This window comes from Crocodylus siamensis, chromosome 1 (assembly GCF_052110815.1).
Source record: "Crocodylus siamensis isolate JL-2025a chromosome 1, ASM5211081v1, whole genome shotgun sequence".
In the NCBI taxonomy this organism is placed as follows: Eukaryota; Metazoa; Chordata; order Crocodylia; family Crocodylidae; genus Crocodylus; species Crocodylus siamensis.
The window spans coordinates 105,170,387-105,314,565 of NC_143395.1; the positions used below are offsets into that span (position 1 = coordinate 105,170,387).

General features: G+C 42.0%; 1 protein-coding gene across 3 annotated transcripts; it reads right to left on the reverse strand.

Moving 5' to 3' along the window:
* Positions 1–3,169: 3,169 nt before the first annotated feature.
* Positions 3,170–118,899, reverse strand: SGK1 (serum/glucocorticoid regulated kinase 1). 3 transcript variants are annotated; one of them, XM_090039650.1, is made up of 14 exons: positions 118,715–118,899; positions 80,234–80,449; positions 46,027–46,102; positions 8,783–8,858; positions 8,245–8,320; positions 7,781–7,885; positions 7,187–7,270; positions 6,943–7,074; positions 6,556–6,668; positions 6,239–6,362; positions 5,787–5,882; positions 5,334–5,489; positions 5,135–5,224; positions 3,170–4,392 (listed from the first exon to the last, which is right to left on the reverse strand). In XM_090039650.1, the coding sequence occupies exons 1-14, from the start codon at positions 118,781–118,783 to the stop codon at positions 4,225–4,227; spliced, it is 1,581 nt and encodes a 526-aa protein (XP_089895776.1). In that variant the 5' UTR covers positions 118,784–118,899; the 3' UTR covers positions 3,170–4,224. The 3 variants fall into 3 exon arrangements, with proteins under 3 accessions (XP_089895776.1, XP_089895794.1, XP_089895786.1); XM_090039668.1 differs by lacking the exons at positions 46,027–46,102; positions 80,234–80,449; positions 118,715–118,899 and adding an exon at positions 11,554–11,690; XM_090039660.1 differs by lacking the exons at positions 46,027–46,102; positions 80,234–80,449; positions 118,715–118,899 and adding an exon at positions 9,324–9,531.
* Positions 118,900–144,179: the final 25,280 nt, after the last annotated feature.

A 144,179-nucleotide genomic window follows, 5' to 3' on the forward strand; every position in this document is an offset into this window, starting at 1 on the left:
TACTCAATATGGGATGAAATTCACTCTTGTCAAAAAAGCATACATGATATTTATGTCCCACATTTTCTTTGTTCCTACAATCTCCATTGCTTTTTGTGGAAAACAAAGAAAAATTTTGTTTGTCATGTTAGTGTTGCAGTTCATTGCTTGCCTATCTACCTGAATATTAGCAAGTTACTAATTCATACTGATGTCTAAGCAAAGATAAAATGCATCTCATTGTTCATTCATTTAATAAGTGTAGTTTCACTTTAATTATGCACAAATTGGTGAGCTATAATGTATTAATATTCTATTAATAGAATTCCTCATGTTTTTTTGTGCAAACAGTAGCATGGGTAGATTTTGCCAGGTTTATTTGCGTATGACTGAAAGAATTACAGTAGAAACTCATTCCTTTTTTGCAATGTGAGGTCAATGGACTAAGACAGGGGTCAGCAATCCCTGGCACGTGTGCTGAGCATGGCATGCAAGGCCATTTTGTGTAGCACACCACTGCTAGCCTGGGCTCTGAGCAGCTGCTACCAACCACAGATCCCAGGCTGCTCCCAGCAGAAGGCTAGAAGGCTGCAAGCCTTACTGCAAGCAAACCAGGCTCCGTAGGCCGGCTACATCCAGGAGGCTGCAAACAGCTGCTCTGAGCTCCAGCATATTGGTACTCTGGCACCTTCCAAGGTAGACATTGTGGTTTTTTCAGCACTCCAGCCAAAAAACGTTGCCTACCGCTGGACTAAGATGTGTAGCTGGGCCAGGTTTTCAACTTGTGTAAATTATAATAGCTCCATCAGAAGACTTACCCCTTCACGTGAATGGATTTTACAGCTGAAATTCAAAGAGCTCTAACTTCAAATGCATAGTAAGTAACAGAAGATGAGATGCACTCTGTTAGCGCCTAAGTCTTGTTAATAAAAGAAATATAGAGGCAGCTCTGGTAAATAGTGCATCACCAATTCCCTTTTGTCCTCCCTTGATAAACTTATAGGTGGCTACAAGATCTCCCCTAAGCTGTCCTTTGTATAGGCTGAAGAGATCCAGATCTCTCAACCTCCCCTTGTAGGGTCTTTCACAGAGGCCACTAATCATGCTGGACGCAGGACTCCAACTGCAGCCTGACCCATGCTGCACAGAAGGGGAGCATCACCTCCCTTGATCTGTTGGTCATGCATCTGCTAGTACACGACAAGGTGAGATCGGCTTTGTTGATGGCTTCGTTACACTGCTGGCTCATGTTCATCTTGGAGTCGACTGTGACTCCAAGATCTCTCTCAGCCTCTGAGCTTCTGAGGAGGTCATCCCCAACCTATAGGTGTGCTGGGGATTCCTCCTCCCTAAGTGGAATATTTTGTGTTTATCTTTGTTGAATTGCATCCTATTTCATTCTGCCCATTGGTCCAACCTGTCCAGGTCAGCCTGTATCTGCTCCCTGCCCTCCAGTGTGTTAACTTTGCCCCATAACTTGGTATCATTGGTGAACTTGGAGACAGTGCTCTCCACACCCTCATTCAAATTGCTGATGAAGATTTTAAATAACACCAGTTCAAGCACTGAACCCTGCAGGACCCCACTGCCCTCCTCCTTCCAGGCCGAGAGTGACCTGTCCACCACCACTCTTTGGGTGCCATCCCTAAGTCAGTTAGCCACCCACCTGACTGTGTAGGCATCCACTCCACAGCCCGTTAGCTTCCCTATGAGAATAGGATGCGAAATTGTGTTGAAGGCCTTCCTAAAATCTTGGTAGATGACATCAGCCTCAGCTTCTGTGTCAAGGTAGTGTATAACCTGGTCATAAAAGGCTATAAGTTTTGTCAGGCAGGATCTACCTGTGATGAACCCAGGCCGGTTTCCTTTCAGCATCATTTCCCCTGCTGGGCCTTCACAAATGCACTCTGATGATTTTTTCCAGTATTTTCCCAGGGATAGAGGTAAGACTCTATCCCTAAAGTTACCTGGCTCATCCCTTCTCTCCTTCTTAAAAATGGGCATCACATTGGCCCTTTTCCAGTCCTCAGGGATCTGGCCGGAGCACCATGAGTGCTCAAACAGCCATGCCAGCAGCTCAGCTATGATGCTGGCCAATTCCTTTAGCACCCATGGATGAAGTCTGGGCCGGCTGACTTGTACCCATCCAACCCTTCCGAGTGCTCCTTAACTAAGTCAGCACTAGCTTTTGGCGGTCTGATGCCTTTGGACATCTATTTGTGCTCAAGGTGGGGGAATTGTCTTGGTCAGTACTTAGGAATACCGAAGCAAAGAACTCATTGAAGAGCTCCACCTTTTCCCCTGCATCAACCACCAACTGTCCTGATTTGTCCTGCAGTGGCCCTATATTACTCTGCACAACCTTCCTTTTGTTTGCTAAGTATCTGTAGAAGGACTTTTTACAGATTATTCAGACCAGTTTAGACTAATGTACATCCACCCAGGCAATTAATAACTGCTTGTTGCAGTTTGTGCTGCTGGAGGAATTGCCTTTCGAATTGGCCCGGACTTTGGTTACACTAGAGAACTCAGTTTATGAAAAACTTCTACAGTACTGGCCCTACTCAGGGCACTGCATTTGTCGCAGCACTGGAGTAAACTCTGGTCCAGGCAGGATGGATTTGTATGTTTAATCACTTGCCTATTGAAACCTTCCTTCTGATCATGTGTCTGCAACGTGGTAATAAATAAAAAATACCTGAACTCCAGAGCAGGTGGTGTGGTGGTTGTGGCTGTAATATGGGTACCGATTTTCTAGTTTAGAGTCACACTTAAGTCTGTGAAAAAGCAATAGAAATGATTCAAGCTGTAACAACCTTGTGCCTTTCAGTCCCATTGTTCTCTGTGGTTTTAGTTCTACTTAGTCACAGCACACCTCCTGCACTGTAATCAATGAACTTCCACAATGTCCTCCTCCCATGTTGACCCAGTTCTAAAGGTATACTTACACTGATAGTGTTACTCCTGTAAGGTCTCTTACATCCATTAGACTGGTAAGAGGACAATAGCACCCAGGGCTTGCAGTAGGACATTAAAAGATCACACTTCAATTTAACTAACTTCATCTAGTGAACCAGGCCTCTCAGTTGAAGTCAAGAACTACAGTATTAGAGTCTAGACTTGTTTTTTAAACCCTTGAGAAAGAAGAATGTTGGCTAAAATTCTCTAGGAAGAAAGAGTGGACACAATCTGAATTTTTTCCCCTCGATTTTACTGCAAACCAATGGGTTTGGTCACAAAAAAAATGGTACATATTATAACCATGTTAATTACATTACAATGATGGTATACATTACATTGCAAGTAAGCCTGCAAGTTTAAATATACATCTAGAGTTACAACTGAATGTACAGAACTTTTTACAATACATACAATCAGGAATGCAACCCCCCCCCACATAAATAATGCCCATTTTACAGATGACATCATTTAAAAACTTAAAATGAAAAAAGGAAAAGAAAAAAAAAATGAAACAAACCAACAGCTTTGACCGACTGCAGCTGGGGCATTTTGGTCCATAAAAACCCTTTCTAAAAATAGAAATCTTTTTTCATAGCAGCAATGCTCTCTTCAAGCATTTGGATACAAGTCACTGTGAGCCCATTTCAATAATTTTAATCGACTGTATAGTTTACAAAAAAAAAATTTCAAAATCTACACTTAATTTATCTTCCAAATATGGAAGAAACGAACAATGCCCCACATTGTAGTATCCTGCAAGTGTCACATTGAAGCTTTAAACTAAGTCCATCTGTAGTATTCATACCACACTCATACCATTTGTTCACGTAGTAAACCCACAGAAAGAAATCGAGAAACACTTTGCAACAGGTAAAGCTTTGGAGCTAAACAAGATCGCATCAGAAAAAGGCACGTTTCATAAAATCCTTAAATCACATCCAGATAGACCTTCAGGCAAGGCTTTTTGGAACATTTTCAAAACAGCACATTATTATTCCTACAATCTACCGTAGCAGTCTCTGGCAGCAGATACTTTTTCCTTCTTTCCCAAGGAGATAGCACCACTTTGGGGGAAGAACGAATAAGAGTGAAAAGCCTGTAAGCTCATTTAGAGAGTTATGTGCTCTTCAAAAAAAGCTTCCAGCAAACAGTGTAGTTGAAAATTAAGGCTGCAAAGCTGCCATGGTGGAGATGTGCAAATTCTGTTTCAAGATGATGGGTCAACTGGCTGTTCAACCAGACGGCCAACATAATAATTAAAAACAAAAAAAGGGGAAATGAAGTTCACAGGAAAGAATCCATGGGTGGAGCATAAGAGAAGCCCAGAAAAGCTTCTGCAGCTTCCTTGACGCTGGCAGTAATAAGGATGCTGTCTGGAGACTGACCAATGGAGTTGGGGACTGGCTCATCTGTAAACTCAGGATCAAAGTGTCGTAGATCACTGGGGCCACTCTGAAGAATATCAAAGGAAAGAAACAGATATTTAGTCTAAGCTCTCTCTAGTTCATGAACACAGATGAATTTGAAACTGGGATTTAAAAAACAAAACAAAAAAACCCACAAAAAACCCTTTGTGAAGAGTCAGAATGTTATTATTACAGTGGACCTACTGTTGAAAACAGTATTGGCCAAGAACAGTCTTACTTTTTCACATCTTGCTATTTCCTAGTAAGCACTGTATACATTGTGGTGCATTTCAAAATGCTGCCCTCCAAGCAAGCCCAGGACATAAAACAAAATGCAAATCCACATTTATGCCACAGTTTATGTAAGCATGTGTTAGCAGCTTGCAAGTAAGCCACTTAAAAATCACCAGAATAGCCGTAGTGAGTATACTTGCATGTGCATTTTATCCAAGTCAATAAAAAAAAAACAAACCAAAAACAAAAAAAACCCACTTTACGGGGGGAGGGGGGGAGATATTTAAGGTTTAGCTTCCCATTAGTTTGTGTGACTGCTTGGATGGAAGTCAGGGCAGGGGGGAAGAAGAGATAAATGGCTACATTTTACTGTTTGTTTTAAATTAAATTAAAAAGCCTGTTGTTGAGTTTGTGTATATCTTTGTCCCTACAACTGATACAAGGAAAAGAATTGCCATATTGTAGGAGGCTGCAAACTGCTTTTGGCACTGGACATCCAGGAAGTGGGGAGAATAACTGTCTTTAGAAATTCTATAATTAGAAGTGATGCTTACCACATTTGGGTTAAAAGGGGGTGTAATCTTTTTATTAATGAGATCATCCCAGTTAATTGGGGAGAAGAAGATGTGATTCTTAATCTCCGTCTGTTAAGGAAAAATAAAATTAGATTAATTCAGACAAGAGTAATTGAATGAGTGGTATGATCTTGTTTACTTCCTATGTTATAGGCCAGAACTACAAAATTACACTTACAAAGTCCTCCTTGGCACCAAGGCGCTTTGTCCTGTCTTTTTGCAAAAGACCTTCCAGAAGGTGCCTAGCAGAGTTGGTAATATTTGGTTTCAACTGCAGGGGTTTGTTCAAGATATTATCGTACATTTCTGCTGTGTTCCTGCTGTAGAAAGGGGGCTGCCAGAAAGAAAGAAAATGCATATTTAAGTATAAAGTTAGTGAGTCTTACTTAGTTCAGTACATGTATCTTCCCATAACACCATAAAATATTTTAGCCTTTATGCCATGTGCTGCTTTCAATCTACAGACTTCTCAGTGGACAGGAGAGCAACACAGGACCCACTGGGACTTTATTTTCATCATAAGGAAGTCACAAGTATACGTAGTAAAGCTAGAATGGTTCCTTACGTTGATTGCTTTGATATGAAACCTAGTCAGTTATTTGAATTAACCAAATAGATGTCTGTTACTTACCAGTCCATAAAGCATCTCGTACAAAACTGCTCCAAGGCACCACCAGTCAACAGTCCTGTCATAGGGCTGCTTATGAAGAACTTCAGGAGCAAGGTACTATTTAATAGAAGGGGAAAAGAAAAAAGAGCCATATTAGCCTGACAAACTTTTAAAAACTCCCCTGCCTATGTTTTTGAATTACAAGAAAAGCATGCTAAGCCCAGTGTAGTACCTACACTATAAAGTGTCATTGATATGCAGGGAGACAGCCTGAGAGCAGCTCCTACTGTATAGGCGCCACAGTATTCACTGGATGACTGGTTTATGGATGTTAATCTCTCACCTCTATTCTACTGGGAATTTATAACAGAAGTGTTTGTCATGCCAAGCCAATATAGTCTTACTGTTGTATCTGCCATTCTGTTCACACAGTAGACAAATAATGGTCATTCCAAAAGCAAAACTGAATGTACCTCTGGTGTGCCACAAAAGGTGGAGGTTGTGCCATTGTGTTCTATGTTCTCTTTGCAGAGTCCAAAGTCAGTCAAGACAATATGCCCCTGAGAATCCAGAAGAATATTCTCTGGTTTCAAGTCCCTGTAATAACAAGAAACCATAATGCAAATGTTAGTTTTTTTAAATTAAAGAGCTATTACTAGTATTCTATGCATATGCAAACTTTAGGCTCTAAGAAAGTACTTCAGAAGTTGCCATTTTAAACCAATATATTGAAATCTACTTTGAACAAGCAAAGTATGGAGTAAAGAACAAACTGAGTGTGACTACTTACCGATAAACTATGTTCAGAGAGTGCAAGTATCCCAGTGCACTAGCTATTTCAGCAGCATAAAAACGAGCTCTTGGTTCCAGGAAGCAACGCTCCCTCTGGAGATGGTAGAACAACTACAGGAGACAGAAAGAACAAAGTTCTGTAAATGGTGCCAAAGCCTGGTAACAATGCATTTAATTAGACTCGACATATATAGTAGCTAAGAGAACAATAGCAGGAAATGGCCTAATGATCCTCTGGTAGTCTGAAACCTGGCAGGCTAATGACACTAAAACTAACAACTTTTCCCCATGACTTTTCCCCTTAGAACTTGTTTAAAGTGGAAAGAAAGTCTCCAATACAACTGTACTCATAATATGAATTCTTATCTTTTTTTTGGCTGCTTACCTCTCCACCATTGATGTAGTCTAGGACAAAGTACAATTTGTCTGCAGTCTGGAAAGAAAAGTGGAGTCCAACCAAGAAGGGGTGTTTCACATTTTTCAATAGGACATTGCGCTCTGACATTATGTGTTTCTCCTGGAAACAGACAGAAGCATCAGTATTTAGTGACAACGTTTGCTATTTTGTAGTAATAAAGAAGGATAGTTGGCATATATAGTGTTGGATTGTGAATAATAAGAAAACTTGCCTCTTTCTTTTTTAGGATTGCTTTTTTTTGTAGTACTTTAACAGCATAGAATTGTTCTTCTGCTTTATGCCGTGCGAGGAGAACCTGAACATTAAAAAGAAAACAGATATGTTGAAAAACAGAAATTATAAAAAACACAGCTGGAAGGGACTATGTCAAAGCCCTTTACATTGTCAGTGCACACTATTACTAGATGCACAGGGAAGCGTTTTCTTAGACATACCTAGCATTATCAGCTAAATGCTAGATAGAGCTATGCATATAAAACATTTCCCTAGATTTTATTAAATGGTCAAGAAGGTTGCATCTTCTCCCTGGTTGTTAAAAAAAACTCCTTACCCCCAATCCTACATGAAGGAGAAATCCCAGGTCTTCCTCAAACTCTCCTCCCCAATAAAACTACCCTGCTCCACCAATCCCCCTCAGGGCAAGCAGCTTCATTCTCAGAATTGAAGTGCCCTCCTGGCTGAAGAACCGGTCATGCAGAGTTTTGCTTCTAAAGTTTATCAAAGCTCTGCTACAAACCCAGCCCTTAAGTAGTTACATGTCACAGATGGTAACTGATCAAATTAGTGCAGAAAAAGTGGAACTTACCTTTCCAAAACTGCCTTTTCCAATCACTTTTAAGAAATGAAAGTCTGATGGTTTAGCATGCGGGTTGGATGATGGACCAAGATTGATCTGCTGCGAGGGACTGGGCTGCAATTAAAAAAGAAAAGAAAAGTTGTTAGAAGATGTGTCCTGGAAAACTCTTGAGTGCAAAAGTTTTTATATCATAAACCTAACAATTTGAATTTCCTGGAAATAAAACTGTTTCACATAACTAAAATTGTACTAATTCACATAACTAATTTTTTTTTCCATCTGAGATAGCAGCAGATTCCATACAGAAATCTCTACCTTTTTCATTTCCCAAAACTGATTACCCCTTTTTAAAACAGTATTATTAGCCTGCACTATAATCTGAACTTTTTGTGACGTTTCCAACATAAAGACATTTCTATTACAGGCTTCACAAATGTATTTTGAAATATTATGCATAACAAAAGACAAGTTACCGGAGGGGAAGGATTAGCATTCATCAACTCAGGCTCTTGAGGCTGGGAGATTTTCAAAATAGACTGAACTTCAGGGCTGTGAAGTTTAAGGAGTGTATTATTAGAAACAGGTTACACTAGCAAGAAGCAGCATGATTTTACCACTAGGGGGCATAGAAGCCTTCTGCTTAAGGATAAACTGCAGTTTGGCAACCTACAGAGGCTGAAAAGCCTTATTGCTTTTCAGGACTAAAAGGGAACAGGAGAAAGGCACAAACTCTGTTGGGCAAAGAAACAGTGCTGGTGCAGTAATTTAAGATCATATATAGACTGGGGCTCTGAAAATCCAAATCAACGGGTTTCTCCCAAACCAAACAGGAGAATGCATTATAAAGTGAACAGCAAAGAAGAGGAACAGCTAATACTGCTGTGACACGGAGTGGGGAGGAGCAGGGCACTGCCCCATTCTGATCATTTTGTCTCAGAAGGGAACAACTATATCTTTCAATTGGAAATAGGCTACTATGTTTTTCACCTGCGCCAGGCTGCGGATACTTACTGCTTGCAGGCATAGGAGTTGGTGGCTATTTTCTGAATGAAATCGTTCAGCCCCATTCTTCTCTGTTTCATGAAAGCTACAAGAAAAAAAAAAAAATATATATATATATATATATAAACACACACACACATACATACATATACACACATTATATAGACACTCACATATACGCACACATTATATACTGACATATATACACACAGTATATAGACTCATATATACACATAATACAGACACACACACACATTATATACTCATATATACACACATATATATGTATATACACACATTCCTGTATATGTATGCATATATGTATATGTACATATACACAAATGATATATACATAAAACATAAAAATAAAATACAAACAGACAGACATATTTTATAAAAATATAGACAAATATTAAGATAAAAACTATCCCCAAAGTGGTGTTTAAAGGCCAACCCCCCTGCTTGCTCTCTCGACCTCCCCAGGGGAAACCAAGGCACTCCGCACCCAGCAACTGCCGAGTGCTGCCTCCAGCAACATCCCGGCACTCACCGATGAGGATGGCCACCATGCCCCTCATCTTTGAGTAAGTTAACGTAGGTCCGGAGGCCTCGGCTTTGACTGTCATTGCGGAGCTGGGCTTTGTGCGAGTGAAAAATATAATCCAAGCGGAGAAAGGCAGGCAGGCAGGCAGGCAGGCAAGAGCGAGCCCAGCCACCGCAAGGGGACCGTAGGCGGCTGCAAGAGTGAGCGCGCAGCCCGGCCGGCCGGGTTATATGTGGCGGCGGCTGGGCGGAGCCTCCGGAAACAATGAGGAAAGCGGCGGCCCCCCCTGCCCGGCGCCCGGAGGCGGTGGCGGCTGGCGCTCGCCCCGTCCTGTCCTGCCCAGTCGCGTCCCGTCCCCCCTGCCTGGACGCGCAGCGCCGGGCAGGAAGGCTCCGGCGGCGGAAGGAGGGGAAGGCGGCTGCATCTCCGGACACGGGCCGGGCAGCGCCTCTCAGCCTCCCCCGGGGGCTCCAGGCACGGCCCCGCCATGTTGCCGGGGCCCTGCGGCCTGACGCGCGGGGAGGGGGCACCCTGCGGCCGGGGGGAAGGAGGAGATGCAGAGCCCCGGTTGCGGCTGCACAACCCAAGCCTCCGCCCGGGGCTTTTCTTGTGTGTCTGGGGCCGGGCTGGGCCTGGCCCGCGCTGCCTGCAGGGCCCCGGGTGCCGCCGGGCAGATAAGGGGCTCAGACGTGGCCTTGCAGGAGCTGCAGTGACTCGGGAACAAGATTTCCTGCCCGGCCTTCCCTCGGCAAGCAAACCAGTGTCCCCTCCGGGGCGCGCAGGGGGGACATGTATACACACACATGTATCTATAGATATGTGTATAGCGATATATACACACGCCCGCACATGCACAGATGGATGCACGCAGATGCACACCTAGATGCACCCTCATTTGCGTGTGCGTGCAAATGCAGGCATACACAGATATGCAGATATATATCTACACGTATGCACATAGCTCTTTGCACATGTACACACCTATGCACCCATACACGTATATGCACATATACATACATATGCACACATACATACACAGATGCACACACACACGCACGCATACGCAGATACCCACAGATGTATGCACAGAGATTCATAGATTGTAAGGCTGGAAGGGACCTCGGAAGATCATCGGGTCCAGCCCCCCCTGCCCCATATACACAGGTACACACATACATGCAACATATATACATGCAAATGCCTTTTTAAGGCCAAAAGCAAAGGAGACACCCGCGATCCTTCCCTTCAACCTGGCCGGGCGGCAAGGGGAGGGAGGGGGGGAGCTAGAAGCCCCCCCCCCCCAGCTGGGTTTTTTTTCTTACTCCCCACCTTTTTCTTATTCCCCACAAGGGGCTCATTCCCTGCCTTGCAGCGGGGGGCACATGAGCCTTGTTTCGGAGGGGGCAGAGGGAGGCCGCCAGGGCAGGCGGGGGCCAAGCCCCGCGCCGTCCCCCCCCTCCCCCCGCTCCGGCAACCGGGAACGGGTCGCGCCGAGTGGAAACTTTCCACCGCCGGCAGGTCAGGGTAAGGTGCTTATTTCCCCGGTGTCACGTGGCTGCGTCGCACCGGGCTCCGGCCAGATGTTCCAGCTGCCACGTGCCCCCTCTGCCCCCCGCAACACACGTGTTGGCCCCCGCCGCGGTCCACCTGCGCGCCTGCATCCCCGCATGGCCGCTGGGCGGCGCTTTTGCAGCTCCTTCCTCGCTTCCCATGCCCCGGCCCGTGCAGGCTCACACTGGGCAGGGGCCGTGTGTCCGGGACACCCGGGCTGCGAGGGGAGGACAAAAAAAAAAAAAAAGGCGGGTGGGCCCCGCGCCCCCCAGCCCCGGGGCCTGGCTCGCGGTCCCGGGCGCGGGAGCTCCCGACTGGGCAACGACGCGACCCCGCTCCCCCCAGGCTGCTCGGGGTCACCCCTTCTCCACCAGTGCCCCACAGCCCCCCGCGCTGCTTGGTGCCACCCCCTTTCCCCCCTCCCCTGCTCACTGCTGCGCCTGCAAATCCTCCCCTCCCCTGTGGCTGCTGTCGGCGGCAAGGCGCTGCCACCGTGCCGAGGCCCCCCGCTAGCCCAAGCCCCCTCCCTCCGGATGGCGCCTAGCAGTGCGTCCTCCCACCCCTCCCTCTGGCCCAAAGCCCCCCTCCATCCCGTCTCCCCGGAGACCCGCGCCGCGCCTGCAGCCCCTGCTCCCCGGGGAAGTTTGGAGGGAGGTTCCCCCAAGCGCGGCCAGGCGAAACCAACCTTTCAAGGAGGACTTCTCTCCTTGCTCTCTCATTGCCCTCGCCCTCTTGCCAACACCCCCCGGCGCAGAGGCTGGGACCGAGGCCCTCGAGCCCGCTTTCGCCTCCCCTTCGTGGCCGCCCCGGGGGGACCGGAGGGAGGCGGGCGGGAAGCAACGCTCACCGGCTGCGGCTGTCTTGGCGGGCCCGTTTTATGAACTCAGGGAGCGTGATTTACATACAGGAGGGGAGCGGGGCAGTTGGAGGCACACTCTGCCCCATTGCAACACAGCCCTGGCAGGCAGCGCCTGCCCTCTCCCCGCTCCTTGACGCCACAGCCACCAAAGGCATCTCTGGCTGGCACCGGGAGGGGCAAGCCGGCGTGTGTGTGTGTGTGTGTGTGTGTGTGTGTGTGTGTGTGAGAGAGAGAGAGAGAGAGAGACAGAGAGAGATCCCTGAGTGCTGGAGTTTGCGAGCACTTTTCCCTCATCAAAGATCTGGAGAGAGAGCGCGCGCGCACGGAGTGGCCGAGGGGCTGCCTCCCACTGCACTTCCATCTCTCTATGTCGTGCCTTACAGCTACCCTTTTTTCCCCATACAGTCGCTTTCCCAGAGGCTCCTAGGCTCGCTCCTGGGAAAGCGAAGAGGCGACTTGTTGGGACTGCTCCCAGCCGGGTAGTGAATGGGCGGACCCGACCGGGCGCCCCCTGCCTCAGCCCGGCATCCCACCGCTTTGGAGCTGCCTCTGTCCCCGCTTCGCCTGCCTGCCCCGCCGCCTGCAGGCAGGGGGAGCTCGCCCGGCACCACAGCCCGGGCTCTACCGCATCCTGTTCCTGCGATCATTTCCACCCCTGGACCATCAGTAATAGTACAAACGTCCAAAACGGCAGACAGAGCTTGGGGAAATCTGTCTTTTAATCAGACCGACTCCCAGTAGCTGGGAAAACTCTTCTTTAGCAAGCTGTCGGGTTTAAATACACCTGGGTCAGGCTGAGGAAGCACCTGCAGTCAGTGTGTGCTCTTTTTGGGTGGAACGAATAAAATATACCATAATTTTGGAGGGTCAAAGTTTTGTAGCCTTATCCCTTAAAGTTTTGTAGTCTCTCGCCATAAAGTTTCATAGCCTCTCCCCTTAAAAAATGCTCCCCTCAACATGTATACTCCGAATGGGTACCGCATTTTTGAGGGATGCTACTGGATGCGTCCCTGAAACATGGAAGGTGCCAAATTTGAAGCTGGTTTTGGATACACATTTCATTGCTGAAGGACAAGGAAGATTTCTACACCTCCCTGCTTTTCTGCCATCTGACACCACCAGGGAAGGAATCCTGCCTGATCTGAACATCAAAGGGCTACTCACAAAGACACTCTCATGGACGCAGAGGAACAGACTTCCACCTTCAGCTTCCTCTGCAAAAATGAAGTTTCTTTTCTACCTATGGGGACTTTTTACCATCTTTAATTTTCCCTGAGCCTGAGGAAGGGCATGTGTACCTGAAAGCTTGCAGAAAAAGATAGTTTTTTTTGCAATATCTTAGCTGGTCTAAGAAAGGCATCATCTCGGAACCAAGAGTTTTGGAGTTTTGCATTTTATAATTTTTGAGGCATGTAATTGGTGCAACATGTGCCTAACCTAAGTCACTCTCAGGGAGTCTTAACTGCCTTTTGGGCTTGCTGTCAGCACTTTTTTATGACTGCTGGCCTCAAAATAAAGAAATACTTCAACGTTGATGACTCAGTTCTCACTCACTGACTTGCATCTTACAGTGAGCAATATAAAGGAAATAAGAAAACGATTTATCCGCATGTGTATTTGCATACTTATTTTCATATTTTTCAGTGTACCATAGTTTTTCAGTAAATACGATACTTTTGAGCTTCCAATACAATAATTTCATATTTAAGACCTGGCAATGCTGGGTATGAGTGAAGGTCAGTAGCCTCTACTCTACCTCAGTGCAGAACAAGCTCTGGGGTAAAAAGGGAGAGTGGGGAGACACATTTACCTGCTTCTTTTCTGATCATTTCCATTAGGAACTAAGTCAAAGCTGCAAACACGCATCTATCTTACTTCATGTTCCCTCCTTGATAGAATTAGAACCAGCAGAATCTCTGGGTGCTGACACCAGGATAGAAAACATTTCAACAAGATTCATTCTTTCATCTTTAAGAACTTTTCCCCCCTTGTGCCTATTTTAAAAAGCTTTTTGCATCACATGAATCTCAAAATTTTATATAGAGATATGCACACACTCCTCACACATTAGGAATTTGTACACCAGGAATTTACACAGCGTGGCCAGGCATTGAAAATAATGTTAGGTCCCCACAAATCCTGAAACGGGCTTATAAATCATGAGATTTAAAAAATATATATATGTGATCTTTTTATTTCCCTTCTGATATTTGAGGCTTTAGAGTGCCCTCGGGTCACATTTTTAAGCTGTTTCCATAGCTGTGATGGATAGACATTTTTATTTAAAAACTAAAACTTTAGTCTTGTGTATTTTTATTATTCAGGAGCTGGATCTTGGAGGACTGTTATGAGATCTGAAGAATGGATGTCAGTATATAGTGAATACCCTGGGTAGTGGATAGGAATGCACCTGCTACAAACTAAATAAAGCAAGAAAGTTAAATACATATAATTAACAATACAGCCTACTTCTGTATAGCCTCCATTCAAGAATCTTAAGGCTCTTGAGTAGATATGTTTACATATTTATTAACAAAAGGTAGCAGATTTAGAAAGAGCCCAGAAATTATGGATTGCTCAGTAACAAGAAGAAATTGAATTGATTTGCACTACAACATGTCATTGAACAAGACATTGCCAGATACCTGTATTTCATATCAAAGTGACGCTTGCTAAAGAGACATCATCATCATCATCCTGAGGACCAGAATCCCACTGTGTTAGGCTTTGTAGCACATGTAGGATGACACAGTCCCTGTCCTAAAGAGCTGTGATCTTCTTCAGAAACAAAACATAATGAGTAGGCTTAAAAATCATAGGAGGACAAGAGCAATAGAGTAGGTGAATATGCACTCAGTCAAAAGACTATAGGGCTGTGGTACAATTTTTTTCACACAAAAATTACATTTACTCAGGAACTGTTTACAACACATGATCAGGCCCCTATGCAACTGAGAGAAGCTCTCACAGTCTTTGCAAGTTTTGTAGCCTCTTACCTCAAAATTGCTCCCTATTTAGAGGTCTGTATTCCCTATAGTAGCTGCTACATAAAGCTGATTAGTCCTAAGTACAGCCTCAACTGCCCTTTCCCCACAGCTGTCATGGATTTCTCCTAGCCAATATGACAGCTTGGTTTACAGGTATGATAAATTGAACTCTTCTCCCCTTGAGCAACTTAATGGTCATTTGCAATCAAAAATTTTAAAGTATTTTGGTGCTTAGCTTCCATGAGGTGCCAAAATACCTGTAAAAATGATTCCAGACCAGCAGGAATTCAGGTTAAGTGCACACTGAGTACCTTACTGACTTGAGACCTTAGTTTTAAGTTGTATGCATCAGGTTGAACTGTACCTAAAGCAGCTTGGCCTGAAGTGGATCAGGGAACTCAGCCTTCTACACATATTTTCTATAATATTAAGCCCCATGTTTTAACTATACAAGGACAGAGGTTGGGCTTTGGTCTTTATTGAACTTCAGTGGCATTAAGAATGATGCTCCATCAAATCTGGCAAGAAGAGATAGTACTTTTCTCAATGTCTATCTTCTAAAGTAAAATCTGAAAGCTTTTTCTTTCTGTAAATCTGAACTGAATACTCTCGCTTCTCTGACCCTATAATTTAGTTCTTGTCCAGAAAACCAAAACTTTCAGTCAAGCACTGCAAATGATGACTACAAGTTGCAACACATAGATAGGAACTATATAATGGCTTTGATAATAACCACAGCAGCAGTTTAAAACTGTGAGATTTAGGATGTTGTCAAAAGGCTGCTTGGACATCTTTTCTTGACAGGAAGGTCATGGGCTGAAACTCCTATTGATCAGAAGGACTGACAAACTTTGAAATGATTTCAATGCTGTATTCTGCCAAACATAAATTTTGCACATCTTTTATTTCTGTTTTCTGCTATTTACAGAGCAGGTTTACTGTATTGTCAATACGAAGCTTTAATACCAAGGGATTACTTTCACAGGATCCTAGAGTGATAGAGAGCCATGCTGAAGGAAATGCAATTTTTATCTTTGTAGAGAGCAGGGGGAAATTACAAAATCTCTTAGATATACTGACCTGTAGTTAAAATATCTGATAAATAATGTGTCTAGCTCTATTTTAAGTCTGGTTGTACTCTAGTCTGATGTAACCTACACCGGTGGGTTGTTTCTCTTTCTCTCTTCTGATGGCATATTGTAGTTTTTGACGCCTTTTTTAATGGCAATCAAAACTTTGCTCTTTGATGTTAGGGGTTGTCTTGTTGCTTCAGATGTGTGTGTTTGAAGGTCTGATGTGAGTATTCTTGCAGATCCCTCTGCGGTTATTGTCTATTTCATGGTAGCTTGCAGTTGCAAGTGGTCCCTTCCAGTCCCGTATTCCCTCAATACCATTGTATTTGAACACTTTCTAGCAATGTGTTAAGCAGTGTGATAACTGTTGTTTGGACTAACTGTAGAATTGGGACAGCAGTTGGACAAGATTTTGGTCCTCGGGTGCCCCTCTTCAGTTGAGGAAGTTTTTCCAACAGCTCTCCCAATTATACAGTTGGTTCAATAAAATTATCACAAAAAAGTTGCCAAGCTGAAGAAGTACATTCTGTATCGGAGAGGTGACATTTGTGATACTCCACAGTACCTATTCAGAGTGTGTCCACAATGTCAGAGTACCAGAATAAAGCTCTGTTTCCAGATCAGAGTTATTCTTAAAAGAGAATGCTGCTTGTAATCCAAACAATAGTCACTAGACAGATTTGATTATAGAGGGACCTTCCTCTTTATTCCTTACTGTGATAGCTACGATTGGAGTACTGAAAGTCCATGCACTGTAGGGTAACCATACCAGCCTAATGTCCTCATAAAATTGGGTCTGGTAAGTGATACTTGAACAAATTATTGCTATTATGAACTTAAAATAACATGCAATCATTGCATAGAATTTGGTCTTATCAGAATTCAATAATATTATTACAGTAAAAGATGGAGAGGTGAGGAAAAGGGCACTGTGAGAAAAACTAGATGTGTAACTACACTGCTTTGGACACCCCTTGCCTTTGTTCCAAAGATGGCCTAAACTAAGCAACTGATATGTATCATGTTCTGAAGAACAGACAGCGCAGTGTGCACAGGTGAGCGAATCAAGCACTTCACATTTCACAATCAAATATGAAGGATACTAGCAGAGATGTACCTAGGCCTTTGCTATAAGATTATGATACAAAAATGTTTCCCCTGCACCTTTTGCTTGATACCTATATACAAAAATACAAGTTACAGCCACTCTAATCTAGCTATGTATTTGCCCATCTATCCACTTATCTGTCTGTCTCGAGTTTAATGGGACAGCTGTTACCATGATATCTCAGTGTCTTTTATGTATCTGCGAAACCCTATCACCAGTATTATGTAGTGTTATCTTAAAATATCCCTTTAGGCCTATAAGCCCTCCAGCAACACTGAAATTGGATTTTGACTAAATGCCATAAATAGTGAGCAAGTCGGGGAAGCAGAGGAATCTTTGCTACAGGTGAATACAGCTGACTTCTCATTTGACATTACAACTTGCATTTTCTCTGCCTATAACAGAGCGTGGAAAAAAAGGCAGGCTCAGTTTTTGATGCTTCTCTTGGTGGTGTTGTCTCTCACTATCACACTTGCTATTTTTTGTAATCCTAGATATTTTTAGAGTATTCTTTTTCAGGAACTGTAACAGGCCAGCTAGGTAAAAGGAAGCTGAGTACATAACAGTCCTTTGTTTATGAGGATATCCTTCCAGTGATCAGTGATACAAGCACAGCTGACCCAAGCAGGGTGCAGGGCCTGGGGCAAATCAGCCTGTGCGGGGCCCCGCCCTCCCTCTGATCCCATATGCCCTGGACTCGAAGAAGCTGCTGCTGCCATCAGCATTGGCGGCATCAGCAGCAGGGGGGACAGGGGTAGCAAGCAGCTGGACGCAGAGCCGCTGCTCCGCCCAGCTCTATGGAGCCCCCAAAGCACAAAGCCCAGGGCGGTCACCCTGATTCAACCCCCCCTACCCACCCCAGGGATGGCCCTAATACAAGTAATAGAAATCTGCTTCTTGGTTACACTGGTCCACTGATTTCAGTGGAGTTATTTCAGAATTAGATCCATGTAGTTTTTCCATATTGACACTAAAGCTGCTAAGAGAAAAATATAAGCTGGAAAGAATGTTGTGCAGTAGTGCATGTGTAGACAGCTGACCAGGAGCATATTGCTCCAGGTCAGCCTTGGCAGCAGGGGCGGGGGAACTGTCCTCTCCCCAGAGCAGCTGGCTCCCAGTCCTCACCCCAATCAGCAGATTGGGGTGCAGGGCTGGAAGATAGGCAGCTGCCTAGGGCAGAGGACAGTGCCTCAGTCCCCACCTTAATCTGCTGATTGGAGCAGGGGCTGGGAGGCAGGCAACTGTCTGGGCCAGGGGATTGTTTCCGAGCCCCTGCACCTGCTGATTGGGGCCTGGAGATGGGAAGCAGCTGCCCTGGAGGCAGGACAGCTTCCTCTGCTCCCAGAACCCAGGCCTGACCCAGGTGCTCCCTGCCATCCTAGAGATGGCATCTAGGGGAGCTTAGAGCTTATAGACCTTGGCTACTGTAGAGGGGCAGAGCAAGGCAGGAGTAGCCCTGCACTGAACTGCTCCCAATAGGCACACATGCCAACCACAGGGTATACTAATTTATTGCACGGTAAATGCTGTGCACATGTAGATGGTGATGCTTTACTGCACAGTAGATTAGTCTACTGCACAGTAAATTATCTTGTGTAGATGTGCACTATATCAGTGTTTCTCAACCCCTTGGGTCATGGATGGGTTGCAAAAATATATGAAATATATGAATGAAATATATGAATATATGAAAGCGTTGTGAAAATTAATCAAACTTTAAAAATGAGAAAAATGTGGGAAACCATGGAATTTCCCTTACAGGATGTCAGAATTCCAGTCTGCAAGAGACTGTTTGGGGCTGCTTGGTACCCGCTTCCCCAACACTTGAAGAAGCATCTACCATAGGACTCAGAAAACTCCCTGTACTGCCACAATGCACACAAAGCAGATTAAACTACCTGGGCAGGGGGGAAGAAAGAGTCCCTCCAAACATATAGACGTTATCAAACTGATATCGGGGTCACTTGTGACTTTTTACTACATTAGAAGCTTCACACACAGTTGAGCCAATATTTTGGCAGGAATTATCTTACTATTTATATATAGAGAGAAAAAGAGTAGATCTTAGTGGCTTGCAACTTCGCTGTGCAGTAGGAGGATATTAACCCTATTATACAAATGGGGAACTGTATAGTCACACAGGAACTTTGTGACAGAAAGAAATTAGCAGAGGTTTGTCAGCTCCAGTTCCTGTAATTTAACCACTAGCTTCATCAAGACTCTTCAAACTTCACAGTATATAGCTCTTACCTACCAATCTCATGTTCTGATGTGCTATAGTAAAAAACTTTGTAAGCAAATGTAATATTGAAACTAGTAAATATAGGCTGGAAAAGCACAATGCTGAAAACTTCTATACAAGTTTATAAAACATTGCTACTGCTGCCACTGTCATCCTGATTTTTTCTCTGCAGGAACAACTAGCCTAGTGATTGGATCTCCTAGTATATATGGAGAATATAGGTTAAGACTATCAAACTTTTGTTTTTTGCTTGTGATTCAAGGAAAGATATGAATGCAGGACTTCAGAGGTAAAAGGATGCGTCATCCGCTAATTTTTGCTATATATCATCTATTGGATTATTTTTTTCACCTCAGAGTATCACTAGCAAGAATTAAATGTCTACTATACAAAAGCATGCAAACCCATAAAGAGGACTAGTGTATGAGTCTGGATTGTAGATTTCCTTGTGTTTACCTTCAGATGCCAAATTCTGTGCTGTTCTTTCACTGATAAATGACTTTTTTCTGATAAATGAAGGTTTTTCTTTGTAGAACTTCAGCTAGGCTAATATTTTTAATTGGTGTTAGTTAAGTTTAACACTAAAATGTAATGGGCACCTAAATAAAAAGGCCTGCTTTTTTTTATTTAATGGGACAGGTGGTTGGCATCTCTGAAAACCAGGCCACTTTTATTTAAGTGCCTCAATATGGATTTAGGTTAACTTGGGCAGCCAAGTTTGAAAATTATGGCTGTAACTTTCATTAATTCAGAGATTTTTAAGACCAGAAGGACCTGAAGAGCAGGTAGTTTGATGTCTTCCATAATACAGACCATTTATTTTAATGTAATTCTTCCTGGAATGAGGTCAATAATATAGCATCTGAGAGCCTTTGGCCCTTTTACCCTAACTCTCAATCTTAATTCTCACAATTTCCCACCTGTTCAGGTGTAAGAAGCAGGAGGACTAAACATAGGAGTAATACCACTATGAAATATGAACTTTGAGTTCTACCCAGGAGAACTTTTATAATCTTTTCTCTGATGTCTGATGAAGGGTGTTTGTGCCTGAAAGCTTGCAATTAAAAACATTTTTTTTGCAAAAATCTTGTTGGTCTAATGAAAGATATCACCTCTGTCCATCGGGCCTGATTGCTTTTTCCTCTAGACCAATACGGCTACAACCTGGATACCTGGCACATGGAAGATATCAAATTTTAGCTGATTTTTTAAAATGAAAACTCCGTATTTTCCCAGTCAGGAAACAACTGACCACCTGAAACCTGAGATCCTGTTCCTGCCTTTGTCTAAGGTAATTTGCATCATCACAGCCTCACAAGAGAACTGAGACTCCTTACCAGCTAAGAACTGCTGCCCAGAGGGTTTTTCCATCTGCTGACCCCTCTGTGAAATCCTGTGAAATATGAACTTTCATTTCTACCCAGGAGAACTTTTACAATCTTTTCTCTGATGCCTGATGACAGGTCTTTGTGGCCAAAACCTTCCAATTAAAGAATATTTTTTGCAAAACTCTTGTTGGTCTAATAAAAGTTATCACCTCTACCATGAGCCCCGATTGCTTTTTCCTCTAGACCAATATGGATACAATCTGAATACCATACTGCTACCTTGACACATACCAGCTGCAATAATCATTTTCACTGAATACAAAATACAGATTTGGAGCCAAACCTCCCTCCAAAGTGATCCTAAATTCTGTAACAGGTTCACCTCCATGCCCTTCTACCCACTCAACCCTGTTATGCCATGTTTTTCCAGAAGGCATTTGTTTAGAGGAGGTAGATAAAGCAGATCTGGCAGACAGGAATACTGCTGAATGTCATGTGACCAATATGCAAGCCTCAATTTGACATATTACCTGTGGGGATATGAACATAATAGTTTCCTGCCATGGCCACCTGAAAATTGTGCATTTATCTTCCATACAGTACTACTTAATAAAGCTATAGAATATTTTATTGAAGAAAACACTGCACTAAAGAACATGATAATAATCAGCTACAGCTATACATTTTTAATAGTTTGCTGAAGAGATTAACCTTCAAAGTGCTGCGAGTTCCAGACTGCTGACCAAATACATGCTTAGGGGTGATGCAATCTAGCAATTATTCCTTAGTGCTTTCCATTTGTAGATCTCGGAGTGCTTTATAAATATGGTTAAGCCTTATTACCCTAATATAACAGCTGAGCAAAGTGAGACACTGGCTGGTTAAGCAAACTGGACAAGGTCTCACAGTAAGAAAGAGGATCTGTGCCTCCTGCAGCTAGTGTCTTAGCAACCCACAGAGTTGTGTGAAATAGCAGTACCAATATGCCTATACACAAGCTGGGAGGCTAGTCTGATGTGCGGTAATTACAGTGTGTCAGAGCAGACTCAATTAATCAAGTCTGCTGGAGTGTGGTAATCAAATGGTTCTAGGGGTCGCTTTCGCTAAAGCTCATTCAGTGAGTTTTAGATAAAGCACCCCCCGCCATTTTAAAGCACGGGGACGCTGATACACGAGATGCTCCAGGCACTCTAATTAGACTGGCCCTTGGAGCTGCTAATTAAAAGTACCCCCGTCCCCTCCCAATCCTGGATCATGTGTAAAAACACTCAATATGTTCCATTACTTTCCAGGGGTTTAAAAAGAGCAATGCTTATCCACAAATTTAGCTGCATAAAGTACTTCACTGAAATTCATGGAGTTAAGGGCTTCACTTAATTTAATGGAATACAATGATTAGTCATACTGTTAATAATAATTGTTATCACTGGTGTATATATTTCATCCAAAGATCTCAAAACCATTTACAAAGGCATTAACTATATAGCTCTCATAAGTAAAAATATGAATAATATAGCAGCTCTTCATATCCAACTAACAAATGAAGCAAAGACAATAGGACTACAAGTGAACATAGATAAAAGCATAGTATCTGCTTGTAAACAGGACAGCAATAAATCAGGGGCTTCACCTAACAATAAACAACACAACTTTTAAGCAAGTAACCCTCTTCATGTATTTAGTGTCTACCACAGCACAGGATGATAATGATAATATAAGGAAATTAAAGGAAGAATAGAAGCAGGAAATACAGCCTACTTTGCATTGCATGAGCTCTTGTCATCCAAGTTCATCCTAAGGAAAATTAAACTTCAAATCTATACACAGAAACCCAGGAAATTAGAGCATACTGATGACAGTGGCTGGGCCACATCAAAAGAATGCAAGCAATCCAAACACAAAAGAAAGTGCTCCTTGCAGTGCCAGAAGAGATAACCAAGACAAAGATGGCTAGATGATGTAGTGTCAGACCTACAGGAATTAAATGTGGATGACTGGAGGATGAAGGCACACAACAGGCAGGAATGGATGAAGATCTATCTAGGGCCTCTAGTGCTTAATTACATTACATTACATCAACATTTTAATGGGGGGAAAATGAGGGTATAAAGAAGTTAAATAATTTCCCCATTATCAAATGCTGAGTCAGAAATATAACATTCTGTAGGTCTTACTCTCAGTCCCATGCTCAGTTCATTAGGTGCTTTACCTACCTACTAGACCAGGGGTGGGAAATTATTTCAAGCAGAGGGCCGCTTACTGAGTTTTGGCAAGCCATCGAGGGCCACATGACAGGCAGCCCAGGGCAGATAAATATTAATTTTTAAATTTTTTTAGGGGCGCCGTGAGCCAGATAGAATAGCCTAGCGGGTCACATCCAGCCCGTGGGCTGCATTTTGCCCACCCTTGCACTAGACAGTCATTCATATACAACACTAGCACCATCCAAAACAGAACTACAAAACAGGCTACTATTGCTTTCTAGGGATCTAAGGGTGGGGTTAGTTTCAGATCCAGCAATCTAAATTAGTACTCATTCTTTCCTCAAAGTTCTATAAAATCCAGTCTCAATGTGTCAGTTTGGAGTCATTTCTAATTTTGAGATTCTTGCAAATTTTTGACAAAATTCCCTTTGGGGGTAAATTTTTTCAAACCCCAAGCAAACTTATTTGGAGAGTTTTGTGGCTGGCTTTTGAGATATGAAACTGTACAAAGTACTATGCATTCCAAATGGAGCTCAGTAAAACAACTGTCTGTGTAGTCCATCTTAAGGCTATACTTTATCTGTTTGAAGTCAACTTATAAATGGTAATAAACTATCCCCAAAACCCTATCACCAGTCTTTCACACACATCAGTAAACAGTCATGTGATCCTCTGCCTTTACTTTCATCTATATTTATTGTAGATTTATATATCATTTGCTTAACTTTTGAATAGTACACACAGCACTTCTGACTTTTTCATCCTGTCGGAGGTCATGCTGACAAAAGGCCTGTGATGACATCATCCCTAGTGCATTCACCTCAGCTATCCGAAGAATATTTGTCTTCAGGCATTGCAAACACAACTAGTAAGCTTTTGTGGTTCTTTGGCCAGATGACCTCGGTAACAGAATAACATAAAAACTACTCTTGTGTTCATTAAAAAGACTGTATTATGTATACAAATGGTGTATGAATCAGTAAACTTTTTCATTATAGGTAAGCCAAGAGGAAAATATTATTGCAAGGTTGTAAATAGCATATAGGGATGTCATAAACAAAGGAGGCCAAAATGAATTCATCAATAAAATTTGCAGCTCTCATCCTTTTTTTTTAATTCATCACAATGCTTTATTAGCAGCGGTGTTTTTAAATATAAATGGTACTTATGACAGCAAGGCCTTGGAACCCACATCACATTACTTCAGTTCAGCAGATAGACTAAGCTTCCATGGAGTTAGAAAGAAACTTCTGATACAACTCAGAAGCAACTTATGGCCCATGGGCCCAGTCCAGCATGAAGAGCCCTTTTATTTAATCTGCAGAACTGGAGGACTTCTGCAGTGTTATTATGGATGCATGGCCTTCTGTAGCATTTCAGTTGTCGGGGGGACTTCAGCAGGGACTTTGTCAGTTGGGAACTTTGCCTGTGATGTGGCTAGGTAGCAGGGAGAAGCAAAAGAGGCAGCATTGCAGTGGGAAGCAGTGACTGTGGCAGTGTGGGCTGGGTGGGAAACCTCAGGTCAGAGCTAAACTCTATGGAAGCGACCCCTGTACTCTGAAACATCCTAAAGCATCTGAGCCTGGCCACTATCAGACATAAGGTACTGAAGGATGGCAATTCCTATGTTCTTATTACAACATAAAGGCACTGTGCTAATGAGAAGCAGTTCTCCTTTGTCATTTCTTCTCAGAAAGTTACAATTAATGACTAATAAATATTCTCTCTCATCATTCTTTGCTATAATTATCCCAGAAAATCCTGATTTAGGTTTCTAAAACATGTTGTACTTTGAGTTGTCCTAAAGGGAAGAAAAGCTATGCATATTGCATACATGTATATATACTATGTGCTCTGAATGGCTGAAGCTCCTTAACTCAATAAAAATAGGAACTGTATAAATCAGTACGAAGGCTGAAACCCAAGGTGATGGATCATTAAATAACGATATTGCTAGATGTTACCTTTTCCATGTGCTAAATGCTGTTAAGATGGGAGTATTTGCATGTTAATGCAGGAAAAGATTAACTAAGTTAAGCTCCGTGAATGTCTCAGAGTTATGCCTCCTTGAGTGAAAATATCTCTGGCTGGTGTTAGGGATCCCATATTGTGGTAATGTCAGTCTGCTCCACAAAGCTAATATGAGCAATCTGTGATCCTCCAGTCTCCCAGGATGCACCATTCCCTGTTCCCCCTTCTCCACCTCCCCACACAGATGCTCAATCCTCCTGGACTCTACTGCTTCAGAATGACAAGAAGCTGGGGAGCCACCTGGCTGCAGGCAAGTAGGCAAGCTGGCAGCTGCAGGGAAGCCAGCGAGAGCTACAAGAGGGCCGGAGAGCCAGGCAGCCAAATGCAGACTTGGCAGCTTCTAGCCACACCCCTGCTCATCAGCCTTCTAATGGTTGTGCACATCAGAGATAGTATTAACCCTTAACATGTGACTGCTCATGTCATCTTCTAACTGTAAAACCACACAACATGCCATAGAGTAAATTGTAACATCTGACAACACCCTAAATAGTGGGTTGTAGCTATCATATTGTACTGGTAGTGTACAGTCTTCATGTGCTGTCACACTATCATTAAATGAATGTGTAGATACACCCACTAAACCTGAGCACTAAGAAAGTATCTACATATCCTTCCTCTGTGCAAGTGAAATTTTGCACTTTATAAGATGCAGCCGCATCTCTTCCTTCTTGCTCTTGCTTCTTTATTGGAGTTACTCTTGATAACTGCCTCTCTACTAAGGTAATTATTAAGTATAGATATACCATAATATACCAAATATACAACCATCTACTGGTGTAATTATACTGGGAATAAAATCATGCTCTTAACTGTTTGCATAGTACAAGCACTTTCCTAACCGTATCCTGAGGGGGAAAGATTAAAGATCTAATTCTGGGGCTGAAATATCTGGCCCATGGGGCCCCTAAAAATTTTAGAAAATTAGTATTTATCTTCCCCCAGCTCCCCATGATGTGGCCCTCAATAGCTTGCCAAAACTCAATAAGCGGCCCTCCACCTAAAATAATTGCCTGCCCCTGGTATGGGCATGTACCCACTGATACTGAGCACTAAGAAAATACAAATGATATTTGTTTTCATATGGTCATTAATTTCACTTCAGCTAGGTCTACATTAGAAACAGTCTCCAGTTTAATGATATAATTTAGGGGTGTAATTTTTTACAGCTCTAGCATAAGATGTGGTTCTATTGGTACTTTTGCTAGTAAAGTCTATATCATTAGAGGAACTGGAAGGGTAAGAAAAGTCTTACCTTCATCTTCATTAATTGGTTCTGTTGGCATACACCAGGGATGTCCAAACTGGTGGCCCACAGGAGTGATATACTGCCCCCTGAACTCTCAGCTGGATGCCACTTCCCTGGTTGTTCCAGTGAGTCTTCAGGCTCCCCCTTCTCTGCTCCACATGCTGCTTCCTGCCTCTGGCCCATGAGGTGGGGCAGTGTGGCAGTATGGGAGCTGAGGGTGAGTGGAAGGCTGCACCTGGGGGGTGGATCAGGGCTGCTTGCGGGGGACTCACATGATGTACAGTGAGCGGGGTGCCCATACAGTTGTGAGGTGCATGGGTGGGTCACAGAAGCATCCATGCAGTGTACCTTGTATAGCATGTGTGGCATGTGGCTGCTGTTAGTGCAGCCCCCAGGGTTTGAGGACTTAAAAGCTGGATAGTCCTGGTATAGACAAATCCTTCGTAGTGAACAGGTTACTTCATGCCTATCGCTTTGGAGTGCTTCACAAACCATTGCCCACACCCTGGCTACTCTGTGTATTCATGTTCATGCCAGAAAACATCTGAGTGGGAGGGTGTTATAGTAATGGAAAGCAATCTGGGTTGACATCTAGGGATCAGAACATATGATCTAATAGTACAGTACTTGCATGACTTGCCTTACTACATATAGTTATATAATCTTTTGTGTGTTTGTGTGTGTGTGTGTGTGTGTGTGTATAAGCACACACACACACATACAGACACTGAGGTCTAAATTACTGTGACTCCTTGCTAGCTCAATAAAAAGAAGAACTGTATAAGCCAGTAAGGAAGTTAAAACACTGGGCTCTCCTTACAGCTCCAATTATTTAGCCTGCTACCAAAAAATAAACTTTGTGTGAGTAAAGGGATTCTGTGCAAACACAGGAAGTACAGCATGACTCATCAGGAAATGGGTGCAAACCATGTGTTTTAGCCACACACATTTGCACTTGTTTGCGGGGCATTTCCATGGTGAAGTAGAGTTTGGCCCTGTGCGTACGTATTACTTCACTCAGCAGTAAAAGGAAGGCACTATTTTGGAGTGAAACACAGCTGCTGTTAGCATTAGCACATGGCAACTCCAAACAACAGCTGAGGCCAGAGCATGAAAGCTGCAGTGTCCAGTTGAAATTCCAGATTATGTGGATGTATTTTAAACTGTAAGCATCATAGCCATCATTGTGGCTCATATAAAAAGAATAAAGTGATTTTTCAGACCTCTTCCAACTGGAGACAATTCTTCCTTGTCTCAAAATATTGGGCATAAGGTCCCATTGGAACTACAAAAACTGTGCTATCTCCAGTGCGTGTTTCTACGCGAGACACTGCATCGCCCTAGCAATGAGCTAAGGTGATGTAGCAGGTTGCTATGGAGACGTAGCATTGGTGGGTATGAACCGTGACACTGCTGCTACTGCGTGGTAGGGTCAGAAACAGCTCATGCGGCACCAGGACTGTGCAGTACTTGAGGTTACTGTGCAGTCATTTAGGAGTTGACTTCACAGTAACGACTGCACAGTCGGGCACACATTGTAGACATGCCAAGTGACAAGTCAGTATTGTCTTCACAGAGTAAAGTATTTTAGCATTGCCTATGTAGATCTCATTGGAGCACTCTGCAGTATTGTAAATACCAAGGATGTACCATTCTGACCCTCAGCTATGTGTCTGGAAGGTTTCCTAATATAATTATGTATTATATACTTTAAACAGCCTGGGGACCTCTTTGGGCAGGAGCGGGTTAAAGATCTGATTCCAGGGCTGTAATATGATTTTGTAACCTGGTTAAAATGATCCAGTCTACATAGAACAGACTGAACTACATTTTAACCATGTCTTTACCATATTACAATCATTGTATTGTAAAAGCATTCCAAATTATGTCATCCTTTGGTGTGTAAATGGAATTCTCCTTTTCACAGGTTCCTCATGCTGAGTAAGATTTATTGGGAACTGTGGAAATGCTGACCTATTTATTGTCAAGGACTTTTCAGAGAAGCCCTTGGGTAGCTATTTATTAGGGGTGTGCGAAGTGGGCCCTATTCAATTCGGATTCAGCCCAAATCAGGGACACCGATTCGATTTGTAGATTCAGATCACTGTCTCTGATTCAATTTGGCCAAATCCAAATCTGAAGATTCGATGCGGATTCAGAGAATCAGTGATTCTGACATAGACACAACTTTAAATGTTTTTTCTACACACCTTGAGGTACCAGCACGGCTTGTAAACACTGCAGTGCTGGGGCAGATGGAGCGTCCCACAGGAATGTGGTGGGGGGAGCCCTGCATGCTCAGTGGTGAACCTGGAAGTGGACCAGAAGTACTTCCCATCCACTTCCAGTTCTGCTAGGTAGCACTCCGCCCTCCCTCCCTCCCCCCTGTGTCCCCTTGGATCAGCGATTGGCAGTGGGGTGACCCTGGGTGCCCCCCCCCCCAGATTCAGGAGGCACCAATCACCAAGACAGGTGGGCACAAGGGATCCCCCCTGCGCACTCCCCAGCAGACTCGGAAGTGGACCAGAAGTGCTTCTGGTCCACTTCTAGGTCTGCTGCCGAGTGTGCTGGGGACCACTCCCCCTGCTCTTGTGGGATGCTCCATGTGCCCTAGCATCACAGCATTTATGAGCCGCCTGCTACCTTGAGGTATGTAGAAAAAACATTTAAAGTTGTGTCTATGTCTGAATCGCCAACTCTTTCTGAATTTCTCTGATTCTATTTGGAGAGATTAAAGGTTCCTTTGATTCAATTCGGATTCGGAGATTTACCCACCGAATCGGGCAAATCTCCACCAAATTGAATCAGGCACTGAAGGTTTGCACAGCCCTACTATTTACCCACTGGTGCATCTCCACTGGCCAAGTGAATCATTTTAGCCTGAATTGTGTCACATCAAAGTTTAATCTCCAGTACTAAAAGAACATAATTTTTTTCCTATCTTCTTTGAACTTGTTTTTCTCCTCCTCAGATCGTGTTTTATCTCTCTTCTTTCTACCCTCTTCTCCCCTTGTTTGAGAGGTCTTTTTGTCAATCTGCTAGAGGAACACATTTATCTTCTCTTCTTATGCCACCTTTTCTCTCTGTTGCTCACAGCCAAATCTATGGCTGTGTCCAAATTTGCAGGGGTGTGCTGTTACTTTGTGCCACAGCACATGCACATGCATGTGCATTGGGGTGAGGGACAAATTGTGTTGCTTCAGGCAAACTGCCCTTTCCCCACTCCTCCCACCTCCCAGCATGCTGGAGCAGCTGGGGCACAAATGAAATAGTAAAGATGCTCTGGTCAACAGCCAGAGTGTCTCCCTGGAGAACTGAGCCTGTTTGTTCCACCAGTTCTTTTCTCAGCATTTTTTTTTTTTGGTACTGGGAAATCCTAGTAGCAAATATTGCTCTTGTGCAGCAAATTACCACCACCATGCATGGTTTGTGGTGCCATGAATTGCATGTACCTGTATGTCTGCACACAGCCCATGAGTCTTAAAGGGACATCAGCAGTTAAAAATCACTCTGCAGCGTGTTGAGTATCTTGTTGTTACAAGTCACAAAGACCACTGTAAGTGCAAGAGAAAGAGGAACAATTCTTTAAGTTTTTTTGGTCAGCTTATTCACTCTGTGTATTTGGCAGTACTTTATATATAGTCTATCTTGCAGTTTTCCATATACAGTCAGTCAGTGAGTTTCCTTTGATATTTGTGTGGGTCTTTCACACTACAAAAGAGGATTTTTTTAAAAGGAAATGTGATGTTAAAACAACCAGAACAGTTGGCAGTATTCTTGGGATAATAAACCACTTGGTAATACTTATAACTGATTTAAAAATTGACAGTATCTCCACTCAGTGATGTCAATTTGATTTTGCAGTAAGTATCTTCTTATTTCCTTTAAACACATATTTGCAGTTTGAAAAAAAAATCTGAATTCCTGCAGGTGCTAAAAGATACACAAGCATTAAATAATGACCACACAAAGGAGTCTCTGTGAAACCTTGTGCTCCGGTAGATCACCTTGCACAACTGGAACCTAAGATATGAATTCTGAAACAATTATAGCATGTTTAACTTTAAGACATTAGTAGTTTTAAACACTTCAACAGAACTGCACATATGCTTATAGTTAAGCATGTGTGTAAGTGTTTGTAAAAGAAAGATCTTTATCTAGTATTTTATTATTATACCCATAGTTATTTTTTAAACAATCTATTCTAATTATTTTTTTTTTCAGACTCTAGTCATATGCTTGTCCTATGACTATCTGCAGTCATTCAATGCTTTTTGTGGAAAGAGAGATCTTTTATAGTTTTTAATTTCTTCATAAGAATGAATTCACTTATTTTAATCTTGGAAGCACGAAGCACTTTGTTCTGGAGATAGGACTATAAGCAACACTCTTTGATTTTGCTATAATTACTTCTTGCTATGCTTGTAATACCCCATTGTTTGTATAGTATTATACTAAAAGCTACAATATTTTTGTGGCTGCCCTAATTTGCAATAAATGATTACATATTACGGTGTTCTATGCAGACAAGAGTTTGCCTTCTGCAATAATTATCTTCTGACAGCAATTTTTTTGCATGATGGGATAGGCTAAGTGAAAATGATAACATGTCTTGGATAAATTAAGAAATTTGATTCCAACCATGTAAATAACTCATTATAACAGCAAAGATTTGAATTTATTTGCTTAATTACTGAACTGATATTCATATATCTACTTGTGAGCATCCACATTGATTGACAAGACAGGTGTATATTATCCATATCCTTCAAACATTTTGTAATAACATGAATACATTTTGGAATTAAAATTACAATTTTTATGTGCAGACTTCCACTGAAGCTGCTTTTGTATATAATCTGTGACCTTCTCCTTACCTAGGTGGCTACGCTCATGCAGACAAAGCCAGTTTTAAGGATCAGAAAGCAGAACAATTGCCCAGCGCCCCATGGCACGTCTCACTAAGTCAGTGAGGCAGGGGAAGCGGTGGAGGTGGAAGGTGACAAAGGTTTTGGCAGACGTTCTACACATTAGCCCTGCACTCTCTTTGAGTGCTGCTTCAATCCCCTTCCCCTGCCTGATCACCTGCTCTGCTTCCTGCTCTCTGTCCTATGTGCCTCTCCCTTCCCCTTCTGCCACATGCCACACACACAGGCTTCCCGTGTCATGTGTGACATGGCGCCACAGGTTGGCCTTTCCTGCATGAAACTAAATTAGTGCAAATCATCCAGTGTGTGGGTGGGAGAAGGGCAGGGCCTTACCCCCAAAGGCTTATCCAGAATGGGTCTGTGCATACATGAGGGTGCTCTGGTCTTGTCTTTAATGGCTGACTCAAGAGCCCCCTTAGAGGCACGCTGCCAAATGTATCCCTTCCCCAGGGATATGTGGTTTCTTCCTCATTTCATACCAAAAAAAATAATAATTCAGGGAATGTGGATTCCTATTCTAGCAGATCCCTTCAGTCTGGTGACCTTTGGAAGATCCATGAAAGTAGCGGGCTACCTGTCTCGAAGCCATGTCTCTCTAGACTAGCTCAATTCCCAACCACCAAGGAAACTTTTTAGGTTATGTACTCACTAGCCATGAACTGCTGACTGTGCAATCATTACTGCGCATTTACTACTTGTATAATTTAAAAGCTACTCAGCAATGCTACTGTGCAGTAGCTTTGGTTCCTGTGCAGTCATTTAGTACTTGTATAAACTAAATGACTGTATAATAACCAAACAACTTTTAGGTGACACTGACTGCTTGGTAGCTTATTACTACTGTGCACTAGCGTCACGTCACAGTTATTGCCACATAACGCTACTACGCAGTAGTAACAAGCTACTGCACAGTCAACACCTTGTGTAGATGCAGCCACTGTCACTCTAGAGAGCTCCACACTGGCTGTTTCTTGTAGGAAAAGATCACCAAAATATCAAACACCTAGCCAACGTTGGTGTTCCAGCAATTCCAAAATTCTGATTGTAAACTTGGTCTTAGTCTCCATGTGTTTCACTGTGGAAACAGCTTTGATACAGGCATATAAAACTGCTCTTATTGGCATCATTCATTTACTCATGAAACTGCCAGAAACTGGACTGGCAAGGCACATTTTTGGTGCAACACATTGTTTCTCCACTAATCAGGTCTCCAGGACTATACTTTGAAAAATTCTGTCATTAATTGACTAATTCACCCTATCTTAGAAAAAAAAAATCTTCCAGAAAAAGCAAGGAAGAACAACATTAACTTTTAGGAGGAAAAAAGAATGAGAATTCCACATTTTAGACCTTCTCTGCTGTAAGGAAGCAAGGGCAAATACCTAGTTTGTTTTGCTGGACAAGTCACCTTTACAAGAAAAAAATATAAAGTAACAGATTATTTCTGTTTTATGTGAGAAGATAAATAAATAAATCCTTTACCCTTATGAAATTTTAATATCTCATATTTATGAGATATTCAGTACCAAAATACGTATTAGAATTGTAATAGCTCATTTTATGGAAAAAGCTACGCACTTAAGCTGAACATCTAGGACACTAATGACACTCCACCTTCCTTCTGCTTCACATTCTCCTACAGTCACTTCATATGAGTCCTGCAGTAACCCATGCTCTTGTATGATCCATTTCTTAGCTATGTTATGTCACAATAGGGATATGAACAATTACTATCACTCAGCTTCTCAAAAACACCACAATCTCAAATAAGGTCTGGAGCTCTATTTACTTGAATGGCTCCAGATATGCCTTGGCTTTCCATTAGATATTGCAAGGAAAAATGTGGATCCCTGCAAAGGAGACCATACCTGAGGAAAAAATGCATAAATCTAAAATTTAGATGCTGGCTGGAAGAAATAGTATTGTCAAAAACGCCTTAAAATTAGAACAAAGTTGAGTTCTGGATGTGAACCCCCACAAGGTTTGGGGTTTGGGTTAGATCCATTTCTAAAAAATACTACAACGAAATTCTTCCTTTCACATATGACAGGTTTCAGTGATGAAGAAAAGAAGCACAGACAATAATTTATTACCAGTCATAATTAGCCACATTCTTAGTCTCCATTATGTAGGACTGAAGTGGGAAGAAAGTGAAGGAACTCTCTCTGTACCCTACTTGCCATACCCCCTTCCCTGCTTTCTTTGGAAATAGCTTCCAATGTATGTGCCCATACCATTAAAGGACAGGAAGTAAAAACCAGATGAAAAAGAAAGAAAAATGCTGTAAGGTATATTTAAGTTATGTCTAAGGAAGTGGGGCATTTAAAATTGGCATAACAGAATGACGTGTAAGAAAAAAATCCTGAAATGTCCTCAGTTAAAATTACATTTTTTTTAATCCCACCACTGTGGATGAGCATGCTACCTGCAAGCTTTCACTAATATAATCAGCAGTAAAATAGCTACTATGTCTGACATTCACAGTTTGCATTTGGCACAGTTAATGTATACTTGAAATGAATGGGTACATTTCATATATAACAGAGTTGTTCATTCACTATTCTTGTGTGCAGACTCCGGAAGACAACACTAAACTGGTCATATTCATAAACATTTATTCCTAAATACAAGAACTAGAAACATATTTTTTCAAATCAAAACTTAAATTCATTAGACTATGGAATGACGTAGTCACTAGAGAATATCCAGAGTACAGGCTAATTATGCTAAATTCATTACTTTAGACTTCATCAACAGCTGGGCAGAAAATGGCTCACCCTTAAACTCTGAAGCTGCAAATTCAAATAATTCAATACAGATACCCCAACCCTGAATACTACATTTCTTTTTTTGGGGGGGGGTCATCATTGACCACAAGATGAACATGAGCCTGCAATGCGATGTTGCGGCTAATAAAGCGACCAAAACGCTGGCTTGCATCCATAGATGCTTCTCAAGCAAATCCCAGGACGTCATTCTCCCCTTGTACTCGGCCTTGGTGAGGCCGCAACTGGAGTACTGCATCCAGTTTTGGGCTCCACAATTCAAAAAGGATGTGGAGAAGCTTGAGAGAGTCCAGAGGAGAGCCACACGCATGATCAGAGGTCAGGAAAACAGATCTTACAATAATAGACTGAGAGACAAGGGACTCTTTAGCCTGGAAAAGCGTAGGCTCAGGGGTGATCTGATGGCCACCTATAAGTTTATCGGGGTGACCACCAGGATCTGGGGGAACATTTGTTCACCAGAGCGCCCCAAGGGATGACAAGGTCGAACGGTCACAAACTCCTGCAAGACTGTTTCAGGCTGGACATAAGGAAGAATTTCTTTACTGTCCGAGCCCCCAAGGCCTGGAACAGTCTGCCAGCAGAGGTGGTTCAAGCACTTACATTGAACACCTTCAAGAGTAAATTGGATGCTTATCTTGCTGGGATCCTATGACCCCAGCTGACTTCCTGCCCTTTGGGCAGGGGGCTGGACTCGATGATCTCCCGAGGTCCCTTCCAGCCCTGATGTCTATGAAATCTATGAAATATATTACATTTGGTAAGTGTTCTGTATTAGTTGAAATTAAACTCTATTAGACCTCTGATCTGCTACCATCCTAGAATGTAAATGAAGAGACGAATCATTGAAGTATGAAATAATTAACTTCCCTGGGAATAAAAGCTAAATTCAAAATTTGAAGTGGGACTTGATTTTGGGTAATTTTTATTTCCTTTTTAATTGTGCTTAAGTCTATATCATAAAAAAAATCATTACAGAATAAGAGGAGGGAAAAGAGGAATACCAAAAATATGACAGTTAGGACACAGGATGTCACTGGCTTGAAATTATGAACATTAAAAAGTTTGTCTTAGAGAATCAGAAAGCCAAATTGCTAGTTTTTGAGAAATTAAACCGTAACCTTTCAAAATGTGACGAATTGGTAATAGAACCCCATCTCACTGGCCTGCAGATCAGACTTGAGAGTGTGAGCCAAAAAAATGTTCAGCTGTTGGAAAGTGAAAAAAAGATCACCCCATTCTGATTTTTAGTCTGAACTCCCACCTCCCACCTCCTTCATGGCTTCCTCAGTCCAAATAGTTGAAATTGATGGTTCATTTGCAAAAAGGCTATCATTTCTGTTATGTTTCAACCCTTGAAGAATCCAGTTTTCTGGAAACAACAAAATTTCAGAATGAAGATTTTGATTATATTTCATAGTTTCATAGTTTCTAGGGTCGGAAGGGACCTGAGCAGATCATCTAGTCCAACCCTCTGCCATGGCAGGAAAGAGTACTGGGGTCAAACAACCCCAGCAAGATGTTCATCTAACCTCCTCTTAAACACCCCCAGGGTAGGAGCCTGCACCACTTCTCTTGGAAGCTGGTTCCAGACCCTAGCCGCCCTAACCGTGAAGTAGCGCCTCCTGATATCTAACCTAAACCTACCCTCTGCCAGCTTGCGACCGTTATTCCTGGTCACTCCTGGTGGTGCTCGGGGGAACAGTGACTCCCCCAATGCCTGCTGATCCCCCCTGACTAGTTTATAACAGGCCACAAGATCACCCCTCAGCCTTCTCTTTTGGCGGCTGAACAGGTTCAGGTCCCGTAGCCTGCCCTCATAGGGCCTGCCCTGTTGTCCCCTGATCATACGAGTGGCCCTCCTCTGGACCCTCTCCATGCTGTCGACATCCCTCTTGAAGTGTGGTGCACAGAACTGGACTCACTACTCCAGCTACGGCCTGACCAGTGCCGCATAGAGGGAGAGGATCACCTCCTTGGACCTGCTCGAGATGCATCTGTGGATGCATGACAAGGTGCGGTTGGCCTTCATAACTGCCTCCCCACACTGCCGGCCCATGTTTATCTTGGAGTCAATGATGACCCCAAGATCCTTTTCCGCCTCCGTGCTGACAAGAGGGGAGTTCCCCAACCTGTAGGTATGGTGCCGGTTGTTCCTCCCCAGGTGCATCACCTTGCACTTGTCTGTGTTGAAACCCATCCTATTCTCATCCGCCCACCCTTGTAACCTGTCTAGGTCTGATTGTAGCCTGTTGCATCCTTCCAGTGTGCCCACGTCCCCCCCACATCTTAGTGTCATCAGCAAATTTGAACAGGGTGCTTTTTACCCCCTCGTCCAAGTCACTGATGAAGATGTTGAACAGTGCGGGCCCGAGGACCGAGCCCTGTGGAACCCCACTGCCCACGTCCTTCCAGGTTGAGAAGGACCCATCCACTACGACTCTCTGGGTGCGGCCCTCCAGCCAGTTGGCAACCCATTTGACTGTGTGGGTGTCTACACCACAGCCCCCCAGTTTCTTAAGGAGAACGGGGTGAGAGACAGTGTCAAAAGCCTTCCGGAAGTCCAGGAAGACTATATCCACTGCTACCCCTGCATCTAATGTTCTGGTGATCTGATCGTAAAAGGCCACCAGGTTGGTCTGACAGGACGTGCCACTGATGAACCCGTGTTGGTTGCCCCTAAGCATGCAGTCCCCTGCTGGCCCCTCCTGGATGCGTGCCAGCATAATTTTCTCAAACAGCTTGCCTAGGATCGAGGTAAAACTAACCGGCCTATAGTTTCCCAGGTCTTTCTTCCTGCCTTTTTTGAAGATGGGAACCATGTTGGCCCTCTTCCAGTCCTCCAGTACCTCACCAGAGCACCACGAGTGCTCGTAAAGCCGTGCCAGGGGACTTGCAATGACCTCAGCCACTTCCTTTAGAACTCTAGGGTGGAGATCATCTGGATCGACTGACCTGAATACGTCCAACCCTCCAGAAGCTCCCTAACTAAATCCTCGCTAACCTTTGGCCCTGGTGTGCCTCCCCCGGGGCCTGAGGGGGGCCCAGCAGGGAGGTGGCTGTTCTGGTCCCTACTTAGGAAGTCGGAGGCAAAGAAATCGTTAAGCGTGTTAGCTTTGCCATCTGGTGTGATGACCAAATTTCCCAACGCGTCCTGCAAGGGCCCCACATTACCCAGGGCCTTTTTTTTACCACCTATGTATTTAAAAAAGGACTTCTTATTGTCCTTAATCTGGGAAGCTGGTCCCAGTTCCATCTCTGCCTTCGCCTTCCTAACTACCCCCCTACATCCCCAAGCAACTACAGAATAGTCCTCCCTGGTGATGACCCCTTCTTTCCATTGGGTGTAAGCCTCCTTTTTAGCAAGGAGACATTCCCGGATGCTTTTGGTGAGCCATAGAGGCTTGTGTGCTTTCCTGCTCCCTTTGATCCTCATTGGGATTACCTTCCTTTGGGCTTGGAGGATCGTCTCCTTAAGGAGTGACCGCTCTCCTTGGACACCTGGCTCCCCTCCCCTCTGGGACCTCAGCGCTTCTCCAGCTATCCTCCTTAGCTCGTTGAAGTTTGCCCTCCTAAAATCTAGGGCCACTGCCTTACTGCATGCCTTTGCCACCTTGCGCTGGATGCAAACAAACTGAGCACTGAATTCAGGGTTGGTATGCATTGGTGGCATATGTGGAAGCAACTCAGTTTTTGCAGGCCCAAGCTTCAAAAAGAGAAATTGTGACTTTTGTGTCCAATAACAAGAGCTCCCATTTTGTAAACAAAGTATCCACCTGGGCCTTTAGCGTGGAAAGCTATTACAATCCAAATATTCCCAGTTTATCATTTATAAGGTGCAACACCTGTGGAAAATTACAGGCACTAGAAAATAGCACATCCCACAGTTCTAGTATCTTTCTTCAACTATTTGTTCCTCTCTACAGAATCCAAACATTCAGTTAATAAGAGGAACATTCCACCCATTCCCTTTGTAAAGCTAGCTGACCACATAGACTAGAGAAACTATCTGGACCTGAACAACAGAAGCAAAAGCAGTGACTATGTCCTCCTGTTCAAGGGGCTATAAACTTCTAAGTCTTCTTTGGGGGATTAAAGCATTAAGGTTATCAAGCACAGCACTCCATGGAACAAACACTTAGATGGAAAACAGACACTGGCACCAATTGTCCACTGAGATGCACCTTGCATAGTCATTGACACCTGTGCAAAGTGAATGCAAAATACGTGCAAAATGTGCCAAATGGAATAATGGTGCTCAGTTCAACTTTTAAATAAGGGTAAGGCAAAGGAAACACAGGCCCTCATGTGCCATTGGTTACAAAATAATCCCATGCCTTCCATGTTGTGAAACTTTTTCTGAGTTTGTTGTGACATTTGATGTAGTTTTACTTAAAGTAGCAACTTCTGCAGACTCTCAGCTTTTGTTTTTTTAAAAAGTAATGTAGTAAAGTACAATCAAGGGAACTCTTAAGGGACAGATTCACTAAGTCATTCATGTGAATAACATTAAAGGTGCCTGATTTACTAATGAAATCACTAATTTACAATTGAAACCATAATGAGAATAGGCATCTAAATAAAAGCCTAACCTCCTTTGAGAATCCAGGCACAAAGACTGAAAAAACAAAGGGCAAATAAAAAAAAGAATGTTTTAGATGTTTTATTATTTGTTTTAGATCTAGTGATTTTGAGAAGCCTGAGTCATGTGTTTTGAATATTTGAGGTGGAAATACAGCATACAACTTTGAAAAATTGTTTTGAATGAATGCTACAAACATCACAAAAGGAGAAGTAGTATTTGGATGATTCTAGTTTTAAAAAAATACTGTTTTATAGCCTCTGGGTAATATCAATGGGAAGGATCTTAACCAGGAATCCTGGGTTTTTTTGATAAAAAAGAATCCCCAAATTCAGATTTAAAATGTGGATTTGGGATTTTTTTTTTAATCCAAAAATTGGGGATTTTTTAAATCAGAGAAAACCAGTATCCCTGATCATAAATATGCTAAAACAGTTACTAGATAAGTAAACAAAGAGGGAAGTAAAGTAAAGAAATCTCATTATCAGTGATAAACATTCATCATCAAAGACCTATTCACTACTAAGATAATCCTCAAAAAAACCTGGTCACCAAAAACTAACAGCTTCAAATGTAACAACATCACAAATGAAAGGATGAAGGAATCGAAGATCCGTGACCTGATAACTTTTGTATCTTGCATCAAGACAGCTTCATTCTTCAAATACAAATACAAAACATCAGTGGATTTACACATATATAGCTGAGAGCAGAAGCAAGTTGGCATATATTATTCCTCTTTTTTTCCCTTCAAATTATTCACCCAGTAGTGTACTCTTTTACTTCAGCTTTGTCTGATTGCTGTTTAACTGTTGCTTTACCAAATCGTGAAGCATTAGGCAACCTTAACTTTGCTAATGAAACAATAGATCTAATTCAATATGATAAAGCATGCAGACACATTCACACACATAAATAGAGGGAGAGAAAACTACCTTGCAATCCTGTTCCCTGATATAGGAGCCTAGAGGTGTCTCTAACACTGTATTGTTTTCACAGTTTGAGGCCAGAAATGGCAATTGTATAACCAGGGCTGTGATCAAATCTTGATTATTTTGTTTGGGATCTTTCAGTTGTTTGCTTAGGCCTTGATCCTGCAAAATGCTGAGCAATAAGGCAATGATCTACAAAGGTGCTCAAATCAATAGGATTCCATACCTGCTTAAAATGAAGCACACACCCAAGTGTTTTGCTTAGATCACCTTGCAGTATGCAGGACTGAGTCACTGGAATGCAATACCAAGCGACCAGGGCTTGGTTTTCTTAAGTGTCAATGTATTATGTATCGCACTCTCTGGCTGCTCAGTGATCAAACTAGGGCACTCATTCATTTGATTGTCTGAGAGAGCAACTGTAGACATAAATTCTGTCATAAAGTATTACATGAAATTAAGAATGGCTAGGAAAAGTGAACTAGGGGAGAAATGGCTGGTAATGAGAACAGTGAAACATTTCACATGCATGAGTTCAGTTCCCATAATCATGAAACTGTTAAAAATTATGAGATTTAAAACAGAATGTGAGCTTTTTATTTGCTTTCTGGTTTCTGAGCGTTCAGTTGCTTCACCTGCTTATATTTTCTCATCAAATACAAGGGCAAGTGGCATAGAAGTGGTGAATATTGTGCTCCATTTAATGTGGGCCTGCATTTTGTATCTTAATTTCCTATTACCTAATATAAGAGTCTTGGAAATCTAATTCATGCCAATAAGATGTTACTTGCCTCAAATGTATTTATTCAACTGTAAAGGCTCTTCAAAGACTGCTTCCCTGCGTAACAGCCATGTTACACTGACACTAAGATTTCTACAGAATATTCCCTCTGGTGCAACCTCACTAAAGGCAGCAACGAGAGGAGACTGGGCACTTCTGCTCTTATTGCTTCTTTTAGGCAACCTCACTCACAGCAGGTCAAATGATAAAATGGTTGAAACACTAGGATAGGCCAATGAATAGTTCTGTAAAAAAATGTCATAAAAGGGTTAGAACAAAAGAGAACAAAAGGGTAAGTTTTCAGGTCACTTGGGCAGAGCCATTACTAACCAGCCTTACTTAACACATGAATAGAAAATCCCATTAGAGAGAGCTGAGGCAAGTTTCTCTATTCCTTTGTGTTTACAAGACCTTTTAAACATAACTTTCAAGACACACCCAAAACAGGTGATTCAAAGATTGCCTTATTATGGTTTTGCTCCCTCTTCTCTGGTGGAATCCTTCAGAGTAGGAAGGTATCAAGGCTATAGACCTCATCTCCATTTCACTTCATACCATGCTTGATAACAGGAGTTCAAGCTCTTGCTTTCCAGCATGGTTCTTACAAGGTAATCTAAAGCTAATATGTAACTAAAACAAAAGCAGATAGTCCTGACTGAAACATCAGTCCTGACTCAAGAGAATCTCTATTCAGGTGTTAAACAAGATAGCCAGAAAATTGTTGATCTATGGAGAAAGCAACCTCAAAAGACATGCTGTTTAACTAGCTTTTGTTCTGACTCTTATGGCATTTTACAAGAACACATCAATTGGCTACAGGGATGGATTATTACTCTGCTTCACTTGATATAACACAACAAAATGGGTTTTGATGAAGTCTAACTAACTGATGTGTGTAAGCTATATGTTTAAAACACTAGAGAATAATTAGAAATGAAACAAGTTTTAAGGTAGTTAACTTGTTTAAACATGTTTCTCCACACAAAGGATCAGCAAAACTCAAGTATAATAACTGAAATAAATGGTTTATAGCAGTTATTGTGAGGTAAAAGTAGCCCTATAAACATTAGACCCAATTTTTCTTTCAACTGCACCATTGTAAAATATGAGCAATTCCACTGTTTTAAGTGAAGTTACTTGGGTTTAATACTCCCACATTAGAAAGTAAAATTATAAGTGTGTGCATATGTGGAGAGCGACAAAGATATTATATTTTTAATATAGTATTACAGTACAATCAAAGGAAATTAAGGCTGGAGGAGACCAGAGGAGGTCATCTTTAAAGTAGGATCATCCCATTCTAGACAAGTATTTTCATAGATTTCATAGACATTTGGGCTGGAAGGGACCCCAGAGGATCATCGAGTCCAGCCCCCTGCCCCAGGGGCAGGATGTCAGCAGGGATCATAGGATTCATTTAACCTGCTCTTAAAAAAGTGCTGTTTGAGCAATGGGGACCCATTATGCCAGGCACTGCACATGTGTAAAATGAGAAACAATTCCTGCCCTAAAGATTTCAGACCACAGTACCGCATATATGAAAAATACCACTCACTTTAGTTAGACCAGGGCAGACCTCTTTTTTGGACCTTTTTCATTTTAATAACACCATATGTTGTTAGTAAAGAATCAGTCTAAACCACTTTAGTCTTAAACCAAGAAGAAGGTATATACATGGGTTTCACTGATTTAACTATAAATATGTTTGTAATCCAATTTAGTAAAAGCAGTGTCACATTTTCATGTAGACAAATGGAGGTGGCTAGCTATGTTATTCTGAAATCATGGTGACACCGTAGGCACCTTTTACTCTTTACAGGCATTGCACAATTAACTGGTTAATTGCACAATTACTTTGAGACCAGCTACACATGCAAAGTAGCTATTATGCAGTAAAAAGCTCCAAGCTATCAAGTTAGATCTCAAAACCTTGATAACTGGTGGCTATTGAGCTTTAATGTACACATGTAGTAGGGTCTCCCCTGTGGCTGGGACTCCCGTCAGCTGACTGGGTTCCCAGCCACAGGGGTGCACCTTGCCCAGATGGGGCTGTGAGTCTTGCAACTGCTGGGGACTCTCAACCCTAGCAGCTGCCAAGACCCAGAGTCCCACAACTGTGGATGCTGGGTCTCTGCAATGTGCCTCCCAGCAAACCCCCAGGTTGAGAGAATTGCCACTGTGGTGATCTCCCAGACCCAGGGGCGTATGCAACCTTGGGGTGGAATGATCAACACAGGGGGGGATCCCCTTTCCTTGGTGGATTTGTGAATGGCTTTAGTTCACCAGGATCGTATAAGTCAAATGCTGCTTTGAGTACCAGCATGGGGATGCATGAAATCCCTGGGGTCAGAAGGTCACCATCCGGGTGATCCTTCCATCCCGGAGATACATGAAACCCCCAGAATGGGAAGATTGCCGCAGTAGTGGTGCTCTCATGGAGGTTGTTTCTTGTACCCCCAGGGCAGGGAGATCGCCCCTGCAGTGATTTTCCAGCTCCAGGGGGTTTTGCACACCCCTGAGGCCAGGAAAGCACTGCAGTGACAAACCTCCCACACCAGGGATGCATGGGCCACCCCTGCAATTGGGCGCCCCTCAGCTGGGTGCATGGGGCTTGCTTCTCACACATGCACATGTATCATGGAAAGAGGCATGATTGTCTAAATTGCACATTAGATCCCATCACACCTTTACCTGCATGTATAGAGGATCCTCAGAGACTAACTGGCTCAAAGAAGCATGAACCACAGAACCAACACTGTGATAGGACAACATAATCCTTCTCATCATCACTTACAGCACTTACCCCTAGCTTAAACACCTTAGACATATAAAGACCTCCAACTCCCCCCTAGAAAATGATGATAATCTCAAGGTAGCCTTGGGGGACAAACCTGTCCTGGCTTCCAGGCATCAAATGACATCAAATGGTATTTTTTCAACAATAGAGTACCTATCTCTAATTTTCACCAAGCCACCAGGCCTTGCTACAGACCTATATGCCAGTTGTACCCACTCATCAAGACAGACCACATTGTCACTGGACCAAACAACAGAAATTATAGTATCTAAGGTTCATTCACCTGCCCCTCCACCAACATCATATAGGCCATCACCTGCTTACAGTATCCCTCTGCTGTCTACATTGAGTAAACAAGGGTTATTATGCCATTGCCTGAGCTATGTATTAAGACTGTTAGCTGGACTATCTGTTAACTCCATTGATTGCACTATTCATCTCAATTAATCTAATCAACCCACTTATTACTTCTTTGAGCAGTATCCCTTCCCTTTCCCTTCTATATGTAATCTTTTCTTGTCTAAGCTAGGATGAGGAGTCTGGCCTTGCAGGCAGCAGAGGGTCTTCTCTCCTGACAAGAAGGCTTCAGAGCTGACAGGTGAGTTGCCCTGAGACTGCCAGTGAGACACTGATGGCTTGCAACAGAATACAACCCAGAGTGGGGGGAAATCTGCTAGTAAGCCAGTGTTTATGGTTGGACCCAATGCAGAACTAGCTTGTGTTATAGGCAGTGGGCTTACTTTTTTGGTGTAGTTAAGCTGGCAGACTGGGCTGAGACTATCAAGGGTGGAGGAGATCCCAGTGGTGCCTGAGGGGCATGAGGCTGTTTTGAACCCTGCCAGAGGGCCAGGGCTCAGGACATAGAGTGTGTTTAAGCCCAAAGGAGTTGCAGCCTAGTGGAAGGCTGAAGCCTAGCAGAGGCAGAAGTCAGGCAGAGCCAGGGGGGCCAGCACCTGCAAAGGACAGAGCCAGGACCCAGCACTCAAAAGGGGCAGACACCAGGGCCAAGAGCCCAGAACCAGAGAAAGCAAGGCAGGAGCTAGAGCCCAGAAGCCTGGTTCAGCATTATGGGCCAGGGTTAGAAGGAAGGAACAGAGTATGGGAAGGCCAAGGCATAAACACAGGAGACTGATTGAATGGCAAGACCTGTGAGGCATGGACATGGCTATAGAAGAGGTCAGAGACCACAAAATTAGCACTTAAGGTAAGCACACATGGGCCAGGAGGGCCCTGCTTGGTGCCTGAGGGCAGGGCAGGCATCAGGGTAGTTCAGCAGAAATCCACAGACTGATAATAGACAAAGGCTCACTCCTGGACCCTGGGTAGCTTCCCTCTTCAGAAATCAATTAGTTACATAAAGGAATGGTAGGCAAGGGGGACCCAGGGAGCCATGGTGAGGCAGGAGCCACGTGGCCACCAGGGGGTATCACAGCCACCACTGGGGCATGATCCTTGTTACACACATTTAGAAACCACTATAAGAAGAGGGGGCTGGGATGAACTGGCCATGTCTAAAGAATGGGAGAAACCTTATCCTTAAGAACAGTTTGTATAGCAAGATTCAAGATGGCTCTAGAAAGCAGGTCATCATAGTTCCATAGTTAGTTAGTCAGTAGGGTCGGAAGGGACCTGAGCAGATCATTGAGTCTGACCCCCTGCCATGGCAGGGAAGAGCGTCAAATGACCCCAGCAAGGTGTTCGTCTAGCCTCCTCTTAAAGACCCCCAGGGTAGGGGCCAGCACTTCTCTTGGAAGTTGGTTCCAGATCCTAGCCGCCCTGACCATGAAGTAGCGCCTCCTGATGTCTAAATTTAATCTACCCTCTGCCAGCTTGTGACCATTATTCCTAGTCACTCCTAGTAGAGCTCGGGGGAACACGGACTCCCCCAATGCCTGCTGATCCCCCCTGACTAGTTTGAAACAGGCCACTAGATCCCCCCTCAGCCTTCTCTTGTGGAGGCTGAACAGATTCAGGTCCTGTAGCCTCTCCTTGGAGGGCCTGCCCTGCTGGCCCCTGATCATGCAAGTGGCCCTCCTCTGGATGCTCTCCATGTTGTCCACATCCCTCTTGAATTGTGGCGCCCAAAACTGAATGCAGTACTCCAGCTGCAGCCTGACCAGTGCCGCATAGAGGGGAAGGATCACCTCCTTGGATCTGCTTGAGATGCATCTGTGGATGCATGGCAAGGTACGGTTGGCCTTCCTGACTGCATCTGTACACTGTTGGCCCATGTTCATCCTGGCATCAGTGATGACTCCAAGATCCTTTTCTGCCTCTGCACTGACGAGAAGGGAGTTCCCCAACCTGTAGGTATGCTGCTGGTTCTTCCTCCCCAGGTGCAGTACCCAGAACTTGTCAGTGTTGAATCCCATCCTGTTCTCATCCGCCCACCCCTGTAACCTGTCTAGGTCCAATTGTAGCCTATTCCTCCCTTCCAGCTTGCCCACATCCCCCCACATTTTAGTGTTGTCAGCAAATTTGAAAAGGGTGCTATTTACCCCCTCTTCCAAGTCACTGATGAAGATGTTAACCAGTGCGGGCCCAAGGACCGAGCCCTGCGGATCCCCACTGCCCACGTCCTTCCAGGCTGAAAATGACCCATCCACCACCACTCTCTGAGTGTGGCCCTCCAGCCAGCTGGCGACTCATTTGACTGTGGGTCCTCTATGGCAGTACCGCCATGTGTGTAAAAATTATATGAAGTCATTCAACATCAACACAGAAAGCTGGGGAGAGGCCCGCAGAATCCCATTTGATCTGGAAGGAACATCTGGCACTGGGTGTAGCTCAGCATGAAGCAGCTTTGACTCAGAAGATGGAAGCAAATTGAGAAAGAAGAAACCAGCATGGATTCCAGCTCAGAGAACTTGTAGATCAGTGACACTTATAACAATCTGTATTGCTCCCAAATTGGGCTTGACAGCCACATACGGATTCATCAGGTATCTGACTAGACATTTTAGGTGTAAACCATGATCCAGAGGATCAACAGTTGCTTACTATTATGCCATGGCATTCTTCTATGGGAATCATTACATATCATCACATAATGCACTAAATCCCATTTTCTATGCCATTTTCCTCCAAACCAATACTGTATTGGAGAGAGGTCAAATTTAATTTCTGCATTAAAAATCATTCATCCTTCCTGGCTTTAGGACAAATCACCTAAGCCTAGCATTAAGCTGTATAAAAAAAGAAGAGCCCTCTGTACAGCTTTCTGCAGAATCCATCATTATACATTCACACACCCGTTGCATTCTATCCTAACCTGAGTCATCGCTTCTCCAAAAAGCTCTTGGATCAGGTTTAGCCAGCAGGTCTCCTTTATTATAAGGCTCCTTCATCTATAAAACAGAAGGAACAGAACAAACTATGAGAACTTGTAATACTGTTTTATGATTTTCAACATTTCTAACTGCTGATTCTTTCCCATTGTAGCCCCTCGCCCACCCAAATAAGCCCCCCAAAAAACAAGAAAAACCCAGAGCCAGATAGCAATGCACAGATATTTCCAGCTGGTTATAAAGTTGCAGGCAAATTTATGAGGATTCAGGTACAAAAATAAGGACATATTTATTTTACCTTGAACTGCATTTTCCATTTAAAGTCTGAATAACAACTTAATTCAAATTTTTAGCCCAGCTCTGCCCTTTGGCTCTTCTCAGACAGTATGATGGAAGAAGAAACATCGTGCAGTGGCTGAGACTAACCAAGGCATACTGATTTTCCCATCAAGTGTAGAAAATGCATTGCCAGGACTTTGATAACATCTAATTCTTTGACTCCTGATGTAAAAGGTATGTTGATGGTAGAGACACCAGTCCAGCCTCTAGTCTTTTCCAGCCTCTGTCAGGACCTGGGCCAGAGTTAATTTGAGAATCAGGCGTTTGATTCTCTTCTCTCACTAACTTTATATTGGTATAATTCTACTGGTTTCAGTGGCATTGCACCTGATTGATAGCCGTGTGAGTGAAGAGTCTGACATAACTGTATTATATATTTACATACCTTTCATTTTCATGGATCCCAGACTATTTAATAGATTATATCTACTGCACCACTGAAATGCAGAATCCAACCCAGATGTGGAAAGCAGCACTCAGCCAATAAATAACATGCTGCGCCAACTGGGGAGGTTGGTAAAAAATTTCCTACGGGACTAGGTAAAACCCCTGGATGAAAAGGGCTCATAGATTTTTAGTGTCCACCTAGAGTAGGCATTACATTGTTTTTAATAGAACAGAAAGGTACACAATTTATCTACCTGGGAAGAATTAAAATCCTACTGAGTTTGAATCTGGGGGTCCAGTGAATCTAGTAGGTCATGCAAAATTGAAGTTTTTCAACCAGTGAATTATTCCTCTACAGTTTAAGAAATGCTGTCCATTAAATGATTCCCGGTACAATCATTTATTTAAATCTTTGTGTCCTCTCGCAAAAAAATTACGCTGTGTCACAAGTGCTACAAATGCTAAGAAGGCTTCCAAGTTGATTAATCTGAAGGGTTGTAAAGCTAATACACTACTGGGAGATACAGTTCAGCTTCTTTTAATTTATTTTTCTAGGCATCTGCATTCAAGAGATTAAGCACTTGATGAACAACAAAAAAGAAGACACTCAAGTATTTTTTGTTGGGTGATATGTTTTTATTGGATCCACTGCATTCTTCTTCAGGTCTGCACCACTTCAGGTTGGAAGAAGAATGCCTTTATATTTGAAAGCTTGTCTAACTTTATCCCAACTATGCAGTAGGTCCAATAAGAGATATCACTTTAAAACTTCCTTGCCTCTCTCATAATTCCTGGATCATCAAGGGTACAACATCACTTTTATACTAACAAAAGAAATGCACATTCATGACAGTTACAGCTCTAGTTACTGTATAACCCTGTGATTAACATTAATATCCAGGGAAATACAGAAATGAAGAAACAAAAAAGAAGAGTATGGGAAAGAGAGAGAGAAATTAATGATGTGTATTCTGGGCTGAATTGTGATCATGCAAAAAAAGACTACCAAGTAAGAAAATGCACACAAAAACACGCAATAGAGGCTCACGCTATACACAAATCTGTTGCCCTGAAAAGCACGTCTTCAAGCACATGCAGAATAGAGAATGAAAGAGGAGATCGTGTCAAGGGATGGAATAGATGTACCCATGTACATAATGCCCACAGAGGAGCAAAGGGCAAGCTGCTACACCAGCTGCAAAACCCGTGCACTGTTCCATCTAGCAACCACAGTTGGAAAGGGAAACAATTGAGGTTCCCATGCCATGGAGTTGGAGGCATCATAGTGACAACACTTTGAAGGCAAGTCAGGAGTTTAGGAAAGTTCTCATGGAGCATCAGCTGCAGGAGTAAGATACAAGATCATCAAGATCTCCTTGGCTCATAGATACAATGATGTTATGGCAATGATCAGGTTGGAACTGCGTGCAGCAGTTAGGGAAAGACAGATCATATGCAGGAAGTGTTAGTCACGGGGGAAGTAAATGCATGCTTAGCAAGCACTGGAGAGGGATGAGACATAACTGTGACCATAGCAAATGAAATAGCTAATTCCCATTGGCAGCCTTTACTCTAGCCCAGGCTGTATAGTATCTATGCAAAAGGCTCATATGAAGAAGTCCTTCATGTATTTTATCCATCAAGGGCCACTGACTAGATAAGAGCAACAGGGTAGTTTGTGGACACAGAAATACACAACCGTTCACTTTTGTCATATATCCACATATCCACATATACTGGGGTGACTGACTCACAGACTTGATGATCTCACCACAATTCACAGAGATCAGAGCATACCAACATATCACATGATCATCAGGGCAATTCACTTCCTTTTCGTAGAGTTTTCTGCTTATATACTTCGACCCACCAAAACGTCCTCATTTCAATGTCTGTTCATTTATAACATATCACATATCAAGTTACAGTGGTATACATGCAGGGAAACTTAAAACATAAATCTGAAGTAACTTCGTCTATTAATAAAGCTGGGGAACCTGAGGTCAGAAACTGGCTTGATAGCTTTACATGCAGAAAGGAGAATGTTGCATCCACAGCACTCCTAGCTTTTTCCATGACCTCTTTCTATAGTGGAACCACTCTTGCTTTCTTAACTGTATAGGCCTGTATGGTACCTTCTGCCCTTTACCATCAGCAATTCATTTTGTAAAAAAACGAACAGAGTCTCAATTCTGTATCTCTCAACAAAGCCTCTAATAACTGATACCTTTCATTCTTGTGTCATTCAACCTGTTACCCTTGGGCTCTCTAAATGCAAAACTCTATCTTTTTCCTGAATAAATATAAGAGACATATCTGGACAGTTTTTTACCACGGGCAGCATTAATTGCCATTCCCTTGCTGTCAAATTTTTGGCCTTGTGAGGAGCCTGGCAGGCTGGATAGCATGGCCCCCTGCACTAGAACTGGCATGCAGTAGTGGGATGACATGGAACTAGATCCTGGCATGCAGGACTGGGTCTTGGAAGCATGAGACCTGATCCAGGTGCCTGAAGCCAGGATGAAGCAGTGCAGGGCCCAGTCTGGACAATGAGGACAGTGCCGAGCCCAACTGGGGCGGTGCAGGGCCCAATCCAGGCACACAAGGCTCTATCTGGGTGATGACCCAGTGAAGGATCTTGGCTGTGGACCAGCCTCGCACCACACAACTTGTCCATGGTGCAGAAAGGTTGAGCACCTCTGCTGTACAACAATCTGACTGGAATTTGAGTTCTGGAGAATGTCTATGTAAGCACTAGGAGTCATTTTTTTCAGCCAGGCTCCAAAATGGCAAAATTAATAAGTTCCGTCTTCAGTACTGACATGGGTGATCATAGCTGAAGCTTGACAGTTGTTCATGGTACCTGATTTGGTGTTTTACAAATTATTCTATTTTATGTGAAATGTTATTTTTCTAGTACAGATTAGGGGGGTCATGACGTATTAGAAAGATGAATATTTCATTTAGGGGAGAGTATTCATCAGAGTGCTCAATAACTATTTCAGTCTTTGTATGAATAAGAAATGACCCTCAGCTTGTAGAAATGAATGAAAGAAAGCAGGATGCATAATAGCAATCTCAGTGAATACTAGCACAATAGGGAGCTTTATGAGGACTCAACACAATCTGGATTGGCAAAGATGATACAATGGCCATACAAATTGCTCAGAATTGTAACTGTAATCTCCTTTAGACTTTCTCAGTTGACAACAGATAATATGAGTTACATTGCTGGAAGTCTTAGGTTATTTTTGCTGCTCATTAGAACAAGTAAAAATAATGGCTATGTGGATAACATACTAATATTTTGGGTTGCAAAATTATTCAACCTTTCCACCTATTTAGCTCATACTTAATGCATATGAGCTTGAATAGCATATAGCCAGAGATCTGAAAGATGTTGCTCTCTTTTATGTGAATGGTTCTATGGACTTGGCACAGAAACAGAAAAAAACTTGGTAATATCAATATAATTTCCCTTTGGCAGAGCCTCCAATAGAGAAAACAAAACATGCTTATCAATTCTTAATGCAATGGACTACATTCCATTGAAAATTTCTCTTAATATCACTGTAAGATACCTATACTAGAAAATGACCAGATAAAGCTATCTTCAAAGTGGAAACTGATTCTTCATAGGCATGAAGAAAAATTTTAAATTCAGTTAAACTCAGGGGGGCTGTTTTGGGGCAAAAAGGTGCATGTTGTATGTGGGGATATATGGCATATGCTGGATATTCTATAAACATTTCAGTTTTTGCCAACTAGCAAGCACAATGCTCCAGCAAATTAAAAAAATACCAGGCTGATATATGTAAAAAAAAAACCCTGAAAAGGGAAGCCCTGCTTTCTGTTTTAGTGGAGGAACATGCATAGTATCTGCTGAACCCTGGATAAGCTCTATTTTCTAACAGAGGTTTTTCAGCCTAAAGTTCAATTTGGGTAATCAAGGAAAATTGCTTAATACTAATGATCAAATCTTTTCCTTTGTGCTGACTGAGTACACTTAAGCCTAGGCAGATAATACTTCAACAGGTCAAGTATTTAAAAATAATATGCATACAATAGAATAGGAAAACAACGCACTTTATGAGATCATAAAATATAACTTAACCATTCTCCACATATCTTCCATTCTGAAAGACCAATGAAAGTGTGTGTGCACTGCTCAAAGTAAGGGTGGGCCATTAATAGGTGATGCAAAGAAAGCAAAGATGCTCCATTTATTCATTTATTTGTTTAATTTATATGCCACCCTCTCCAAAAGAGACTTGGGCAGCTTATGATAAAAAACAAGATAAAATATAAGAATACATAAGTTATTAAAGTAAGTAATAAAACAACTCCCCAGATGATACTCCAAAGCTTAACCCTGTCTGCTAAAAACTTGCCCAAATGAAAAGGTCTCACAAAGCCTCCAGACTTTTCTGATGAGCATCAAGAGGGGAGGGGATTCCAATGCTGAGGAGTCTACTTGTCCTCAGGCTTCACAACAAAATAAACTGTGACCAGACAGCTAACTGAATTCACATGGGCAAAGAAGGGGATGGGGTGCAGAAAATGATAACTAATAAGTGCAACAAAAGCTTTTGAAAATTTGAATGAATTTAAGTTGGCAGGGTCTGATAAAATTCATTTCACAGTGCTAAAGGAATTGTTGTAAGAATTCTTAGAGCCAAAAACAATATGTGCAAAGTCATGGATGAAAGGTTGGTTTTTGGAAGACTGTAGAATGGCTAACATCTTTAGAAAAGGGTAAAAGTAGGACATGCAGAGGGAGGGTGTTTACACGTGCATTTACCACACAGTAAGCAACTTTTAGACTGGTGTCTACATATGGAGGTATTACTGTGCAGTAATGCTATGTGTGCTCCAACTTGGGAGCAAAGTTACTCCCAAGTCGAAGCACATGCACAGTGTTACTGCACAGTAAAGCATTTAGATGTCTTACTGTGCAGTAACTAAGTGTAACTTAGTTCAGCATAATTCACCATAGTTACTGCGCAGTATGGCCATGCACATGTAGACATGTGCTGCACAGCACAGTAACTTTCAGTTACTGCACAGTAACCTAAGTAACCTAAATTACTGTGCAGTAACTGTGCATGTGTAGCCATGCCCAGGAAAATACAATCTGGTCAGTCTGGCTTCAAAACCTGGGAAGATATTAGAACTGATTATAAACTAATCCATTTCTAAATACCTGGATATGGAAAAGGTAATCGCTACTACTCAAAATGGATTTGTTAAGAACCAGATGCTGAACCAACTTGATATTCTTATTTGACAGGATAGTTGTTTTGGGGGGTGAAGAAAACGTAGTGGAGATAATATACTTGGAGCCTGACCCTGTTCTACCCATTAGGCCCCTGAATGTTTCCTAAGTGTGATCCTTTTGAATAGATCCATGAAAAAACATTAAGACAACAAGTGAATGGATCCTCCTGCTTGGTGCTGTTTGCGACTTTGACACAGTTCGACTCCCACATGACATTCTCATAATAAACTGGAGAAGTGCAGACTAGAATGAATTGCTATTTATTGGGTAAATAAGGGGTGTCAAATTCCTTGGGCCCTGCAGGTCAGATCCATCCCTGCAGGGCTTCCCATGGGCTGGACAACCCACAAACGGCGGTGACGTTAAATTCCTTGGCTAGTAAAGCCATTGTTTTGGCAGGTCTCTGGAACCCAGGGACTTAATGCCATTGCTGCTTGCCACCACTTTTCCCCTGCTGTCAGTCTTGGTTGCCAGTGGTGACTAGAAAACCCAGTTTTGGTAGTGTGTAAAGAGGGGTGAAGGTAAGCAGCATTAGCTCCCTGTGTTCCACAGTCATACGAAAACAGCAGGGATTAACATACTGCTGAAGAGGTTCTGGCAGCTGCAGTGATGTGCCCCATAGGATGAATCTGGGTGGCTGCAGGAGCTGGAGGATTTTTGATACCCCTGAGATAAACAAGTGGTTGAATAACCTGTAGCAAAGAGTAACAATAAATGGATTAGGGTCTGCAAGACACGAAGTTAGCATGACACAAAACCAGGAGGGGCAATGATTGAGTGGAGCTATGATTAATTGAAGATCTTGGTAACTCACAAATAGGGATCTGCTCAAATTGTGTTTTTGTGAATTTTGCAGAAATTGTGAAATAGGGCAATCACCATGAAATCAGCAGGACCCAACCCCTACCCCCCCACCTGCAAAAAAAATAAAAAAATAAAAAAATTACTACTACCATGAGTTTACTGGATTAAGCTCTAGAACACAAGCCTGTTTTGGAAAGCTATGGCCTAATCTAAATCAGGTGCCTGATCCCTAAGTGCAGGGCCAGGCAGGAATGGAGTGGTGCCAAGCCCCCTGCAGCCCAGTTTTGGCATGCAGGACAGGGTAGGAGTGATACCAGGCTCTGGTAGGTTTACCATACATCTGGGTTTTCCCAGACCCGTTCTCTTTTTTGGCCCATGTGCTGCATCCAGGTGGGTTTTTAAAATAAGACCAAATGTCTTGGTTTTTTACTGTTCCCTCTGCTCTCCCAGGCTGGCTGTTTGGAACTGGGAGCAGTGGACAACATGATTGGCTGTTGGGGGTCACGTGGTCCCCATGCAGGTTCCAGCAAGCCAAGTAAAGAGACTGTATGTGGGTGTGTGTGTGTGCACGTTTGCTGCTTGGGCAGCAAGGCTGGGGGGGCTGTGGGTCAGAAGTGAGGGGGGTTGGCAGGGCTAGAGGAGCTGTGGCTTAGGAGTGAGAGGTAGAGGCAGGGCATGGGCATATCACTTCCCCCCCTCCCACAATCATATGCCCCTCCTTCTTCCCCCGCCCCACCCCCTTGGTGTTCTCTTTTTTGCTGATGGAAATATGGTAACCCTAGGCTCTAGGGCCCATTCAATAGCATGCAGAACTTGGTGCAGCCTGTGGACTGGCCTTGTGTCACTCTTCTGACCTGCAGAACTAACCCTTGAGCGCTACTTTCATACAGTAGTCTTTTCTGCCCCCAGTTACCCCACAACCTCCACCACTGGAGGAAGTAGGGAGACAAAGAATTACTGCCCCAGTCTTCCAATACTCCTTAATGACCCATCCTCCCTCAGGCACAGCTGACAAGGTTGCAGATTGTACCACATTCATAGGAGGAAAGAAAAGAGAATGGTTTGGCTTTGCTTTGTTCTACGGACTGCAGCCGTAACACACATCCCTGTGAAACTCTCCTTTGCAGACAAGGCCTAAGGCCCTGAACAAGCAAAGCATTTATCTGTGCTTTAATAGGATTTTTCACATATTTAAAGTTTATCAAGTGCTTAGATGCTGTGCTAAATTTGACCATACACCCAGATTTCTTCACATGCTTTTGGTTTACAGGTTCTGCTGAGCCAGGCCTAAAAGAAGTGTGAACTGGCCCATTCATCTCAATGGCAATTTAAGCTTTGAAGCCTAAATCGCAATTTACATGTCACCATTGCTAATTATTTCACTGATGATGATCTTAACAGCAACATCTTTTTAATGACTGCATTTGTGTTTATTTAGAAGGCTATAAATAACAACAGTGTAAGTAGAATATATTATCTAGACCAAATATTAAGGGCACTTTATGTTACAAGGAAATACATTGCTCACAGAAGCAGAATTATACTGGTTCATTAAAGCTATCTGTCTTTTCTGTTGCTTTAGCAAGCCATACAGAACACCTCCACTATCAACATGCTGCATCATCACCAGAATCTGATATGATTTAGCTAATGTGATGATGGTGTATACACCTGCTCTTACTTTTAATGCCTAGGGAAATATATTAAAAATGCCCGAGCCTGAATTGATTCAATCTTTGCAGGTTAGTCTAACCTGGCTAGGCTGAACTGGTTTGCAACTGCACAGACATCCCAGACATGTAGGCACATGCCTGCAGTGGCTCAGGCTAGAAGCTGAGGGGCGGGTGGTAGAGCAGCCCTTCCATCCCTTCCACAGCATTGAGTTGGGGTGGGGGCATAGTGAGACCCCAACAGAACACTTTGATTAGCCCAGCAGGGAATTGATAACAGTGTTTATCACCCCATTAAGAAAACAACAGAGGGACATTACTAGCTACCTGTTGATTCAGTAGGGACCATAGCCAGCATGTGGTCTGCTGGATAATACACAGACACCTCTTAGCAAGGCAGAGGGAAGGGGGAAATTTCTGCTTAGCAGGGTGTGGTGAGTTGGGGAGGGGAAGCAGCCCACAGTCTGTGCTGGAGCTGCAGCCAGAGAGCAGAGGGGAGGGGCAAGCTCTGCTGTGGAGCAGAGAGCCCCGCCCAGCCCAGAGAGGATGCTGGGATGCTGGGGATGTCTGATTGATCTTAAACCGGCAAGGGGTATAGGACAGGCATTGCATAAATCAGTTTGACCCAAATCAGTTAAGTCTGATTCAACCAGGTTTATCTCAAACTGGTTTCAGCCATTTTCAAACTAGTTTATGTGCACTGAACATCTGTTCTGTTACAGGTTTAAACCAGTTTCTGATCACTTGAACAGCTTCATGTGTAATGTCTGTCCCTAGCCATGATTTTTAAGGACAGTAATAAGGTTCTTCATCATGTAAATAAGCCATAGATTTTTTTTCTGACTCTTTTCCTATTCAAACCAGCTTTATTTCTGGTATCCGCCTATTTCAGTGAATGTCAAGATGTGACAAGGATGAACATGACACTGGATATGCATTTTATGTATATGGCATGTTGATCAGAAGTGAAAAAGTTAATAATGTTGATGGCACTTAAAATGTTGAAGGCACTTGAAGAGAAAAATAGAGGATATAAATGCGTTGGGTTTCATATCAATAGAGGACAGAGTAGCAGAAAACCATAATGTCCTCTATGATGGCCACCCTAAACTTGAGACCATTGCTCCCTCTTGTATATGTCTAACCCAGAAGCAAAACAAGCAATTGTGAGTCCCAGGCAGCTCAGGAAAGGGATAGCGGCCAGGCAAGCAACAGCAGCAGCTGTCAGTATGACATGCACTTTAAGTAGGCACCCTGGGACTGGTGCCTCACTTACCCACCCCACATTTATGCTACTGGTGTAACTTGGTCTAAACTTTCGACTTCAAGTTAACCACCCTGTGGGATCCCCATACTGTGGATGCAAGCACTCTCCCAGATTGCATACTATGAAGTATGCTCCATGGTGCTAGAGCCACAGCACTTCACATAGTGGTGAACTGGCTCCCAACCCCTGACATGATTGGTACACCTGTCCACATAGGCAGAGCCAAGGGATGTGGGGGGGGCTGCACCCTGCTTTGCTTGTACAGCTCATGACCAGCACAGTTACTGGAGTCTGTGTTAGCATGGGTCCAGAATTCAGGGGTTGAATGCCACAGTTGTTTGCCCCCCTCCCTTGCCCATCACTGAATGAATTAGGCAAGGGAGTGGGGTGCAAACGGTGACAGAGTTCAGCCCCTGGGTACCAGAGGTCCACCAATGCAGGCCCTGGCTGCTGAACTGATGAGCAGGTGAGGTCAAGGAGCTCACTGCATGTGCTCTGCACTGTAGGCCCCAGAAGGCCTCAGTGCCTGGGCCTTCATGCTTAGGTTAAGCTGCATGCTTAATTTAAGTTCTGTATGTGACTTGCACCTGGAGACAAGAGGAAGTATGGAAAAATACTGTCCTTTGATTTAGGATGAAATAAGAAGCTGGCTAACTAAATTGAGTAAATATAGTCCAGGCAAAAAGGAACAGTCTTAAGGAAGAGCTTCACCCACCTAAGAATGGAAAATTACAGTTAAAAACACAGCAAGTCCATATTTGACAAACACAAGCAGGCTTATAAATTATGTGTTAGGAGGAAGGCTTAAGCTAATTATGTATTAAGAAATGTAGTAGCTATGAGGTATATAAGGAAGAAGAAAAGTGCCACCCTTCAGAACCTAATCCACAACATCTGACTAGTCTACCCTGTGCAGAGTTTTGTTGCAGAAGTCAGGAGTCCCGGACAAGACTTCATAGACTGGCCACCCAGTGATATCATGTTCATATCTTGGGGTGGTGAGCATGTTGCATTGCTTTGACTGAACTATGGCAGTAGAGGAGTTTGTCCTCATTATCTGTTAATTGCTAAGGTTCAGTAAATTTGCTTATGAAAGGAAAGTTGAGTCACAGTTTCCTCACCTGGTAGAAGTCCTGTACTAAAGGAGTTTCTTCTCATTAATTGTTATGCAGGCATAACAGCACAGCCAAAGGAGATGCAACTGCACCCTCTGCACCCCAACTGGTTCTGTCCCTTTTTATCCACACCTGGTCCTGCAACAATTTGAAACTGGTTCCCAAACAGTGTCACATGGGAACAGTTTATTTGCTATGCATGTCCACACCCTCAATAGCATATTGTGACATCTCTATGTGTGACCAAATGTGTTGTCTGCATGCCTCCTAACCATAAAGCCCAAAGTATGCTATAATGAGCACCCGCCTGTTGAATGTTTTGCCAGGTGTCAAGTAACTTGTTTTCATTTTCATTTATATAATCAGTGATTGGTATCATTCAGGAATACATAGCCTTTTGGCCCTGTCAGCTGGGGGAATAGTGTGGGGCCAGTCTATGGGTGGGATTTGATCCTACCTGCCGGGATTAGGCCCTGACCCCCATACTGCCCTTGTTTCCTGGGATTGGGCCCTGGGGCCCTCTACTGCCTGCCCCTGCCCAGCCCTGCATGTTGGGATTGGGCCCCGCTGAGATCAGGCCCTGCATACCCAACTTAATTCACAGGACCATGGTCCATGGTCCCCCCACGGACCCATGGGAACCTTGAGGGCCAAAAGACACTACACTGGGGTCTGGATCTGGCCCACAAGCTCAGAGTGACTACCCCGATACAGTTTGATGTTTATTGTGCTTTCCTAGTAGCTCTTCTATACATTTCATCTGTACTACTGGTTTTTTTATTGACTCTATAACTCAGGGGTCCCAACTCCCCCATCTGTGGGACAGATCCAGCTTGTGGAGCTGTGTAATTTGGCTTCTAGGGCTTCCCAAGAATCTGGAAAGTTGGTGGCATAGCTCTGTGCACAGGATCCCACTGGCATGGAGCTGGGGCAGCAGGCCCAATCTGGCATGAGTGGGGCTAGAGTTGGGGCAGAGATCTGGCACATGCAGGTCTGAGGCCAATGTAGTGGGCCCAGTCTGGCATGTGTGGGCTGGGGCCTGATTTGTTGTATATAGGCCTGGGGCAGCCAGGCTCAATACAGTGTGCAGTGGGCTGGGGTGCCAGGGCCTGATCTGATGTGCCTGGGGCTGAGGAACGACCTAAACCAACACATGTGAGGCCAGAGCTGTGGCTGTGATATGGTGTGTGGGACAGGGGCTGATTCAGTGTGTGCCCAATTGAGCCCTGGGATTGGCCCATGGAGTGGATCCAGCTGACCCAACCTTTACCACTCATTTGGCCTGATATAAGCCATTAGGGTTCTTCTATAGAAGTGTTCAGGCTGGGACAGGAGAGAGAGGAAACCTAGTATACTGATGCTCTAGCAGATTTATTACTCCTTAGATAGCCCTGGGGAAGCACTGAAGGAACATCGGAAGGAACTTTAAGAAGTTAACAAATTCTTTTTTATTTCTCTTTTCTCAGCAATTCGATACAGTGGCTCCTATCAGGAAGTCTTTCCTTGTACCTTGGCTGTATTTGAAGTTTGCCCTGTCCTAACAGAACCCCCGGCAGTATTCCATGAACTGGAACCTTATTCTTCAATTTTTTTTTATTTCTACTGTGTAATAATAAGGCCTTTGGCACAAGAGATTGTTGCTGCATAAATGGCTTCCACTAACATAAAGGACTGCGTAGTTGAGCTGCAACATTTAATTTCAACAAATATCTTGACTTCACTTTGCCATTTGTCAAACAGGATGAGACTATTATTATGCATTAACATTTAGTTTCACTAACATTATTTCCTAATCAGAGAGAACAGAGGAATTATTGTTGCTCTAAGAACTCAGGAGCTTGCTAGGCATAAGACTGTTTTGGGATCAAAGAGAAATATTATTAAATGCATAAGATATTGTAAAACTTGCTTTTTATTAATGAAGAGTGGGTTGTAACTTAACTTATATTTTGTTCAAATGAAGACTCACTATTAATTACTCCTACCTAGACTATAACATGCAGTGACATTCAGGAAACTATTGACCATGTGATTATTTCCCAGACAGCTGAAACCTGTTTTCCAGCTTAAGTAAGATTTAATTGTATTTTAACTGTCACCAAACTGGTGGTCTATGCATAGGTGACTGGTGCCTCCTGAGACCGGGGGGGGGGGGGGGGGGGGGGGGGGGGGGGGGGGGGGGGGGGGGGGGGGCACAGTTCATAGGGGGCACAGTTTTGGGCGGCAGCAAGTAACAATTGCCTGCAGAAGCCGGCTAAAGCTAACTTATTTGGCTTTAGGGTAGAGAACCATCTCCAGCCACTTCATTCCAGCTAAGGCTTTGTCTAGCCAGGTCTTAAAAACCTCCAAGGGTGGAGACTACGTAACCTCTTGGCTAACCTGTTCCAAAACTTTACTACTGTCCTAGTGAGCAAATTTTTCCTAATATCTAACCTAAACTTCCCTTGTTGCAACTTGAGACTGTTGATCCCTGTTATGTCATCTGTCACCGCTGAGAAGACAGTCTAGATCTATCTTCTTTTGAACCCTGCTTCAGGTAGTTGAAGGCTGCTATTAAATCCCCTCTCAGTCTTCTCCTCTCTAGACTAAATAAACCCCAATTCCTCAGTCTCTCCTCATAAGTCAAGTGCCCCAGCCCTCTCACCATTTTCATTGCCCTCTGCTGTACTCTCTCCAGTTTGTCCATATCCTTTCTGTAGTGGAGGTAAAATAAAAACTGGATAAAGTAAATGACTATAGATTATGGATGTATGAAAACCTTAGCATGTGACAAAAGAGGCCAAGCTTAATGGAGTGTCAGCTCTTTTGCAGTAATTGTCTCCAGACGTTGAAAATGTTTGAATTAGGAACCAGGCTATATCTGAATTTTGCAGCATGGGCCTACTGAAAGGTTAAGCTCCCTAACCTAATGATCTAAGCCAGAGCTGCCAAAAAAATCTGGCTCTGGATGCGGGATTCTTATGGCCCACCTCTGACTGCAGGGCAGAAGCTTGTTGGTATGGTGGCCTTCCCCTCCCCTCTTCTCAGATTCAAATGTAAATTAAGATTCAGAGAATCAGTTATTTCAGTGTCAGAAGTGACTGTTCTGACTTCCAATTTATGATCTGGTCTGACTTCCAGCTTAACCAAGGACTCTTGTCCATTTAATAGCTGCATCAGCTCTATCTTCTGGCATCATTTCACTATACAAGAAACATCCAAAAATTTAAAGACAGCATGTGATGGAGCTTCCACCACTTCCCTAGTAACATGCTCCACTGGCTAATTCACTCTCCAACATTTTGCCTTATCTCTAGTTTGAATTTGTCTAGTATGGGTTTCTGCTTCATCAGAAAGCTTCATGTGTACATCTCTTCATCAGCTATCACTACATCTTTATAACATACCTTTATTAAGGTCTGATTTAGGGCTTGATCCAAAGCCATTGAAACCAATGGGAGTTTTATTGTTAACTTCAAGGGTACCAGGAGCAAGCCATCAATGCTTCAGAATGAATGCCATTGTCATGAATGTATATGTTCTAATTCTAGATTAACAGAAAAAAAATGGCCTTAATCTTAACCAATTTAGGGCTGGTCTGCCTGCAAACTTGCATTAATTTAAAAGAATTAATTTCTTAAAACTAACTTTAAATAAGTTTAGCTACTCTTCCCCAAAATAAGGGTGACCAGGCCAACTCTTAAGAAATCAAAGTTTTGTCTAGACTGGAGGGAGGAGCAGGGGCGGGGGGAGGGAGGGGAAGAAGGGGGCACTTTTGTGCAATTTAAAACTTTTGACCCAATTTTAGCACATCAAGCTTTATCCTTTAGGAGGCTATAATTCAACCTACTAAAGTGAATTGAAAGCCTTATGTCCTATAATAAAGGTGGTAACATATGTCTACAACAATGCTAAGTGGGGGTTTTAATCAAGTTAACTAGCATGTCTGAGCTAAAGGTACCTTTATACCCAGTCTAGACAAAACCCAGAAGGAGTGCGGTGTGTTGATTAGAGATGGTAGAACTTCCAAAGATTTTGAAGCATCATTTTGATTGATATGTACTTCCTAAAGCAGTGGTTTTCAAGCTTCCTAAAGTTACAGAACCCTTTCATATCACTTCCTTTGCCATGAAACCCATACCCGTATCCTAAAGACTGATACAGAGCCAAGTGACCCTGTCCCACAATAGTGGTGCACTGCCTCCCAACCTGCTCCTCCATTACTCTCAATCCCTTTGCAGAACCCCCAATGATCTACCGTGGCACTCCAGGGGCCCACCCAACCTAGTTTGAAAACCACTGCCTCAAAGTTCAGAACACTCTTAACCAAAATTGTTTTTGTGTAGGAATATCTGGATGTCTCAAAACAACAGGCTTTCTGGTACTTCCTAATTCTATGAAGCTATCATATTTGTAGTTCATGTAGTACTATATCTCAGTCTCTTCTACAACCAGTAAGTGCTGGGAAAAATGCTGACTGAACTTGTTTGAATTTAAGAAGAAAGATTCAGGTTTGGTTTAAGTTTGGGACAAAGGCCAATCTGTTGAGAATTCTTCAACAGATGAGTGAGTTAAAGGTACCACTAACAAAAACGTACTCGACACCTGACCCTGGTCATTCTTTGAGCATTCCTGAGATGTCACATGGATTGCTAAGGAAAAGAGCTTGCATGTTTCTGCTCCAATATTAAGTACATTTATTTTCTGGGATTTGTACTGGCCTTCTAAAATGAGTAAAACAATCTCTAATTGTGAATACCTTTATTCTAGAAAATCTACAGTAGCTTACACATAACATGGATTCTATTCCCTGTGGTGCCACATCTTTCAAATATGTCTTCTTGACACTCGTTAAGTTTTGGGGCTGGATGTTTGGCGGTCCATTTCCTCCCATTTGATCCAAGTGAATTCATACACTGACCCTGGTCCAGCACAAGGCCTCTGCACCATGCAAATTCACTTTGCACAGGGAGCTATTCAGGAATAAAAGTGAATTTTAACAATAGTACTGAATTTTTTTACATGACAGTTTCTTTTGCAGAAGCACACTGAGTCTATGGACCTTCAGTACTTCATATTCAGTTTGTACAAAAGAAGGAAACCTGAGATGTAAGAAATAATGATTGAGAGTGTGTCAGGCCTCTTGAAAGCTGACTTTTGGGTTTCTGGTTCAGTGACAGTCAGTGCAATATGCAGCAAACCAGCTCTGCCACCTGGAACAGAATCTCTACAGAAGTACTCAGTACAGAGGGAGAACCTCATGACCTCAGTCCCCTCATGATATGTCTTTTGTTAACAGGTGGCTTGTATGCTGCTGAAGCAATGATCAGAGTCCTCAGGGAGGTGGTGGGATGGAAATACTTTCCATCACTTGTAGTGAAACAAGTACCTCTAGTCAGCAAAGGGAACACAGACATTTATTAACCAAGTGCTTTATATTTTACACTGATTCTCATAGGTCAAATGCCAGTATATATTTGATTGAGCAACTGTAGAGGATGCTGCGGAGGAGCACAAATACATGTGTCCTAACTTGATTATCTTTTAGGAGGAAAGTAGAATTTCCTGGCAGAATTGCACCTACTGACCACCTGCAAACTCAAAAAAATCTACAAGGTAGAGACATCCTCTGAATTGCAAGTATCCCAAGATATCAGAATGGTACTCACTGTCTGGAAAAATCTATGCGTCTCATTATTTTTTTAAAAGTTTATCACTGGAGTGCCAACATTTTTCAGTACTTCTTGTCTCAACAAGGTCATGAACATATTTTTATACCAATGGAGTAACCTTTCCATGTGAGATAACCAGCCAAAATTATATCATTTTGTTTCCTTTGCACCATTTTGCCACTTCCATTCGTAAGAAGTAACTTGACCTAAAAACAGAAGGGCAATAAGCCCACGTAGAAAACAAGAGGATGTAGAAAGTCACTTTCTACCTATGTTATATATTTATCATAGAAATATATTCTTTAATATTGATGGCACAGAACATACTAAAGGCTTGTTAAAGTCAATAGCTGTGCTCCCACTGACTTAGGCACTATGAAGATTGTGCCTTAATCCATTAGAAAGAAACAAAAATGAAAGGACACATTCTAGATGGCACTGGCAATAGCCTCATTCACTGAAGAATTGTGAAAAATCAATTAGTGTTTTAGCTATTTGACCTTCGTTACAAACATCTGTAGGGAAAGAAAAGCAGTTAGAAAAAATATCCTCTTCTTCTATTGAGCGGAGGCTCCTTTATGGTTTAGATTTTAGTACTAGGTTTGTTCTGAGAAACAGATGAAACTTTATTTTTGTCGTTACAGTTTAGTTTTATGTGGTTCGCCAATGGCTGTATTAGCAGATAGTGTGTATTATATGTCTGCGCATTCCTTGAATTTAAATTACACAAAACTGGAACAGATGGACCAGTGGAATTCTACACCCACATTTTGTAACAGGAGGTGGAATGATCCTACCTTGATAGGTCTGTGTATACCAGTAATGAATACTGGGATTGCCTTGTGTAATTTAAGAAGGGAAACAGAAACTAAAATAATCATAGCAAATTGTATGTGCTTTGGGTGTGCCAACACTAAAAACAACCAATTCTCAGCAGTCAGTTTCTCCTAGCTCAATTACTTACATAGATGAGATCAGCCTTGTTGTTTACTTCCTACAAAAAGCATTCCCGTTTCACCTGAACCTTGTATACAACAATTTCCCACCATTGCTAACACTAGTTCAGCTCTAAGGAAGGTTAGAGGGCTCCAGAGTATTTCACTTGGTGGAGCAGGGTTAGGAAATGCTAAACACACCCATGAGAGCCAGTGGCCTGTCTGTAATATGGAAGCCAATATTCACACTGATTGTTAGAAGCAATATTAGTAAAAGCTGGGCAGTTTTGCAAATTTTTCATGGTGCAGAGAGACCCCTAGGGCTTAGCAGGCTTTTTCTCTGTCCGGTTTGCATGAGCAGTTGACCAATCCAATCCAATCCGATCCCATCTGAGTTGTATGACTGAAGAAGGTGATGCTGCCAACACCACTGGCTACTGTGAATCATTTTACGAACGTGGGTAGTGTATAATGCTAGCCTTTTCTGTTTCTGCTGATTTAGCCAGTGAATATTGACAGGCCTCCATGCTAGAATTTCACTATCTCAAGGAACCACGTAACTCAACAGTCCTCTGACTATATGGAAGCATAGTTTAATCTTCCATATGGGCACAGGACTAAACTGGATGATAACAATTAGTAATTGTAAAGATCATGTTTACACAGGAAAAGCCAAGTCATATTTTTATTTATGTATTTATTTGCACAGCACGGCAACATCTGTAATATTTCTAGTAGTGGCAGGTTCAAAAATGTGTTCCAGAGAAAAAACAGAAGAATTTTATTTTAAACATTGTTCTAGCATAGGTCAGCATTGTCCACTGTCATGAGCCAAGCATGAGATAATAATAACTAGTTTGGCTGGAACCTTCTTTAAGCCAGATGTGAAAATATCTTCTTAATTTTGTTCCCTGCCCCCACCTTGAAAATGGGAGAATTAACACGCTTTGAGTTCTTTGCAAACTGACTTCCTGAGCTAACTAAAGCTGCTAGCCCCAAATGGCAGCCATCTCTTTTAAAAACATGCATTTGCAAAAGACCTGAACTCCGAGTACTTTGCAAGCTGACATAGGGGCCTATGATAATTAACAGGACTTGACCTTGCAGAAGAGGAATGGCATGCAGTTGCTGAGTAAGACTGAAAGGTAATATTTCAATATATAACTGTTTGCATTGTTACTAAGGAGATAGGCTGCCCTTTAACCCCTGATGTTGCAGAATGTCTGCATAGCTTTAAAGAAAGATACTGAGCCCTTCTGAGACAGATGAGAGCAAGGGACATTTCACTCTGTTAATTGCCAAGCTTATCAACCCATGCAAATGGATTCTTTTGGATAATGTATTTATACTTTCCCTTCCAACTTATTTTCACTAAGACATTTATTCACTTACAGTGTCAAGAAACAGGACATTATTCAATTTGGAAAATTTAATGCTTGTAAGAATAAACAAACCCAGAATGACACTATAGCTTGTGAAAAGTACGTCCCTCCTGCCTTAGGAGTGCACGAATTGACCTACACTCAGATTTGACTTACCCACACTTGGATTTGATTAATCAAAACTAGGTATGTCAACTCATTGTGCACCCTTTATAGACTAACCAAATCACAGAAGTATAGCATAAGCCACAGGCAATGCGTAGAGGGGGCCCTTGCCGGCCAGGGAGTGGGGAGTGCCGGCTGGCGCACCCCCTGAGAAGCGCCGGTGGCACTTCTGTTTTTTCCAGTGGCATGTCCAGGGTCAGAAATCGGCCTCTGGGGGACACCCCTCCCCCGGTTGGCCACTAGGGGACCCACCCACCAGGATCGACAATCTGCCACCGGTACCCCCCTGGAGTCAGGAGGCACTAGTCGCCCATGGCATAATCTCCTAAACAGAGGGCTTACTTCAACAGATCAAGTGTCCACATCATTTTTAAATAGATATAAGACCTTCAAATAGTGCTTCAGAATCATGATTACTACTGAGGCCTTCAAAGGGTTCAAATGACTTGGAAATTGCAGACATTGTTGGTTCGTCCAAGAGTACTCTCTGTTTTTTCCACTTTTAATTCAGTCGCATTCATAGTGAAATAACCAAAACCACTCTGAAAGCTTCACATTTAGCAATAATCTATTTGACTACAAACTAAAATGGAGTGAGATTTGTGATAATGTTAAACAGTTGTATTTTCATCAGCCTCTAGCAAAATGTTGTTGCCAAAATATTTTAAACTTAAAATGCAGTTAACATGAATGGAGGAAAAATATACGAACTGTGGTTTTGTTGAAAAAATAACATAACTGCTCAGCAAAAGTGCCAACTATTTAATGAACGTAACTTACTGGAATACAGAGATATTTTCCTAAAACTCCTTGTGCATGTTCACTTCCCAGAAGCACTGGTTCTCTAAATACAGGTAATTTTCTTGTCTGCATGAAGGAAATTGATACTGATGGAATGACTATGATTAGGAATAATATAGAAATATAAAATCAAAGAAATATGCATATCCACTGCTACTAACACACACTCTGTTTACACCAGTTTTAAAATGCTTTTATATTGCTGGACCCTTGTAAAGTAGCCTTGGCATAAATCAGACTCCTAATTCAGACATGCTTCTCTGCTGCAAGCTACATTTTGGCAGTATCCATAGCAGCATTTTCCTTCAAATTTCATCCTGTTAAATCTTCTAAACCAGTGGTTTTCAAACTGTGTTCATGGGACTGGGGTTCCACAACAGGTCATAGCGGGTTCTGCAAAGAGACTGGGGGTAATGGCAGAGCTGGCCAGGAAACAGTGCACTACTGTTGCTGGGCTGGATTGCCTGGCTCCACATCAGCTCTTTGGAATAGGGGGATGGGTTCCACAGTAGAAGTGATACGAAAGGGTTCTGTGATGTTAGGAAGCTTGAAAACCACTGAATCGGCATCAGTGTAAGTGTACCAATGGTCCCAAACCCTATCAGTGTGGACAAGGCCTAATTATATACCAAATCTGAAAGCATGTTGATTGGCTTCAGAGATGATTAAGCATGGTTCCAGTATGTTGATTATTATGACACTATTTAAGAGCTGGAAACATTTTGCACCCGAATAAAAATGCAACCAAGTTGAAGCCATTTGCCATTGGGTTCTTTGTCTCAGTTCTGTTTGTGATGCAGATCTAGCCTATAAGTAATAGGCTACTGAGTTGCTACTATTGTTCATAGCTTTTACCTTAATACACATATCCTCCCACACATGTGGAATACTGAACACTTCTTTGGAGTTCAGACTGAGGTTAGAAATTTAAACTCTGTTTAGTGCTGTGATGTGCTGAATGTATGATGTGTCAACAGTCATAGGTTATATGATAAGAACTCTACTTACTGAGTTACTACCATGTCAGCTCTATTATATGTGGTCTTCAGGAGCTGGTGTAGTAATGGAAATGCAGGCCCTGTAAAATGGCTCAAAAAAGGTATTCTAGATTCAAGAGATGCTATAAATCACTAATCACTTTTGCAAATCTGGGCTAATATGTATAAATGTCTAATCAAGCATTACCATGCAGCACTGTGAACTCTCATAACAAAAATTTGTAATTGGTGTATTGAATTTTAAAAGTAAAAATTTCCACAAACAAAATGAAACTGACTGATTTGCATGTTACAGCGTTTGACAATGGGAAAGCAAGCTAAATGTAAGCAAAAGTGAAACTCAACAGACTACTTTATTTTCCATTCTGAGAAATGAAGCGTGCGATAGAGGGTACATTACATTTCTGATACTTTTCCAGTTTCAGTAATCTGATGTTAAAGGTATTTTTTTTAGGTATATGATATTTATCTTGACAGTATCCAGTTCAAGAGCTCCATTGTTTCATACATTTCCCTTTGGTGTGCTGAAAAGAAAGCTAGTTTGTTCTTTTCTTCATCTGCAGCAATTCCCTTTTGAGCTATCATTTATTTTGTAGAAGAAGGACTGTGTTGTATTTCTGTATGCACTTGTCTTTGTGTACAGATATATTTTTCTTTCAGTAGATACATCTTTGGGCTTGAGGAATTGTTGTGATGAAAGGCACTTCAAGCAGAAATTTCTGTATCTCCAGAAAAGTTTTTGTTTCTAAGGGGTAATTCTAGTAAAGGACTGAGGCATCCAAAATTTAGGCATTGCAGAGTTTTAGGAATTTGGCTTCTCCATTTACAGTCCTGAGACAGGGGCCTTTCTCAAGTGCATAGGGAAAGGTGGGAGCATTAGAATGCAATTCATAACCCCAAGGGGAAAAGCCAGGAGCGGAACAGGTATTCACATCAGATTGGTATTCACAACAGGAAATTCACACTTGGAATTAGGTGACCAAGTCATTCTTTTAATAAGATGCAGTAGATGTCACTCTCTTTGTTTAAAATGTAGATAGAGGAGGAGCCAGCCTTGTTTTATCCAATAATCTACTAGTTAGAGCACTCATCCAGGATTTGGGAAGTCTGGATTCTGGGCCTTTCCTGGCCTAAGGGATTCAAACCCACATCTCCCATCTTCTTGTAAAGTGCTCACCCACCAGTCCAGAGGCTGTTCAAGGCAGTGAAGGGGAGGCTCTCCCCTCTCATGCTGTAGCTGCGCCACGTTCCAAAAAAGATTGAGCAAGGGGGAGCATATAATTTTCTAGCCCAGTAATTTGAGCTGTCACCCGAAAGAGGTGAGCCTTGGACTCTGTTCAAATGTATATTTATGCCTTTTATCTAATGAACACTTAAAGATGTACAAACAGTCCTTAGAGCAAGGATTGGGACCCAAAGCTCCCTTCTAGGAAGGGGGAGATGTCGATTTGAACCTTTAAAAACTGAGAAAGGCATTGTACCTGGGTCTCCCATCTATGGGGTGAATGCTTTAACCATTTGGTAATCATATATATTGTAGGGGAGGGAACATGTACGTGCATGTTTTCTTTTACATTTGGAGAAGCAGAGGAGCACAATGCAACAGAAGCACCTTTCCACGATGCCACTGAGCCAGCCATGCTTGCGAGTTCTGTGATGTATGAGAAGGCTAAACTCCTCAAAGCACTATCCCTCTGGGCATTTCTTCCCCTACCTTTTATTTTTTCTCGTGAAAGAAACTATTAGCATTCCTTTTATCATCACCTTTTTTTTCCTTAGAAAAAGCAGAGGTGGTTATTTATCACTGCTTTTTATGAAGAGATAGTGTGTAGAGACCTGTTCTGAAAATGCCTATCAGACCCAGATCTTCAGGGAGTTTAAACAGAGGAATACCTATTTTCTGGACTATATGTGAGAGCTGATTTTTTCCTAGCTCACTCTGACACACCAAAGTCTCCCCATGTACAGCATGGGGAACCCTGTGTGCCTATTTCTGGGCTCTGGCTTCCACTTCGGGGCTGGATGCCATTATCAGATCTGGCAACAAGTCCTTTTCTGAATCTGTCCCTAAATCTGTTGTTTTGGAAGGATAAGAGTTTTGCTGTCATGTTGCATAAGGAAGCTAAACCTACAACTGTCTCAAATTAAGCTGTTGATAGCTAAATCTGTCTTTATAAAGAATACCTAGATTCATATTCTGTTCTTCGGACTGGAAATTTCTAAATAAGGCAAATCACATGGTCTAATTCCTATTGATTTCAATTTCCTATTGAATGGGCCTGCATAGGAGTCAGAAATAAATAATTCTTCCCAAGTGCCTATTTTCAGTGAAGAGTGAATTACTCACCTTCCTGTATAGAGATGGAGAAAGTGTTTACTCTTAGTTTCTTTACTATGATGTAACATTTATCCAATGTTATAGGGTTACCCAGTGTAACTGTCCTGGGGGATTTTCCCCAGTACAATTTAAGAAATGCTAGTTGTCCTCAAAGTAAATTAACTTTAGAGAAACTTCCACAAAGCAGCCTTGGAAATAATACACTTTCAATTAGTATAACCAGGCAATAAAATAGATTTATTAGCAAGTATCTCTTAAATGCTAAGCTTGCATTATAGTAGCTTGTTATCTTGCTTAAATGTACTGTACTGACTATCCAGCAAAAAGAACTATTTGACGGAATATAAAAAAATATAATTGGATACAGAGCAAATGCACTGTATTAAAATAGGAGGCACCAAGGAATTCTGGGATCTGGGAATTGCATTACATTACCTAAAATGAGCGGCATACATCATATTAGCTAATACTATAATAGGATTTACAGAATATATTACATTACCAGTGAAGCCTTAGCCAATTATGATCTGCCTGTGCAAAGTACAAATGTAAGGTTATCAGGAAGGACTAAGTATAAAAATAATGTAAAATGCAAAGAAATGCAATAATCATAACATTAACTGGAATGAGTATCACAATGAGAACCAAGTTATTCAGTATATGTTAACCACATTTTGAATGCCCTTTGATATCTTGGGCTTTTAAGGTTTGACTACTCAGTATATACAGAATATTTGGTCAAAGAAATACACAAAGCATTTTGTTTTTATACAACTTCTTTCTGAGGTTTTAGGTTTACTTCTTGATTGAGAGATGATAACCAGGCTCTTGAAGGGTCCAGGTTAATGAACTTAAGAACTAAGTTCTCGGGGGCTAGGGACAGAAATTACACATAAACCAGTTTAAGGAATCAGAAACTGGTTTAAATCTGTAACAGAACAGAAGTTCAGTGCACATAAACCAGTTTCAAAATGCCTTAAACTGGTTTAAGATAAACGTGGTTGAACATAGGATCAGACTTAACTGATTTAGGTCAAATGAGTTTATGAAACTTCTGTCCCAGACTCCTTTCTGGTTCAAGTTAAAACACAGTCCCCCAGCATCCCAGCATTTTTTGCAGCCCTGGGCTGGGCTGTGCTGTCTGCTTTAGAGAGCAGGGCTGGCCCTGCCCCTCTTTTCTTTAGCTGGAGCAGTGAGAGCTGGCTCACTGGCCCTCCCAGGGAAATACCGGCTGGGGTCCAGGGCCAGGGAGAAGGGTTAAGCTCACCTTCCCCTGAGTACCAGAGCTGCCCTGCCCTGTTGGCTTACTTAGTGTAGGCTGCAACTGTGGACTACAAATTCCAGAGGCACCTGGAAGCAGGAAGAGGAAGTGATGAGCAACCCTGCAGAGTCCTGCTGTTGTGATTGTGGACCGCAAATCCCAGAGACCTTGGGGGCAGCAGGAAGAGGAAATGAACACATAGCCCATTCTGGCTATGTACCAGAGAGCCATGCCATCCCCCGGCGTCAGCCACTGCAGGCATGTGGCTGCATTTTCTGAATCAAACGTGAATGTCTGTTTATTTGCCTATTGGTTCAATCTGTGCAGCTTTGACTAACTTGCAAAGACTGAATAAATTCAGCCTTGGGCTTTTTGATTGTCTGTACTTAGCCAGTGTCATCTGGTCAGACAGGTGGGGGCTTGTTGGTTCCCTGCCCATATTATAACTTGATTCAGTTTTTCCCTCATAGGTTTGACTGAATGTGTTTCAACTAAATTTGATCCGAGCCAAAAGGCCAAGATCTTAAACTGTGTAACAAACCTGAATGTAATTGCCTGTGTAAGTCTCTTTCTTATGCTCATATGAGAGAGTTCTTTTATCTCATAGCACTGATATTCTTTCGTAGGAGGGAGCATTCATTGTCTAGTTCTTTTTTTAAGAAACTGTCACACAACACAACAAACTCCTTTATTTATCTACAATGAAGCACTGTGTTATCTAAAAATAACGAGTAACTCCAGGCAACAATGGAGAGACAGGCAATAAACTGATTAGGGCATAAGCTCCAGTGTAACAGAAGAAAAGCTTTAGCTATCCCCATCAAATAAAATACTTCAGGGAATAAATTGATTGAAAGTGGTGGTGGGGGAGAAATATTTCTCCCCAAACAAATTGCTTTATGGATTTATTTCTGCTCACTTTTCTCTTAAGATCGAATCGAATATTCTCAGAAGCTGGGTATAGAGGAGATAGATCATTGTCCTGCACTATTATGGCAAATCTTCTGTTCCTAGAGGAAATGGAGCTGAGGCACAAACATTATATCCTAGATCCAAAATCTCCTTAAGTTTTAGGTCAACAGGTTTGACCTTAGAATAAATTTGTCCTTGAAGATATAGCAAGAAAACTGCAAACTGTGCATCAGTATAAGACCTTGCCAAAATCTTAGGTAATTCAGATTTGGGGTATTTGTACATTCATCTTTCATGCCTGTGATCTAGTCCTGTTTTGTGTGTGGCCATATCAACTACACAAAACAAAGACACATCACAAGGCCTTGTGCTCGGAGAAATAATATGAAATTAGTAATATGTAAATGCCTTATTCTAAGAACAAAGGTTGATAAATTCTAGGGAAGGAGGAAGTTTGGTGTCAGTCATGGGTATCAAAGATCCAGCTTGTGGATCAGGTCTGCCTCATGGAGCTCCATCATTTAGCCCTGACGCTGCCCCTGGATCCCCATGCTGCACGCAATGCATGCCAGACCAGCTTCACGTGCAAGTCCCCAGAGTGCATGCCTCACACGACAACCACTCTGTCCAGCCCAGGACCTGCACTACACACAGCACCCATTCTGGCCAGCCCAAGACACACATCACACATGACACCTGCTCCAGCTTCTCTGAGATGCACTGCATGCAGCCCCCACTTCCTCTTCCCTCTAGCCACCCCAAGCTGGAATGGGTGCCATGTGCAGTGCAGTCTCAAACCAAACAGAGCAAACAATCTGTGTGTTGGCTCTGGCATGTGGGTGACTAGATTTTCTGTGGGCCTGATTCAGCCCACAGAGCTGGCTACACACCATTCATTTGGCCCATGTAGACCAAACTGGCCCTTGCTAGTCAGATCAATTTGTAGTTAAAGTGATTTGCATATACATTTCAGCATATATCAACCATATTGAATTCAATCCTTTAAGGCATTAAGGCATGTCCCACATACAAAACATTTATGTATCTTACCAGTTAAGTACTGTTCTTACAGTTAGATGGGATTTGGATGCAAATGCGGTGGTTTAAATGTCAATATGCATGTGATGGTATTATTATTTAATGAAAATATGAAACAAATTTGCCTTTTAAATAGACAGAACATCTTTGTTATTTTTCCCTTTTGGAAATGACTTACAAGTATTGGTTTGAAACCTCTACACTTTAAGCCACATAACACCACCTGTTCATCTCCAAGGAGTTTTACTATACTGGACATACCCTTTTCACTATAAATTAGATAAACTGAGTTTGATTCAAATTACTTTTGATCTTTCAGATGAGGACTTTAAAACCAAGGGCTTTACTTATCTTGCCAGATAATTAAAGATCCTAAGGCATATTCATAACAACAGAAATTGGAATTACTATTTCTGACCAAAATTTCCTCTATCCACAGTGCTCTGTGTGGCCCTGGATGATTTTCACTGCTACTTTATGGATATTATTTGCAAAGTGCTTTGGAATTTTGAGGTGAAATATCAATATAAAATACTATTTTGATAAAGGCGGTGTGGAAATCCCACATAAGGTAATGTAAAGCAATTTTCTTTATCTTGTAATGCCTTAAAAAAACCCACATTAATGCCTGTCAAAATGTTTATTTGAAATATTAAACATTAAAATTACTTTTATGAGCATTCAAAGATGATGAGAATTTGTGTTTGGTCTTTTGATATTGAGCTCATCCAGTAAAGTTACTAAACTTACTGCATTTGAAAAGATTCACAGCTGATTTACAAACGATTGGGTGCCTCATTGCTTATTTCTAAAGCAGGCAACTGGTCTATCGTGTCATAGATTTGAGTCATAAAACTGATTGAGAAGCTTTCCTTCCTACAGACATTGCTTTGTCAGTTGGGACTGAAAAAGAAACCCCACAGTCAATTGTCTGCTATTCAGTTTATGCCATTCAACTGAAATTATACATAATTTTAGCCTGTGCATTTGCAAACTGTTCTTTGCCATTTCCATTTGAAAACCCCTTTGTGTTAAACATTTTCTGACTTGTCTAAATAAATATTATCCATAATAACCCTATATCAATCCATTATAAAACCATGAAAGTACATGCTGTATTTAGATTTAATCCTTGAAACAAAGATTTATTCCAGCTCACATTCATGTTGCTTTCAGAGCTGATTCTCACAGCTGTTAAGATTTCATCAAAAAAGAAAATGGAGGTTGCGTCTAGTCTTTTTAAGTCTTGGGATTTGCAATAAAGTTACAATTTAATCAACGCTGTTTAATCAATGGTCTTCATATGTGCAAATACCCATGTCTATTTTCAGGGGCATATACATATATGGGCATATACCTAGACACATGAACCTGGACACATGAACATGGGTACTCATATGTACTCAGTCACAGATCCCGTTAAAAACAGTAAGGTATTGATACTAATAGCTAAAAGAGTTCAGGTCCATTCAGCTAGAAACAGCTATGTAGTAAATAGTTGTGACCTGTGTCTGTGAACCTGAGCTTTCAGTTCACAGTCTGAGACTATACTTTTGCAGACTTAAGCCATGGTTTTCAGTGATGACAGTGTAAACTTTTTGCAGCCAGATCTTACTGAAGGAAAACAGAAAAATAAAATACCCTCCTAAATGGTCTAATTTCTTGTCCAATAGCATGAAGTCTTCTCAATCTATGCCTGATTTTTAGACAACACTGTAATGTATTTCTGTACCACAACATGATGGCTGTGCTTTATTTGTCTATTGTAAAGAATTAAGGAAAGGCTATAGAAGATGAGGAATGCCCAGTTGGCCGTCTCTAGATATGTAGCTTTTATAAATAAGAGCTCCTTTAAGTACTCTTTGCATTTTCAGTCTCCTCTTTTACAGAACATAGCCATAGACCAGGGAATTAGAGCCATTGGATCCAGCCTGAGGAGCTGGGGGGCTTTGGGTGTGCCATGGTATGGCTGAATGGCCCTGGGGGCTTTGCATGCATTGTGACACAGCTGGGCAGGGCTGGGGTGGTGGGAAGGGTTACAAGTGCTACAACTAAGCAACCAAACACCAAAAAGAAGTGGAATTGATCTTGACTGCAGCTCCAAAACCTTGCCAACTGCTACAATAGAGAATACAGGTCTGAGAGGGATTGCCTGAGAAACTCAGCCTAGTCCCTGGCTATTGCAAAAAGTCACATCACATTATCCTGTTTGTAAATTTATTTAGCTGCATCTTAAATTAGTTATGTTGTTTGATCCACTACTCCTGCTGAAAGGTCCTACCAGACTTCTCTGCTCTGGTCATTAGAAACTTCCTTCAAGTTTCCAGCCAAAAATTAATTCATGGCCATTTTATATCAGTTTGTTCTTTAGCTTAAATAGAAGTCCGGTAATATATGTTTTTATTTCTATTTTTGTTATATCCTTTTTAATATAGATTAACTAAAAATAAACAGTTTCAAGGTGAAAATATATCACCACTTTTGTACAAGAATGATAACAAGACCATCTAACAACTTGTCACAGAGCCTGTATTCCTTTAGGAATACCAACCAGATGAGGATAAAAGAGAAACAAAACTCAGTGAGGTGATTCTTTTGAAAAGTTTCCCGAATCATTCTGTGAGGGAGACTGGATGCCCTGTTTCTCTCCAATATGCACAGTTATGTTGGCCACCACCACTTTTTCCTGTTTCTCCTTTCAGGTGTAACTGTGAAGTGTGCCAGCAATTTTAATCCAGAAACAAAAGTTTGACCCAGGTATTAAATGTTTGGGAAGCACTGCTCTACGAAGTGAATAAGAGGGCAGATTTTTACAAGTATTTAAAAATGCTTAAATCCAATGAACTGTCAATGCTTTTCTTTCCGTAGGGTTTTTTTTTTAAGCTAATCTATAGAATTTAACAGAGAAAGAAATTTCTGCCATCAGTTTAACAGCCTGAGTAAAGAGTCTGTATGAAATTCTGTAGGGTTTCTCCATAAATGCTCCAGCATCCACTTCTAAGCAGCATGCATTTAACTCTCCAGCACAATTGTCTCTCCCTTTCTCTTTTTCTCTTTCCCTCTCACAGAAATGCACAGCAGTTTAAAGTTACATCAGAATGGCTCCATCAGAAAAATATTTTGAGCTTGCCAACTACATCTGAGATGCACATGCTTTATCTGTCTTGACCCATGTGTAGCTCATCTTGGCCTGCGAATTTTGAAACATGCCCAAATTCCACTATGCTTGCCTTATCCAAGTTACCAGTATGTTAAAGTTCTCTTAAAACTTGTTAGGCCAGCTTTTTCAAAACTGGCTTTTTAACCGTCATTATCTATTATATAATGTTGCAGTTTTATTTTGAAAAAAAAATTATTTGGATGAATTAGAAGTCAACTAGGTAAGTTTTATATTGACTGAAGGACACAAATAATAAAAAAACCCCAAGGAGACAGATACTCAGTTAAAAATTGTAACCCCATAGCAGTGGTTCTCAACGGGGCTGCCCTGGCACCCTGGAGTGCCGCAAACCCCTCTCATGGGTACTATGACACAGGTGCTGATGCCACAGAGAAAGCCAATTAAAACTGCCCAATGTGCGCTCTTCCTGCATTAGGACTCTGTTTCGCCTTTTCCAATTTGACTCCTCCTACAGTTTCATCCATGTGACATTGTGTCCGGGAGCAGCATAGACAGGTCTGAACTGGGAAGGGCTGCACAGCACAAGGCTGTTCCTGCCCACTTCAGGCTGATCAAAGTCCTAATGCAACAGGAGCACGGACACATGCCACAGCCCTTCCCAGGCTGCCTTTGCAGCAGGCAGTGAGGCAGCAACACCTACAAGGTCTGAAGCACTGAGATAAGCTGAAGCAGCAGAAGCAGTGGTTTTCACTGGCGCTCCTGCCACATTCAGAGTGGTGGAGGGGTTCTGTGGCTTTAAAAAGGTGGAGAACCACTGCCCTATTGGTGTGTCACAGCCCTTAGGTTTTCAGGTTTCAGTAGCTATATGTGCCCATACAATCAGTGTGACTCACTAGGAGGCAAAAACATGCACCTGCTCAAGTATCATGTAAATTATCTTGTTATCCTATGACAGCACCTTGAGAATCACCTAGTTCACTGTGTATAACCTGGTAGTGTCATCAAATGAACACACAAGTGTAACTCCAAATATGTGAGAGAGCTAGTGTTGGTAATATCAGGAGACACACTGAGATTCATATGCCTTAATAGAAAGATGGGTATATATTGTGACTGAAGTCTAAGCATTTTAAATTCCTTTAGCCTCTTACGATGTTATTTTATCTATGGTACTTAGCCTACAAGCTCTGTGGTTTAAGAATCTTATTTTTATACCTGTCTGAAAGCACCCAGCATACAGCTGACATTTTCAAATTAATATGTAACAGTGGTCTTTTTGTGATCTTTTTATTTGGTGCAAATGAAAAATAAAAAAACATGTTCAGGAGCAGTGGTTCTCAACCTTTTTAGTCTCAGGGCACCCCTTGAAATTGCCAGCTTTTACCTTTCACTTGTTTTTTGCTTATGGAAAAATAATAGGGCAGTTTTTCTGCTGCAAAGAACTAAGAAAGACCACTGAACTTCAGAATGTTAGTGACTCTATGGATTCTTACTTGGATGTATCTGGGTTTACCTTGTGAATCATCGAAGTGTTTGTACACCTACCAGTGCTAATACTGTGCAATATCCTTTTAAGAATTCCCAACCCTGGTTGAGAATCACTGCTCTTTAGAATCATTTATTTTGCACAAGTATGATGACTACAAAGTCTTCTTGAAACTGATCAGAATAGTTTGAGACATGGCAAAGGAGGCCATGAATAAACCTTGAATAAACCTTTGATAACATTTCACAGCTGATCCCTATGACAACATTTGCCCTTGAACAAAAGCACCGAGTCGGTGGGACTCTTACATTGGTTTTGTTCTTTGCTCAATGATGCTGCAATCATGACTAGGGCCTCTAGTGCAGTAGTCACTAATCAGTCTATCATGGAGCCTCTGACAGGCCCTCCCCGAACCCCGCTTCCAGACTGAGATTGACTGTCAGAGGCTCCACATCCACCCAGGCAGGCAGGGGGTGCAGCTCAATCCAGTGGCAGAACAGACCTGGTGTCGCACTGCTCCCAGGGCAGCTGCAGCAGGGCTTGGTGTGCAAAGCCCAGCATGCAGTGGCAACTACCTCTACCCCATGCACAGCTCAAAGGACTTCTGCTGGGGGGCGTGCAGTGCCCTCCCATGCCTGGACCAGCCTCCCAGGCTCCGATCATCCCACCACCAAGCCTGGCCGGGGCCCCACTTACCCCAGCTCCTGCCCCTGCCTCTGCCCCACTCCCTCCCTCACCGCAGGAGCCTCAATCTGTACCCCCCACCCTTTCTCTCCCCCACAGACTGACCAGCTGTGGGTGGAGGGGGAGTGGCACACAGTAGATCATGCTTTGGACTTTAATTAAAAAAGTACTCTGGTACTTTAAAAGGTTGGAGACACTGGTCTAGTGATAGCAGGAGAAGGGAGGGAAAAAAAAGTAATAAAAAAGCATGAGCTTCTGTTACAAGCATCAATCTACAATACTTGTAGACTTAATAAAAAACAAGTTCTGCACTCACATAACTATGAATGCTACCATCCAACTCTTGTTGATTTTAAGTCAACTGAGTTACTACATGTTTAGGCAATTGTAACCCTGGTCAGAATCTGGCCAACCAGTTTTATGTAGCCTGAAAAAGCCTCTGTATGCAGACATTGAGCTGCATACAGCCTTTATTATTAAAACCTTTTTTCTATATACTTAACCTGTATACTTTTGCTATAAAAGAGTCAGTGACCTTTCACTTAATCACCTCCAAGTCTTTGTGTGCAGAAACTTAGTTGAAAGATTCTTTATATGCTGGGTAGCTTTATCCAAGTAGTCATTCACCAAGCTACACTCTTTCTAATATGCAAAACAGCCTTTTGCTTCAGGCATCCACTGCTGACTAAGCACCTTTTAGTTGCCTACAGAAAAGAAACCAAGAAGCCTGAGGAAATTTTCCTTCAGGCAAATCTATCCCATATGAATGTGTAAACCTAATGAAAATCAGCTGTGAGGCCCTTTTGTACAGATGCACCACAATGTGTGTGATTTATAGCACATACAATAGTTTGCAGAATCCTCTGTCTTTGTGCTATAAATTTTAAGTTTCAGCTTGAAGAAAATTCATTTTCAGCTAATATCGGTGAACAAAAGAATAAATTTCTCAGCTTGTGCATATTTTCACTGTAACTGCCTGTGTCAGGTTTCTTCTCATAGAACATTTCATTATACCAATTATTTTAATTTCTTTCTCTCTCCATCAAAGATGCAGCAGATCTATCATAAAAAAAGGCTTCTGCTGTGAGCCTCTGTGATGGTGCCTGGATATATAATAAGCAGGGAAATCCTTACCACTTTTGCTCACCCTGGAACAATGATTGTTTATTTTCAGTCTTCACTTTCATATTGCTGCATGTTCTCTGCCTAGTTTTTTTAGCAGTTTTTCACAGATATTTTCATCAAGGACAATTTGTTTGAGTGCAATCTTGCTCCCTAGTATTTGCATCTTCCACATTTGTGTGATATAGACCTGAAGGAGTTCCAAAATATAGTGACTAATTTTTAATGTATTCTACTGGAGAAGAATATTTCGGAAGGGGAAAAAGAGCCACCTTTGTCTGCTTAAATTAATCTCACTAAAACTCTTACTTAGTTATTTACTTTCAGCCATTCAATGATTAACTCTGTAATCTTCACAAGAATCTGGGTAGAATTTTACTTTTCATTGCATTTCATTGCTAAAATAGAGAGCACAATATTATCATTTCTACTGAAAAGAGTAAACTGTGACAACCAGCCTCTGTATTTCAGTGCCTAAATGCAACCAACATATTAAATGTGAAAAAATTATCCTCTTCTCTGACAAAGTAAAATTTTAATACAATTGGACATACTAGGTGTGCCCCACGAGCATGCACATGCAGTTTGCAGCACTGCAGACTCATCTGTGGTACTGCAAACCACACGTGCTGCACATGCAGGCATTCACTGTGCTGCTAATTTGCAGCTCAGCAGGTTTTTTTGACACTGGAAGATCCCAGTGTCAAAAAAACCCCATGCCAGAGAAAAGTGGTATGATGCATGTGGTGGCAGTGTGTGCCACCTGAAACCTGGCCATGCTCCGCGCATCTGGATTTGCCACTGCTGGAGCCCTGGGAAGCCCCCAGGACCCTAGGTAAGGCGGCTGGTGACAGCCCCGGTTCTGGCCCCTGCCTCCCCTACCCCACATGAGGCAATTTGCCAGAGCATGCATGCAGGGGTATTTCCTGGGGACAATTGACAGGGGCACAAATATGTGATGCTGCTAGTTGTCCTCAGAGAACACACGTTCCCGCTCATCGGGATGTGCCCATTCTGTGCTGACTTAGACTCAGACAGTACCACCACACTGTTCAATGAAGCACATGAAGCTCCATGTACATGGAGTAAACTGGCATACAGTCTGCCACATCAGTATATATTCAGAAGGCTATAGAAGAACTTCCTAAGCAAAAGTCATAGTGAATTCTGACAGAGTACTTCTTGCAGCATGGTATATTAACAAGATGGGGTCCCAGGTCTCTGAAATCTGGGAGAGAAAAGATGGTCTTATAATTAAAGCATGAGGGTTAGACTCAAGAAGCCATCATTCTATTGGAACTCAAAGGGTTAAGCTGTCACAAAACTACATCCTATAGATACACTCCATGCTTTCCCTATCAGAAATCTATTCTGCACATGCACTATTTATGTGGAAGCAAGTAGGCAGGGTCTCTAACGAAGAACACGCAAACTTACTTTGCAGTTTCTGTGGCTTTCCCAGGAACTTGATTCTGCATCCTGAGGAACAATCCCTTGCTGAAAAGAGTGGTCACTCAAGCATGTCTGGCACAGTGAAGATGCAAGCTCTGACTCCCCTTGAGGTATGTGCATCACAGTGGACCCCGGGTATTTGAGACTGGTGTTCGGGTGCTTTTCTACGCTGACCATCGGGCTCTTAATCCATCGTCGTACCTGCAAACACACAAGACTTTATAAACTCCCTTTTGTTGTCTTTCACCTTGTCATTTTTTATTTTCCATCTAATGGCTGCATAATTACAGACCCCTGACAGTAATCTAACTTCACACTGGATACAAGCTTTCATCTTAAACTTGGTAAAAGGAAGCAAGGCGTATAAATAAGGAGGGAGTACTTCCAGCATCGGCAGCTCCACCCTACCTCATTTACACAAGACAGATGGGTTTGCAAGTATTAATTTTTAGTTTACTTTTGGGCTTCTCTGGGAACTGTCCTCTTCAAAACGCTCTTGTTTCAGGCCTAACTGCATGCTAAGCTTCTATTATCTTGAGCTTTTTTTTACTCTGCTCTCTCCACTAACTCTGTAACATTTAGGAGCCATGCTTGGGTTTGGCCTATTTATCCAGAACTTAGACTCTTGCCTCCCTCTGAACCATCTTTTCCTGCTTTCCTCTTCTTCTCAGTTGCTCACTGCAAGCACTCAGTAATGATGGGCCAAATTGACACTCTAGGCACTTCCACCTTGTTGCCATAACTTAGGCCACTTAACCACCAGTTAAGATCAACAGGGTCAGATCAACAGGATCAGGCACCTAGGATCACAATACAGTGAATGGGGATAACAAGATCCAGTGCTGATAATGGAAGCACCTTGAGATAGCTGATAGGAACTGCGAGTTTGTATTTGAACTTCTGCTTCTCTCAGGAGCTGGAGCCAAGACTCAAGGGTGCAAGGGACGCACATCTGTCATTGCAGGATCCAGACGGGACAGCAGTTCCATTCTGTCTCCCACTGAATAATAATGGCACTGACATAGCCCAGTATCAACAGGAGCACTCATCCAGGAAATGGGGAACCTGGGCTCTAGACCTGCCTCAGTCTGAGATCTGTACCCACCTCTCCAGCTTCCCTAACCAGGCTATTGCGTAGGCTGGGTTGCATGGAGAGGTTCTTGTGCTATATTTGGCCCCCAGAGAGTATCAAGTACAAGAATCATGAGAAGAAGGGAGAGTGAGCAAGACAGACTTCGCTTTGTAGCCAGTGAGGAGGTGCCCCTGTGGGAATGGCATGTTCCAGTCCCACTGCCAAAGATTGGGTAACGTAAAATAAATTGATCAGGAAGCCAGTAAGAGGGACTGTGACTCTGCACCTCAGTGAGGAAAGCACACCCATGTGAGGAACAGACCATGGACCCTATCCCTACCGACAGGATTGTTTATGCATTTTAAATTAGATTGTTATTAAATAAAAACTGAAATAAGGTTAGCAGCAGGAACCAGCAGCCATAGTGCCCCAGTCCCAAGGTACTGCTTGTTTCACTGGGCACCAGAGTTATGCTTCTTGCTTGTTTTCTTTCTGGACCCATGAGTCTTGTGTTTTTAGCTGCCTAGTGGGCCAGCTTCCACCAAAGGGGAAGAAGTCCATACCTGATCTGCACATAGTTTAATGGTTACAGCATTCTCTTGGAAAATGAGAGGCAAATTTAGATGTCCTCAGGCTGACATGGGCTTAGAATCCAGGTCTTGTATTTTGTAAGTGACTTCCCTACCCAGTAAGCTATTGGGCAAAAAAAATGGCCATGACCACTACTACTGTTGTGCATGCAGCTCTAGACATTGGCTTTGTGACAAATAGCTACTTGACATAGTCTGTCCTCGTCCAAGGTATCAGAGATTGAAATAGTCAATCTAGATTGCCTCTGAATTGATAGATACCCAAAACAAAGTGCCTAAGTAATTTTGCAGCTGTTGAGTAGGGTTGATTAGGATCCCCCATTGTGACTTAGGTGTCTAAATTCTGCCAAAGTCCTAATTAAAATACCTGCAAGGTCATTCAAGATCTGGCCTCATGTTTATGGAGAAAACCATATCAAATAAAACATGTCTCACCTCCATGGGTGATGTTTCTCTTTTATTTATTTATTCCTTACATCCTTTCAGTTATTTCTTCCCACGTGATGTGAATGCTATCTAATACATGTGAATTAGAAGGTTAGCTCTCCTCACTGAAGAAATCAATAGGTTCTCATTAGAGGCTCCTTCCTGAAGTTATTTTAGACTACAGAATGATGGAGGCAGCAACATGCTCCATGCTCATTTTGTGCTTGAAGTGCTTAAAATGAATATTAGGAAAAACATAAAACCCTCATAATTTCCCATTTCACTTTTTCTTTGAAAGCTTGGAGAAAATTAACATAAGATAGACCATAAGATATACCAAAGTTATTTGTCTAGAAGGGATTGGAGAGCTGAGATTGTTAAACTGAATAAATTAAGCTACCATTGAAATTAACGGAAACTTTGTGGCTAAATCCTCATATTTCTTCTTGAGAGTCTTGGCCCAGATGTCTGTACAGGAATCACTCAAAAGTTCTACTGTAAACTCTCCCCTGACTCACGCCCCATGTAATGCTGTTTGTTGGCTTCAGTCAGATACCACAGATAAGGGAGGTCAGAAAATAATTTTCTCTCAACATAGATGTGACTTGTTCTTCAAAACAAACCTGATGCTCTAACTAAGGAAAACAGCATTCTACATTATATTAGTCATAATCATTGTGCATAGTATTTGATTAGCAATGAAAGTCAATATTTCAGCAACTGGTCTCCAGGGTCACGTATGATAAATAAACGTTATGAAATCTAACTGGCCGGAATTGGTGACTGATAGATGACTATGAGCCTATAGTTTCCATGTAGTGGTGTTCTTCCTCTCTTTTTCCACTATGGAAACCAAGCAAATAAGGGGCACAAGTGCTTCCTTTGTTGCCACATCTTCTGTGGCCCCCAGTTTATGTGGAAGTGAAATATCTTAGCCTGTGTTTTTGGTCCTTTGGCATTTTTTTACTACCTTGGTTATGCTCTCCTTAAATATCAGTATATAGCACATTCAATGTTGGCACGCTTTTGCAGCAAAGTACCAAATTAAAAGCAAAGTAGATAAAGCAGTGGGAATCATTTTCCATGATGTTAAAACCAAATGTGTTTTTGATTAAACTTTTCTGTTTTTACAATTCTTAAATTCCTTAACAGACAGAAAGACTTTTTTTTACTGTTCTCCTTATTCAAAGTTTTTTGGCTTCAGATATATAGATTGGAGTGGGGAGAAGGTTATTTTTTGGTTTTTATTTCAAAAAATATATTGTGAAATTAATCTTTTGATTCTGGCAGCTATCCAACATATTTATTTTGCCAAATATAATTGGTTCTATGATTGTTAAGCATGTCTTTAAATATATTGCTCTCCAAGTAAATTCGTGGTTGTGTTTCTTGACTTAATTCCAAAGCTTGGTATGTTGACAAGAACAATTATATTCCTGGACAAAGCCTAGTGCTTTATTTTCCAATTCAGTTTTAGTATGAGAGGCAAGTATAATGTATTTTATTGGTTCTTGATGGGGTAAATGACAATCCATTTCAGCCCTATCAATTTTTATTTAATGATATATTGAGTGTTCCAGTGACACTTATGTGGAATAGTTCTTTCAGATTCTCCTTCAGCTTCATTGTTTAAAGTAAGGATCAGTGAATTAGAATTCATGAAAGAATAACCAGGTTGTGCCTTCTCTTCAAGTACAAAAACCAAATGTGAGTAGCAAAGACATCCAGCTCCAAACTTCTTCATAGTTCAATGGACATACTTCAGGGCTTTGGTCCAGTATAATATAAAATGATGGCTCAAATAAGAAATGAAAATGCAGATCTAGATTTTAATTTCCCTTAAGTTTGAATGAGGTTCAATTTGTGGTTTTAATTGGGCCAGTTTGTGGTGGTTCAGCCAGTCAGTATTTTTCCTTAAGGGCCTCATCGTGTGCTTTTGAATCAGTGCTTCTATTTGAAAAATCTGTGCCACAGATGTGCTTAAAGAAAATATTCAAAATGTGATTTGAGTGTTCTTGATGTAGCAACATCTGCCTGAGCCTACAAACAGCTGGGAACAATAGCCCTGAGAGCTGTGAATTGCTCCTACTTACAGCAATGAGGTGTTCATTCACTCAGTAGCCTAGTGATGATAGCTTAACATCAACCATTAGTCATCTACCTATATCAGAAGGTGGCATTTATCCTGTGAAGTTGTGTACAATCAATGGTGAGTTGCAATGCATAACGCAAGGATGTTCAGCATAGACATGCATGCCACAAGTGGCATGGGCAGCCTCTGTGTGGCCTGCCATAGTCTGAGGACAGGACAGGCAGCACAGCAGCAGATAGACAGGAAGCAGATAGCAAAGCAGCAAATTGGATAAGGAGCCCAGGAAAGGAACCAGAAAGCAGAGCAGACAATCAGGCAGAGGAAAGGGATTGGAGTGGTACTTGTGAAAGATACACACCTAATTTGTGGCATACCTGGCAGAAAATGTCCCCCGCGCTGTCATAATGGACAGGTAATTTTGGGGGTAGAATAGTAAGTTTCAGTACCCATTTTCTTCCTGGTTTTGATTCAGACCATTCTGAACCTTTTCATTTAGGCTACGGACAGACATTTAAAGAGCCAGAGCCTTAACTGATTCAACCTTTGCAGGTTAGTCTGGCCTACGGAGGCTGAACCAGTATGTAACAGGACAAACATTCTCTCTGGACCGAGGCAATGCTGCAGTTGCTTAGCCCAGAAGCTTGGGGGTCCTACAGTGTGCCCTTGGCTACAGGGAAGTTGCTGGGGCGGGGCAGGGCCACTTTGGGTTGAACTGGCCAGGGGTGGGGGCTAATTCTCCCCTCTGTGTCCCACCAGTAAAGACCTGAGCTGGGTCTGCTGGGCACTCCCCTCTCGCTGCTGCAGCAGTGGGGCACTATGGCCCCTGAGGCAGAGGGAGGCAGAAAGGAGGGTTAATCTCCCCTCTAGCCCCACTGGGAGCTGGGTCTGGCCACCGTCACCACTGTGTTTACTCCCTGTGTGGGAAAAAGCACCATGCTGTCCCCTCTGCTACACGCTGGAGGGAGGGGGAATAACCCCCATCCCTGCCCCCACCAAGGGGCCCTGCCGGCTGACATCTGGCCGTGCCCCTGACCTGCCACTGCAGCAGGAAGGGAAAGGGCCTTTGATGGAGGCAGCAGACCTGTTATAATGTCATGGAGCATAAGCCTCTTCCTGGCAGGGGGCTGTGCTGCAGGGCGAGCAGAGCTGCAACAGTCTGCTCACGGCAGCACCGGCATCTGGGCCACAGCCCTCCAAGCCCCCGACAGCACCACCATACTCCGCAGCAGCTCTGCCAGCCCCGCAGCATGGCCCCCCACCAGGAAGAGGCTCACGTTTGGGGAAATGGGGACGGGGACTGCTGCCCATCATGGTCACTCCCTCATCGCTGCTCTAGTGGCCAGGCAGGGGCAGGACCAGATACCACCAGCAGGAGCTTGGGGTGGGGGGGCAGGGACAAGGGTTATTCTCTGCTCTGCCCCACAGACACCGTAGCTGGGTCTGCCTGGCCATACCACAGCTGCCACTCCGTCTGCACTTGGGGCCAGCAGCAGAAAGCAGAGGGGCAGGGCAGGGCCAGCCAGGTTGGGCTGGAGTAGAGATTTCAGCCCAGAGAGCATGCAGGGATGATGGGGGAATCTGGTTTAAGTTAAATGAGGAAAGGCTCTGGGACAGACATTGCATAAACCGGTTTGAGCCAAATCAGTTAAACCTGGTTGAATGTAGTATCAGACTTATCTCAAACTGGTTTCGGCCATTTTGAAACTGGTTTATGTTCACTGAATGTCTGTTCTATTACAGGTTTAAACCAGTTTCTGATCACTTAAACCGGTTTACGTTTAATATCTGTCCCTAGCCTTACTGTTTAAAAATGTTACATTAGCTTTGTTTCATATGTGTGTGTGCACATGCATGTGTGTGCACATATAAATTACATTTACTGGCAAGTTCTTAGATCTGAAAATGGAAATACAGAAACATAGTACTAAAGAATTCTCATACTTCTGGCCCAGTTTTTCACCAGTTCCAAGGGATGCCCCTGCCCATTACGAGACGGGAACACCTGGGTGAGGGTGATTCCTTACCCTCCATCAATGCTGACCTTGTGAAGGAACAACTTGAAAGGCTGGACACCTTCAAGTCAGTCAGCCCTGACAGTTTACACCCCAAGGTACTCAAGGAGCTGGCTAGCATCATAGCTCAGGCCCTGGCATGGATCTTCGAGAACTTGTGGTGCTCTAGTAAAGAGCCCAAAGATTGGAAGAAGGCCAATGTGGTGCCTATCTTCAAGAAAGGGAGCAAAGTGGGTCTGGCAAACTACAAGCCCATCAGTCTGACCTCTATCCCAGGGAAGGTCTTAAAAAAGATTATCAAGGAGGCCATTCTTAACAGACTGTCCGATGGCAACATCCTGAGGGATAGCCAGCTCAGGTTTGTTGTGGGTAGGTCTTGCTTGATCAATTTTATTTCCTTTTATGACCAGGTGACCTATCACCTGGACAGGGGAGAAGAAATTGATGTATATCTTGACTTTAAACATGCCTTTGATCTGGTATCCCATGATCACCTCTTAGCAAAACTGGTCAACTGCGGCCTCAGCTTCACCACGATCTGCCGGCTGGGGAATTGGCCCTGTGGTCAGACCCAGAGGGTAGTGGTCAATGGAAGTCAATCGTTGTAGTGGCCTGTGACCAGTGGGATCCACTGAACCTCTGTCCTTGGTTCAACACTATTCAACATCTTCATTAATGATGTGGACATTGGAGTCAGAAGCGGACTGGCCAAGTTCACTGATGACACCAAACTTTGAGGTAAAGCATTCACACTTGAGGACAGGAGGGCAATCCAGGCTGACCTTGACATGCTCAGCAAATGGGTGGACAAGAACCAGATGGTGTTTAATACTGAAAAGTGCAAGGTTCTCCACCTTGGGAAGAAAAACCCGCGGCATGTTTATAGGCTCGGCAGTGCTATACTGGCTAGCATTATGGACGAAAAGGACTTCGGGGCCATGATTGACCACAAGATGAACATGAGCCTTCAATGTGATGCTGCGGCTAGTAAAGCAAGCAAAAAGCTGGCTTACATCCATAGATGACTCTCAAGCAAATCCTGGGGCATCATTCTCCCCTTGTATTCAGCCTTGGTGAGGCTGCAGCTGGAGTACTGCATCCAGTTTTGGGCTCCACAATTCAAAAAGGATATGGAAAAGCTTGAGAGAGTCCAGAGGAGAGCCACACACATGATCAGAGGTCAGGAAAACAGATCTTATAAAGAGAGGCTGAGAGCCATGGGACTCTTTAGCCTGGAAAAGCTTAGGCTCAGGGGTGATCTGGTGGCTGCCTACAAATTTATAAGGGGTGCTCACCAGGATCTGGGGGAACGTCTGTTCAGCAGAGCATTCCAAGGGATGACAAGGTCAAATGGTCGCAAACTCCTCCATGACCATTTCAGGCTGGACATAAGGAAGAACTTCTTTACTGTCCGAGCTCCAAAGGCCTGGAATAGACTGCCGCTGGAGGTGGTTCAAGCACCAACTTTGAACAACTTCACAAGACATTTGGATGTTTATCTTTCTGGGATCCTATGACCCCTGCTGACTTCCTGCCCTTTGGGCAGGGGGCTGGACTTGATGATCTTCCAAGGTCCCTTCCAGCACTAATGTCTATGAAATCTCTGAAGATCAATAGATAGGGGCCCAAATCATGGAGGAAGTGTGCTGTGCAGTGGCTCCTTTAATCTTGTTCTTTCCGCCATGCACCCCCCAACCATATCCCCACTAATTGGGAGAGAGGCCCCATCTGCTCCACCACTCTGTTTGCTCTTGATTGGCAGGGAGGCAAAAACTGCAGTTTTAAATATGCTGTGGTTTTTGCCTCCTGGTTGATCAGCAGCAAGTGCAGGGCCACCAGGGTCCCCCTCCCAATCAGTGGTGGGAGGCAAAAACCACAGCATTTTTAAAATCATGATTTTTGCCTCCTAGGCAATCCGTGGTGGATAGCGGGGCCACCCGGGTTCCATGTGTGGGGGAGGTGAGGGGGCACATGGTGAAAAGAGCAAGATTAAAGGAGCTGCTGAGCAGCACACTTCTGTTGTAATTTGGGAAGGTCCCTAACAATCAGAAGTATGAGAAATCTGATGAGATCTTGAATGCATGAGATTTCAAAAACATTATTTTTCTTTCAAATGCATTTTCAAATATCTACTAAAACCAGTCCACATAGATATACGGTTCAGAAAGGACCCAGGTTTCCTATAATGATTCAGGCAATGTTTTGGTGTACACACACACACGTGTGTTTGCTCAAGTTTTAGGTATTTGTTGCTTTGGTGAAGCTAGATTAGGTTTTGACCCCTGCATACTGCTCTGTCTTTATGCATATATGGAGCCTTACTGAAGTAAATAAAGTCCAGAACAATTCTGGCTCTGGATTCTTGGAACTGAATATTGAAGCAGCTGCTTTCTTTGGAACTCAAAAAGCCATGTAGCAATATTTTTATATATTTGTGAGCAGCAATAAGTCAGGGCTAGGAAAAGGAATGTATATTTAGATTGTATCGACATTGGAGTTAACACAGCAAATTAACGCAACTTAACTTTTAAAGTGAATGAGTAAAACTGTGTGTACATACACCTTAAGAATCAAAGTGGACTTAATTTAGTTTATCTTAATATACTTTGGAAATCAATTAACCTAAATTGAAATAAATCACTTCCATTCTTAATAAGAAATCTCATAAAAAATAATATTAATGTACTAGAAGAGTGACTTTAAAGTAGATTAGACCCACTCATTCAGAATTAAAATAGCCTCAATTCAGTTTAGTTTACTTTGTTTCCAAAGTGAAGTAAATTAAACTGAATTGAAGCCACTTGAATTTTGAATGACTGCATCTACACAGGGGTTTAATGCAATTTAATTAGACCACTCAAAATGCATACCTTTAATTGATTCAGGTTAACTTTCTTTAGAGTGCCCACATAGGAAAACTGTAAATCTGCCTTATAAATTCACAAGCTATTCTGCATCACATACATAGGAGTACAACTGTTATTATCAGCATTTAAACTGGAACATTAAATGGTTTAACAATGATTCATGACATTTATGCTTGTCCAAATATCTCATTTAAAATGTTGACTTGAAAATAGAAATATGGATTGGCAGCCTCTATGAAACATCAAGGCCAACTGCAGACTTTAAAATAAAATTATTTCCCTGGACTTAGCTGGCTTTTAGTAATGAATCTCAGATTTATGAAGAGGTTTGTAAATTGTATATTATTTTCCAGACTGACTCAGTTAAGTTTATTGAAATGTTATATACATATATGTGAATTCTAAGTCAGCATGCAGGTTTTTGACCAGCTAATGCATTTCAAAGGGTTTCCATACACCTGGTATTGCAAATTTACACTAAACACATTCTCCCATCTATATTGCTTTTTTCATTTGGGCTATCTGAACCTAGCCAGTCACTATTTCAAGTGCAACTAACACTACTTTGACTTTGCCTCCATTAATAATCACATAGAACAGCAGAAAAGAGAAACTTAAAAAAAAATATATCATTCAATTTCTCCCATCCTAGAAGGATCCAGGCAAACCAAAAACAAACAAACAAACAAAAATACAACACAATTAATTTATGTTAGCTATATTGCTTTGTGTGAGGCACTCAGATACTTCAGGGTTGGGTGTATTGTTCTTCACTCAATGCAAGGAGCACTTGTGTTAGACAAGATATATGATTCTGCTCTTATTATTATCTTCTTAATAATACACAAGCCAGAGCTTGTTCCCTTGCAGCAGGAAGCAGTTCTCTATTTTGAATAGCATTTACAGATCCCTACATTACCATGGGAAGAAGGAATAACTCTAAACTCTCCAGAAAACTCCCACTTTTTCTCATATAGCAGGAATAAATGACCTGCGCAATGGAGATGGTATAACCAAAATTCATAGAACCAAATGGATATGTGTTCCAGGTTTTATTTTGCCAATATATATATATATATATATATAAAAAAAAAATAGATTTTGCATACCTCTTCCTCACTCTTCACTGGAAACTTCATTCTGCCATATTTCCACAACTTCACTATTACTGGATATGATTCATTTGTGAAATGTGTTAGTCCTTGTATAATCTATCTAGAATCTACATTTCCCATGATAAATGTATGATGCTCACCAGATGTTGTCCTGAATTTTATTAAGCAGAGCTCCTTGGGCATTTTTCAGTGTACTTTTTTCAACAAAAAAATTGATTATCAAAAATATTTGGAAAACAGGGTACATTTCAACAAATCGCTGAACTCGAAATATTTTTTGAGAAAAAAATGTAAAAATTGTCAAAATACTCCATTTCTACCTTTTCAAATCCGAAAAGTTTGGCTTTTGAAATCAAATGATGTTTTGTTTTGAAATGTTAGTAAACGTAAACTTAAAAAGACTAAAATGAGAAGAAAGGTTGAAATAGAAACAACACATTTTGAAATTATCAGGACAAAAAGTTTCTATTGACTTGGAATGATTTTTTTCCGCAGGATTTTGGTTTGTGAAAAACTGTTTCAGACTTTGACCTTTTGTCCCCATTTGAGATGGGAATTTTTTTTTGATATTTCAAAACTTTTCACATATTGGGAAATCCAGTTTAACTGTAGCACCCTTTTTAACATAAATCAAAATAATTAATTTGAAATTAGAATCACCTTCATACCCTTTAATCTCATCCTGTTTTAGAAGGAAACATGCATGCATCTCCCCCACATCACATCTTGGAATGTTTTTGCACTTCTGAGTTTTCTGGAACAGGAAATATCATTATAACTTGCCAAAAGCTGTTCATGCAGTATTTCTGGCTGGAACCAGATGTAGAATTGATGAAAATTTCACAAGAAAAGCCTACTCCTGCCAATTTTCAAGGTACTGATAGTTCACAGAAGGTTAGCATACACCTCTATGCTTCTGAATGCTTCTCTCATCTGCAGGTGAACTTTCTGAAAAGCATCTATTGCCAATCCTAATCAAAATTAGAATTGTACTAACTACCATAAATAACCTTTTCACCTGAGAGGAACTATACCAAACATATCTTTCACATATATATATATATGTATAAAAATTTATCTCAACTCATTGTAAAGTACACACAATTAAAAAAAATAATTGGGCTCTTTGTTTTCTTAGTCTACTTTCCTTTAGTTTCTTTATTTGCTCTACTTTCTGAAAACATGATATCCAGCAGTGATAATCCCTCAGACTAGAAAATTGCCAGATGTGATTAAATAAGATGTGCCAGTTCCAGGGGTTTTTTTTTTCTCCCTTTCAATCCTGCCTTTTCCTCTTATGTAATGGCAAACAAATACAGCTTTTAATTTAATATGGTTCAGTTGTCAATGACATCAGTTGACTCAGCACACTTTGTACTTCAGTCAAATATTAATTCATAAATCTGTCCCACTCTCTGTAATCATGAGCCATATTTTCCATGAGAGAACCATTAACCAGATCCTTAGGGCACTGTCACAATTACAGCTGCCCTCCACTTATTTCTTTCAAACAGGTGCCATGATTAGACTGTATTTCAAGACCATCTTTGGGATCATCCTCAGCTTTGAGGAAGACTGACCCAATGATTCTTCCTAAGGCGCACTCGCGTGCGCACACACACACACACACCCCCCACCCCACAGCAAGTAGCTAGAGGCTGTTAGCCAGAGGCTCGTCTGCTAAAAGCTTGATCCTTCAGGTTGCTGAATGAAGGAGAGCAGAGGGTTTTCAGTGACTTGGAGAAGAGGTCAGATCCATTTTGATCTTGGATATGCCAACATTTAGGCATTTCCCCTGGCTAAATTCTAGGCCCCTCAGCTATCCAGTCTGGGTTTAAATGCCTTGGATCCCCACTGGCACTTAGATGGAATTTTTAAGAATCTTAAGAAATTATTCTTAAGGACTATTAATACCAATTTATTCTTATGAATAACAAATTCTTTACATCACTGATTTTATGCCATTTATGGGGAAACACAGGCACCTCCAAAGTGCAATCCAAATGAACTTGATTTAAGCACCTAAGAGTATTATACAGAAAATGGAGAAAGGTAGGTGCCTCCAAAGACTGATGCAGGAAGACTGAAGGCACCTGGGAATGATAAGAACAGAGCTGTATCTAACCTGTGTTCACCTGAATGTGGTTTAGCCATTCCCAGGAGCTGAGGCACTTAAAGCAGGCTGCACATTAGATACCTCTATTACCTTGTAATCCACCACACGTAGTCTTGCTTCTCAGACCGGTACCTGTCTTCTGAGACAAGTACCTGATTAACCAATGGTGGCTCCTGCCTTTTTCCAAATAGTGTCATGGTTAGAGTAATCCCCATGTTAGTTGAAGAACAGGCTTTCCTCACCCATGGGAATGCCCTAACCATCAGATTACAGAATTATCTAAGTGGGAAAGTCATAGGGGCCTGCATGCAGAGAGAGCAGAATCTAGGACCTCTTCCTTCTCCCCCTGGGGAAGGCTGTGACCACTTTGCTATGGAGCCAGGTTGTCTCTTGCTTACACCTAGGCCTCTATGCATTTTACATTTAACCACACTTGGATAAAAAACAAAAATAACACTGGCAGCAAGAAGTAGAACCCAGGCTACCTCCCTCCCAGGAAATGCCATAGCCACTAGGCCATGATATCAGATTCCCCCTTACCTGCTCTGTCTCTGCATTCATGATCTAGGCATTTATAGCCATCTACAGGCCCAGCTTCAACAAAAGAGGTAGAGAATGCTCTTTCCACTTGCCCTAACACATGGTCTGGTAATTAAGACACTTTTCTGGGAAGTAAAAGATGTGCATTTGAATATCTGTGTGATGAGGAGATTCTACAAGCAGATTTTCTATATCCCACGTAAAGTGTTTTAACCACTAGGCGTGGGACAAAATGTGGACACCAGTAGGAAAATTTTTAAGCTGTTAGATGGGCTTGGAGCAAATTTAACACATTAAGTTTTTCCAGGGGTTTATATGCCCGTGTTATCTGCATGTATATGTTATATGACACGTGGTAAAACTTCGTCACTTCTGGGCAAGAAGTCCAAGTGGACCTTTGCAATTAAAAATGGAGACATCTCCTGTATTTTGGTGCCTACCAAGTTTTATACTTGCCTAGGAGCAGCAGCCTAATTCAATCCTTTGGACTTGGGTGCCTAAATTTCACCCAAGTTCTATTTAGGTGCTTCTGAGATCAGACAGGATATGGCCCTTTGTGAATCTGATTTTCACTTCAGTGCACTCGATGCCTGTTTTCCAAGGGCACTGAGCACCTGTAGGTCCAGCGATGTGAGGGTCTACATCACAGAGCATACAGACATATGGGTCACAAATTTGTGGACAAGATTAAGATACCATGGAAGTGTTCATAATGACAAACACTTGTTTGAGGGAAGAAGGGCACACTGCATGCTGGAGAAACATGCAAAATCATTTAAACTTACCCTATATGCTAGTATTCTTAGCCAGATCCCAGTTAGTACTTCCCACTATAACAATGCTAGCATAACACTTAAAATGACCACTTGGGCAACCCCCAGGTTTTATACAGGACCAGAAGGCAGACAAGGCAAAGCACCACAATTGGAAAAGCCAGAAACATCCAGAAATGGGGGATATGTGACACTGGACATGTTTACCAGCTGTTTCTAAAGGTGGAGAGGAAAGTTTCATTATGGGCAAGAAGTGTTGCAGGTCCTGGAAATATCTATCAGCAGGGTGGTGAGCTAATCAGAACTCAAGAAGGGGGAATGTAATGAACATGGGAGTTAAAGGCTGACTGATAGAGGGTGAAGGGGTGTATCTGCCTTGAGGTTTGGATCTCTGTGAATAGAGACCACACATTTCCATTTAGCCAGTAAGAATAGGCAGCCAATAGGCAGCTATTAACCAAAAACCTGGAATGCTGCTAGCTGGGGAGACCCCTGGTTGTTTGCTGACAGGGTCCTGAAGTTTTTGCCTTTCTTCTCTGAAGAGTCTGCTACACATTACATAGTTTGATCAAGCTCTAAAGACTGAGAAGTTACCCCTGAAAGAGAATTAGAGGGGAATGTGTGCTAAAGGACAGAAATATATGTTATGTGGAAATGCTCTACTTCAAGATATGTAATACCAAGGAACTCCTGTACATTTACTGCCTAATAACTTCTGTTTGCTAATTATTCATGGCATTACAAAGGCTATTTACACCATTTCCTATCTACAGGACTCTCTGCATGCATTAAATGTTCATTTAGTAAGTAAATTGTCTGATAGCCTCTTTGAGGTTGACCTGGAACTCTTTAATACTTGCTTCTCAGCATTCTCTGCACAGTAGTCCTGAGCTTTAATTTTGTATGTTTTTTGACAGTCCTAAAAAGATTGAATTTCAGCCTGTGCATCAGCAAAGAGTTAAGCAAAGGTGCTGGGAGGAATGGAATATAGTATAATATGCCTTCAGTAATCTGATACTGCATTGCACTTACTGTATTTCATGGTGTATAAGTCGAGTTATTAAGTCTAATTTTTAACTCTTAAAATTCAACCTTGACTTATACACCATCCCCAGGACCTTTGGCCTCACCTTCAAGGCCAGTTGGAACCCCAGCCCCCAACCCTGGAAGTCCATCACGGTGGGCCCCTGGCCTTTTGGACCCTTCTGGTCCCGGTCCCAGCACTGACCAGTCGAAGGTGTCTCAAGTCAGGCTTCTGAGCAACTAGCCCACACTCTCTTATATGGGTCTGCCTTCTCGGGCCCTACTATGTGATTCCCCACCTGGTCGTGGGGGGCTGGGGTTATTAAGGCACTCCTCCTCACTTTTCACCAAGGTAATAACTGGCCTGGCATTTCTTGGGGGCTGATGTGCCATGAACAGCCCTAGCAGGCCACCCATCCTCAGCAGGGTGCAGTTTTATGTCATGCCCAGGGCCAAGAGCCCCCTGCTCTTACCTGCCAGATGTTTCATACAGCAATTCAGGCAAGCGATGTCTCTGCCTAGCTGCCAGCAGCAAACTGTGTTTATATAGCTGTCCTGTGTTTTAAAAAGGCCACCATGATCAGTCACCTGCTGGCTGCCTGATTCAGACCTTAAATTGGCAGACAACTACAAGTGGCAGGCACATAGTGGACTTATGAAATTCCTCACTTTTTGGATCAGAAAAATGGGGTTGACTTATACACTGTGTTGACCTGTACATTGTGAGATACGGTACTTTTCTTGGTCCAGGAAAACCCAGTGTGTGAATAAACTACGTTAGGACTGAAAGGCAAACAAAATGTAGAGGAGCTTATGCAATAGTAACTCTTATAGGATCTCACTCAGTCTAACGCTACCCAGGTTCTGATATCCCTTCTACTGAAATGTGTTAAATTCAACCTAGAATTTATTTATTTGTCCCCTATTACATTTTTTTTTTTTTAAATTTCACAACTTGGTTTCTTGACTAGTTTCTTCTTTGAACCACCAAATTATTTTTATTTAAACATGACATGATACCATAATAAAAATGTTCTGTAAACTTAGGCCAACCACAGTCTGTTCCGTCTCTTGTAGTCCAGAACTCAACTGCAGCCCCAGCACGTATCCATACATAACAGTGACAGCTAATCTACACAGAGAAATTTATTTGATTCAGCCACAAATTCATGTCTCCACACCAGTGCCAACTTACTCCACATGACTTTTCATAACGTGTTTTTGTGGCCAACAAGGAACAGTTGGACAATTTCTGGTGGGACTGAAGAAAACGTTCTGTTTGGCTTGCATTCTTCACTTTCAGGATTTACATTCTTAGTGAATGTTTCAGTTTGTATCATCTCATTGACTTTTATAGCTATCCATCAGCTTGCTACTTATTCTGCCCAGTTTCACTGACATGAATATTCATTTTCCTCCCGGACGGTATCTAATGCCTTAATGCTTATCTCAGTCTGTTTGTGCGTGTTCTAGTTTAGTGTCCCAGTAATATCAAATGCACTTTTCTCTGACTCCATTTGCAGTTCACCTGATCCTTTTTTTCCTTTGCCTGACGTTATCTAATTGCACCTCAGACCAGGATCTGAATCTTTGTCCATTATGTAAGTTGTACTCTGTGCACACTGAGCTCTTGGAATCATCTTCCTGCAGCCTTGAGGGCAACTGTCAGGAAATCCATTTAAATTACAATTATGGAGATTGTTGAATGAAAGGTTCATTGTTTATACTGTGTACCATCAGCTAATTAAATAGAAAGTGGTAAATGAGAGGGAGGCTGATTAATGCCCAAACTGAGATAGATCACTGCTCTCTAGTTGTCTTTGACATTTAATTTGTTATGCCCCATGAGGAAAGTAGAATTGCAATACAATCAGTTTGTCAGATCCCCTCAAATTATTATTTTCTCCAGTTCATCACTTTGTTTATTAATAATTGCATTTTGTTTTAGAAAGAAAAATGAAGACCAGCTCCCTGCTTGGTTATAATTTGTCACTGTCCCTGCAGGCTATGAGATTGCATCACAAAAAGCAGGCTGAGGCCAAACGACAGAACACAGCATTTCTATTCAGCCACGGTTTAAGGATGATGTGTCCCATATTCATGAAAGGCTGGGCTCTCTAAATATGCCAGGTGCATCTGCATTTTGAGAGGGGCAATGGACACCATGAGACCTGGAATCCTATATCTGGCTCTGCTGTTGAGGGCCAGGAGGGTCCTGAGCCTCTGTTTTCCATTCTTTCCTTTGTATTTGTTATTCAATTGTAAGCTCTTTAGGATGAGGACTGCCTCTTACCATGTGCTTGTATAATACAGTATCTAGCACAACATGGCCCTGATACTCCCTGGTGCCTGTAACTGTGATTGCAATAATCACAACAGGTAATAACAGGTATGTGTGATCTACCTAAATGGAAGCGATGTTCTCACTGGAAGTTCATCTGGAGCTTGTCTACACCATGGCAGTATCTGATCCCAGGGAGGGCTGGCTGAGCATGTCCAGCCCACCTGAGTTTGCAGATATGCTCCCTACCTGGAAATTCAACAATGAGACTGTTCTGGGTTTATTCCTCTGTGCTGGGTAGTCTCATTGGCAAACTTCTGTGAGTAGAGTGCTTAGGTGATCTCAGGTGGGCAGGGAACAGGGGGCATGTTCTCAGTCCCTTTTCAGGAAGGGCTGCTGCATTAGTGTAAACAAACTCTTGGCAAACTTTTTTTTTGACAGGTCAGAGAAAGACTGCTGAAAAATGACAACTCATTTGGAAGCACAAGGCCTTTCTATTTACCTTTTGAAATGATTATTGCAGTTAGGTGAACTAGTACCTAGAAAAATAGTTCAAAATATTTGCAAAGTGCCTTACAACTATTGTGCCAACTAGTCTGTTAGTGTATGGAGTTAGTCTCCATAGTGCCACGGAAGTCAGTGGTGATACACTCATTGACATTAGCCATGGATCTGGCTTATTTTGTTAAATGGGCCTATGCAATCCTACACCACACATCAAGTATACTTGCTTGCTTCCTAACTCATCTCCATGAAATGGTTTTAAACTATTTTTCAGTTTTGCACTTGCTGTAATGGCTTGTGAATTTATGGAGAAGTTTATGTAAAGCAAAACTCAAGTAAGACTTTTGCTCTTGGGCTTTGGCCACAGCCTGTCAGCGGGTCTTGAACAGAATGATCACATAGATCATCAGGACCTTTTTGTTGTCCTCATCCATTACCATAATATTTGAATGCAAAAATTAAATTAATTTGAAATTTAAGAAATAGTGTATTTAGATTTCACTGGGCACGTCTACACATGCATTTATACTAGCTTAAATTTATTGCACAGTAACTAACCGTGCAGTAAGCAGGATAGGCCAGCATCTACACATGCAGGCATTAAATCTTATTAACACTGTGTGTGGACTGACATGGGACTAAAGTTAGTCTCAAGTCATTCCATACACAGTGTTACTGTATGTACTGCACAATAACTAATCAAGCATAAATTTAATACCTACATGAAGCAGATATCACATTTATGCTCAAGTTAGCGTAAGATTTACTGAACAGTACAGGTATGCACGTGTAGATGCACACCCATGCTGCACAATAATTTTGGTTACTGTGCAGTAAATGCACACATATAGATGTACCCATTATCTACCTTTCCTGTCATCAGTAATGACGTGTGCACTTTGGGTTAAAAAATAGCGGTATATAAGAAATTTGAACAGTGGGAACTGCTAGATCCAAATTCTATTAAACATTAGAGGCCAGATTTTTAAAGGGATCCAGATATCCAACTCCAGTAGGCACCTGAATATTTTTACAATCCATTGCTATTGGGTAAATCACTTACACATAAACTTAAAGCTTCAGCACTAGAAAGTCAGGTGAAAGGTCATCTAAAATTTAATGGCCCATTGGATTATCACGCTTAAGGTACATGTTTTACTAGTATCATATCCAGTCACCTTTGGCCCTCTCAGTCTAAATGACTGGGTACCCATTTAGAACTATCTTCTGCAGGCAGCATTTGGCATGAAACCAGAGCAGGGCTTGAACTCACACATCCAGAGCCTTTGTGAGATGCTTTAACCACTTTGGCACTGCACCCCATTAGGAGCAACAAATAATAAATGAATAATAATATGCACATTATTAACTGCCTTGATGACTTGAGGCTTGATCTAGCTTTCATTCAAATCAATGGGAAAACTTCCACTGACTTGACTGGTGTAGGGAAAAGTCTTAACCCGATTTCTTGTAGGTCAATTTATCTTCTATTTCTGCTGCTTGCATCTGTCTTCCTTTTGAACTGCTAATTTGTCCGAAATGTGGGAACACAAAGAAACCACCTAAGGCTCTTTTTTGACTTCTTGAAAATAGGCAATTGTCTCATTGGATTCTTGTCTCACTGAATAAATAAGAGAGGTGTAGTAATCATGTAAGACTGTCTGGGATCAGTGGCAAGCACTGAAGGGCTCACTTCTGCAGAACAGAATACAATAGATTAATTGTCTGTATTGCTGCACCCTCTCTATGTACATCATGTCAAAGGGAAAAACAAAACAAAAATGGCTTGCAACTCATATGCACAAATCTAATGCTTTTCATCTAAATCTAATCAAGGCAATGCAAATAATACAACACCAAAGCCTTTGACAATGGGTCTAGATTGCTCATATATTTGTTCTTATTCTGTCTGTCTTTTATGTTTGCAGAGTTCATTTTCATTGCACCTATGCAATGATCATTTTAACCTCTGCTCACCCACATGCTCTCACATTTCCAGCTTAGAATACTAAATACAATTATATAGAGTGTCTTTCAACCAGGGATCCCAAAGAAAGTTCAATATGTATGTAGCTGTGTTGACCCATATTGAGTGGGAGCAGGCAGCAGAAGTCAGGAATATACAGGAGTGGGGGAAGGGTTCAAAAAATAATTGATCAATCTTTTTCATTAAACATTTTTCACTGTATTTTCCCCCTGAAATGTATTCCTCAGATTATCACTTACAAGAATTATTTTTGCATCCTCGAGTAGTTTCAGCTGAAATATCACACCACCAGAAAATATAATCACTTTATAATAACAGTTGCAGCAATGGTAGAATATGATGGATTATTAAATACACTACCGAACACCATTTAACTCCTTTCCTTAGTCATTAGATTAAAAGTGCCATTGTGCTGAGACTATGAAGGACATTTTGTGTGGTCTGAAAGTTAATTACTATTTTGAGCCTGATGTGGCACCTCTTATTTTTCCCAAACTCCCATTGATTTGTTGTATAATATCATATATTAACAGTACCTTAATAATTAGTGTATACATAGAGTTTTTAAGCTCAAAAGGAACCACTATAGATCACCTAGTCTGTCTTCTTCTGTAATGAAGGATACAGAATTGCATCTTGTACTAAGCAATAGGGCTGTGCGAAGCTTCGGTCCCTGATTTGATTAATTGGAGATTCAGCCCAATTTGAGGGCTGAATCTCCAAATCTGAATCGAATCAGAGGACCCTTTAAATCTCTCTGAATAAAATCAGAACCCTCTGAATTGATTTGGAGAGTTTCATCAATTCGGATGTAGACACAGCTTTAAATGTTTTTTCTATATACCTCTGGGCAGCAGATGGCTCATGAATGTTGTGATAATGGGGTGCATGGAGTATCCCACAGGAGTGCAGGGGGCTCCCCAGCGCGCTTGGCAGCAGACCCAGAAGCACTTCCAGTCCACTTCCGGGTCCACCAGAGAGCACGCAGGGGAGGGGCCCATGCCCCCCCCAGTTGGCATATGGTGCCTCCTGGGCCTTGGGGGGGCACCTGGGGTCCCCCTGTGGACAATCACTGAGCCGGGGGAGCATAGGAGGGGTCCCCACCACACTCCCCTGCAGACCCAGAAGTGGACCAGAAGTACTTCCGGTCCACTTCTGGGTTTACCCCCGAGTATGCGGGGAGCCCTTTGCACTCCTGTGGGATGCTCCATTTGCCCCAGCATTACAGCATTTACAAGCTGTGCCTGGTACATCAAGGTGTGTAGAAAAAACATTTAAAGCTGTGCCTATGTCCAAATTACTGACTCTCCAAGTCAGTATTGAATCTTCAGATTCAGATTCAGCTAAATCAAATCAGGGACAGTGATCCAAATCAACAAATCCAATCATTGTCCCTGAATCCGAATCAAATAGGCCCATTTTGCACACCCCTCTGAAGCAACTTAACTTGGGTCTGACTAACGTGTATTTCCTGGAAATGTGTCTTGTTTATATGAAATTCCAGGAGATGGAGAACCTACCACTTCTCTTTTCAGTTTGTTCCTGTGATTATTCATCATTAGTGCTATAGTGATGAGAATGCATTGAGATGTATCATTAACAGGACTCCTACAATAGCTTTTCTATTTTGTTAAAAGAAAGTTCAATAGCTTTGCTAAACAAATTTATATAAAACAAAAGCAGGATAATTTTGTAACCATCAACCACTATTTTTCTTTTAATTCTTCACAATGTGTTTGGTGACCGAAATGAATTCATAGATGTAGGACACATTTGAGATTTGCCCATTATTACAGGACTGTATATGCAAGCTTGAACAATTTGTAAAGCAACTTACAGAACAGTACAATCAAAGTTGACACTAAGCTGTTATTAGGTTACTATTTGTTTGGATGCCGGAGAGCTATGAGCATGACATTCTTTTAAGATTTGTAAGAAAATGTCTTTCAGAAGATTAGTAAATAAGAAAGGTAGACCTAATGACTGTGGCATCTCCTGTTCTGAAGTCTGCTGTGACCTTTTATTAATAGTCTTATAATAACAACATATGTTTTAATATTTTTCAAATACATTTTTGCCTGCACTGAATTTTATTGTGCTTGAAATTCCCCCCAGGCTCTGCCATTTAATATATGGGGGATGACCAAAAAGGACAAAATAACTAAGAAAAAAAGAAAGAAAAGAAAGAAAGAAATGTAAAAACCTCATAACAACATCACCTATAAAACTACAGATGTTTCAGTTTGTGAAACCTAAATAATTTCTTCCACACCTGTCTAAGCTGCCTATCACCTCAATGTTTTTCTTTATACTTTTCTACAATATCCCTTTGAGAAATTTGTTCTTTAAAGAAGTACAAGTAACATGGACTGTCAGAGAAAAGGGAACTGTCAGAAAAAAGAGAGCTGTCAGAGAAAAGTCACATGTCATGCTGTTATTTATAAATGGTCATTCATATAAAAGAGATCATCAGCAAGTGTCGTAACAGATACAACACACTCTCATGCAAATTACAGTGACAATAGAGGCTTTCTTTCTTCAGCTTATATCATACCCCTTCTTCTTGAGTTAGTATTTTTCCAGTGGCAGGGTCACAGAAATTTTGCCAAGCTTTTTTTATTCCTAAAGAGCCTGCAAACACTTCTAGGACTCTTACAATAAAAATCTTTGTTTTGGAAACACAAACTGAAGTGTAAGTCACCACAGTGACACATCAGCTTGAGGGCTAGAGACTCCCACTTGTGCAATCTGTTACTTTTGGGAAGCCTGTGACTGAAGAAGCTTATTTTGACTCTCTTATTCCACATATACAGAGTTTGTTTGTTCTTTAATCTCTGCAAAATAATCCTACGTAATTTCAGGTAAATGTTATTAGAACAAGCGTATTTTTTTCCACTTAGCAAGCCAGTATATTGGAGGTATTGTGGCTGATCCAGTAAAACATGAGTATTACATCAGAGTGCAGTATGATCTTTCTCAAAGCCCTGCAGGTAGAAGAATGTATATAGATTTCACTTTGGCACCAAAATGATTCAGACATTGTTCTCTTCAAATACTATTTTACATGGTGTCCCTGTGTTAAGAAAATTGGAAAAGAGGGGCCACTTTCCCTAGAGCAGAGGTTCCCAATCTGTGGTACACGTACCACCAGTGGTAGGCAGACAGCCTGTCAGTGGTACATGTTAACATATTTATTATAATTACATTATATGAAAAAAATTTGCTGGTGCTACTTAAGGCTGTATCATTCTAAATTGGTGGTGTGCAATCTGTTAGAGTTTGGGAACTGCTGGCCTAGAGTTACCTTTATTAAAGCAGACAAAAGCAAGAGGAAAGAGCAGGAGAAGGAGGAGGAAGAAGAGGAAATGGCAGAGACAGACACATTAGGTGGGTTTTTAAAAGAGCCAGAAACATTCAGCTATGCAAGCACAGCCAGCCCATCTGATGGACAAACTGGGTAGTTGCCCAGGGTAGCATTTGCCCAAGGCAGCATTTGCCCAGGACAGAGAAGGCATTTCTAGAGCTGACTAGTGAAAATGCTTGGTGGAGTTTATTATGTGGATGTAGGGGAGGGGGCAGGAAAGTTTATTTTGTTTTGGAGGTGTGGTATATGTAAATTAAGAAAATTAAATGCCTAGTTTAAACTTACTATTTTGGAGTCAAGAAACAACTTCTTGAAAAGCACATCAAACTCTTTTTTTAAAGCTCTTGAAAACACCTAAGTGATTTAGCAGCCGAAGTATGAAGTATAATTTTCACTAGTGGCTTTGAATATGGTTACACCGTCCCTGTGCCTTACTTGGGACCATGCCAAGAGACAGCCTGTCTTTTTGCTCCCTTTCAGCATACACTGAATCCCAGAAATAAGGCAAAGAAGGGGGCTTGGTATCCTGGGCACATACCTGATGCAGAGAGCCTGAGAGCTGGCTGAACTGAGGTGCATCCTAGGACCACTCTAAGGTATTTCATTGTTTCACTTCCAGGACTTGGTGTACTCTGAGTGGGAGCAAGTGGGTGGAATGTGTTTCCATTGGAAGTTTTGGGCATGATAATGAAGAAGTATAGAAAATCCTTAGGAATTTAAGAGCCTCAGTCCTGTTCAGTTTATTCAAGAGACCTTATTAAAATTATTACAAGCCTTCACATTAACTTGAGAGGACTTTAAAAAATAAATTTGAACCAGGGGTGTCCAACTTCCAGGTGGCTGGGGGCCACAGACCCCTGACCACACATGGCATGGCCCACAAGCCACACTCTTTGTGCCTCCCCAGCTGCTACACTGCACTGCATCATGCCATGCTATGTGCAACTCCCACTGTATCATGCCAGTGCCCCTGCCATGCATACCCAACCTGTGATGAACTGTGTCACACTGCATGGACCTCTCTACTGCACCACACCAACACCACACTGCACCAGCACCACCACACTATGGGGAGTCCCTAGATTCCTTCAAGCTCACCAGCCATGGCTTCCAGCAGCTGTGGACTGTCCTTCCCTGATGTGCCTGATAGGGAACCTGGAGAGGCAGTGGCAGCAGCTGGGAAGTGATGAAAAAAAGTGGTGAGAGGTGGGAATTCAGGGTCTGCATTTTAAACCTTCAGGAGCTGGATGCAGCCTGCTAGTTGGACAGCCACTAGTTGGACAACCCTGGTATAAGACAAGAGTTGAGCAGGTACTTTTGCTCTACAAAATATATTTGTAAGTTGAAGTAAAAAATAGAATAGATTAGAATTGAATAGAATAGAATAGAAATTGAAGCTATGTGGAATAAAAATGAATTTGGATGTGCAGTGAGAACTATTTCCCATTTGAGAGAACTTGAGAAGGATGTCTCTTATATGGATTTTGGGCTCAGAAAGAAACCAGTATTAAACATGAAGTAGAAGCACTGGATAGCATAAATCAAAAGTTACAATGTTTGTAAAAATGTAGTTATCTATCATCTCCTCCAAGTGCATAATAATCTCTGATTTTATGCATCAGAGAACTGCTGTCAGACTGAAATATATGGGCTAAAAGATAAATGACAGGTCCAGCATAATAAATTAAGATTCCAGTCTCCCTCCTGACTTTTGGCTTCCCACGTCACAGAGGGGTTTGGGATTGATAGAGACCCTGCCCTTGGGAGTTCATTTTAGGGCATACTCCAGTATTTTTTAAACTGCCAAAAAAAGGCTTTTCATTAATGTTTATGTATCACCATTTTACCTGGCATCCTAGAAACAAGGCAGTGTGAACACTATAAATTATCTACATGTAGATTGTCCTTTGAACAAGTGCTGTGTTCATATAGAACTAGAGTTCAGATATGAATACCATCCTGAACTTGTTTCATTATAAAAAATAAAGCTAGTGTTTGGGATAGAATTGGAAGTGTAAGGAGTCTTGAGAGAGAACAGTTTAACTATTTAGACCCAGATCCAGGACCTGCTCTACAGTTCAGCTGGCCAGGCTGTGAAGTTTGCTGTAGTGAACAGAAGCAATCTTGATGTCCCCCTATAGACCATCAGCAGAGTAACACTGAAGCTGCTTCTCCTACGTTTCCATCCTGTCAGGAGATGGGTGGGTGTCAATGTCTCGGTCAGCGATGACTCCACCAGCTCTGTTCCGTATCTGTAACAGTATGCAAGGGTTCCCAGACCAGCTGGGTTCCATGACTCACTAGTGAGTATCCTCCACAATTTCAGTTTCATGCTTGAAAAGTGGAACTGTTTCTGCTGTGGGGCAGCAAAATTGTTATGTTTCTCACCCCATGTGCGTAACTTATTTTACAGTTCCCACTAAGGTACTATTTTGGCCAGATCAATGAGTTATGGACAAGGAACTAGTGCCAGCAATGGCCATAATGGGGGTAATGCAGCGGTGTCCAAGTTGGTAGTACTTTTTTGCCTAGCCTCTTTTGCCAAAGGAACCTAATAATTTTGCTGTCACAAAATAGCAAAACTAGAGATGATGAATCAGGCAGAGAAGTAAGAACAGAAATATAAGCAGTGGCTTTGCTGAAAGTCCTACTTTAAGGGAGGGAATGGAAGCATTAGCATTGCTCGGTTCTTTCAAACTGCAATGAAAACAAATATCCTCCAGCAATAAAGTCCAAGTGCCTGCCTGATAATGAGCAGCAAGGGAGTGCAGTTACCGTGGCCTCAATCCTTAGAGAAACAAATTCACTTGCTTCACATCCCTTTAGGGACAAATTTACAAATAATCTTGTGGACCTGCTGATGTGACCTTCTCTGATTAAAGAATAAATCTGAAGAAAATAAAACTAAAATGCTGCTTAACTCAAGAGAAAGTTAATTTTAAGCAGGCCTGAAAATTAAATCAGAAACAGCCTCAGTCTGGCAGGCCAAAAGTAAAGGAGCTTGCTTGTCTCCTTTCCTTTCCTTTCCCTTTTTCAAATCAAGCCTGGATTCATTTAAAAGGCTTTGGTTCAGATGAAAATCAGCATCAGAGAAAATTAATTCAGCAAGTTGGCATGAGACAGGGGGACATGTCCACAATGGAGAAAAAGAGACTGCAACATTTCTTCACAGATGAAATACAGCTGGCTGTAAGGAGGCCACGTGCCTTATGGAACCTCAGCTTGTTAGCGTGTAGAGACTACTGGCTTTCAGGCAGCTTTGGTTTTGTAAATTGGAGAAGAATATTGGTGAAATTTCCTGAAAAGATGTCTTGGGTGCCTCACAGGTTAGAATGATAATGCCATCATTCATTCCCTCTCCATTTGCCTGCTCTCCTTTAAGTGACATTGTTGGGCATGTCAGTATCCCAGTAGGAGTGAGGCCCAGTGCAGAGGAGCTGGAGTATGCCTTTACCACACTCTGCCCACCTGCACTTGCTGATGTTTCAGACTCAGAAGGTTTCAAGTGAGGCTGCTCTTTGCTTGCTCCCAATAGCTATCCTCAGACACTCCAGAAACTGGGATTAAGAATAGGAGCAGAAGGTTAATCCCAGATCAGCCTCTCTGGCATACATCCACATTTGGAGCTGGCCTTTGAGCATGCATGGGCAAGTTGTGGGTAGGGCAAGATTACCAGGGCCCACCACCATCACAGGGTAGACAAGCCTTAAGAAGAGGTCTTTGTACAGCTTTTGAGTTTACTCATTAAAGCAAATTCAGCCACCAAATATCTTACACATGCACGTTTCTTGAAAAAGACATGAGCTTAAAGTCCAGACTGTCTATTCATTTCCAGGGCTCCATGTAAGTACCTCAGATCATGAATTAAATATACAGTCAAACTATTTAGGGCAATATTACAAAAAGAAGGATGACATCAAAACATACTTGCAAAAACATACTTGCAAAAATGTGTTAAAGGTACATTTTGATCATTGCAAGTGGCTGATAATTCTTGATGATCCAAACCCAAAGAGAGTGGCTAAAGTGCCTTAGAAGGCAAATGGCGTCACAATTAGCCCCTTGCAAGTGAATTCACCTTTGCAGTTCATAGAGATCTTGCCTTATTTATGGGGCAGAGATGACATTTTGAACATAATGTATGTGAATAACAGCAATAATGAGAATAATAATGATAATAATAGTAACTAGTATTGTTACTATCATTATTGTTTTCTCTAGACTGTGTAATTTCAAGGATGCTTACAGAGAACAATAGAAGGGAATTTTATAGAAGTTCAAACAAGTGAACCACGGTTCATAATTATTATCTGCAGGCTTAAACTTCTACTAGCTGGCATTTTACCATTACATAACTTCAGCACATAGCATCACCATTAATGTTGTTATAGGTTTTATTATATCACAGTCTGTCCTCCTCCAGCCTTACTTCCCTTTTATCTTCTTTTTGGCCTCCTTTTCTTTCCAAAGCTCACTGTATCCCATTTTAAATGCTAGTCAAAATGCTTCCCTCCTGAGGAATCTTGTAATGGTTTTGGTCTAATATATGGAATCCCGCCCTTTGTGACTATCCCACCACACATAGGTTTGGTCCAAAGACCCAAGCTTTGGGAACAAAAGCCTTATCATATCTATGCTAAGGGGTGAACAATTCATTCTTCCTCTTTAACTGCCTCTTCGTTGATTGTTAATTGTACAGGAAGGATGGACTTGAAGAACTGGGTGATTCACTAACTGTCAGCCAAACGTCATGGGATTTCATTATGCTTTTTTTTTTGTTTTTTGTTTTTTGGTTTTTTTTTTACAAAGATATTTACCTTTATCACCATGAAAACATAAATTAATCATCATTAATTAAATCCCCGTCTCAATCTATTCCACCTTAGTTACTTGATATCTTGTTAAAGTTTAATAGTGTTTCACTGGACAAACCTGGGGTTATATCGACATTAAAGAAATACAATAAGAGTCATCTTTTCTTTCTTTGATTCTATAACTGACCAAAACACTAAACAGATTTTTAGAACAGATATTCAATGTGCCAAGTCCTTTTGAAATATCTCACCCTTCATGAGTGTTTCTTGATGGTTCAGGTAAGAACCTTTCTGCTGCTCCTCATATCAAGAACTTAGCTTAATAATATTATGTTATTTTTCTCTGCCATTGTTTGAAAATCTCTGGGTGCCTTAGCACAGATGAATACAGAGTAATAACTGAACAATAATAAATATCTGATTAATCCAGAGCAGGAAGTAAAATAAAAGAACACAACTCCCAAACCCTCTCTCTATTCACCAGATGACAAGCAAAGTAAATAGGTTGTATTATTCTTATTACAAAAGACCTGACCAAGGCTCATGTGCCCATCATGCGAGGCCCTGTAAAACCAAACAGTAAGGGCTGGTGTATGTTCCTTTTATGTTGTTACCAGGAGCACTGCTCTGAAGCATGTCCTGCCCACTTGCCTCCTTATTTTCCAGAGATGCAGATGCATAGCCACCTAAGAGAAAGCCTGGGCCGATGCCATTAAACACACCTGAGACAGAGAGCCTAAGGCCAGCTTTTGGAATAAGTTCAGGTTTTTTCAATACAGTTACACTGCCATATATCTAGAAGTTATTGCTGCTGCTGCTGCTGCTGCTGCTATCTGTCTCCTTCTTCTTATATTCAGTACTTAATTCTGCAAGCCCTGTCTTAAAAAAACAATTCTTAAAATCGCAGCCTTTACATACCATTTGTTCAGTAGTTATATATTATGTATTAATTTAATAAATGCATATATACATATATAACAAGTGTTTTAGATCTTTTGATTTTTTAATCCTGTTTGACCCCATTTAACTGTTAGCCGTTTTGTGAGAGATTTGTTGTGGCTTTCCTAACTATCAGTTTTGCCATTTGCAGAAGCTGTCTGCAGTCGTGTTTGCTTGCCTTTCATTTGAGCTAGCAAGGTCTTCCAGCCTACCATTGCAGTGTGTCTGATCTCACTGGCCAGGAAGATGAACATTTTCCCCTGCATATCAATTCTCTGACTCCTCTCCCCAGAGATTTCACCTTTGACCTACCCCAGGCTTCTAGCCTCCATCAAAACCAAATGTAGTCCCATTCCTTTAATTGACAGGAGGAGGCAAGCATAGCAAGGCACTCCGAATTCTTAGCTCTCACCAGCCCCTGCAGATCCCATTTATCACTTTCACAGCATGGCAGGGGAACCATTTTTCAAGGGATCATACATGGCTGCCTGTTCTCCAGCAGAACTAATGTAATGGCCGGCACCATTACATAAGCAGCTAGAGTGCAAAGCTTTATCCCTTTGTTCTCCCCATATGGAACTTACTCATAGTTTCCTGCTTTAATGTGGCTCATAGCCATGTTCAGATGTATGGCCAATAGAAATGATAGAGAGGCTAAGGTAAGTTATGGCAGCAGTGACATCCTTACAGTCAGGATAGAGCTGCTCCAAAAATTGCGTTCCACACTCTTTTTAAATAGTCTTATAAAGCACTTGGCAGAAGAATAAGAGATCTCATGACATTTGTCTCCTCAGATACTGATCTTACATAAGACCTAGGACATGAAAGAAAAGCAACCACAGTGCTATTAAGGTTTAAGAAATATCTAATCTAATCTCCTGTGGAATGAACCAAGGCAAGTTCTGAAGCAATAGAAAAAAAAATCATTGTTATTCCATTGGTATGCCTGTAAAATGAGGCCTGAGAATGGTAGAATAATTATGGAGAGGTCTAAAAACAGAGACAGATCAATAAACGAAAAAGAAAAGGTCTGCTATGTAGGGAGGATGGCATTGAGATAAAAAGAAACCTAGGTGTGGACCAAAATATAAATTAATACTTTGCTTCATTTTTCTACCAGGACAGTGATGCAGAACATGAGGAGAAGGGTTGTGGGAATGACTTATGGGAATAAGTTTATAGAAATTAAAATGAACACTTCTGAGGTGAAGCAAAAAGCAAAACAGGCAATGGGGCAGCGTGATACCACCATGCCAGACTTGCCTGATTTCTTTCTTTGATAAGATAAATTATTTTCTAGACAAGAGAAACATGCTAAATCTGATCTGTATTTGAAGAAGAAACAAAGACTTTCCTCATCATCTTCCTTCTTTTGCTTTCTTTCATTCTGATACCATGGCACATGTGAAAATTTGTAGCTAAAATGGAGAAGATGATCTATACAAGAAATGTAAGATGGGACAGAAGCTGGTGAAAGGGGAGATGACAACAGGTTGTACAGAAAGAAGAGAAGTTGCTTGTAGAGTCTTTCAGCAATTGGTCTTGAGACCAATCTTATTCAACATTTTCATTAAGTAATGTGGTACAAAAAAAAGAATATGTTTATGAAATTTGGTGTTGGCCTGAAGTTGGAAGACATTGTCAGTACAAAGAAGGCCTGGCATACATATCATACAGAAAAAGGTGGATGATTTGAGGACTGGAATAATAGAAATTTAATTTTAAGTTTAATATTTAAACAAGGCGCCAGCAAGGGAGATTATGCTTAGGGGCAACCAACACAGGTTCATTAGAGGCAGGCCCTGTCAAACCAACCTGGTGGCCTTCTATGACCAGGTCACCAAATCCTTAGGTGAAAAGGTAGCAGTGGACATAGTCTTCCTGGACTTTCGGAAGGCCTTCAACACTGTCTCTCACCCCGTTCTTATTAAGAAACTGGGAGACTGTGGTATCGACACCCACACAGTCAATTGGGTTGCCAACTGGCTGGAGGGCCGCACCCAGAGGGTGGTAGTGGATGGGTCCTTCTCAACCTGGTAGGACGTGGGCAGTGGGGTTCCACAGGGCTCGGTCCTCGGGCCCGCACTGTTCAACATCTTCATCAGTGACTTGGACAAGCGGGTAAAAAGCACCCTGTTCAAATTTGCTGATGACACTAAGATGTGGGGGGACGTGGGCATGATAGAAGGGAGGAATAGGCTGCAATCAGACCTAGACAGGTTACAGGGGTGGGCGGATGAGAATAGGATGGGATTCAACACTGACAAGTGCCAGGTACTGCACCTGGGGAGGAAGAACCAGCAGCATACCTACAGGCTGGGGAACTCCCTTCTCGTCAGTACAGAGGCAGAAAAAGATCTTGGAGTCATCATTGATGCCAAGGTGAACATGGGCCGGCAGTGTGGGGATGCAACCACACTGGTCAGGAAGGCCAACCGCACCTTGTCATGCATCCACAGATGCATCTCAAGCAGATCCAAAGAGGTGATCCTCCCCCTCTATGCGGCACTGGTCAGGCCGCAGCTGGGGTACTGGGTCCAGTTCTGGGTGCCGCACTTCAAGAGGGATGTGGACAACATGGAGAGGGTCCAGAGGAGGGCCACTCGCATGATCTGGGGGCAGCAGGGCAGGCCCTACGAGGAGAGGCTATGGGACCTGAACCTGTTCAGCCTCCAAAAGAGAAGGCTGAGGGGGGATCTAGTGGTCTGTTACAAACTAGTCAGAGGGGATCAGCAGGCATTGGGGAAGTCACTGTTCCCCCGTGCACTACTAGGAGTGACTAGGAATAACGGTCACAAGCTGGCAGAGGGTCAATTTAGGCTAGATATCAGAAGGCGCTACTTCATGGTCAGGGTGGCTAGGATCTGGAACCAACTTCCAAGAGAAGCAAACTCAGCAAAATTAAGGCTGGGAAAGGATATGATTGCTCTCTATAAATAAATGAGGGGGGTAAACACAAGGGAAGAAGAAGAGCTATTTAAGCTAAAGGATCAAGAACAAATGGGTCTGAATTAATTTGGGTTGGAAATAAGAAAAATATCTAACCATCAGAGCAGTCAGGGGCTGGCATATTTTTCCAGTAGGAATAGTGAAGGCAAGCAACCATATTGGTATCAAGAAGAATGAAGGAAAGCAATGGCAAGACATGGTTTCCATGACTCAGGAAGACATGTTTTTAAAATGAAGAACAAGGAGAGGAAGGAAAAGTGGGAATGGAAGAGGAAGAAACGAAGACTTCCCTCTCTTCTTCCATCTCTTCTTCTCTTCTATTCTGGAATTTCTCTTCCAGTTTTTCTTCTAATTTTTTTTTCTACTGTTGTGTCTCAAGTTTCTTAAACTACTTTCCCTTCCTTTTTAATTAAAAGCCGCCATTTTTAAATATAAACAGAAAGCTTACAGAACTTCCCATGGCCCCTAACTTAGTGTTGTCTCACATGCCAATTTAAAGAGACACTAACAATATCTTATGAGCCAGAATAGATATGGGTACACACAGGAGGAGAGTAAGAAGTCAGAATCCTTTGTGATCAAATGGTATTTATTACTCACAGACAGATCTTGCACTGACTTCTAGATTTATGTGTTTCATAAAAAGGGGGTGGGGGAGGACTAGAGCAGGGAAAGGGGAGGAAAAATTAGTAACTAATATTGATAGATTCAGAGCATGTACAAGGCATGTCTTGCTTCTGTCCTAACTACCTTAGGAGCTTTCACTGTACAGTGCACACAGCACCTGCAGTGGCTCTGATTACATTCTGGTAACTATATACCATTTGGACTCAATTCTGGCTGATGTCGAGCCCTTACAGCTCTGGCTGATGCCAGTTAGCACAGTAGCTGCTTGGCACCTCTCAGGTGTTAAGGCAGAAAAAATGATATAGGGGAATTATTTGTGCTCCAGTAAAATTGTACCTGCAATCAGATGAGATCAAAATCTCTGGAAATCAGCTTTAAAATATACTTACTTTATGACACTGACCCAGTCAGTTAACACAACAAATATCCATCTCGTATGAGACTGGCATCTTTTCTGGCATACCCATTATCAGACTTTTTTTTTTCCATAGTAAGAGTACCATGATCCTATAAAATTTCTAATCCTGAGTTGGATTCCTAGCTCCATGATAGTGTGAATGCAAGAAGTGACTTCTTTTAAACAAAATCTACCACAAAATGCACTCACTTAAGGTCCATTTTAAATATTTATTTCAGGGACCTCTAGCACTGCCAAGTTATTTTAAGCCTAAATGCTGGAAGGAGGTATATAGTTTATTCTTCAGTCTCTTTAGCAGCCCACTTCCATGAGCTACATTTCAATCTTAGATGTCTTCAGATAGGATGCTTTTGTTATTTAGCCTTTTTGGTTTGCATGTGGAGAAAGCTTTTGGTAAGTACTGTGGTAGAATATCTGCCTTGGAAGTAAAAGTGTATATTTTGCATAAACTGATTCTTTTAAGTATCTGTAAACATGAAATGGGGATCTCTCTTTCCAAGATCTCTCTTTGGCTTGACCTAAATTCCTATTTGATATTAATTTTCTCAGTGAAGGATGAATATAGATATTCTTGCCCTTATTCATTTTCAGACCTAAAAATGCTGAATCCATGCCATAATTTTTTATTAAATGTCATTCCCTAGTTAGTTAGTTATTTAGAAAAGATACTTTTGTGTTCCCTTGATCATTATTTTATGTTCTTTGTATCCTGAAAAAGTGTGTATTTGCTTTTGGTTAAACATACTTGGATAAATAGAATACAGGTTAGCTGAGGTTACAGTATCATCAGCCAGTGAATAATGGCACAAAGAGTTTAGCATGTGCATAACTCAAAAAATTTCATTTTTTTTGTTTGTTAAATGTCATGTTCAGTTATTTCAAGATAACTGAGGTCACACATCACAAATTTTTATCCAAAGTGTTTTATTTTGGTGGGGAGGGAGGACTGGAGAAAAGAGAACAATGCGATGCAAATGTCACAATTCAGCGCATGCTGAAATCATTTGGCAGCAATTTAGGTAGAAGTAAATAAAAAGAAAGATAACTTCTCTCCCTTGGGAGGCCTGCCAAGTGAATTTCATTATTTTTTTTTTCAGTTTTACCATATGCAATCCTCATTTCAAACAATCAGATCAAATTCTATCGGTTACCCTACAAGGATCAGAAGGATAAAAATGATCAACCCTTAAAGCCAGAAGAGAATGAATTCTGGAAAGTATTTGTGTTTAGAAAAGTCAAGTTGTTACCACCTGTACTGAGAAGAATGGAGATTCTTTAGCAATATAGGAGTTGTCTTAAAGCAAGCCAGTGGGCATCTCATCTCCAACAGCAACAGCTCATGAAGAGGATTTCAGAGTAATATGTACACTATCAGAGAATAATTTCATCTTGATCTCCCAACCTCTTCAGATGGTGGTCCTTTTATGCCATGAAAAATGGAAAGTCTAAAATCTTTCCCAACCATGTAGTTGGTCCAATAAAGGTATACAGTCCCAGAATATCCTTGCTTCTTGCAGTATATATAACAACATTTTTATGCATATTTCACCTAGTGTAGCTTCAAAGTTTCTCCTTTTTCAGCCTAATGCCACATCCTTTTTTGAAACATCAGGGGCACTGTTAACTTAAAAATCATATTTGTGCTTGAAAATTTTGGAACTAATCCTGTTATAACTAACAGTTAAGATTACTGCAAATGCAGGAGACAGGCATAGTCACTGCAACTCCTTTTAAGTAATTTTTTCAGGTTGATTGGATTTCAAATTGGTGGTGTCCCAAACTATTTGCTGCAATCACATCCATAGCAGAGGCAAATTGCCGGTAAATTCTACATATTGCATAACATTCTATTTTGGTCATTCATTTTCACTTTGTTGCATTTTCATTTCAAAAGCCACCTGCCCTTCTGACTTTAGAGATGATTAGGCAATGCCTGAAATCATGTGATATGGTTATCCAGAGTCCCAAAGGGGTCAATGTTTTGTCATCAAAGAATACTGAAAGCCTATAACATTTAAAAGGATAGGTGGCAAAATAACAAGGCAAAACAGTTAATTGAAAGGGAAGACAATTTTTAAAGCAAAAAAGTTTAAATATGCCTATATTGCAGTCAAGCTCCAGCAAGCATGGCCAGAGTTTGTCTGTGCATGTGCGTGTTGGGAGAAGAGGGAAGGAAGAAATGGTGTCCAGAACTGATTCTGGATATGTAGCAGACACCATGGGAGAGTTTGATTTTATTAAAGTGTTATAAACGAGGTCAAAGGTCTACCTGACCCAATGGGCGAGTGTCATTAAGACATGCCCATTGCAGGTGTCAATTGCTCACTGGGAATGTAGTGATTAGTAACACAACTGACAACCTTTGACCCCAACTCAAATGATAAGGAGCCCATTTATAACTGACAGCCAGGAGAAGCTTCTAGCATAAGGCTGGAATAAGGATTTAATTTATGTCTCTGGAGGTGTTGACAGAAATTACATTTTGTTGTGCAGTCAGCTGACAAAAGTGCATGGTTGCAGAACACTTAAAGTGCCCAGTTACACAGCAAATGAACCCTCATTACATGAGGGTTCAGATGAAGGTGCTCCAAAGCAGAGCATCTTCATTAGCTTCTGTTAGTGCACACCAGGAGCAGGGCTGGCCTCAAGCAGCCTAGCCCTGTCCCCAGTGCTGTCTTCAGGATGATAGAAGGGGAAGGGAGAGGAAGGAGTTCCATCTGGGGTTTGCCCAGCCTGTGCTGGAGAAGGGAGGGTGGGTGGACCTGCCCTTCCCACAGCAGGCTGGGTAAATTCCAGAACAGACTTCCTTCCTCTGCCTTCTCCCTTTCCCATCCCGAGACAGCACTGGAGCTGGGAGAGCAAGGGCAGGGCTAGAGGAAGAAGCTGCACACACGCTTTTTCACTAGATCAGCTCCTAAGTGGAGCTCGATCCTCCACCTTCCTGATCCAACAGTGAACAATTGTCGGGTTGGGAGAATTTGTCTAACTCATGGCGCTTTCAGTGAAGTGCTGTGAGTTAACCAGGGAACTGCACATCTGTATGAACAGCAAGATGCTTTAACTATTCTGCTACCTTGGGCCATGTTATTTATTCAGCTGTATTGGAAATGAAATAAAAAATATATAGCTGGCTCTTGTCTTCTAATTACTACGCTGTAGTATAAATTAATTGCTCTCTGTAACTTCAAGGGGCATAATCTGACGATAAGGAGAGCTTAGAGCTCAGACTTCTGATTTGCTGGGCAGTTGCTCTTACTGCCATATGCTTGGGCAAAAGATAGGCACCTCTACTACTGCCACTGAAATCACTCATAACTATGTTATATTGAACTCAGTGCAGCTATTGGTGAAGTGTTAGTTAAGGTGGGAACCTCTTCTCCAGGTGATCTGGATCTTAACAGGTTCTACGTGCCTCTCTTGCAACTCTGAAACAGACATCTAAATTTCACAGAGGATTGAAGGTTCAGACACCTCCCCTACCCAGCATTTCCAATTGGTTTGATGCAGCCTAGTTTTCTAGCAGGGAGATGCTTATCTGAATTGCCCTTAGGAGGTACCCATGTATCTCCATTCACTACTGTGGAGTCATAGGAGCTAACTCTGGCATTTTGGATCTCTTTCCTGATACAAGAAGGCTACATTTTAGGAGTTTGTATGTCAAAGCAGCAGTGCCTAATGGTTGAGTTGGATCAGATCTAGTGGTCACTGAAGTCAGTGTAAATCCATCTCTTTGCATTTTAGTTGGACAAGATAGGTGTTAGCCCCATTTTACATCTGGCCATTTAGATTGTAAGCGTTTCGGAGCAGGGATTGTTTGTGCGTAATGTACAGTGCAGGCTTCCAAATTTGGTTGGGATTTCTAGGTGCTACTTATATGAAGATAATAACAGTAACAGTATAACATTATTATGTTTGAATCAAAGAGCTTTAACCCCAGGCTTTTCTGGATGACTTATATATGTATTTTTCCACTTGGCTTCTTCAGTGGACATTTAGAGGATGTATGCAGAAAACTGACATAGCACAAAATTGACTCTGCTCCTAACAATTTCCCAGTCTCCAGCTGATCAAATACAATATCTATAGCCAGTTCATCATAATACCAGGTTCCTCACGGTAAATCTGCATCATTTCTGGTAAGACATGAACATTAAGAATGGATAGCTTTCTTCCTTTGTACCATATACAGTTCAAACATTGATTCAGGTGCTAGATAGATGACATTTGTCCTTTTTGTGAATGGAGAATGATGTGGTTAATGGATACATCAGTGAAAACATTTGCATATTGATGAAAATGGGGTTGGAGGGAATTTTCTACCCTTGTGATTTTATAAATTGGTTTTACCGATTTTACAAAGACCACATTTATCTTCATGGCATTAGTAAAAAAAACCCTTCAAAATCTGATATAGCAAAATCCTTAGTTATTGACAATAAACATTTTTCTTCTGATCCAATTTTGAGTCTCTTAGCAAGATATTTTCTCCACATATAGTTGCCATAAAATAATCTAAAAAAAATAAATTAATTGACATCATAAATGCAAAAACAATTTCCCTCCTCACAGGACAATAGATGCATACTCTGTCCGTACTGAATAGCAAAATAAAAGATGACCAGCCAATAGTTAACTTTGTATATAAACTACAAGTGATTTTGTTGCCTTCTCAGCAATATTCTTTGTTTTAATCTTTAAACCTTTGGCAACTTAGGAACCTTGGACAACTTTACTGATGGAAAAGGGATCACGAGTAATTTACTTTAAGATTTTTGGTACCACTTTTTTAATGACTGTGGTCATATCTTATGCCTACTATCAAATGCAAGGCTTCTAGACATCATCACAACATTAACAGTCATGAAAATAAATACTTTTTACATTTGTCATTTGGTGCATTGAATTTGTTAGTCTTGGTTCATAATTCAGTGGCTGGAGAGGGTTTCATTGGCTTAGATTGGAAGGCGAAATGCAGTGACCATATTCTTGGTATAATGCACAGAAAGAATGAATGAGATAGCATGAATGGATAGAACGATTATTATGGTTCTACTCCAGTTTGTTTAAAGAGATAGTCTGGAATCCTAAATATTCAGGAAATCTTTTCCATAAGAGTGTCTCTATTACCAATCTAGCTCAGCTTCTTGGCTCTCACTTTGCCCCAGTTTATTCAGAAACACCTGTCCTGTGCCATATGGAAATGATTTTGTTGCCATAGGTACAGTTAAATGGAGAGCAAGCAGTAAAGTATCCTTAAAAAACCAGTGTAGCATAATAGATACAGTGAAAGTAGTAGTGTGGAGTTTCAATAATACATTTCCTTAAGGACATTATCAGGCAAATACAGCACCCAGCAGTGTATCATCTAAGGACTGAGCTGCAATCGTTCTGACGTTCCAATCAAAACTGAAGAGGATAAAAGACAAGATGCAGCCAGCATGCATTGTCTCATTCTTCCCTCTTGCCAGAATTGTGATTACAGCCGGTGCCTATGTGGCAAATTATAGACCAGGACATATTTTGCTGAGTGCGCAAGCATCTTTTTGCAAGCAGATGAATGAAGCACTTGAGGCGAGTGAATGAAAGGTGTGGAGCAAGTCAAACCCTGAGGTAGGTGTGGAGGAGGGAGGCAGAGAGAGATGCTGCGACAAGCCTGGGCTCTGATTCAGCGTGTATTATTCTATTCAAAATAGCTCATGCTATTGCATCAAACTCTGTGGTTACAACTCTGACTGAGAGATGCAATCCACAGCAAACAGGGCTTATGTCATTCTGTCCCCCCCCCACCTGCCTTCGAATACAATTGTATTGCTCTTGGTGTACAGTAAAACTACCAATTCAGGCTTCTCCTTGCACTTAGAAACTGTTATTATAACACTTTTCTTCTCCAATGAATTGATCCCCCTTACTGTGGCAAAAATCCCCCAAAAACATAGAAGAAGAAAGAAAATCCTTACCCTCTTTTTAAAAAATTGAAAAGCTGAACACTTCTTGACTGGAAATCCATTCATGTCTTTGTTGACCATTTTTCCACAATGAAGAGTACACAGTGATAGATCCAGTGTGGCACTTGCTTAGTTAGTCCATCTGTTTTCCTCGGTAGCCTTCCAGTTAATGAAGACAGAGTAGCGCTGGAGGATCACAGGCACTGCTCAGACGACTATTTTTCACACATCCATTCTGTTGCACCAGCGACTGCAGCTGCAGCAGGCACAGCAGCCCTCAGCTCTTGGATGCGATAGGCTAAAAGCTTTGTAAAAACATTCCTTAAATATATACACGCCTAAAAAAAATCAAGTGACAGCTCACAAATCACAGGCAGCAAGTCTCCAGGGAAGTGGATCTCACAGAAAACCCTGTCTTACCACTGTGTGAGAACTACTGGTACCTCATGCTTTATAAGCAATGAGGCTAGGGTAGTCATTTGGCTCCTCTTCTTCAGGTGATGTGATTCACCACTGTTTGAGATGAGAGCTGTTTCTGATTGTGCAAGTTCCTGTGGGAACTGCAGTTCAGCAACAGCGCACAGAGAGAGAGAGAGGGATGTACAGGAAGGAGCAGCAGAGCACAAATAACCATGCGAGGGATGGGAGGAAGGCTCAGAGCACTGAAGCTCTGAGAGGCAGCATGTTTCCCTGGGGAAGGTGACACTGACAGCTTCTGTTTTTGCATTTGGGTCATCTTGGCATAAAAAGGAAAGAGACCTGAGTCAATTTAAAAAATGATCCTTTTGTTTCACTCTCCAGTGCACTAAACCAGACGGTAGTTTGGGAGGGGAGCCCCTCTTCCCCTCCGTGCCCCCCACGCACATGTGGATGATAAAGGCAAAATCAGTTTTTAAGATAGGACAAATGTAGACAGAAAAACATGAAAGCATGGGGGCGGGGGGGGTCTTTTGATTTTAAAGAAAGCAATGCCTTGAAATGTCACGGTCACACTGAAGTAGGAATATAGTAAGGTGCACACAAATCTATTTAGATGCATTTCTCTAGTCATGGATGCATAGACTTTAAAGTCAGAAGGGTCATTAGATCATCTAGTTTGATCTTTTATATATACTTTTACATTTCTACTAGTGACGGTGATTAAATATTGAAACAAACTAACCAAACTAACCAGGGAAGTGATATCTCCTGATAGAGGTTTGTCTGGAAGATTTTCCTTACCCAAGACACATATTAGGCTTTAGACAAAGATTATTTGGGCTCAGCATAGATGTAACTATGTGAAATTGAATGGCCTATGACAGACAGAAATTATATAGATAACTATAACTTGCATCTAATTTGAATATCTGGCTTCAGTTTCTTGTGATTGTTTCTTGTTGTGCCCTTTCCTGCTAAGTTAAAACAGCCTTTCAGTGTCCAGTATGCTCTTTCTCTAAAGGTAATTGTACACTGTAACTCAACCATCTTTTTGATACACTAAACAGATTAAGCTCTCTCACTGGAAGGCTTTTTCTCCAGCCCTTGTATTACTTTTTTCCTTCTTTTCTGCACCCTTCAAGTTTTTCAACATTCCCTTTAAAATTGGAAATGCAGTATCCCAGCACTGTGATGCAGTATCCCTGTACTGGAATACCATATACAGAAGTAAAATCCCTTCCCTGGCTCTACGCAGCAATTCTACTCCTGTTTATACCTCTAGGATCACATTGGCCCTTTTCCCCCTATCAGCATATATTGAATTCCTTGAACTTGTGGGTCCTAAATCCCTTTCAAAGTCATTGCTTTCCAGAATGCAGTCTCCTATTCTGTAGGTATGACCTGTATTCCTTGTTCCTAGATATATGAATTGGCTATATGAAAAATAGAACTAGTTGGGATTTTTTTTAGGGAAACAGCATTGTGTAGGTACAGAAGCTTTTTGTTAGGAGGGCAAATGCTAGTCAAAATAAGAAAGGGCAAATGTTTTCCTACTCATTAGACCAGTGGTTCTCATTCTTTTTTGGTACCATTTGTAAACATTGATGTCCAGTCCCGACCCACTGCAACCCAGCTCCCTAGTGTGTGGGGCACATAGTAGGTGTGTGGGGCAGTGTGCATGGGGGGCCTCAAGCAGCCCCTCGCAGGCTGGAACTCTGCCAGTCTGCAAGGGGAAACCTGTGGTTTCCCATGTTTTTCTCCTTTAAAGGAGAATCTATTTTTAAAGTTTGTTTATAACCCTTTCATATATTCTTGTGACCCGCTTTTAGGTTATGACCCACTGGTTGAGAAAAACTGCATTAGACTACTCAGCTGCTATGTGAAAGACTTGGATTCAAGAACCTCTTCTGCCTGAATTGCAGTAGGATTCAAGCCTGAGTCTTCTACCCTGGTGGTGAAAGCTTGACCACTAGGCTTGAGAGTCAGCACTGTTTCTGGGGCTGTTTCACTTTCTGGAACTACGTGAGCCTAGAAGCAGGCCCTGGCATTTTCTATTCAGTCTGAAGTCAATGGGTTATACTGGGGATCAGTGCAGTCATTTAAAAAGTAACTTGTGATTTCAGGTGATTGATTTTTTAAAGTGCCCAAGTAGAGACACCTTGAATGTACTTTTAGAAAGTGCTGAGTAACAGCTCTTTGAAAGCTATGCCCCTTCATAGCATCTCAGTCAGGACTGCATAAATGAAGCACCCAAACCCACTACTCACTTTGTAAAAATCCATCTTTAATTTGTTCCTAAATCTAAATCTAATTCAGTACTGGCCCATGTAGCTGAGGAAGCATGCAGGTTTGGCTGGTGTATATCCATCTTTACAAACAGGTGCTCACAATGCTCTGTGGGCATCTTCCTCACCCAGTTTCACCCAACACTTTCCAGCAAAGAGCCCTAACCATGAGGACATGGAGTAAAATGAGCTAAGGACATTTTTCCTCCCTCTGGTTGAAGCTGGCTCACATATATTTTGTCTGTGTATCAAGAATATTATGGAGATCCTCCCCAAAATACAGCAGAAAGTTGTTACTTTTCTTGTTTTTGTTCAGACAGACTATGAAAAATATCATGCTCCTGTATGTGTTTTTAGATACTTGATCTATTCAGCCATTGCTTTGATCTGTCTTTCAGCCTCAGACATTTCTCCTGGGGCTCAGTGCTATCCTTTGTTTCATAAAGGGGTTTCTGTATTGCCACCAACTCCTCCATGAGCTTTTTGATCTGTTGGCTAATATTCTGTTCTCTCCCTAGCCTTTTCAAATCTAGCACCCAGAGTGCCAGTGGTACTGTTGATCTCCTTTTTACTAAGCATAATCAAAATTTACCATTCCTGGTGCCAGGGCTTCTGCCTCCAAAGCCTAATTGGAAGCATGGTTGATAGGTCTTATTTTTATTATTTATTTCCCTTTGGATTTTGGAATATTTTCAGCTGGATTTATTATCCAATGAAGCCATGTATGTATCCATTTACAGAAACAGATGTTTTCAAAGTAGCTGGATAGTTTTAAAATGCCTTATGAGTTGTGCATTGAGGCAGGTGAGCTGCTGTGATGTGGAAGTGCTGTTGCCCCATCAGCTATGTCACTTGGCACCTTCCTGGACTCTCCAAGATGTCCGTATTTTGACAAGAATTCTTCTCTGCAGAAATCTTTCTTTTCTCCCAGCAGTTCCCAAGATCAGGTTCCATAGTGGCTTGCCAAGTGCATCATAGATTTGATTGGTGGCTGCAAGGCCTAAAGTTTCAAAGGAGTGTTAAACTCTTCAACAGTCATAGAAAAGATCAAACCAATCTGTTTTTATACCAGTATTCAACAGGCATCATGATTTAAAGCCAAAGGCTTGAATATAGCTCCCCTTTAAGCAGGTAGGTAATATTTATATGGGTGACTTTGACTATATAAGTGGCATTTTGGGATACTTAGGAGGATTTTAGACCTTTACCCTGTGCACAACAGAAGGAATCTCCTCTGGTCACTTATGTTCTGTGGTGATCTTATTCTTCCTTGGAAGGAGTAACTCTGTGTAGATGATCAAAATGCTAGCTGCAGAAAAAACATGACAACCAACTAATTGTTGAAAGAGGGAGGACAGCCCTCCTATACAGTACCCCAGGGGTCTAGTGGTTTGGGTACATACCCTTGATCTATGCCATTTTCATCCGGTTTCATTCTACACTTTCCAGCAAAGAGCCCTGACCATCATGTCATGGAGTAAACTGAGCTAAGGACACCCTCCCTCCCTCTGGTTGAAGCTGGCTCACCAGACAGCCAAGAAAGGAAGATATGTGGGACCAGAAAGAGAACAGACCAGAAGGATTATGGCTCACTGAGCTGGGTGTTGTACAGGAAGAGAAGAGATTCTCTCCTTTGCTCCTGGCCCCAGTGATGTTCCTGCATTTGACATTTAATTGTTACATAGAATGGTTTGGCAGCACTGCGGGATACTTACCCGCCTTTACCTTACTAAAAGCAAACTGGATTTCAGCCAAAGTTTGTTTCCTAAGGAAAGATGTCTGGGTTGAATATTAAGCCAGAAGTATGGCTCCACAATTAAAAATCCGTGTTCACTACACTTAACTTCAATCAGAAGGCCTAAAACTGAATAGGGAATTAAGAATTGGTGTTAAGTTTCTCTAACCCTGTCAGCAGTGGTTTTTTGGGAGCATCGAAGAACAACAAAGATTTTGTACACATGATGACATGCCAGATATCACGTGCTTAAAAGCAAGTCCTGAAGGTACTTCACACTCTCAAAGTCATTTTGTGGTTTCCGTTAAATACTAGCATGCCCAGCTTTTCATTAAGGGCTGTCAGGGAAGAAATGTATAAGTACACAAAACAGTTGGAAAGCATATGGTAATTCCTAAATCCCTTGGAAGTCAGTCTACGAGGACAAGATCCTGGAGATACTTATCTTCCAAATCCTCTTCAATGTTTAATATTATTTGCATTACCATAGTCTATTAAGGAACTTAATCATGGACCAGGCCCACACTTGGCCAGCTGTGTTACAAATATAGGACAGATCTCAGCATGCTCACAATCCAAGTACAGGATGAGATAACAGATAATATACAGAACAATACTATAGGAGAGTACAAGGAAACAATGAGACAGTATTGATAATATGATAGGCTGTGGTCTCAGCATACCCATTTCCTGACCATTTTTCTTCTTCTTTCTAAAAGAAAGATAAGATGCATCTTGGTTTGATTCTCCCAGTTTACTATAAACCTATGCCAAGTACAGAAAATATGAAGATATCATGTAAGGTCAAGCAGTAGGTTCTTCAGTGGGTCCTATTTAAAAGTTGGTTGAAGTCAATAAGTACTCTGTCCATGCCCTTCTGTTTAGGCTGATGTCACAATTGCCTTCAGTTTTCCGCATTGGATTTAATACTTCCCCACTGACCTTCACCAACCAATGAAGCCACAGATTCAACTCATTGTTTTTTTCACCGAGTTTCTCTGAAATTCCTAGCATCTCATTTAGCAACATTGAATGAAACCCGAACAGAGAAAAACAAGCCCTGTACCTTTAACTCATTACTCATCTCAGTGAAGGAAGATAGTTTGGTCTGAATATTGTTCCCATCTCTTCAGCTCTTATGATGCTTCCCCTAGCAGTTGTTTACTCTTCTTGGTTCTGACTCTACCAGGGTCTGTTTTTGTCCGACTGTCAATCTCTCACCTGAACCCCCTCTTCCAACACATTTCACCTCTTGCCTCCAGTGTTCTGCTTGTGCACCATGTTTATCTCTCACTTCCTTTTCCTGTTCAGCACTGCCCCTCTTGCTACATCCTGTTTCTTCTAGATCATAAAATAGTCCTGTAGAACAGGTGTTACTTTGGATTCTTAATCTGTGGCCCTTTCTTTGCTCTCCAAGTCACTGCAAAGAACGGGGAAGTAAGTGAGACATGAGTCAAGAGGCAGATTGCAACATGATGACATTCATGAAGTGGGAGTTTAAGACGTCATTAAAGTAGGTATAAATGAAATGACTAGTTGGTGTGAAAAAGAAAATAGAATTTATTAACTAAAAAGTGGGTCTAAGAACAGGAGGGTCAGTCAGAAAGTAAAATCTGTTAAACTTGCCTGGAAAATGTGTACATTGTTGCTGAACACATAGATATTTTTCAACAGTCTCCTTTTCTGCCAATGACCTTTTTACACTGACATTGTATTAGAGAGAGCCAGAAAATAATGCCTCTTAATTTTTACCTCTTCAATAAGCCATGGAGATAGAGGGCATTCTTCTTGACTTCTTGCTGAAGGGGGCCATAGTAAACTCAGAGGTCTATATCAAGAACTTGAAGAAACTGAAACATGTCACGCAAAGATCCCATCCCAAGACAGACATGTCTGAGATGCTGCTTCTGCTCAGCAACATTTGTCAGCACGTGCCTAGTATCTGTGTATGAATACAAAGGCAATCTCATCATTTGGATGCACTGTGCTGCCCCATCCTCTGTACAGCCTGGAGGACAAGGGATGAACTATGGTGACATTTTGGGGATGTCAGGGAAGTAAGTGATGGAAGCCATGTGATAATGGTTGTGCAACATAGATAAGGACTTTTACAATGTTGGGATATGTGCTCTTGTTCATTAGTGGAAAAGGCTAATGAAGGAGAAGGCTATGCTGAAAAATGGCTGTGAATTCAGCAATGATGTATACATTTTACAATAATATCTGGCTGAAGGGAAAAAAATAGGTGTCACTTTTTGATTGATCCCTGTAGCAATATGCCAATGTATGTATCAGTCATTTCCCAGCCTATTTAAAACAGGGGAAGGCAGCTTTTTCTGTTGTGGGCTGGAATGACTCCCGCCAGGCTGTGGGAGGAACTAGGACCCTGTCACTACTACTACTGCCATCACTTGCTTTCCTCAGCAGCAGGGGGGAAAGTGCCTCAAGCCTCATTTGTCCCTGTGGTGGCATATGTACTACCAAATGCTGCCCCATGTCCACAGCTTGGATCCAAAGCTGTAGTTGCCAACCTCTGATCTGACCTCTTAAGGTATTACTAGGGTTCCTAGTACTGTTGTATTTCAGTGCTAACAAGATTTATAAAAAGCATATTTGCCTTTCATTTAAAAAACCAAAAAACTCCAAATATGATGCAAATAGGCTGATGGGGGCATGATGCTTTCTTAAACTAATTTAACTCCCACAGTATTGTAACAAAAAGGAAGAAGCAAAGAAGAGGGAATTTCCACAATTGTGAGAGGTGAAACTGATACTCACAGGAGGGCCCAGCCATGGGAACTACTACAGTATAGTGGCTCTGGGTTGGAAATGTGGGTGAGGAACCAGTCATAAGAATGTCTTCTCCTTCCTCTACCTTGGGGGAAGTTGTGATTGACTGGCTAATACAGTCTTTTGCAATCCATGACAGCTGGGAAGAGGAAGATACTTTTAAAAAAAAAAAGAAGAAACAAGACTCAGAACACCTTCCCCATGCATAGCCATGGCAATTTAAAGGTCTGATTATGCAGGACCCTTCAGGCCTAAAAGCAATTGTACTGTGTCCCACCAAAAATCTGGGAATCATTTCTTTTCATTAGTAGGGAGATCTCAGTTCTAGCCTACAGTGAAATATAAACATAAAACCACCACCTACAACTGGCTGCAACACAATCACCAGGCAGTAATGAGCTTGTATAGCTGCTGACCCAAGCTGAATTCCTATGGTAAGGATCGCCACGTCTCAGGATCACTCAGCTGAGCCTAGAATCCCTCCCATTTGTAGCTATAGCTGCTTTTTAAATTTCTGTGCACTTGGTTTCCTGTTCCATTATTTCAGGGATTTCATTTTCTAAAGTCTTGTTTGCATGGACTTAACACGAACTAAATGAGACAAACAAAAGGGACCTCTTTTGCGCTTGGCATTAAGCAGGACTCATTTTACTGAAATTGAGAGAGAGAGATCTTTACACCAGGGCTGAATGTGTTCTAAAAAAATCTAGTCTAAAGGAACAAGGTAGAGGAAAGTCATCATTATTATTGCAGCCTGTTAATTAGATTTCCTGCATATGTCTAGACTGATTGGCAAGGTCTTAAACTTAAGAGAAAGTGAGAACCAATGTAAGAAAAAAGATGAGGTTTTCATAAAATGCAATCAAATCCAGGCTTTTTCAGAGCTACTTTCATGTATAAAATCCATTCAGAGAGAAACCTTCATTCAGTGGCAGCCCCAGCATACAGGATCCTTTATTATATAGACTGCCACAGTCAACACTGATGTTGAATGAATTCTCAATGCAGGCTTTGCAGCTTCATTCATTCCCATTGCGCATGTGTGTATGACGGATGTGGGATACACTCCAGCATCAATGGGATTTTCACAGTTGCTAATAAAACATTGTTGATTGTGTACACACAGACTAACAGATGGAACTAACCAGGAAGGACAAGGCCAATGGAGAATTAAATCCACCTAAAAAGACATGTATGTGATGAATTAAAATCTCATGAACAGGGTGTGAAGGTAAATGTGTGAGTGATACCAAAATAAACAACCTTGCTTAAAAACAATATTAACAAGTATGGGTTCCAGATAGATAGATACACAGACACACACATACATATAAAAGGGGGTAATGTTCTAACAAAGGTCTTGTGATAAATATATTTCATGTAAGCACCTTTCCCAGCCACTGTCCAAAGGCATATACCTAAGATTATAAGACTAAAATCATGGGTAATCACCTTTCACTCCTTGTTTGAATAGGATCACTAAGATTGTAAGGATAAATGGCAGCCCCAGTATTGGGGGCGATTTGCTTTAAAAAGATTCAGACAATAATGTCCATAGTTTGTGAGATGAGCATTCAGTTTACCACTGTGCATGGCTGTCATATTTCAAGTTCATATTACAGTAATATCTCTGTTATCTGGCATGAGTGGGGAATGGGGGGGTGCCGTTACCTAAAAAATTCCAGTTATCTGAAAGTTGTAGTCAAGGAAGACAGTGCCATACTTGTAGTGCAAATTTTCAAAGAACTAGTGTACAGTACATGACAGCATAACATACTGTATAAGGAATAAAATAGTATATGGATAAAAATTGCATAATAGTCAGCCACCCCAAACGCTAGATCAGCCCAGCTGCAGGCTGCTGCAGCAAGGGGGAAGGGCACACACACTCAGATATCCTGTGTGAGTACCCTTAGAGCAGTGCAGCAGGCAGGAAAGCAGTGCAGCACAGTACTGTGTGCATCCCACCATTGAAATTCTGGTAAATTAAGTATACTGTTTAGTTAAATGCTGGATAATAGAGGTTTACAAAAACAAGCTTTTGTAAACCTACATTGATAAATCTGTAAGTGCAGGTCAAATCAAATTAAACTCTATACCATCTTATCATGGTTCTGGAGAGCAGAATGACCAGCTTTTTTTCTTCTGAGGGACGCTTATTCTTTTATCTAGATCTTCAGACAGTATCTGTTAACATCTGTCTTTAGCATCATCTTGAGGTAGGCAGCTTGATAAAGCTTTACATTCACAGAAGGCTAGCAGAAGTAAGGAAATACTCCCACTCTTGCAGTTCTGGGCATCACCTGGGATAACAAGGAATAACGGCCACAGATTGATTGAGAGTGGGTTCAGGCTTGATATCAGGAGGCATTACTTTATGGTTAGGGCTGCCAGGCTCTGGAATGGGCTCTCAAGGGAGGTGGTGCTCTTCCCTACCTTGGGGGTGTTCAAGAGGAGGTTGGACAGATATCTGGCTGGGGTATGATGATCCTAGCACTTGTTCCTGCCCAGGGCAGGGGGTCGAACTTGATGATCTGTTCAGGTCCCTTCTGACCCTAGAAACTATGAAACTATAAACCCCTCTAGACCCTCAGCTGTCATTCTTTGTGTAGTCACCTCACAAGATTTGGCTGGTGAAAAGGATACTTTGCTGGAGTCCTACCCTGTACCCACTATAAAGCATGCAGGTACAGCTTTGTATTTCATGTAGTCCTGATTATTTTTGTCTATTCCCATTGTTGGCATTTTGGGGATTTTACAAATACTTCCCCCCTTTGTTTGTTTAGTCCTATAAGAAAACATGCCAGTTGATGGTCTGTTGTGTTTACCTTTGCTCCCTTCTTTAGTGAAAATTAAAGAGCTATAAAAGTAAGAAAAGCTATGAAATGAAACTGTCCTGCTTAGCCATTGTAGTTTAAATTCAACATTGCTAAGCATGTAATTCATGTATCTGAATGCAAGTCTTAAATATGAGCTATTTCTGAATGAATATGATTGGAAAGTTTATACTGCTTTGTATCCTGATCAAAAATATGTCTCCTGTTCAATCTTGCTGCTTGTGTGTAGTTTGAGTTGTCACAGAGAAATAAAACAAATGTCCCAAATACACCAAATCAATAGCATGTCATCTACTTACTGAGGACTGAATTGTGACAATAGGCACAGATCTAATAAAGAATGATGGTATAAATGACACCACCTCAGCAGTATATGACTCAGGAATACTGACTAGATGTGTCTACATGAGCCACCCACTGTACAGTTGTTACTGCGCGGTCATTTAGTACTTGCATAACCAAGTACTAAATGCAGAGTAACCAGCATTACTGTGCAGTAGCGTCCTGACATGGTTGCCTAGTAACACTTCCTGTGCAATAGCTCATTACTACCACACAATAGCTTGTTACTACCGTGCAGTAGCATCACATCACGGTTAATGCCTGGCAGTGCTACTACATAGCAGTAGCAAGCTACTGTGCAGTAGTAACAAGCTACTGCTCAGTAAGTGTCTCATGTAGACATACCCACTGAGTCACAGCTCTTTACCTCCTTCTCCATTAATCCAGATGGATATTTATTTATTAGTGGCATATACCATCAGTTACAACATCTTTCATGCTCTGACTTAGCTATGCTGGCTAGTCAATAAGAGAGAATAGCCCAGGTTCCACCCATTCTCCATCCTTTCTCATCCAGTCACCACCAACCTGTTTCAACATCTGCTGCACTTTGACCACCTTAGGACTAACAGGAGTAAGAGTATAAGGACATGCTTAGCTAGTATAGCTTAGGGGCATGGTCCAAGTCACTCCTATGCACAAGTGCCTAGTTGAAGTCATAGTCTATCCATACAGATGGGCAACCTGAAATGCAAAACACATGATCATCCAACTAAATTACTGTTCTCAGAGGAAAACAGCATTAGATCAGAGATCAGTTGATAAAAGCTGTAGAGCAGATTTAAAGGTGAATTGATATTTGTTCCTCATCAACAGGAACATATTTGGCTGCTTTACATTCATTTAGTCCATCCTGTATGTTTCTGTCAGTAGGCTAGAGTTAGGAGTTCTTCCAATATCCAGACAGCAGCATTTCAACTGCTGGTAACAGCAAACACTCCCGTCCAATAGGCCAATCCCCTGACATTCCTTCAGTGGACTGCTGAAGCATGAGCTACTCACCTAGGGTGACGTTACATGTTACACTTAGGTCATACTCAACCTGTGGAATGTTAAGCAGTGTTAAAGTTAGAACGTGCTATGAGTAACCACACATTACAGATCAATACTGTTTCTTGCCTACACAGCTCTGACTTGCAACTAGAGGGCTGGTGAGCAGGGGCATAGCCAGGATACCTGGGTTCTCTCCCTACTCTGGGCAGGGGGGACTGCAGATTGCTTGCTTTATCTCCATGGAACAGACTGAAGTTAACCTAACATAAGCTAGGTAGCACAGCCCAGAGTTAAACTATGCCTGAAGTGGTGTAACTTTGAGACGCTCCAAGGGCACTTAGAACAAGTTAACAAACTTAAATGTGAAGATGCTTGTTTTATGTGTCCTTAGGATGGACTAAGTGTAATGTGTGATTTGACCTATAGGTTATCTTGCTCCATCTTTGGGACTCTAAATTCTTAATTTTTTCATGGGGATTGGGGCTTTTCCCTGGGATCTATCCTCTCTACCTATTTGAAAGAATAGCTGAGCCAGCCTGTAGGGTGTTAAAGACCAGTAAACCATTAGACACTAGACAATCCAGCTTGAGGCTACCTGTCAGCTGTAAGGCTAGAAGGAACCATCCTGATCCTCTAGTCAGATCTTATATAACACGGGCCAGACAGCTTCTATGAATGAATTCCTGTTTGAACTAGGGCATGCCTTCTAAAAAAACATCCAATCCTAATATAAAGATACCCAGTGCTCCACCATTTGGCCATGTTGAAATGCATATTGTTTGCTTGTCATCAGTTTACCAACCAATCAAGTTTGCTCTCTATCAATGACCAGTCCTCTTCCTTATTTACCTCCCCATGCAACTTTGTGTTACTATCTGTAAAGATAGTGGGTGGGGTGTTTCAAAAGCAAAATTAACTCAGAGTGAGGAGTAAAGAAACCCATGTTTTGGTAGCAGAAAGGAAGGAGCTGTTGAATGAGACTGTATTTGTAGGAAGGGTTTTGAAATCATAGAATTAACGTTAAGACTGATTCACCATTTGTAGCTTTATAGCAAACTCATGCTATAGTGAAGCTCCATTTAAAACAAAGTAAAATTAAAGTCACCAATTGCTTCACACTTGCCATATGGGAATTGCAGTTTCATTTATAATGAAAATTTAATTACAGCATAATTGTTCTGAGCAAAAAAGTACTCCACTTTCAATGGCTTCTGCTGTTTTCATACTACTTGCATATTTACAGTTGCATTCCTTTCTCTTTTTTCAGTGACTACTATTGCACAACAGGGTCTTTCCTGGCATTTACAGAATAGTGATTCATTCTGGATGATTCCTAAGAAATCAAGAGTTAACTAAGTGGAAATCCTTTTCTTTAGGCAGAAGAGCAAGGTATGAATAGAGATATAATGTTTTAAATATCCTCAAATTTTACTAAGTCCCTGGGGTGCTTTTTGTGAAATCCCAAGAAAAATATCAATTCACATTTAAATCTGCTCTACAGCTTTTATCAACTGATCTCTGATCTGATGCTGTTTTCCTCTGATAACTCTGCCATTCCTTTGAACAAAGTACACTTCCTTTCAGAGTCTGTCTAGAATGATCTATAAGCAGCGAGTGTCCATACTCAACATTTACAAAAGTAAGATGACTTTCCAAGCTAATTAAATGCATACATTGTATTAGTTTTAGCCAGGTCCTTCCTGGGCTCTCCTCTTCCCAATGTATGCTTAAATCCACCCCCATCTAAGCATACCATTAAGTTCTTACAGTGGTCCCCAACTATAGAAAGGATGTGGACAAGTTCGAATGAGTCCAGCAGATGACAACAAAATGATTAGGGAGCTGGGGCAAATGACTTAAGAGGAAAGGCTGAGGGAACTGAGTTTATTTAGTCTGAAAAAGAGAAGACAGAGAGGGGCTTTGATAGCAGCCTTCAACTACCTGAAGGGTGGTTCCAAAGAGGATGGAGCCGGACTGTTCTCAGTGGTGGCAGGTGACAGAACAAGGAGCAATGTTTCAAGTTGCAGCAAGGGAGGTTTAGGGTGGATATTAGGAAAAACTTTCTCACTAAGAGGGTACTGAAACACTGGATTGAGTTACCTGGAGAGGTGGTAGCATCTCCATCCTTGGAGGTTTTTAAGTCCTGGCTTGACAAAGCCCTGGCTGGAATGATCTAGTTGGGAATGGTCCTGCATTGAGCAGGGGGTTGGACTAGATGACCTCCTGAGGTCCCTTCTAACCTTAATCTTCTATGATTCTATGATTTGATTGTATCCTGCAAACAATCACAAGAGTAATCTTATACATCCAAGTTAAATAAAAGCATTAGCGAGATCAAGTTCTCGGACTGTGAACTCTTGATGGCAGACATACAATCTTCTGTGTCTAGACCATTTCTAGAATACTTGTGGGTTCTATAAAATAAATAATAACAATAACGAAAAGCTTATTAGATGTGTTTTCTTCAGTAGCTTTTCTATGCCTAGGAAAGTACTGTTGCTATGGGATAAAGTAAGGGAGTGATATGTTTATAAAGCTATTCCCAAGCCATGGAAACCGCATTATAATTGTATACTTGATGAAGAGAAGAATCATTATAATAAGTACCTCAAAAGTTCAGTATATAAACTAGCAAGAAACACCTTGCCACAGTAGACAAATAAGAAGGAATCTTGTAACTGCGAGAGTAAGGAAGTTTACAGTGCAATTGTTACGAGTCTTGTATTTAAAATCTTATGTTTGCTTAAATCACTAGGATGGGAAACCGATCTGATTTCCATAGGAAAAAAAAATGTTGTGGTCTGAGAATGTGGGGAAAGTCAAGTTACTCTTCTTTCTCTAGATTCTTTAGCAAAAGTGAACATGAAATCTCTTGAAGATGTAGGGAAGGTAACATCTGAAACAAAGCTCTGGTTTTCGTGGTGACTGGGGCCTTTTCTTAATGCCGTTAGTCACACTTCCTTGAATTTTATTGAAGTCACTTTTGGCTTTTAGCTAAGCATTATTAATCAGTATTGTGTGTGAGGTACCTTCAGACATGAAAACTAGTACAAAAGAGTGGAACTGTTTTAGTCTGAATAAAATTGAAACTTCACCTGTTTTAAAATATATAAATATTTCTATATGGGGAAGAAGGCAGAGCAGGGTGGCACCTTAGGGTGCATCCCCATGTGTGAGAATATGAATTCCCAGGGACAAATAGCAGCAGCACATATTTGTGCAGCTGTTAATTGTCCCCAGGGAAAGCCCCTGCTTGTGCACTCTGGTATGCGGCAAGTTGTACTGGATGGGGTAGAGGAAGCTGGGGCCAGCACCTAAGCTGACCCCAGAAGCCTTACCTGGGGTCCTAGGGGCCTCCCAAGGCTCCAGTAGTGGTGATCCAGATGTGCAGAACCCGGTTGGCAGCTGAAGCATGGCTCTGGCTAGCCAGGCTCCAGTTTTGGGTGACACATGCTGCCATCACATGTGCCATGCCATTTTATTCCGGTGTAGGTTTTTTTGACACTGGGATCTCCTGGTGTCAAAAAAAACCTGCCACACTGCAAATTAGCAGTGTAGAAAACAGCACATGTGGCTTGTGTGCACATTTGGATGTGCCCTTTGGGCACTTTTACACATGCTAAGGGAGTGGGGGGGGCACTTTAATTAGAGCAACTCTGACAGCTGCTTTAATTAAAGTGCCACAGCATCATATATATTAGTGTTCCTGCACATCAGAATGGTGGCAGGGGCACTTGAACCAAAGCTCGTTCAAAAAGCTTCAGTTCAAGTGCCCCAGCTGCCGTGCAGGGAGGCAAATACATGAGGTGCGGAAGCTGGCTGGAGTGCAGTACTTACCATGCTCTGACGCTCTGCAATTACAGTGCATCAGAGCAGCCCCGCAGCACGTCTACAGGCACCCTTCAAGATTAACTGGATCAGAGAGACATAAATTTTCAACAGGCAGAAAACTACTTCATCAGATGCTATGAACTGGCTGTCCAAGGTACTTTGAAGATTCTTTCAAGTCATGCAGACTTATGCTGTTCCAGCATACTTTTCAGTATGGCATGAAACAAGATGGGCCTGACTTTCATAGTAGTGTCAGAAACAGCCTGTGTGGTGCCGGGACCGCACAGTAACAATTGTGCAGTACAGCGTACATGTAAATGCGCCCCATAAGTACTAGTGAAAACTGATCATACATCTAGATCCCTATTTGGGAGCAGAGCTGTTTAAAAAATCTCACCCCAATTTGAGGGATTTAGAAACATGGTATTTAAAGTGTTTTGTAATTTTTACTTTAGAATTATCTCCTAGCAATATTAAGGGTTTTTCTCTTTGAATTTGTAATGCCATCTGGCTCACAGAGAATAAATTAATAATAAGATACACCTGTGAAATATTTGTGTCCTCAGAGTAAGTGAGAAGTTACATACAAGCCATAAAACTCTTTTGATCAACTACAATAAATGTATGAGAATCAGAGATTTCTATATGTTCATCTTAATAATTAATATTCATGTAGATGCAGGTTCTAGAATTAGTTATGATAAATTGTATTACTGATCAAACACATCAGGATTTCTGAAGATTTTTGCATAATGGATAGAACATCAAATCTCTCATTCTTCAAATTAGCATGTGAAGAAAATATCTCCTTCTAGCAATACTTCAGGAGTTAAAAGAAATTTCATTTTATAAGTAGGGGTGCCAATGTGCACAAAGCAAAGAGCTGCTGACTAGAGAAAAATACAGTGATAGAAGTGATCGTGAATTCTCCAAGAAAACTTTTTTCACTGGAAAATGTCGGCTAGTCAAAACTGAAGCTCTTCACAGGAAAGGACTCATTCCTGATACAGAATCATTAAAAAATAGTATGGTTAAAACATCTCTTTTTCATACTTTTGTGTGTCACACTTTGGGTTTAGCTTCAATATGACTTTCTTTTAGAATGCTGTATTCATTTAAAAATAATTAAAAGATAAAAAAATTCAAAAGTTCAAAATTATTTAAATGAATGTTTTCTTTGAGTCCAGCCCCCTGCCTCAGGAGCAGGAAGTCAGCAGGGATCATAAGATCCCAGCAAGATAAACATCCAAATTTCTCTTAAAGGTGTTTGAAGTGGGTGCTTGAACAACCTCCAGTGGCAGTCTATTCCAAACCTTGGGGGCTCGAACAGTAAAGAAATTCTTCCTTATGTCCAGCCTGAAACTGTTATGGAGGAGTTTGTGACCATTCGACCTTGTCATCCTTTGGGGGGTTTTGGTGAACAGACATTCCCCCAGATCCTGGTGAGTACTCCTGATAAACTTATAAGTGGGCACCCGAGCCTGTGCTTTTCCAGGCTGAAGAGTCCCGTAGCTCTCAGCCTCTCATCGTAAGGTCTGTTTTCCTGACCTCTGATCATGCATATGGCTCTCCTCTGCACTCTCTTAAGCTTCTCCACATCCTTTTTGAATTGTGGAGCCCAAAACTGGACACAGTACTCCAGCTGCGGCCTCACCAAGGCCGAGTACAAGGGGAGAATGACGTCCTGGGATTTGCTTGAGAAGCATCTGTGGATGCAAGCCAGCGTTTTGCTCACTTAACTAGCTGCAGCATCACATTGCAGGCTCATGTTCATTTTGTTTTCAATCATGACCCCCAAGTCCCTTTTGTCCATAGTGCTAGACAGCATAGCACTGCCGAGCCTATTGTATTGTATTGACATTGTTACATGGCGTATTAAAAAAACAGGAAAAAGTTGCTTACAGTGGCCTAGGAGTTACAAATAGTTTGTTGTTCTCATGTATATATGACTATCAGTAAAACACTTCTGACTCACAGATGAGCTGAGTAGAGATGGCCATGACTGAAACCTCAGATCGGCCTCCACCTTTGAGTTTTGGAACAGTTTAGGTCTGGATCAGAACCTCATAGCTAGCCCCTTTAGCTATCCTAAGCCAAGTCTAAATCCCATGCCCGAACATCCTGGAACCTTGAAGTATTTATTCTGAAGTCTCATCAGAAATTTTCAGTTCTGTCACTTGGACAAAGTTGACATTAAAGGTCTGTAGATAAACAAGAAGTTCTGGGTTTCTCTCAGGGGGTTTCCAGGCTGGTTTTTATATATAGTTTGCAAAAGAATCTCCTTTTGTTTCCCTGTGCTAATATTTGATTTAAAGAGAACCACAAGTTTCCTGGTATCTCTGGGCTGGGAGAGATTCAAAGATAGGTTTTGAAATGGTTGAAGCAATATATACCAAACTGATCACAGCCCTGGTACTGCTTCCCTTTTAGAAATGCACTAGCCTTTTGAGTTTAGTTTGCACAGGCCACATCCATATGCTTCTACACTTGCATAGTCCAGGGGAATATTAGCTATCTTTTTTTTGGTTACTCTGGCACATTTCTTGGGCACAGTATGTCTGTTACCCATTCACAGAAAGGAAATATGGGCCAGCTGTTGTTTCCAGAGGCAGGGCTGACTCCCCAAAACCCAGATTGTTTAAGTACACCCTATCCATACATAAGACTAAGCTTACAGGCAATCTGGTTTACAGTTCAACTCTATGATGGATAAATCATACAACAATAGGCTCCATAAAGGTTTCCAACATCACTACTCTTTATGTAAGAGCATGAGGGATGTACAGACCCTTGGAAAACAGTTAAACCTCTACCTACCTTTCTCTGTCTTGATTTCTGATCCCTTCTCCAGGGTATCCAGAATCCTCTCACTTCTTTGCCATTCAACCTTGCTTTCTCCTTTTACTCTCATTCCATTTTTCTATCATGGCTAGCAAGAGGCTGTATTTTCTTTATAAATTTTCATTCTCCTTTGATCAAGTGAGCCCATATCAGCTTTGTAAAAAATGCCCCTCCCCCCAACAAGTAATCTACAAGTTAGCCACCTGCCTATCTAGGACGTCTTCTTTTTCAAATGGTATTTTTATTTGAATAAAAGACTATCAAAGTGTAATGACCTTGCTAGTTCAGTTTCACAACACTAAAACTCAAGTTAAAACACAGCAAAGTCTTCACAGATCAGCCTTGCAGTTAAAATGGAGCTTGTACAGGTTTCCCTCGAATTAAGCAGTAGATACATTCCCAAAAAACTGCATAAATTAAATTTGCATAAAGGGAACCCAGTTTATAATGTAACAAAGAGGGATATGTTCCCAGCAGTGAGGGAGGGAGGGAGTAAGGCTGGGGCCACTGAAGGGGCAGGGAGAGGGGTTCAGTGCAGCCCAGCGGCTGCAAGCAGGCAATGTTGGCCACTTCTGGGGCTGCAGTCACGGTGGCACTGGGCTCTTCCCAGCACTTGGGGAGGGCATCAACCTGCTCTTGTCTTGCTGCAGGCTGGAGCCAATGGCTGCTGCAGGTTGGGGCTGGCAGTGACACCAGGCTCTTCCCAGTGCTTGGGGCAGGTGGCAACCTGCAGTGGGATGACAGCAGGCAGGGGCCAGTGACTTCAGCAGGTTGGGGCTGGCAGCAGCACTGAGCTCTTCCTAGTGCTCAGTGGTGGCACTGGGAGGGCAGGTTGCGGGGGCGGGAGGGCTATGGCAAATTTTGGGGAGGCAGCAGCCCCCTCCCATTACCACAGTCCACCCTGAGCACTGGGAAGAGCCCAGTGCTACTGCCAGCCCCAGCCTGCAATGGCTGCCACCCCCAGCCTTCTCTCATCCAGACTGTCACCCACCCTGAGCACCATGAAGAGCCAGGTGCAGCCGCCAGCCCTAGCCTACAGCAGCTGCCAGCCCCACCCTGCAGTGGGATGAGAGCAGGCTGCCACCAGCACCAAGCATTGGCAACCTGATCTCATCCTGCATGCAGAACCCATGGGGTGCATGTAGCAGCAAGAGATGCCCCCTTGGTCCTGCACCCCACATCCAATCACAGTTTCCTCTGCTTTGCTCCCTGCTGCAGCCCTGGGAATGACTAATGGGCTATGCCATGCCCTTCGCCCCATCGCTTTTCCTACAGACTTACCTCGCCACGCCCCAGGCCTCTGCTTCTCTCCACTCAGCTTAGCCCCTGCTGCAGCGGCCCTGGAAGCAGCCAGCACCACCTCCCTGCACCAGGGGCTGGGGTGAGTGAGGACAGGCGGAGCCACGGAGCTGATCATATAAGAGTGAATTTACCTCACATACAACAAATTTGGGGTATAAAAGGGGTCACTGCATAAGAGCAAATTCACATATATAGAACCTGCATACATCAAGGGAAACCTGTACTTTAGTACAAATATGCACAGATGATTCATAATAGCAATAGAATATGTAGGTGGTAAATATATTTCCCAAATCATCATATCATAGACGTTCATCAGATAATGTCATTGGTGCCTAGACAACATCAAGAATGGTCTTTAGGACATTTGCTAATGTAGTTAGGCTAATAGAATCAAATTGGTGTGTGTGATTGAGTGAAATATCCTAACACTTGGCTGCTTCCTCTTAATATGCATAGGAATGCCATTTAGTCATGATAAATATTGAGCTATAAACCGCTTCAGAGTTCAAGAGATATTTCTTGGTTTCAGAATGTTTCTCTGATGTTACAGCAGTGTTCCTTGGGACTTATTACACATTGCTGTTTCTTTTAATCTAGTATACTTAGTTTCAATGTCAATTTTAGGTCATCCCCCTGGAACTACATGAAAAACCAAGTCTTGATCATTACCCACTTTTATGGAAATTCAGTGTGAGCAATTACAAGCTGAACCCTGACAAGGTCACATTTATAAACAAGAGCAAATATGAGAGCTTATTGAGAGTGACTGCTCACTGAACAGCACAAGCAAAACAAAATGCAAATATGCTCACTTGGCTGCAGCACGCATTGTACTTGCTGATTTGATGCAATATGACTTGAACTGCTGTATTCCTTCTATATGCAATCCTCTAGTGAGCATTGCTAAGTACTGAGAGGTTACACCACTGCCAGTGTATTTACTTAGTCAGGAAGGGCCTAACCACGGTACTAGTGGACTTTCGGAAGGCCTTTAACACTGTCTCTCACCCTGTTCTCATTAAAAAACTGGGAGACTGTGGTATCGACACCCACACAGTCAATTGGGTTGCCAACTGGCTGGAGGGCCGCACCCAGAGGGTGGTAGTGGATGGGTCCTTCTCAACCTGGTAGGACGTGGGCAGTGGGGTTCCACAGGGCTCGGTCCTCGGGCCCGCACTGTTCAACATCTTCATCAGTGATTTGGATGAGGGGGTAAATAGCACCCTGTTCAAATTTGCTGATGACACTAAGATGTGGGGGGATGTGGGCATGCAAGAAGGAAGGAATAGGCTACAATCGGACCTAGACAGGTTACAGGGGTGGGCGGATGAGAATAGAATGGGATTCAACACTGACAAGTGCAAGGTGATGCACCTGGGGAGGAAGAACCAGCAGCATACCTACAGGTTGGGGAACTCCCTTCTCATCAGTAGAGAGGCAGAAAAGGATCTTGGGGTCATCATTGACTCCAAGATGAACATGGACCGGCAGTGTGGGGAGGCAGTTAGGAAGGCCAACCGCACCTTGTCATGCATCCACAGATGCATCTCGAGCAGGTCCAAAGAGGTGATCCTCCCCCTCTATGCGGCACTGGTCAGGCCGCAGTTGGAGTACTGCGTCCAGTTCTGGGCGCCGCACTTCAAGAGGGATGTCGACAGCATGGAGAGAGTCCAGAGGAGGCCACTCGTATGATCAGGGGACAACAGGGCAGGCCCTATGAGGAGAGGCTGAGGGACCTGAACCTGTTCAGCCTCCAAAAGAGAAGGCTGAGGGGGGATCTTGTGGCCTGTTATAAACTAGTCAGAGGGGACCAGCAGGCACTGGGGGAGTCCCTGTTCCCCCGAGCATTACCAGGAGTGACTAGAAATAACGGGCACAAGCTGGCAGAGGGTAAATTCAGATTAGACATCAGGAGGCGCTACTTCACTGTCAGGGCAGCTAGGATCTGGAACCAACTTGCAAGAGAAGTGGTGCTGGTTCCTACCCTGGGGGTCTTTAAGACAAGGATAGACAATCACCTTGCTGGGGTCATTTGACCCCAGTACTCTTTCCTGCCATGGCAGGGGGTTGGACTTGATGGTCCCTTCTGACCTTACCACTTATGAAACTATGAAACTATATTTTCAAGCTGCAAAGATTCCAACATGGTCTTAGGGCTGGCGATGGATTTTCCCTTTCCTTAATGGGGAGTATTAAAAATGCAAATGTTTACATTTCAAATGAAATCATTCTTTGAATAGTGAAATCTCATTTCACTTTTAACCATATTTTGCATCTTAGTGGTTAGGGCACTGCTTTAGGACTGTATATGCTTTGTACATTATACAGAAATAACCCTAGTTCAGAAACTAAGCCTTCCCTCTCCAATCCTAACTTAGAAATAGTAAGCTATTACTATTCAATTACAATACTTAATTGAGGTAGGTAGTGGAAAGATATATCAGGATCCTCATTTAAATGAAATCAGAACTATTCAGTTATGTATTACAGGCACTGTTAAATTAACAATTTATACTGAGCACTTAGGCTAAGTGCAAGTATTCATGGGGGGTTGGAGGAGGTTAGGTCTGGTTAAAATGGCTATCTGACCTAACATAGTTTACCCCTCATGCAGGCCTCTTCATAGATTTCATAGATTTCATAGATAACACTTCATAGATTTCATAGATTTCATAGACATTAGGGCTGGAAGGGACCTCGGAAGATCATTGAGTCCAGCCCCCTGCCAAAGGGGCAGGGAGTCAGCTGAGGTCATAGGATCCCAGCAAGATAAGCATCCAAATTTCTCGTGAAGGTGTTCAATGTAGGTGCTTGAACCACCTCTGATGGCAAGCTATTCCAGACCTTGGGGGCTCGGACAGTAAAGAAATTCTTCCTCATGTCCAGCCTGAAACTGCCTTGCAGGAGTTTATAACCATACGAACTTGTCATCCCTTGGGGAGCCCTGGTGAAAAATCGTTCCCCCAGATCCTGGTGGTCACCCCGATAAACTTATAGGTGGCCATCAGATCACCCCTGAGCCTGCGCTTTTCCAGGCTAAAGAGCCCCATGGCTCTCAGCCTGTCATCGTAAGGTCTCTTTTCCTGACCTCGATCATGGGTGTGGCTCTTCTTTGGACTCTCTCAAGCTTCTCCACACCCTTTTTGAATTGTGGAACCCAAAACTGGATGCAGTACTCCAGCTGCGGCCTCACCAAGGCCAAGTACAAGGGGAGAATGACATCCCGGGATTTGCTTAAGAAGCATCTATGGATGCAAGCCAGCATTTTGGTCACTTTACTAGCTGCAGCATCACATTGAAGGTTCATGTTCATCTTGTAGTGAATCATGACCCCCAAGTCCTTTTCATCCTTAGTGCTAGCCAGCATAGCACTGCCGAGCCTATAAGGATGCTACAGGTTTTTCCTCCCAAGATGGAGAACCTTGCATAACTATCTGGTTAACTACTTAGTCTCAGTGATTGGAAATCAATCCAAACTCATAACTTTAATGAAATTCTGCACACATAAACTGATCTAGAATCATGGAGTCATAGAAAATAATGGTTAGAAGGAATTTCAGGATGTTATCTAGTCTGACCCCAAGCTCAAACCAGGACCATTCCCAACTGCATCAGCCCGTTGAAGGCTTTGTCTATCCAGGTCTTCAAAACCTCCAAGCATGGAGATTCCATGACATCTCTGGGTAGCCTGTTCCAGTGCTTTATGACCCTCCATGTGAGAAAGTTTTCCCTATTATCTAGCCTAAACTTTCCTTGCTGCAACTTGAGACCATTGCTTTTTGTTCTGTCATCTGCCACCACTGAAAACAGTGTAGCTCTATCTTCTTTGGAATCACCCTTCAGGTAATTGAAGGCTGCTATTTAATCTCCCATTGGCCTTCTTTTTTCCAGAATAAATAAACCTAGTTCCAGGGGTCAAAACCCTACCCTGTGCTGCTGCCTTGCAGCATGGAGAACAATTCAGTGTATAGTATGTGGTACTGCAGAGATGTCTTCAGCACCACATACCACACAGCCATGCTTGTCTGGATGTGGCCCATAATTATTAAATTGGTTAAAGCCACAACAAATCTAAAAAAAGAAATCTTCATATCATCTGAGATTTTACCACATTGAAAAGCTTTCTACATGATCTTATATAGTTGGCTTAGTAGCATTTCACATAAAGTATAGTGCAATTAAACCTGACAGAACCAGACCCAAGACTATTCCAATGAATTACAGGTTTTCAAATATTCTAAAAATCTCATGCGTAAATTTAGAACAAAATTGCTGGAGATCTATAGTGTGTCATCATCAATATTAGCCGTGATTTTGGGTGCTATAATAAAAGGACCCGCAAGTCTCCCCAGAGCTATCTGAGAGATTCTTTAGAGATGTTATAGAAAGCTGCTCTATGAACTGAATTCTTTATTTTTTCTCTTTGCTTCTCTTAGTCTTTATTTTATGTTCCTGGGTAGTTATTTCTGACCTTTTTGCAATAAAGTGGTAATAAAGCTAATAAAATCAAGGGAATTGTAAAAACAAAATAATAAAAATAAAGTAAAAGACTGTTGTGATAATGAAAGGAAGCTACCAAAAAATCCTTTTGTGCAGCATATTGAAAGGGAGACGCCAAGTGTAAGTCAAGAAATTAATGCATTTTGACCAGTGGAATCTGCTAGATAAGATTCAAAAGGCTATTGACATTCACTGAGCCATGTTGCATTTCACCCAGCCAAACTCTTACAGTCAGACTTGGGTCTAAGTAGCTGGAATAATTAAAATCATCTGACCACGAGTTCATTCATGAAATTCAGGTTAATTTAATTTGGACTGGAAAGCAAATGATTTGTAAGCTTTGCAGAGGTGACAAGTGCTAAGTTTGTTTTATTGAGTTAATAAGAATACCCAAGCACACAAAAAAATTTCACATTTTTTTCATTATTATTAGTATTTTCCCCTCTGTGCAGTGAGTGTGCAGCACAGATCCAACTCAGATCCGACTGTTGGTAGAAGGCAGTCCTGAGAGTTGAATTGATGCGTACCTGCATGATACAGATGGTACACTGAAGCTTCAGGCAAGTTTGGCAGATGTCTGCTAGCATTTGGTGCATGATTGTGTACATGGCTTCATTGATAACACCTCCAAGGCACATCCATTCTGCAGATAACAGACGGTCTCCTTTTTATAGCCAGCTATGCTCAAAGTTTTAGAAACTAAATTACAAAGGAAAAAACCCCACCAAGCTTTGTAAGATAAAACAGGTCACTGGCCCTGGTAATGAATTCAGCACAGTGTTGTGGGTTCAGTGAGTCAGGAGACACTTTGACAAAGAGGAGGTTTCTTTATTCATACCAATAGCACCCAGACAGCCATGAGACTTCTCCTTCAGCTTTCTCTCAAACTCTGCCTATTCCTAGCTATGTAACAGCGATATCCTGGAGAAGACCTGAGTGACACCCTGAAACCTTAAGGGTGCTGACAAGTCCCCCACTGTAACTCATGGCACTTCACAGGAAGCACCATGAGTTACAAAGTTCCTCCCAACCCAACAGGCATTGGCTGTTGGATCCGGGAGTTTTGGGGGATGGGTTGGGGATCAAGATCCAGTTTGGAGCAGCTGCATTTCTGCATCTGCTCTCCCCTAGAGCTCCAACCTTTCCAACCCCCGCTAGAGCTCCAACCTTCCCAGCTCCGGTACTGTCTTCAGAATGGGAGCGGGAGAAAGGAGTAGTGGGAGCTTGGTCTGGAGTTTGCGCTGGAGGATGGAGTGGCTGGATTGGAGCTCACCAACTCAGAGGGGCTCCAATCCACCTGTCCCACCCTCCAGCTCAGGCTGGACAAACCCCAGACAGAATTCCCTCCCCTCCCTTTTCCCACTCCCATTCTGAAGACAGCACCAGAGGCTGGTGAATGGCTGTAGAGGGCTTCAGCGGCCTGATCATGTGACAAACTGACACTTCTGTCAGTGCCCTAAAGGAATAGAATCATCATACGGTACAATCCATTCTCATCTTAAGGAGCAGTTACAAGCATATGGATCTGAGCCGTGCTTTAAAAAAACACTCATAGCCATGTGTTTGTCATGCATTGATATTTTTCCTCTGAGTACATT

Excerpts from the sequence above, each read along its gene's own strand:
- SGK1 (XM_090039650.1), bottom strand. The coding sequence starts at position 118,783 with ATGGTCAACAAAGACATGAATGGATTTCCAGTCAAGAAGTGTTCAGCT. Across the intron at positions 46,103-80,233 it reads AAAGCCACAGAAACTGCAAA|ATGAAGGAGCCTTATAATAA; the intron begins GTAAGTTTGCGT and ends TCTGTTTTATAG. Across the intron at positions 7,886-8,244 it reads ATGCTAATCCTTCCCCTCCG|CCCAGTCCCTCGCAGCAGAT; the intron begins GTAACTTGTCTT and ends TTTTAATTGCAG.